This window comes from Ranitomeya imitator, chromosome 6, assembly GCF_032444005.1.
Source record: "Ranitomeya imitator isolate aRanImi1 chromosome 6, aRanImi1.pri, whole genome shotgun sequence".
Classification (NCBI taxonomy): domain Eukaryota; kingdom Metazoa; phylum Chordata; class Amphibia; order Anura; family Dendrobatidae; genus Ranitomeya; species Ranitomeya imitator.
In genome coordinates this window covers 124,191,337-124,335,515 of record NC_091287.1, presented here as the reverse complement: position 1 = coordinate 124,335,515, position 144,179 = coordinate 124,191,337, and the positions used below count along the sequence as shown (strand labels likewise).

The following is a 144,179-nucleotide window of genomic DNA, read 5'->3' as shown; positions in this document are numbered from 1 at the left end:
TTTTTCACACCTGGATTTGGGGATCCTCTGCCATTCTTCCTTGCAGAGCCTCTCCTGTTCCATCAGGTTGGATGGTGAACGTTGGTGGCAGCCAATTTCGGGTCTCTCCAGAGATGCTAAATTGGGTTTAGGTCAGGTTTCTGGCTGGACCAGTCATCAATGGTCACAGAGTTGTTCTGAAGCCACTCCTTTGTTATTTCAGCTGTGTGCTTAGGGTCATTGTCTTGGTGGAAGGTGAACCGTTGGCCAAGTCTGCGGTCCAGAGCACTCTGGAAGAGGTTTTGATCCAGTATATCTCTCTAGTTGGCCACACTCATGTTTCCTTCAATTACAACCAGTCGTCCTGTCCCTGCAACTGAAAAACACCCCCATAACATGATGCTGCCACCACCATGTTTCACTGTTGGGATTGTATTGTGCAGGGCTTTCTCCACACATACCGCTTAGAATTATCACCAAAAAGGTCTATCTTTGTCTCATCAGACCAAAGAATCTTATTTCTCATAATCTGGGAGTGCTTCATGTGTTTTTAGCAAACTCTATGCGGGCTTTCATATCTTGCACTCAGGAGAGGCTTCCGTTGGGCCACTTTGCCATAAAGGCCTGACTGGTGGAGGGCTGCAGTGATAGTTGACTTTGTGGAACTTTCTCCCATCTCCCTACTGCATCTCTGGAGCTCAGCCACAGTGATCTTGGGGTTCTTCTTTATCTCTCTCACCAAGGCTCTTCTCCCACGATTGCTCAGTTTGGCTGGACGGCCAGGTCTAGGAAGACTTCTGATGGTCCTAAACTTCTTCCATTTAAGGATTATGGAGGCCTCTGTGCTCTTAGTAACCTTGAGTACTGCAGAAATTCTTTTGTAACCTTGGCCAGATGTGTGCCTTGCCACAATTCTGTCTCTGAGCTCCTTGGCCAGCTCCTTTGACCTCATGATTCTCATTTGGTCTGACATGCACTGTGAGCTGTGAGGTCTTATATAGACAGGTGTGTGCCTTTCCAAATCAAGTCCTAACAGTTTAATTAAACACAGCTGGACTTCAATGAAGGAGCAGAACCATGTCAAATATGAATGTCTGAGCAAAGGGTCTCAATAGTTATGAACATGTGATAGTTCAGTTTTTCTTTTTTATTAAATTTGCAAAAATTACTACATTTCTTGTAAAGTGTAAAGGGGTATGAATACTTTCCGTATCCACTATATATTTGTGTTACAGAACAGACTAAATTATTGCTCTTTATTGTGGGGATATAATCTATGACCATATACATTTTCCACCCGCTATGTAAATTGAATTGTGCTGCCACCTGCTGGTTTTCCCATTTTTTAAGAATCACGTTTTTAACATGTTTATATTGCACAGTATACTTAATAAAATTATATTTTTTATAAATATATTGTAATGGTTCATTGTCTACAATTTTCTCTTGTTGGATTAAACCCATAAACCCATATTTATAATCAATTGCTAAGCGACAAAAAGGGGCTAATGGTAAATGTAGAAAAAGGGTGCAATACAGTCATGGTGGCAGTTTAGGCAGTAAGGGTAGCTGAAGGGTTCCCTTTAACCCATTATCTACCAATGTCCTTTTTTTGGGACGCCTAATCTTTTGCTTCTAGCAACTAAGATTTTTTAATTTTTATAATTACAGTAGGTCCAATTTTTGTGTTGTGTTTGTACAATGAATGTTTTCAAAATAGGAAATCATGTCATAGTCATTTTTAATTGAATATTGGAACACCCTTTTCTGAAAAATCCATAAAATGAAAATTTCTTATTTGGCAAGTAACGGGTTAATGGTACATTTAGGTGCAGTCAATGCAACTTAAAGGGGTGGTTCAAAGCCAATAATGATTTTCATCCTAAATGACTATTTAATGTAATAATCTAGAATATTTTCTAATCTGCTTTAATTAAAAAGTCCTTATCATTCCCTCTCTAATCTAACTGCTTTAGTTTTAGGTTAGCTTCTGTCCTCACCCTGAAACTAAGTGCTATCAATGGTGATGTACTTTCTAGCGGATGGGCTAGTCCCTGCTCTACTGTGCAATATTCTTCTTAGAGCACAATGACAGTGCACAATCTTGCCATCACTTATGAGAAATGACGAGCTGAAAAGAGAGAACGCTCTTAGTGGGCAATGTAGGGTGAGAACGGGGAGCGTGGAAACCCCTTTTCCCACCAATAGTGAGGTCACGTGGGTGGGGCTGGTCATCACTCGCTCTGTTCCTTCCTTGACTGACAGCCACCTGTGCATCAGTGCAGAGCCAGCTGTCAGTCAGTGCCGGGGTGTGCTTACAGCTGCCGCTCTCACTGCTGTGAGCGGTGAATGTAATTGCCAGACATGCCTGCATGACTAAAAACCAGTGGCTCCTGGGAGAAATAACATTTATTTTGTCTCTGGTGCCGCACTTTCAGTACATCGGCTAGGAACCGTCATAATGCTATTAACCTACAGATTAACCCTATATCTGCAGATAAATATGGTTACTGACCTGACAGGTTCCCTTTAAATTTCAGTGTTATTCTGGCTTCACAGCAGTTTGTATTCTGTAAAAGTGAAATATATCTTAAGCAAACCAGAAAAATAGACTAACATATAGTATATCACATTCACTTCATAGCAAGTAGGCCTCTGTGCTCTGAAATTTAAGTCCCAGTCCGACCCTACATTTGACTCTTAAAAAATCCAATACATCTGACTCCAGCACACCCCCTCATCAAGCCCTACATGAACAACTCTGGTCTTGATGAATTATTGCCATAGTAGTTGCTGTCTGGCCTTGAAAGAGTTGTCCAATATTTGGACAGCTCCTTCTGAATTCCTATGCTCTCCCCTCCAGTAAAATTATAACACTTATACTCACCTCCGGTGCCAGCGCCGTTCCAGCGGTGTCTGCACTGGCTGCACTGACTTCACGCTACATTCCGTCAGACGTAATTGACATTCAGCGGAAATGAGAGCGATGAAGCTCATGCTTCCTCAAGATGTCTGATTTTTCCAAGGGAGGGAAAAGTGATGCCAGCCAGTGGTGTACCGCCAATGGACAGCCTACACGCGACTGTTTTGTGGCTCCGAAGGGTGAGGGGGCCCGCTGGAGTCGGACAGCAACGGCTGTGGTGATGCAGCTGCATCGGGACCCAGAGGCTCCGGGGGGCCCTGCAAGGCAGCTAATAATGCGGACAATCTGGCCTATTTATCCAGCTCCGTGGGGCCCCTGGCCAGATTGCCCACATGTGCGTTGGGCAGTGAGATATCCCTGCAGCTCCGCTGCTTACACGAGAAAATGGCAGCTCCAGCGGAGCTGCAGCGATCCGTCTTGCTTCCTGCCCGCACTTCCTGTCTCACAGAGCAGTCAGCAGCGCAGCTGGATGACATCATCAATCAGCGCAGCGGCCGCGCTGTGCCAGTGAGAGAAAGCTGCCGGTGACGGTGATGCTATGGCTGCAGGAGAGCATGCAGAGAGGTGAGAGGTGCTGCTTGCTGTGTGTGCGTGTGAGTGTGTGTGTGTGCGTGCGAGTGTGTGTGTGTGCGTGCGTGCATGCATCTGTAGCGCTGCGGGGGAATATGCAGAGAGGTGAATGGTGCTGTGTGTGTGTAGGTGGAGGAGAGGGCAATGGTGGAGGTGATGGGGAGAAGGCAATGATGGGGGTGATGGGGAGAAAGCAATGATGGGGGTGATGGAGAGGGCAATGATGAGGGTGGTGGGGAGAAAGAAATGATGGGGTGGTGGAAAAGGCAATAATGGGAGGGTGGTGGAGGAGGAAATTATGGAGGTGGTGGAATGGGCAATGATGGTGGTGGTGGGGGAGAAGGCAATAATGGACGTGGTGAAAAGGACAATGATGTTGGTGGTCAAAAGGGCAATAATGGGGTGGTGGGGAAGAGGAAATGATGGAGGTGGTGGAAGGGGCAATGATGAGGTGGTGGGGAAAAGGCAATGATGGTGTTGGTGGAAAGAGCAATGATGGGGTGGTGGGGGGAGAAGGCAATGAAGGGGTGGTGGGGGAGAGGGCAATGATGGGAGTGATGGAGGAGAAAGCAATAATGGAGGTGGTGGAATGGGCAATGATGAGGGTGGTGGGGAAAAGACAGTGATGGTGGTGGTGGAAAAGACAATGATGGTTGTGGTGGAAAGGGCAATAATGGGGGTGCTGGGGGAGGAGGAAATGATGGAAGTGGTGGAATGGGCAATGATGGGGGTGTGGGGAAGAAAGCAATGATGGAGGTGGTGGAATGGGCAATGATGAGGATGGAGGGGAAAAGGCAGTGATGGTGGTGGTGGAAAGGACAATGATGGTCGTGGTGGAAAGGGCAATAATGGGGGTTCTAGGGAGGAGGAAATGATGAAGGTGGTGGAATGGGCAATGATGGGGTGGTGGGGGAAAAGGGAATGATGGTGGTAATGGAAAGGACAATGAATGTGGAAAGGGCAATGATGAGGTTGTTAGGAGATGAGGAAATGATGGAGGTGGTGGAATGGGCAATGATTGGAGTGGTGGAGGAGATGGCAATGATGGAGGTGGTGGAATGGACAATGATGGGGTGGTGGGGAGAAAGCAATGATAGAGGTGGTGGAAAGGGCAATGATGGGGTGCTGATGGAGAAGGAAATGATGGGGTCGGGAGAGGAAAATAATGGGATGCAGGGGGAGGACAATGAGGGGTGTGGGGAATTGGGAAGGGAGGAAGGGGGATTTAAAATGGATTTAGGAACAGGGGGAGGTGGAGGAAGACATTATTATCGCTTATTATGTTTAACACAGTCCTTAGTATATAGTGTACTTACTTATTATACAAAGCACAGCCCCTCAGTATATAGTTTAGTCACTTTTTATATATATAGCACAGTCCCTTAGTATATAGTGTACTCACTTATGTATAGTACAGTGCCTTAGTATATAATGTACTCACTTATTATGTATAACAGCATCCTTAGTTACATAGTTTCCTCTTTTATCATCTATAACTCCGTCCCTTATTACATACCATCCTCTCGTTATATATGGTGCCGTCCCTTATTATATAGCTTCCTCTGCTGTTATGTACAATGCTGTCTCTTACATAGTATATTCTTGTTATTTTTGCTATTCACAGCACCCTCTTTTATTACATGGGCAGCACAGTGGCGCAGTGGTTAGTACTGCAGCCTTGCAGCGCTGGAGTCATGGGTTCTAATCCCACCCAGGACAACATCTGCAAGAGTTCTCTCCGTGTTTGAGTGGGTTTCCTCCAACATTCCAAAGACATACTGATAGAGAATTTAGATTGTGAGCCCCATTGGGGACAGCGATGATAATGTGTGCAAAACTGTAAAGCGCTGCGGAATATGTTAGCGCTATATAAAAATAAAGATTTATTTTATTTTACATAGTCCGCTCTTTTGTTAGTTTTAAAATGACTGCTGATGAAGGAGCCAGTGACCAGACTGCTTCCTGCCGACTACGCCAAGTGAAAGCAATTATCAGGATGCAGTAACGGTCGCAGGCAGAGCAAGGGTTAACAGAGGGATTTAATATTGCAGTAGTACTCCATTCACACAAGGAGAAGATAAATGGAGGGAAGGATGATAAAGCTATGTCTGATAAACTTAAGGGCAACAGTTATGTTAAAGGGTAGGGGAGAGTTCAAAGGTATCAAACTTATCAATCTGGCATTGAAGAGGAGCAGTCTCTGCAATGATGGTGGCGGCGATCCGGTTTGAACGCTTGAAGAATCCGGTGTCATCCTGGTCCAGAAGGCGTCCTGGGTCACGATGTCAACAGTGGTCCTGCGATGTCCGGTCATGGGTCCTGGATCCAAGAGGAGATACGCTGGAAAGGGGACAGTCCTTTCTTTTAAGCGCCAACACAGCACTGGAGTATGCGGAGCAAATCTGTCAGGCATCCGTACTCGGTCTGCGGCCTGGAGTGTGCCCCCTGCGGTCTGGTCGTAAGGAGGAATCACTCATGCTCAGTGGCATTACGGGAGTCGGAACAGTCAGAGATCTGGGGAAGCGTCTCTGCCTATAGTCTCTGGTAAGCCTCCGTGGGCCCCTCTGGCTTGGGCCTACTTTGTCCTGACTTTACGGCATGGGAGGACTCACGCTCAGCCTCCACACACTACAGCTTCCCACCACCACCCTCTCTGTTCCCACGCACTGTCGCCCTTTTATGCTCTCAACACCCCTTGGTCTTAAGTTCAAAGGTTTGTCCAGAGAACTAAACTCTCCCCCCTGCAACTCAGGTGACAGCACCTATCGTTCTGGACTCGTCCCGGACAAGGCACGCCAAGGCCGGCTCTCCTCCTTACACCTGGATTTGAGGATTCTCTGCCATTCTTCCTTGCAGATCCTCTCCAGTTCCGTCAGGTTGGATGGTGAACATTTGTGGACAGCCATTTTCAGGTGTCTCCAGAGATGCTCAATTGGGTTTAGGTAAGGGCTCTGGCTGGGCCAGTCAAGAATGGTCACAGAGTTGTTCTGAAGCCACTCCTTTGTTATTTCAGCTGTGTGCTTAGGGTCATTGTCTTGTTGGAAGATGAACCTTCGACCAAGTCGGAGATCCAGAGCACTCAGTATGAGGTTTTCATCCATGATATCTCTGTACTTGGCTGCATTCATGTTTCCTTCAATGACAACCAGTCGTTCTTTCACTGCAGCTGAAAAATGCCTCCATAGAATGATGCTGCCACCACGTTTCACAGTTGGGATTATATTGGGCAGGTGATGAGCAGTGCCTGGTTTTCTCCATATATATTGCTTAGAATTATCACCAAAAAGGTCTACCTTTGTCTCATCAGACCAGAGAATCTTATTTCTCATAATCTGGGAGTCCTTCATGTGTTTTTTTAGCAAACTCTGTGCGGGCTTTCATATGTCTTGCACCCTGCCATAAAGGCCCGATTGGTGGAGGGCTGCAGTGATAGTTGCATTGTGCAGTCTTTCTCCCATCTCCCTACTGCAGCTCTGGAGCTCAGCCACAGTGATCTTGGGGTTCTTCTTTACCTCTCTCACCAAGGCTCATCTCTCACAATTGTTCAGTTTGGCTGGACGGCCAGGTCTAGGAAGACTTCTGTGGTCCCAAACTTCTTACATTTAAGGATTATGGAGGCCACTGTGCTCTTGCGAACCTTGAGTACTGCAGAAATTCTGTTGTAACCTTGGCCAGATCTGTGCCTTGCTACAATTCTGTCTCTGAGCTCCTTGGCCAGTTCCTTTGACCTCATGATTCTCATTTGGTCTGACATGCACTGTGAGCTCTTATATAGACAGGTGTGGGCCTTTCCAAATCTAGTCCTATCAGTTTAATTAAACACAGCTAGACTCCAATGAAGGAGTAGAACCATTTCTAGGAGGATCACAATGAAATGGACAGCATGTGACTTAAATATTAGTGTCTGAGCAAATGGTCTAAATACTTATGACCATGTGATATTTCAGTATTTCTTTTTTATTAAATTTGCAAAAATGTCTACACTTCTGTTTTTTTCAGTCAAGATGGGGTGCAGAGTGTACATTATTGAGAAAAAATGAACTTTTTTGAATTTACCAAATGGCTGCAATGAAACAAAGAGTGAAAAATTTACAGGAGTATGAATACTTTCCGTACCCACTGTATACTTACACAGTCTGATATTGGGAGGGATAATGGTACACTGCCAGACTGCTGATTGAAGAATAGTGACAAATTTTTCAATTTTAGGCCACATTCACACATTTATAGAATATAATATACCCTCCAATAGTATATAACACAGCCTCCCCCATATAATATAATATACCCAAAAATAGTATATAACACAGCCTCCTCCATAGAATATAATATACCCCCCATAGTATATAACACAGCCTCCCCATAGAATATAATATACCCCCAATATTATATAACACAGCCTCCCCCATAGAATATAATATACCCCCAAAGTATATGACACAGCCTCCCCCATAGAATATAATATACCCCCCAATAGTATATAACACAGTCTCCCCCCATAGACTATACAGTGCTGTGCAAATTAATTGGGACAAAGCAAAAAAACACATATTTTTGAATATTTAATAATAAAATGTTATAATGCACTGTTACATACTACCGTATATACTCGAGTATAAGCCGAGATTTTCAGCCCAAATTTTTGGGCTGAAAGTGCCCCTCTCGGCTTATACTCGAGTCAAGGTGGGTGGCAGGGTCGGCGGGTGAGGGGGTGAGGGCGCTGAGGTATACTTACCTGCTTCCAGCGATCCTGGCGCTCCCCCTGCCATCCCACGGTCTTCTGTGCTGCAGCTCTTCCCCTCTTCAGCGGTCACGTGGGACCGCTCATTAGAGAAATGAATAGGCGGCTCCACCTCCCATAGGGGTGGAGCCGCCTATTCATTTCTCTAATCAGCGGTAACGGTGACCGCTGATAGAGGAAGAGGCTGCAGCACCGAAGACAGCTGTGCGGGAGAAGGAGCCGGATGCCGGGACCAGGTAAGTATCGCATATTTACCTGTCCACGTTCCAGCCGCCGGACGCCGCTCTGTCTTGCCGGCGTCGCTCCGCTCTGACTGTGCAGGTCAGAGGGCGCGATGACGCATATAGTGTGCGCGCCGCCCTCTGCCTCATCAGTCAGCGCAGAGACGCCGGGACCGGACGCTGGGAGCTGCAAGCAAGAGAGGTGAGTATGGCTTTTTTTTTTATTGCAGCGGCAGCAGCGGCACAGATTTATGTGGAGCATCTATGGGGCAGTATGAACGGTGCAGAGCACTATATGGGGCACAGCTATGGGGCAGTATGAACGGTGCAGAGCACTATATGGCACAGCAATGGGGCAGTATGAACGGTGCAGAGCACTATATGGTACAGCTATGGGGCAGTATGAACGGTGCAGAGCACTATATGGCACAGCTATGGGGCAATACTGAACGGTGCAGAGCACTATATGGCACAGCTATGGGGCAGTATGAACGGTGCAGAGCACTATATGGCACAGCTATGGGACAGTATGAACGGTGCAGAGCACTATATGGTACAGCTATGGGGCAGTATGAACGGTGCAGAGCACTATATGGCAGCTATGGGGAAATATGAACGGTGCAGAGCACTATATGGTACAGCTATGGGGCAGTATGAACGCTGCAGAGCACTATATGGTACAGCTATGGGGCAGTATGAACGGTGCAGAGCACTATATGGCAGCTATGGGGCAGTATGAACGGTGCAGAGCACTATATGGTACAGCTATGGGGCAGTATGAACGGTGCAGACCACTATATGGCACAGCTATGGGGCAGTATGAACGGTGCAGAGCACTATATGGCACAGCTATGGGGAAATAATGATCTATTTTTATTTTTGAAATTCACCGGTAGCTGCTGCATTTCCACCCTAGGCTTATACTCGAGTCAATAAGTTTTCCCAGTTTTTTGTGGCAAAATTAGGGGGGTCGGCTTATACTCGGGTCGGCTTATACTCGAGTATATACGGTAATTCTGAAAATTACCTTTTTCCACTATCTAGTTGACCAAGATTTATGTATTATATATTAACCCCTTAATCCCATATGACGCACTATCCCGTCGAGGTGACCTGGGATTTAACTCCCAGTGATGGGATAGTACGTCATATGCAATCGGCCGCACTCTCGGGGGGAGCGCGGCCGATCGCGGCCGGGTGTCAGCTGACTATCGCAGCTGACATCCAGCACTATGTGCCAGGAGCGGTCACGGACCGCTCCTGGCTAGTGTTGAGCGATACCTTCCGATATCCGGAAATATTGGATCGGATTGGATCGGACCAATACCCAAAAAATATCGGGTATTGCCAATTCTGATACCGGAAACCAATGCAAGTCAAAGGGACACAAATATCGGAATTAAAATAAACCCTTTCTTTCCTTGTAGGTTAATTCTACATGAAGGAAAACAACTAAGAATAATGTAGAATGTATTGGGGGAGGTGGAGGAGACATTAAAGGCATAGAGGTTTAGCCCAATCAAATGGAATAGCAGGAATTAATTTTTTTTAAGACATTCGGAGTTAATAATAAATAATAATAATTTTATTTATATAGCGCCAACATATTCCGCAGCGCTTTACAAATTATAGAGGGGACTTGTACAGACAATAGACATTACAGCATAACAGAAATACAGTTCAAAACAGATACCAGGAGGAGTGAGGGCCCTGCTCGCAAGCTTACAAACTATGGGGAAAAGGGGAGACACGAGAGGTGGATGGTAACAATTGCTTTAGTTATTCGGACCAGCTATAGTGTAAGGCTCAGGTGTTCATGTAAAGCTGCATGAACCAGTTACCTGCCTAAGTATGTAGCAGTACAGACACAGAGGGCTAATACTGCATAAAGTGTATGAGAACATGATGCGAGGAACCTTTTTTTTTTTTTTTTTTTTTTTTTTTTTTATTATAAATAGGCCACACAGGGATCGTTAGGTTAATGCATTGAGGCGGTAGGCCAGTCTGAACAAATGAGTTTTTAGGGCACGCTTAAAACTGTGGGGATTGGGGATTAATCGTATTAACCTAGGTAGTGCATTCCAAAGAATCGGCGCAGCACATGTAAAGTCTTGGAGACGGGAGTGGGAGGTTCTGATTATTGAGGATGCTAACCTGAGGTCATTAGCGGAGCGGAGGGCACGGGTAGGGTGGTAGACTGATACCAGGGAGGAGATGTAGGGTGGTGCTGAGCCATGGAGTGCTTTGTGGATGAGGGTAGTAGTTTTGTACTGGATTCTGGAGTGGATAGGTAGCCAGTGTAATGACTGGCACAGGGTAGAGGCATCGGTGTAACGGTTGGTGAGGAATATGATCCTGGCTGCAGCATTCAGGACAGATTGGAGCGGGGAGAGTTTTGCAAGAGGGAGACCGATTAGTAGAGAGTTACAATAGTCCAGACGAGAATGAATAAGTGAAACAGTCAGAGTTTTTGCAGAGTCGAAATTAAGAAAAGGGCGAATTCTAGAAATGTTTTTGAGATGCAGGTAAGAAGAGCGAGCCAGTGATCGGATGTAGGGGGTGAATGAAAGGTCAGAATCAAGGATGACCCCAAGGCAGCGGGCATGTTGCTTTGGAGTAATGGTGGAACCGCACACGGAGATGGCAATGTCAGGCAAAGGTAGGTTAGTAGATGGAGAGAACACGAGGAGTTCAGTTTTTGACAGGTTTAGTTTCAGATAGAGGGAGGACATGATGTTAGAGACAGCGGTAAGACAATCACTGGTGTTTTCTAAAAAGGTCGGTGTGATATCGGTTACAAAGATAATGACTATGTTAAGCTTTTTTATATTTTGTCATATTTATGTTTCACTACTTCCATGCTCTTCACCTTCTTTTTTACTTCTCCCACACTTTCTCCCTCATCATCCTCAGCAGCAGCATCTTTTTCATATACTTCTTCTTCACCTTATTCATCTTCTTTTTCACCTTCTTCCTATTATTCTTTTCTTTACATTCTTCATATTCTTCTTATTCAACTATTCTTCATATTCTTCTTCTTCATCTTTTTCATATTCTTCTTTATCATATTCTTTTTCTTCTTATATTCTTATCAGCTGACGGTACTAGAAGCCAGGGGACCTATTCAAGATTGACTTCCAAAGAACCAGCTAATGGTGCTGGAACTCAGATATGCAGCAGAAGGTCCACATGAAAAACAAAATTGCAAGGCCGCGAGCCGGCCGGAGTTACCGAAAACCCACAGTCCTACAGGGGGAGCTTGTCCTATTGGCACTACGGAAGCAGCCTTGATTGCCAGTTCCCACAGCCCACATAGGAAACACCTAAACTGCAGGCACCATAGAGTCGGCTAACCCGACCGCAACCCAACAGGACAATGTATTGGAGGCAAAGTGACCTTGACACTACCCGGAAACAGCTGGCATGCTGGAACCAGGCTGGGCAGGAGGGAGTACCAGTGCCAAAGACACTGCCGAGAACCAGCTGACGTACTGGAACCCGGATGGGTAGCAGAAGGTACAAGAGCCAATGGAACTACCGAGGACCAGCTGACGGTACTGGAACCCGGTTGCTAAGCAGGAGGTACCCATGGCAGAAAGCACTACCAAGGACCACCAGACGTTGGTGGAACTCGGATACCGAGAAGGAGGCACCTAAGCCAAAGGTTCTGCCTAGAACCAGCTGACGGTACTGGAACCAGGATGGGTAGCAGAACGTACAAGAGCCAATGGAACTACCGAGGACCAGCTGTCAGTACTGAACCCCGGTTGCTAAGCAGGAGGTAACCGTGCCAGAAAGCACTACCAAGGACCACCAGACGTTGGTCGAACTCGGATACTGAGAAGGAGGCACCTAAGCCAAAGGCTCTGCCTGGAACCAGCTGACGGTACTGGAACCAGGATGGGGAGCAGAAGGTACAAGAGCCAAAGACACTGCCGAGAACCAGCTGACGGTACTGGAACCCGGATGGGTAGCAGAAGGTACAAGAGCCAATGGAACTACCGAGGACCAGCTGATGGTACTGGACCCCGGTTACTAAGCAGGAGGTACCCATGCCAGAAAGCACTACCAAGGACCACCAGACGTTGGTGGAACTCCGATACTGAGAAGGAGGCACCTAAGCCAAAGGCTCTGCCTGGAACCAGCTGACGGTACTGGAACCAGGATGGGGAGAAGAAGGTAAAAGAGAAAAAGACACTGCCGAGAACCAGCTGACGGTACTGAAACCCAGATGGGTAGCAGAAGGTACAAGAGCCAATGGAACTACCGAGGACCAGCTGACGGTACTGGAACCCGGTTACTAAGCAGGAGGTACCCATGCTAGAAAGCACTACCAAGGACCACCAGACGTTGGTGGAACTCGGATACCAAGAAGAAGGCACCTAAGCCAAAGGCTCTGCCTGTAACCAGCTGATGGTACCGGAACCCAGAGGGACCTATTCAAGATTGACTTCCAAAGAATCAGCTAATGGTGCTGGAACTCAGATAGGCAGCAGAAGGTTCACATGAAAAAAAATTGCAAGGCCGCGAGCCGGCCGGAGTTGCCAAAAACCCCCAGTCCTACAGGGGGAGCTTGTCCTATTGGCACTACGGAACCAGCCTTGATTGCCAGTTCCCGCAGCCCACATAGGAAGCACCTAAACTGCAGGCACCATAGAGTCGGCTAACCCGACCGCAACCCGACAGGACAATGTATTGGAGGCAAAGTGACCTTGACACTACACGGAAACAGCTGGCGTGCTGGAACCAGGCTGGGCAGGAGGGAGTACCCGTGCCAAAGACACTGCCTTGAACCAGCTGACGGTACTGGAACCCGGATGGGTAGCAGAAGGTACAAGAGCCAATGGAACTACTGAGGACCAGCTGATGGTACTGGAACCCGGTTACTAAGCAGGAGGTACCCATGCCAGAAAACACTACCAAGGACCACCAGACATTGGTGGAACCCGGATACCGAGAAGGAGGCACCTAAGCCAAAGGCTCTGCCTGAAATCAGTTGACGGTACTGGAACCCAGGGGGACCTATTCAAGATTGACTTCCAAAGAACCAGCTAATGGTGCTGGAACTCAGATAGGCAGCAGAAGGTTCACATGAAAAAAAAATTGCAAGGCCGCGGGCCGGCCGGAGTTAACGAAAACCCCCAGTCCTTCAGGGGGAGTTTGTCCTATTCGCACTACGGAACCAGCCTTCATTGCCAGATCCCGCAGCCCACAAAGGAAGCACCTAAACTGCAGGCAACATAGAGTCGGCTAACCCGACTGCAACCCGACAGGACAACGTATTGGAGGCAAAGTAACCTTGACACTACCCGGAAACAGCTGGCATGCTGGAACCAGGCTGGGCAGGAGGGAGTACCAGTGTCAAAGACACTTCTAAGCAGTAACTGGCGGTGTTGGAGCCCAGTGATTACAGGAGAAACAGAGTGTAGGCTGAGTCCTAGTTGGAGCCAGTTTAATATCTGTAGTAGTGTGAATGTGGAGGGAGCAGGAGAAATTGCCGCACACACAGCAGTGGATCAGCAGACGTTACTGAACCCCAATAACACTGGAGCATGTGTTGACTGTGCAGACGGCACTTCTGAGCAGCAACTGGCGGTGTTGGAGCCCAGGGATTACAGGAGAAACAGAGTGTAGGCTGAGGCCTAATTGGAGCCAGTTTAATATCTGTAGTAGTGTGAGTGTGGACGGAGCAGGAAAAATTGCCGGCTACACAGCAGGGGATCAGCTGACATTACTGAACCCCAATAACACGGCAGCAAGTGTTGACTGTGCAGACGGCACTTCTGAGCAGCAACTGGCAGTGATGGAGCCCAGGGTCAATGCTAGATACAGAGTGTAGGCTGAGGCCTAATTGGAGCAAGTTTAATATCTGTTGTAATGTGAGTGTGGACGGAGCAGGAGAAATTGCCGGATACACAGCAGGGGATCACTGAACCCCAATAACACGACAGCAAGTGTTGACTGCACAGATGGCACTTCTGAGCAGCAACTGGTGGTCTTGGAGTCCACGGATTACAGTTCAGGTGGTAGAAACATGAACACAACAGGAGACCTGGATACTGTTGCCAACCAATTATTTAATCTGGAAGAGGAGTGGCAAATTCCTGCGAGATCCAGGCCTTGTTCATTTTCAGAAAAGTAAGTCGGTCAACGCTATCGGAGGATAGTCGCATGTGATGGTCTGTTAGTACACCACCTGCGTCACTAAAGACGCGTTCCGATAATACACTAGCAGCAGGGAAAGCCAGCACCTCCAATGCATACTGGCTAAGCTCTGGCCATGTATCCAGCTTAGAGACCCAAAACTTGAAGGGGGAAGAGCCGTGTGGGAGAACACTGAGAGGGCAAGACTTGTAGTCTGTCACCATCTGACGGAAACGTTACCTCCTGCTGACTGGAGCCATCTATGATGTTGTAGACATTTGTGGCGGGGACACAAGACTTTGCCACATTTGGGCCATACTGGTCTTGCCTTGTGGTGAGGCGCTGCTTCTGCTCCCTCTTTGTGCAGAGCTTCCTCCACTGCCTCGATGCACTGAGGTGCTTTGTAAAGCACTAACAGCAATGCTCTCGGTTGGAATGGAGAACATGATGGAATGCATCAGTGTGTCTTGGTATTCCCGCATTTTACGCTCTTGGTTCAACGGTGTTATGAGGCTTTGTAAGTTGTCCCGGTAGTGAGGATCTAGAATGGTGTACACCCAATAATCAGCCGTGCTGAGAATGTGGGCGATGTGGCGGTTGTTTTGTCAGGCACTGCAGAGTGACATCAACCATGTGCTGCAGACTGCCAACTGGCCTGCTTGAGGCATCATCTCTGCCTGCTCTGCATCACCCCACCCTCGCTCTACATACTGACTACTAGAGCATTGTGTAACTCCCTCCTCTGGACAGATGTCTTCCTCCTTCATTGACTCCTCCTCATCCTCCTCACAAAGTGTCCCCTGCCTAGGTCTTTGTGAGGAACCACGTTGCGCAGACTGTCCAGAAGCAGATGGCATTTGTGACTTCTCATCCTCCACCTCTTCCACAACCTCCTCCCTTAGTGCTTGCAGTGTTTTTTCAAGCAGGCAGATAAGGGGGATAGTCATGCTGACTAGTGCATCATCTGCACTCGCCATCCGCGTGGAATCATCGAAGGCACGCAAAACGTGGCAGATGTCCTTCATAGAGGCACACTCAGTGGTGGTGAAGTGTGAACGGCGCGCAGTGTGACTTGTTTGCGACTGATGCAGCTGGTACTCAATTACTGCTGCCTGCTGCTCACACAACCGCTCCAACATATGCAACATTGAATTCCACCTGGTGGGTAGGTCACATATGATGCAATTTTCCGGAAGGCAGAATCGGCGCTGCAGAGCTGCAATGTGCGATCTTGCCATGCTGGAACACCGCAAGTGAGCACACTCTAGGCGGACCTTATGCAGCAGTGCATCAAGATCCGGATAGTCCCTCAAAAAACTCTGCATGACCAAGTTGAGCTCATGTGCCAGACATGGGATGCGAGTGAGGTTGCCTAGGCCCAGAGCTGCCACCAGATTTCGGCCATTGTCACACACTACCATGCCTGGCTGGAGATTCGCTGGCACAAACCACATGTCGCTCTGCTGCTTGATGGCATTCCAGAGCTCCTGCGCTGTGTGGCTTCGATTCCCCAAAGAAATTAATTTCAATACGGCCTGTTCACGATTGGCCACGGCTGTGCTCATATCGGTCGTAACAGGTAAGCGTTCACGAGTCAAGGTGGAGGTAGACTGTAACGGCTCCTGCAGCGCTGATTCAGAGGAACTGGAGTATGAGGAGGAGTCAATGTGTACAGACTGGATTCCTGCAATCCTTGGAGTTGGCAGAACATGTACAGCGCCACTCAAGATCTGTACCTGGCTCCACAACATTTACCCAATGCACAGTGAGGGAATGTTATCGTCCCTGTTCATGGTTACTGATCCACGCATCGGTGGTCAGGTGGACCTTGCTACTGACGGTGTTTAGTAGCGCATGTTTAATGTTCCCCTCCACATGCTTTTGCAGGGCAGGGACGGCTTGCCTGCTGAAATAAAAGCGGCTGGGCACGTTGTATTGTGGGACTGCCAATGCCATGAAGTTACAGAAGGTGTCAGTCTCCACCAGCCTGAATGAGAGCATTTCAAGGGACAGTAGTTTTGCAATGCCAGCATTCAGAGCCTGTACTCGGGGGGTGGTTTGACGAGTATGGGCGCCTTTTCTCCCATGCCTGTGCTACTGATGGCTGTAGACTGGCCTGGGAGTGTGAGGATGACAGGGAACGTGGTGCTGTGGGTGAAATTACACTGTGTCTCTGTCCAACAGTGCCAGAGGTTCTTCCATGGCAATCCTGTGAGGAAGCCGAACCAGCTGTGTGTGAGCTGGAGGAAGAGGCTACAACACGAGCTGAAGAGGTTGTAGGTGGTGCTGGAGGATGGCCTAGGTCTCCAGTGCACATGTTTCCACATATTTGTGGTTTTGAGGTTGCTGACACTTTTCCCTCTTTTCACTTTCTGATTACACAGCTTGCATTTGACAAAGCAAATGTCATCTGCAACTGTGTCAAAAAAGGACCAGGCACTGCAAGTCTTTGGAGCTCCCGTTTTGGGTTTTGGAAGAGGCATGCTCCTAATGGGTGCTGAAGTGGAGGCTACAAGTAACCCAGTCTGCCCCCTCCCTCTCCCTCCTTTTTGGGCCATTCGGGGAATCTCTTCCTCAGAGCTGCTCCCACCACCTTCCTGTACCTCATGCCCTGATGGGTCAAGGACCTCATCATCTACACTACCCTTTTCCAACAACTGCTTCTCCTGGGTAGTCTCGGCAGCACAGTACGCACCAGAAAGTGGCACCTGAGTCTCATCATCAGATGCGTACTGAGGTGTGCTGACCGTAGGCACAGGCCCACCCGCCTCTTCAGATTCATAGAGACAAAGCAGTTGCGCATCACTGCATATTGCCTCTTCTTCCATTTCTCAAATGCTGCTTGGCTGGCCCCCTCTTTCCAAGCAAAGAGATTCAGAGAACAGAAGTAGAGATGGCTCCTGTCCAGGGCTCTCTGACTGCCTGGGCAATTTGGCAGGTGGTGAAGAGACAGATGGGTGCTCTTCAGTGCTCTGGACCTGAGAGGATGTGGCACTAATTCTCTTTCTCTTGTCCCCGGACATTTAATTCCCAGAATTTCTCTACGATGGATCCGTCATTACATTGGATCCGTCGCACACCTTTTTCCCTATTTTCATGACGTCCGTCTATACGTCATTTTGCTGCACCATGACGGACCCCAGAAAACGGAAGTATGAAAGTAGCCTTAGGAGGCGCGTCCCACTTCCTGCACATACTTAAAGCATCAGGGCACCTGTTCTCTCTTAGGGTTGTCTGTGCTGTGATGCTCTGTGCATAAAAGGCACCCTCCCCTTGAGGGAGGTGCCCGGGCAATGTGTTCATTCTGTAGGATCATTGCCTCCTGTTCAGGCCACACACAGCTGTGCTCTGCGATTTGAAGACTGTTGCTTTGCATTGTTACTATTACCTCTGTCTCCTCAGAAACCTCTGCTGGCAGTCCCCTATCCTGGATCCCTCTGGTTACTCCGGATTCCATTTCAGGCTGACCAAGCCTCTCCTCATGGAACCATCCAGATACCTCTACCGGCTGGACTAGCCTTTCCAGGATTACATGGAGCTTCCGGGATTCTTTCCTCTGACAGAGCCAGTATTACACAGTCTCTTCCATACGGTCTGTACGGGCAGGCCCTCTGGTCTGGGATTCCCGGCATTTGGGCCTCCTGGTGTCGCCAAGGGAGGAATCCCTGTATAGGGGTACACCTTGCCCGTTGCTCCACTATGTGGTACAGTGTTGTGATCTAGAAGGTTCTCCCCTCAGGCACCGTTTCCCTTTTGTTAAACTTTCTTTAATAAATATCTTTGGTTTTTGAAGCTCACTCTCCTGTCTCTTGAGTGTCGGGTATATAGCTGCCACTGCACCATCAGTGGTCTAGTGAGTCCACTATACATCTCCATGCCCTGTGGGCGTAACAGCCCATATGTGGTTGAAAACTACTTTTGAGGTACAGTGCAATGGTCAGAAGCACCATATTGGAGTTCAGATTTTGCTGGACTGGTTTAAGGTTGCCATGTCACAATGACAGAGCCCCTGAGGTGCTAGAACAGTAGAATACCCCGTAAATTACTTCTCAATGAATTCATCTAAGGGTGCAGTGATCCTATTGACACCACAGGTGTGTCCCAGAATTTTAAACCATTGCGCATTGAAAAGAAAATAATTTAGAATTTTACCACCAAAATTTAGTTTTAGCCTCAGATTTTACATTTTCACAAGGGGAAATGAGCAAAAATGGCACCGAAATTTGTCACTCAATTTCTGCAGAATGTAGAAATACCCCATACGTGGCTGTACAATACTGCTTAGCCATACGACGAGACTCAGGATGGAGTGCTATCTGCCTCATGGAGTGCAGATTTTATTTGACTAGTTTGTGGACTCCATATATAGAACCCCTGAGTGCTGGAGAATCAGAATCCTCCCTCAAGTGACCCCACTTGGAAATTACACACCTTTAGGAATTTGTCTTGATGTGTGCAAATTGCAAACTTCCATTGTAGTGTCCGTATGTTGTATTGGCCAGCTCGAGCTTCTGGAGACACGCACCTGTAAATTAGGCGGGCTGTCATCGCTACATGAATGTCAAACATATGGACGCTAAATGTGGTTTAGACCCAATGGGTTTCAGAAGGGGTTTCCATTTAAATCTCCGAATGACATGATTCAGATAAAAGTGCCGAAGGAACTATTCACTATAATGAGGCAGCAGATTAAATCTGGACTCAGTCTGGTCTCTTTTCAGCATTGTCCTTCTTTTCAGAAGTGCACAAAACTGTTGATTTTATGCACGCCTAAAAAGACAGACACCGCCGGATCACAGGCCTCCATCTGCTTCATTATAGGGAATCTTCTGCTGGGGTTTCTGTCTAAATCACGTATTTCAGAGATTTATACAGAAACCCGGTATAAGCACTCAGCATAGAGTGCAGTATACTGTAAATGTGAGCCGAGCCTTACTGTGATCTTTGGGAGGCAGAATGGACGCTAAATGTGGTTTAGACGCAATGGGTTTTGAGAAAAAGTTTCCATTTAAATCTCCGAATGACATCATTCAGATAAAAGCGCCGAAGGATCCATTCACTATAATGAGGCAGCAGAGTTAATCTGGACTCAGTCTGGTCTCTTTTCAGCATTGTCCTTCTTTTCAGAAGTACACGAAACTGTGTCAGACTGCTCTTTTATGCACGCCTAAAAAGACAGACACTGCCGGATCACAGGCCTCAATCTGCTTCATTATAGGGAATCTTCTGCTGGGGTTTCTGTCTAAATCACGTATTTCAGAGATTTACAAAGAAACCCCGGTGTAAGTGCTCAGCATAGAGTGCAGTATAAATGTGAGCCGAGCCTTACTGTGAGCTTTGGGAGGCAAAATGAACAAATCAACAGCAGGTGAAGAATTTTTTTTCTTATTTTTATGCAGTTCCTCATGCGCTATAAGTGATTAGTTAACTTTATTCTTTGCGTAGGTGCGATTATAGCGATACCAGATTTATATTGTTTTTTTTCTGTTTGTCTGCTGTCACACACTAAAAAACATTTTTTTACTGATTTTGGGAGCTCTAATTTTTTCATATTTATACTAACAGAGACATGTAAGGGCTTGTTAACTACAGGATGATTTGACGTTTTTATTGGTACCATTTTTGGGGGCATGACCTTTTTTGATCGCTTTCTATTATGTTTTTTCGGAGGCAGAATGAACAAAAACCAGCAATTCAGGAATTGTTTTTTGTTTTTTTATGCCATTCTGAATGTGGTAGAATTGATAAGGCAGCTTTATTCTTCAGGTCAATATGATACCAAATGTATATAGTTTTTTGTGTTTTGGCACTTTTACACAAAAACTATTTTACAGAAAAAATAATTATTTTTGCATCATTTATTTTGAGAGCTATAACTTTATTTTTCAGCTGATTGAGATGTTTGGTGGCTTGTCTTTTGCGAAACAAGATGTTTTCAGCAATACCATTTATATTTACATTAAAATTTTGATCACATTTTATTCCACTTTTTGTTCAGGGGTATGATAATAAAGAATTGTAGCATTTTATTTTGCCTCCTTTTTTTTTTTTTTTTTTTTTACGCTGTACGCTGAAGGGGTTACCTAGTGGAACAGTTTTTTAGGTCGGGTCACTCCGGAGGCGGTAATACCAAACAAGCATTTTTATTTTTATTTTCTTCCATAAATATATATATATATATATATATATATATATATATATATATATACTAGATGGTGGCCCGATTCTAATGCATCAGGTATTCTAGAATATGCATGTCCACGTAGTATATTGCTCAGCCACGTAGTATATTGCCCATCGACGTAGTATATTGCCCAGTTACGTAGTATATTGCCCAGCCACATAGTATATTGCCCAGTTACCTAGTATATTGCCCAGTCACGTAGTATATTGCCTAGTCACGCAGTATATTGCCCAAGGAAGAAAAAGAAGATTGACAGCACTCACTTATTGGGGCGCCCGGTCCACATCCAGGGAACCTTCCTGGATCATCCACATAGTCCAAAAAGAAACAAAAGACCAGCGCTCCATCCGGGTGTAGTATTCCAAAATGCAAACTTTATTGGGCCATGTAGCAGCAACGTTTGCATGTGTGGTATCCACACTATTTAAGGCCGCTGCCCTGCATGTTTAGGTATGCTTGATAAAGACCTCCGGGTCGAAACGTTGCTGCTACATGGCCCAATAAAGTTTGCAGTATATTGCCCAGTCACGCAGTATATTGCCCAGCCACGTAGTATATTGCCCAGTGACATAGTATATTGCCCAGTCACGTAGTATATTGCCCAGTCACGTAGTATATTGCCCAGTCACGTAGTATATTGCCCAGTCACGTAGTATATTGCCCAGCCACATAGTATACAGCACAGAGCTACGTAGTATATTGCCCAGCCACGTAGTATACAGCACAGAGCCATGTAGTATATTGCAGAGCGAGGTAGTATATTGTCCAGCCACGTAGTATATTGCACATCGACGTAGTATATTGCCCAGTTACGTAGGCCTATTTATATAAATAAATTTAAAAAAAAAAAAAACAGGTTCCTCGCATCATGTTCTCATTCACTTTATGCAGTTAATAGCCCTCTGTGTCTGTACTGCTACATACTTAGGCAGTTAATTGGTTCATGCAGCTTTACATGAACACCCGATCCTTACACTATGGCCGGTCCGAATAACTAAAGCAATTGTTACTGTTGAGGAGAGCCATAAGATCAAATACTTAATTAACCCCAGGACATAGGAGGTTGAGAGAAGCGACCCATAACGTGTATTGTTTAACCTTACAAGCTTTCTTAGATTAAAAGACACTAAAGATGGCTGCCATTTCCTGTCTCAGAGAGCCATGTGGCTGCCTGGCTGGTATCCAAGATGACCTCATGGACCAACCCACCCTGATGACCTCATGGATCCACCCATGGACTTGCTCATTGCCCAACCCACTAACCAATGGAATGCATCCGATCACTCCCATTTTAGAGCTAACCGAGCCCCCTTACAGGGGATATGTAACCATGTGTTCTGACTGAATAAAGTCTCTTTTCCCTTGCAGCTGGGCCATAGATTGATCATGGAGAGTTTACATATGACTGTGTGTTGTTATATGTTTATTTCTTTGGTGCGCACCTGATCAATATCCATTAGGCCAGGAGTAGGCAACTTAAGTGAACATTTTATTAAATTGTTCAACCTAACAATTTGGCTGCCCAACCTGGGGCCAGCAGAGGAAGAGCCCTGAACCCTGAGGACCGGCGACTGGAATGGCAGAACGCGCTGAATACCCCGAACGTGGAGACTGATCACCTCCTTATCAGAACACGGTAAGTCTGCTGATTTTTATAATCTGTAGTCTTTACCTGTGTCCTTCGGGGTATCCTGTGCAGATTGCCTGACCGTGTCCGGTCTTCGTGGTATCTGTAAGACGGCAGAAGGGTCTCTCCGCTGCTGGTCATTTAATTGCAAGAACCGTCACATGTTTTAGTTGCCTACTGCCTGTTATGTGTTGTGAGGAGGGGAGATGACTGGTAGTTAGAACAGGAAAAGCAAGTTGTTTTTTTTAGTGAAGGAAAAGCATGTGTTAGAACAGGAAAAGCAAGTTTTTAGAAAAGAAAAGCAAGCAAGTGTAAGAAAAAAAAAAAATATTTTTGTCTGTGGTACAGTACATGGTTGTCGCCTGTGATAAGATTTTCAGTTCTGTATAAGAGAGACTAGGACCTTGAGTGATTGACTCGGCCTAGGGGGGCCCGGTAAAACTTGGAGTGAGATGACTCAGTTCGGCGCCTAATAAATTGTGTAGCGGCTCATTAAAACTTGGAGTGAGATGACTCAGTTCGAGCCAAATAAATAAATTTATAGTTTTTTTTTGCCCCGTGGCATCGAGTGAGTTGACTCTGCACGGGGACTGGTAAGTTAGGGAGCAATTTGACTAAGTAGGGAATAATTGGTTTGTAAAGTACAGAATACGGAAGTCAGACAGGGACCACGTGACAAGAAAGAATAGGAACTGAGTACTGCAGACTCAGTTCCCTTTAGAATCTCAGGGTTGAGTCATCTCCCCCGTCTTATTGTTTGTTTGGTGTTTGTTATCTTGATAGAGATATAGATATCTATAGAAAGATGGAGAAATTAATGCAGTTCTGCCGTATTGGCACTAAGCCAAATTCAGATGGCAAGTTAGACCCGTGTACATTAGTAGCGACTCGTGAAGGGAAGAGTCATGTTAAACAATGTAAAAAGCTTATGAAGTTGTGTGGAATGCCAGAAGGGGAAGGTTACAGCCCCTGGAGTGGAAGATTGTCTTGAAAGAAAAGAAAGGTATCCTAGAAGATAATGGATTGTTGTCTACTGCTAGGGCATGGGAGAGAGTCTCTGAAAGTCTGTATAGAGAAAATTGGGTAGAAGAGGAAAGGAATAAAAAGGGCAGAGTTTTGAGTTATGTGTATTACAAAAATATATCCTGTGAGGGGCCACCACCTTATAATGGTGGCCCAGAGCCATGTGCTAACCCTGACGGCGGCCATCTTGTGAATGGCAAATTTGTTAGTGCTGACGGCGGCCATTTTGCAGATGGCAAATTTGTTAGTGCTGACGGCGGCCATTTTGTGAATGGTAAATTTGTTAATGCTGGTAGTAGCCATTTTGTAGATGGTAAATTTGTTAATGCTGGTAGTAGCCATTTTGTAAATGGTAAATTTGTTAATGCTGGTAGCAGCCATTTTATGGATGGTAAATTTGCTAATGCTGGTAGCATCCATTTTGTGGATGGTAAATTTGTTAATGCTGGTAGCATCCATTTTGTGGATGGTAAATTTGTTAATGCTGGTAGCAGCCATTTTATGGTTGGCAAATGTGTTCATGCTGGCGGCGGCCATTCTGTGGATGGCAAATGTGTTAATTCTAATGGTGGCCATTTTGTGGATAACATGTAATTCTGACGGTAGCCATTTTCTGGATGGCAAATGTGCTGCTCCTGGTGGTGAACATCTTAGACTAAGGCTATACACCACATCACCAAATCCTTGTTACCCAGTAATGACCACTAACGGCCAATACTATTTTCCTTTGGGAAGTGAACAAGCTTTACCCATGTATCCTGTCTCAGTGGTTTCCAATGGGGCACCGAACCTTTCCCCTATCTAGCAATGCTCCCGCCTGGATCGTCCTCGGCACCAACCCTTTCTACTGTCACTTCCACTGCTAATTTAGCCGCACACCCACTGTTGTGAATTCTGTGGCCAAGCTCCCTCCTGTGGTCGTGAGTGGTACTTCGGCTGGTTCTGTCTATGAGCTTCCTTTGGTGGATGAGAGTGGTACTGCGGCTTCTGAGTTTCCTTCCTCAGGTGATGAGGTTAAGTCGTTAGGTGCTGCTCTATTTAACTCCACCTAGTGCTTTGATCCTGGCCTCCAGTCAATGTTCTAGTATTGGTCTTGCTTCCTCCTGGATCGTTCCTGTGGCCAGTCTGTCCTGCATAAGCTAAGTTTTGCTTGTGTTATTTTTGTTTGCTATTTTTTCTGTCCAGCTTGCTTTGTTGGTTTTTCTTGCTTGCTGGAAGCTCAGACGCAGAGGGAGCACCTCCGTACCGTTAGTCGGTGCGGAGGGTCTTTTTGCCCCTCTGCGTGGTTGTTTGTAGGTTTTTGTGTTGACCGCAAAGCTATCTTTCCTATCCTCGGTCTATTCAGTAAGTCGGGCCTCACTTTGCTAAATCTATTTCATCTCTGTGTTTGTGTTTTCATCTTTACTCACAGTCATTATATGTGGGGGGCTGCCTTTTCCTTTGGGGAGTTTCTCTGAGGCAAGGTAGGCTTATTTTTCTATCTTCAGGGCTGGTTAGTTTCTCAGGCTGTGCCGAGTTGCATAGGGAGCATTAGGCGCAATCCACGGCTACCTCTGGTGTTGTGTGATAGGATTGGGGATTGCGGTCAGCGGAGTTCCCACGTCTCAGAGCTCGTCCTATGTTTTTGGTAATTGTCAGGTCACTTTGTGTGCTCTGAACTTCAATGTCCATTGTGGTTCTGAATTACCTGTTCACAACAACCCACACAAGATGCTCCAAGCAATGGCCTCTCCTCCCAACGCTTCCACTACAATAGCACTCTCACACAGTCTACCTAACCCTATGCCCGGTACCTCACAGGCTCTCTTGCAGCCAAGTGCACACCTGTATGGGACGGTGGCAACTGTATCAAGGGGGGGGCTCAATCTGGGAGGGGGATGTCAATAGCACAGGAAGCACAAAGGGGAGGGAATGTTGACAACCTGTTTTCAAAAAGAACTTCCTGAGGGACCCTTGTTAGTGGTGGGAAAGGGTGACATAACGACAATGGAAACAGACGCTATTGTTAAAGCTGCCAATTCTCGGTTAGAGCATAATGGAGGTGTAGCTAGAGCTATAGTGTAAGCAGGAGGGACGACTATTCAAGCTGACAGTCAAATCATTGTTGAGTCACATGGTCAGATAGCTGTTGGGGACATAGTGGTGACTAAAGCTGGCAATCTTCCATGTAGAATGATCATACACGCTGTGACCCCTACTTTTGACCCTATTCATCCAGACGTTAGTGCTCAACAACTTCATGCAGCAATAACTCGCATTTTAGAGTATGCGAATATTAGTGAGCAAATTGAGACCTTGACAATTCCGGTGCCATCTCTACTCCCGCCTCAGGTGTCACCACCAACAGTGCCAATGCTCATGTCTGAGGAGCCCACCCTCTACGTCAAGTTTACACCCCAGCAAGCTGCTACTCTGTTGTACCAAGCTCCAGATCCAGAAAAACAGCCGATGCCTTTCTACAGAAGCATGCTTCAAATCCAAAGAACTTACCCAGCTACGTGGCAAGATCTAATTTCCCTGTCAAATCTTAAAGCAGTCGATGCATATTGGCCTGTTATGGATATCGTGTTCAATGATGACTCACTTGCCAGTGACAAGACATGGGACTCTGGTGTTGAGTTCTGCCAAGAACCCAAGACATGGGCCTCGGATGAGCTGGCTGACCTATCACTTATTGTCGCCAAAGGATTCCAGATGCCTCAAAGCTGATGCAGCCATTGTACAAAGACCTCAAGACATCAGCGTTTCCACTATGTACCAAATCCGTGAAAGCTTTCTACGCTCTTAAACAGGCCATACAGTCTGCACCAGCTTTTGGAATCCCAAATTCTGATATCATCTGAGGACATCCAGTTCTCTTAATGGCTCCACACGACATAATTGCTATTCCTGCAACCCTAAGCATCTGTTGGTGCAGCGTCATATGAGACTACAATATTCGCTGTTGGTTCCGGATAATGTCACTCTTGTCCGCTGCAGCATCTTCAAACTGTCCATGCTGCTTCCTCTTTCCAGGGGGGATGTGGATGATGATGCTCATGCTCTCGGAGAAGATGCCTCTACACACTCAAAGGAGGATCATGACTGTCTTGAACAAATGCAGAAAGAAATAGCCTCCAAGAAAAACGTGTCTGAAGACCCATTCCCACATGCTGACCTGACGTTCCTCACTGATGGTTCCAGATTTGCAGATGAAACGGGAAGGTTCCATACGGGATATGCCGTGGTTACACATGACCAGGTCATCTCAGCTGGATCACTACCACCGCACATGTCTGCACAAGAAGTGGAACTTAAAGCTTTGACGTTGGCTTGTCAGGAAGCAACGGAGAAGGTGGTCAACCTCTACACGGATTCAAGATATGCTTTCGGAGTGGCTCATGACTTCGGCAGTATCTGGGCAGCCAGAGGATACCTAACGTCCAGTGGAACTCCTGTAAAACATGCTGCTACCATACAAGAACTTGTGGCCGCTCTTGATCTATGTTCGGAGGTTGCAGTGATCAAGATCAAAGCTGACGGAAGATTGGATTCTCCAGAAGCAAGGAGGAACTTCTTTGCTGACAAAACAGTAAAAACCTATGCTGCTGATCCATTTGGGAAAGAGAAAGCAGCGGTGTACGTGTCACAAAACACTGAAGAAGGGACTAAAGGCTCTCTTATGAGGATTATCCATCTACATCAAGACATTGGATGATGAAAAGAAGCCATGACAAGAAGGAGGAGCTAAAAAAGGATGAAGATGGAGTCTGGAGGGTGAACAAAAAGTTCTGTCTACCCCGTAATCTGTATTCCTCGGAGACAGAATGGGCACACGGTATCGCCCAGAGGCCGGAATCAGATGATTGACCTGATTTGGAAGACTTACATGGCACTTGGGATCTCTACTGTCACCCAAAAATACTGCAATTCCTGCCTTGTGTGTGCAACATGCAATCCAGCACCGCCCCAGAAAGTTACTCAGAAACATTGGCTAAACCACTCTATCCCTTTCGGAGGATTCAGATTGATCACATTCAAATGCCAAAAGTAGGGAAGTACGAGTATGTACTGGTAGTGACTGACATGTTCTCAGGATGGCCCGAAGCCTATCCAGTAATAAACATGACTGCCAGAGTGACTGTTAAGAGACTGATGACTGAAGTAGTATGCAGATATGGGGTCCCAGAGGTAATTGAGAGTGACCAAGTACCCGCATTCACTGCAGCACTGACTAAGGAACTGTGGACATTGGTGGGAGCTGATTTGGGTTTACATACTCCATATCACCCACAGAGCAGTGGGAAAGTAGAAACACTGAATGGCACCTTGAAAAATAAAATACTGAAAGCCAGTTAGGAGGTCAGACTTGGACAGATATTTTGCCCATTGCCTTATACTCAGTCAGAAACACTTCAAGGGGTCCCACCAAACTCACACCACACGAGATTCTTTTTGGGGGAGCCTCCAAGGTTGGGTCAATATTTTCCACAACAACTAGCTTTAGGAAGTGATACTCTTGTAAATTATGTAATTGTCCTTACTAAAAGAACTGTCAGTAACACATGTACAAGTTTTATCATCCATTCCAGATTCCAGTGAAGGTACCCATGATTTCCAACCTGGTGACTACATGCTGGTAAAGAAGTTCATCAGAAAGACATCCCTGCAGTCGAGATTTGAGGGTCCCTACCAAGTGCTCCTGACTACTCCTACTTCAGTCAGGATTGCTGAGCGTCTCCTGGATCCATATTATTATTATTATTATTGTTTATTGTTATAGCGCCATTTAATCCATCTCTCACATTATAAACTTGTTAGACAGTTAGGGACAGAGTAGGATCTGACCTGCTTGTCAAAGTCCAGCTACAAAGGGAGGTTTTCCACAAGGGAAAACTTGTCTCAAACTGGTGAAAACTCCAATTCCCCCCTCCCGGGCGAGACGGTCAGATCTAGGATGTGTTACATCAGGGTGAGTGACATGTGTAGTTTATGTAACCATGGAGATTGGAGAGTAATAGATCCAGCAGGTAGAAAAGTCCCGAGGACGCTGGTAGCGCGCTACGATATACCTCCTGATATATCCATGATTGGTCACACATTCTCTGGTGTCTATAGCATCTGTATTGTCATGAAGCCTCTGATGTCATAGTGACACTTAACACTGGTGGGTTAGGGAACCACGGTGGGATCAATATAAAAAAAAAAAAGGTTAATAAAGTATTTAGGGGGGACTGTTGAGGAGAGCCATAAGATCAAATACTTAATTAACCCCAGGACATAGGAGGTTGAGAGAAGCGACCCATAACGTGTATTGTTTAACCTTACAAGCTTTCTTAGATTAAAAGACACTAAAGATGGCTGCCATTTCCTGTCTCAGAGAGCCATGTGGCTGCCTGGCTGGTATCCAAGATGACCTCATGGACCAACCCACCCTGATGACCTCATGGATCCACCCATGGACTTGCTCATTGCCCAACCCACTAACCAATGGAATGCATCCGATCACTCCCATTTTAGAGCTAACCGAGCCCCCTTACAGGGGATATGTAACCATGTGTTCTGACTGAATAAAGTCTCTTTTCCCTTGCAGCTGGGCCATAGATTGATCATGGAGAGTTTACATATGACTGTGTGTTGTTATATGTTTATTTCTTTGGTGCACACCTGATCAATATCCATTAGGCCAGGAGTAGGCAACTTAAGTGAACATTTTATTAAATTGTTCAACCTAACATTACCATCCACCTCTCGTGTCTCCCCTTTTCCTCATAGTTTGTAAGCTTGTGAGCAGGGCCCTTATTCCTCCTGGTATCTGTTTTGAACTGTATTTCTGTTATGCTGTAATGTCTATTGTCTGTACAAGTCCCCTCTATAATTTGTAAAGCGCTGCGGAATATGTTGGCGCTATATAAATAAAAATTATTATTATATTATTATTATTATTATATTGCCCAGTTATGTAGTATATTGCCCAGCCACATAGTATATTGCCCAGTTACCTAGTATATTGCCCAGTCACGTAGTATATTGCCCAGTCACGCAGTATATTGCCCATTTACGTAGTATATTGCCCAGCCACGTAGTATACAGCACAAAGCTACGTAGTATATTGCACAGCCACGTAGTATATTGCCCAGCCACGTAGTATACAGCACAGAGCCATGTAGTATATTGCAGAGCGAGGTAGTATATTGCCCAGTTACGTAGTATATTGCCCAGTTATGTAGTATATTGCCCAGCGACATAGTATATTGCCCAGTTACGCAGTATATTGCCCAGTTACGTAGTATATTGCCCAGCCACGTAGTATATTGCCCAGTGACATAGTATATTGCTCAGTCATGTAGTATATTGCCCAGTCACGTAGTATATTGCCCATTTACGTAGTATATTGCCCAGCCACATAGTATACAGCACAGAGCCACGTGATATATTGCACAGCCACGTAGTATATTGCCCAGCCACATAGTATACAGCACAGAGCCACGTAGTATATTGCACAGCCACGTAGTATATTGCCCAGCCTTGTAGTATACAGCACAGAGCCACGTAGTATATTAACGAGCCACGTATGTCACAGGTTAAAAAAATAAAAAATAAACATACTCACCAAACGATCCGAGGGCCCCTTGTAGTTTAACATACTCACCATTCTGGTCGCTGCTCCTCAGCGTCCCGTCTCTCCGCTTCCTGGGATCCAACGGCGAAGTGCAGATGGGTGCGTGGCTGCCGCCATCTTGCGTTCCCCGGATGCTTTGCGAAATTACCCATATGACTTAGCGGTCCCACGAGACCGCTAGGTCTTGTGGGTAGTTTCGCAAAGCATCGCTGGGAAAGGAAGATGGCGGCAGGCGCGAGCGGCTGAGCGGACAATGGAGGGTGAGTATAGCAGGTTTTTGGTTTTTTTTTACTATTTTTAACATTACTTTCTTTTACTATTCATGCCGCATAGGCAGCATCAATAGTAAAAGGTTGGGGACACAGAGGGTTAATAGCGGCGGTAACGGAATGCGTTACCCACGGCATAATGCGGTCTGTTACCGCCGGCATTAACCCTATGTTAGCGGTGACCGGAGGAGAGTATGGAGCAGGCGTCGGGGACACTGACTGCGAGGAGCGGAGCGCCGGGGACACCGACTGCGGGGAGCGGAGCGCCGGGGACACTGACTGCGGGGAGCGGAGCGCCGGGGACACTGACTGCGGGGAGCGGAGCACTGGGGACACTGACTGTGGGGAGCGGAGCACTGGGGACACTGACTGTGGGGAGCGGAGCGCCAGGGACACTGACTGCGGGGAGCGGAGCGCCAGGGACACTGACTGCGGGGAGCGGAGCGCCGGCGACACTGACTGCGGGGAGTATGGAGCGGGTGCCGGCCACTGACTGCGGGGAGTATGGAGCGGGCGCTGGCCACTGACTGCGGGGAGTATGGAGCGGGCGCTGGCCACTGACTGCGGGGAGGAAGGAGCGGCCATTTTCTTCCGGACTATGCCCATCGCTGATTCGTCGTGGCTGTTTTGCGGCGACCAATCAGCGACTTGGATTTCCATGATAGACAGAGGCCACGACCAATGAATATCCGTGACAGAAGGACAGACAGACAGACAGACGGAAGTACCCCTTAGACAATTATGTATATAGACTAGATGGTGGCCTGATTCTAACGCATCGGGTATTCTAGAATATGCATGTCCACGTAGTATACAGCACAGAGCCACGTAGTATATTGCCCAGCCACGTAGTATATTGCCCAGTCACGTATTGCCGAGCCACATAGTATATAGCAGAGCCACGTAGTACGGTATATTGACCAGTCATGTAGTATATTGCCCAGCCACATAGTATATTGCCCAGCCACATAGCATATTGCCCAGTCACGTAGTATATTGGCCAGCACAGAGCCATGTAGTATAGAGACTTAAAAAAAACAAAAACATATACTCACCTAAAGCCCGTTGAAGTCGTGCTATACTTACCATCTGCCGCCTTTCCCGCTCCTCGCCACGTTCCTGGAACCGCTCCATTGCAAGCGGCAGCTTGCAGTCCTAGGGCTGGTGTGAGCAGGACCTATGATGACATCGCGGTCACATGACCGTGACATCACGGCTGCATAGGCAGCATCAATAGTAAATAGTTGGGGACACACAGGGTTAATAGCAGCGCGTTACACCGCGGGCCGTTACCGCTGCCATTAACTCTGTGTGAGCGGTGGGGATTATGGAGCAGGCGCCGGGTAGTGAGTGCAGGGGAGCAGGGGAGGGACTAATCGGACTGTGGCCGTCGCTGATTGGTCGCGGCAGCCATGACAGGCAGCTGCCGAGACCAATCAGCGAACGAATAACTGTGACAGAAGGACAGACAGACAGAAGTACCCCTTAGACAATTATGTGTATAGATATATACACTGCTCAAAAAATAAAGGGAACACTAAAATCCCACATCCTAGATATCACTGAATGAAATATTCCAGTTGTAAATCTTTATTCATTACAGAGTGGAATGTGTTGAGGACAATAAAACCTAAAAATGATCAACGTAGATCACAACTAATATCCCACGGAGGTCTGGAGTTAGAATGATGCTCAAAATCAAAGTTGAAAATGAAGTTACAGGCTGATTCAACTTCAGTGGAAATGCCTCAAGACAAGGAAATGATGCTCCGTAGGGTGTGTGGCCTCCACGTGCCTATAGGACCTCCCTACAATGCCTGGGCATGCTCCTAATGAGGTGGCAGATGGTCTCCTGAGGGATCTCCTCCCAGACCTGGACTAAAGCATCCGCCAACTCCTGGACAGTCGGTGGTGCAACGTGACGTTGGTGGATGGTGCGAGACATGATGTCCCAGATGTGTTCAATCGGATTCAGGTCTGGGGAACGGGCAGGCCAGTTCATAGCTTCAATGCCTTCATCTTGCAGGAACTGCTGACACACTCCAGCCACATGAGGTCTGGCATTGTCCTGAATTAGGAAGAACCCAGGGCCAACCGCATCAGCATATGGTCTCACAAGGGGTCTGAGGATCTCATCTCGGTACCTAATGGCAGTCGGGCTACCTCTGGTGAACACATGGAGGGCTGTGTGGCCCTCCAAAGAAATGCCACCCCACACCATTAATGACCCACTGCGAAACTGGTCATGCTGAAGGATGTTGCAGGCAGATCGCTCTCCACGGCGTTTCCAGACTGTCACGTCTGTCACATGTGCTCAGTGTGGACCTGCTTTCATCTGTGAAGAGCACAGGGCGCCAGTGGCGAATTTGACAATCCTGGTGTTCTGTGGCAAATGCTGGGCTGTGAGCACAACCCCCATCTGTGGACGTCGGGCACTCAGACAATCCTCATGGAGTCGGCTTCTAACCGTTTGTGCAGACACATGCACATTTGTGGCCTGCTGGAGGTCATTTTGCAGGGCTCTGGCAGTGATCCTCCTGTTCCTCCTTGCACAAAGGCTGAGGTAGCAGTCCTGCTGCTTGCTTGTTGCTCTCCTACGGCCTCCTCCACATCTCCTGGTATACTGGCCTGTCTCCTGGTAGCGCCTCCAGCCTCTGGACACTACGCTGACAGACACAGCAAACCTTCTTGCCACAGCTCACATTGATGTGCCATCCTGGATGAGCTGCACCACTTGAGCCACTTGTGTGGGTTGTAGAGTCCATCTCATGCTACCACGAGTGTGAAAGCACAACCAACATACAAAAGTGACCAAAACATCAGCCAGAAAGCATTGGTACTGAAATGTGGGCTGTGGTCCCCATCTGCAGAACGACTCCTTTATTCAGTGTGTCTTGATAATTGCCTATAATTTCCATCTGTTGTCTATTCCATTTGCACAACAGCATGTGAGATTGATTGTCAGTGTTGCTTCCTAAGTGGACAGTTTGATTTCACAGAAGTTTGGTTTACTTGGAGTTATATTCTGTTGTTTAAGTGTTCCCTTTATTTTTTTGAGCAGTGTATATGTCACGCCGTTTACGGCGATAAAGGGGCAGGACGGCGTATTGGAACCCGCACCTGTCCCTGCAACTAAAAGGGACCCTGACTTTCCCTTATCTCGGGAGTACCTATGAAGGTTATAAGGCCCGAGCCGCCAGCGTAACCCTGTCTCCTGTGCAGGCCCTATAAGTGACCCCCTCTCCCCCCCCAAGAGAGGTAAACTGCACCAGAGTAAATAATATCACCGAAACAGAAAAGGAAAAGAAAAAAACAGACTTAGCTTAATGCTGCAAGGCGCAGCAAGAAGAAACACCAGAAGAAACGGACACTGCAGTAGAACAACAGCTCTCAGCTAGCTCCTACTCCTGGCTTGGTCAGCTGCAGAATGAACTGACGCCGACAGTCAGCTGATGAGCGAGGTGACCTTTTAAAGGATGGAGGGAGTGGTCCCCATAAACTTCAGCTGAGCCAGAAGCAATGCAATAACACAAGCGGCCACCAGAGGGGGGAAAAACTGCATTAACCCCTGATGACCAAAAAGGAAAAAAGGTATTAAACTTAAGCAAACCAGATCTGCCACAAATCCAAAATTGGATCGTGACAGTATATATAAAACATTATGAGACCACTGCAAAATTTTCAGCTTGTCTGATTTTTTCTCATTATTGGTATATTTTTGAGTAAAAAGTAAATTGTTCTTTTTTTCTATAAACTACTGACAACATGTCTCTGAAGTTCCAACCAATAAATTTTGTATTTATTTTCTGAAAATGAGAAATGGTCAAAATGACAAAAAATGCATTGCTTGCAGATCTCAAATAATGCAAAAAAAACAAAAACAAAACAAGTTCATAATCATTTAGAAACAACAATACTAATGTTTTAACTCAGAAAGAGTTCAGAAATCAATATTTTGTTGAACAACCATCATTTTTAATCACAGCTTTCATGTGCCTTGTCATGTTTTCCACCAGTCTTTCACACTGCTTTTGGGTGTCCTTATGTCACTCCTGGTACAAAAATTTAAGCAGTTCTTCTTTGTTTGATGGCTTGTGACAATCCATTTTCCTCTTGATTACATTCCAGAGGTTTTCAATGGGGTTCAGGTCTGGAGATTGGGCTGGCCATGACAGGGATTTGATGTGGTGGTCCTTCATCCACACCTTGACTGACCTAGCTGTGTGGCATGGCGCATTGTCCTGCTGGAAAAAAACAGTCCTCATAGTTGGGGAACATTGCCTGAGCAGCAGGAATCATTTTTTTCCAGGATAACCTTGTATGCGGCTCGATTCATACGCCCTACATAATGAACAACCTGCCCAATTCCAGCCTTGCTGAAGCATCCCCAGATCATCACCGATCATCCACCAAATTTCACAGTGTGTGCAAGACACTGTGACTTATACGCCTCTCCAGGTCTCCGTCTAACCATTAGACGACTAGGTGTTGATCTGGGGATGCTTAATATATATATTTTTTATTTTATGATTTAAAAAATATATATTTTTACTACTTTTTTTATGTACTTACTTTTTGGGACTCTCACTGTTTGCAGTCTGATCACTTTTATAAGGCTGCTTTCACACTTCCATCTTCTGTCGGCCGTAACAATGCGTCGTTTTGTGAAAAAAACGCATCTTGCAAATTTTCCCGCAGAATGCATTTTTTTCCCATAGACTTGTATTGGCGAGGCATCGCGACGGATTGCCACACGTCGTGTCCATTATAGCGAACAGACTAGAAACTAGATTGGACCCTCTGGACCGTGGGAAGAACTACCCCTGGGCGAGCGGACCTAGGGTGGAACCGACCCCTATACAGGGACCGTAAGGAGCAGGCCCAGAGGTCACTTACCCACGGAGAAGATACCAAAAGGGACGGCTTAAGGAAGGAAGTGGAGAGAGAGAGACTGCTGATGCTGGAGAATGGAAACAGGCGGATGGAACGGGTAGTCAGAGGGCTGTCAGGCGGGCTGGAAGACCGGAATGGAGAATGCTGAGGGAACAACCAAAGGAAAAAGGTTAGCAACTGGAACAAGGAACCCAGGGGGAACTGGAAAGAAAACCAAAGAGATGGCACGGACGGGAGAACGTAAGCGAAGACGCTAACGGAGTGAGTACGCTGTACAGGGAACGGGAGGGCCGGACCCAATAGCAAAGGCTATAACAATCAGGCACCAGGAAGCAGGAAAGCCTACCTCTTATAGTAGAGGCAGGGACGGGATTGGTTACCCAGAAAGCTGACCTTGATGACCCCTGTAAGTGGGAACAGGAAAGGTGCGCCTGCGCCCTTTGGGAAACCCAGAGAGCCTGCTCAAACACAGCATACCTGCAGAGGGGGAAGGCACCGGAAGTGCTGGAGAAGCACAGACGTGCCCGGACCCGGAAGTAGATCGCTGGGGACGCGCTGCAGCAGAGGAAGAACCGGCGCCCTCAGGCCCAGAGGCAGGACGGCCAGAGAGCGCAAGACCGGAAGCAGAGCTGGGGACAGAGACGAGAGAGTGGCGGAACCCAGGCACAGCAGCGGTGGAGCGGCGACGTGGAGCAGGGATGATGGCAAGAGAGTGGGGGCACCCAGGCGCCGCAGAAGTGGAGCAATGACGCGGGGCAGCGGCGACGGTAACATCCGTCATGCACTGGATCTGTCGGAATTTGGCAGCCCGTCGTTTGGAAAAAATGTAGATTGTAAATTTTTTTGTCTACGTCAGGAAAACGTGTTGCGACGCATCCTGCGGCATGCATCGTTGGCTAGAATGGAAGCCTATGGACGCAAGATCCGTCGTGACACGTCGTATGACGGAATCCAGCGCTGGAATAAGTTTTTTTTACACTGAGCATGCTCAGAATCAGGAATCTGTAGCCAATTGGCCAGACACCCCCAAATCTATATAAAACTTAGCCTGGGGCTTCAACACCAAATGTGCCAGCAAGAAGACAGAAGACTGAGGACAGCAGCCAGCCAGCATCCGTCCAGCCAGCCAGCATCCATCCAGCCAGCCAGCATCTGTCCAACCAGCCAGCGTCCAGCCTGCCAGCATCAGCCAGCCATCGTCCAGAGGCCTGCCTGCTATAGAACCTAGGCAGCCAGAGGCCTGACTGTGCTGCCAGAAGATTGCATCAAGCTACAGCCTTCCAGCCAGTGTGAGTACTGCCATTTTTAAGTGCGTCTGTGTGCATGTCTGTGCATGTCTGTGTGTGCGTGTGTTTGTGTCTGCCTGTGTGCTTTTGTGCATGTGCATCTGTGTGCTGGCGTGAGCCTGTGTGCTTTCATGTGTGTGCATGCATTGTGTGTGTGCCTGTTTGCTTTTGTGTGTGTGCATGCGTTGTGCATGCGTTTGTGTAGTTTTGTGCGTGAGCATGCGTTGTACAAGCATTTGTGTGATTTTGTGCATGTGTTGTGCGTGCTCCTGTGCTTCCGGGCTCGTGCGTGCATCTGGGTGACTGCGCGTGCATGTTTTTTTACTGTGATGTAGTTAATTAAAAGTAGTGTGGTGTGTGCAGCATGTGGTTTCAGTGTGTGTGTGTAATGGTGGTGTGAGTGTGTGTCTTGCGTGTGTGTTTGTGTGTGGTTTTTTTTTAGTTAATTTTTTTATTGTATTGTTGAAAACATTTACACGATAAGTGCTTGTATTTAAAATAAAGAGCATTGTAGCTCCTAATTGTGATGTTAAAAAAGTAAAAAAAAAAAGAAATATTACATTTTTTGTATTCAAAATGTCTGTAGTATCAATTCACAAAGGTAAATTTTAAAAATGGTGTATGTTCAAATGTCCATACATGCAATACACGGTTGGTTGAGTGTTTATTTTTTAATATAAAAGGTTATAGCCAATTATTAATGGTGTATTTTTTTAAAAGTTATTTCTAGGGATCTTTTCAAATCACATAACTGGTGTGAAGGCATTTCAATTTGACAAGAGGGTTTTTTTTTTTTTGGGGGGGGGGGGGGAGAATGGTTTTACGGCTGGCACATTATTAAACTAGGTAAACCAGCTCAGACAGGTCTTCCATGGGTGTATTTTTTGGGGGTTGTTTCTCAAAACGGTTGTTGGCCTGCTTGAACATTGCTCAGATCATTTGAGCAGGGTGGTTTTTAAATCTTTAACTTTAGCTACTTTGAGGGGTTTGTGGGTCTACGTATAAATTCTTTATACTTACAGATCCATCAGGGAACACTCAGGCAGCAGGGACCACAAGGACACCAGGGACCACTGAGCCATCAAGACAGTTTCCTGATGTATAGTAGCTTACAAGTGTCTTTATTTTTGCAGATACACCAGGGACCACCGAGCCAGCGAGACACCAAGGCCCATCCAGCCAGTTTCCTCATGTAAGTTTTACAGACCACAAACCTTAGAATATCATTTGTATAGTAGCCTACAAGTGTCTTCATTTTTGCAGATACACCAGGGACCACTGAGCTGGCAATAACAAAATGTCTTCTTCTGGGAGCCCTCCTCCACAGCGTCAGCATAGTGAGGTAAATTTAAAATTATTTTTTTGTTTTTGGTGTTCTAGTTAAAATTTCTGTAAACCACTATATGCATTACGTTTTTTGACAGGAAGCTGAAGCAGCCGAGGGCCTCTCAGAAGGAGATGAGATGGGTGGAGAAATACAAGGAGCGGGCGCACAGAGTGTAAGTTGTGCTGAAACAGTCGCTTCACACATCACAGTGCACCCAACACATACAAAACAGTTCATCATACATCACTGTACACATGCAACATATCCCTACATCCAACATAATTCTTTTTCCTTTTTTTTAGTCTGCTGCACATGAAGGTCCTCCAAACAGCTCCCAGAGTTGGCGCTGTAATCGCCGCCGCGGTCAGCCAGCAGTGAGTTTTTTTGCTTTTTTTTTGTCTTGGTACTTTTGTGTTTCAGTGCACTAATGTTTTGTTTTTTTTTGCTCTTTTCTGCGGATTCACAGCGTGCCTTCGTCTCAGATGATGAAGTGGGACTTGATGTGGACCGCCTCATCGAGGAGGTCCGCGAGTGGGAGCCGCTGTGGAATATGACTGACCGCAGGCATGCAGATCTGACAGTCACACATTGGCTCTTGTTGGAAGTATGTCACAACGTTATAGGTAACTGGGAGGACCTAGATCCAAGGCAGCAGACTCGAGAACGTAAGTAGTCACATTTCAGTAATTTCTGGAGCAGGTCGGAATGTGTTGTACTTAACCCATTTTTTTTGTCATTCTTCTCTTTACAGGTGAAAGGGTTACGAAGCGGTGGCGGTCACTCAGGGATCGCTTCAAGATGGAGTTTAACAAGGAAATGCAGGCCCCGAGTGGCTCCAGAGGATGCCGGTCAAAATACAAATTCAGCCGCGCCCTCTCATTCCTCCGGGCAACGATGCTGAGTAGAAGGTAAATATTCAACAGCCCATTGAATAATTCACCATGTTTACCTGTCTAACTTGTTTGGTTCCAGGCAGAGCTTTTTCCTATCAATATATTAATTGTTTTTTTTCCTATTTCACAGCACCGTCTGTAGCCATCGGGAGCCTGCATCTACCTTGGACCCTTCTGGAGTGATCTCTCAGTCCGCCACCGAGGGCCACGTCGTTAGACCCCACCCCATGACCCCTCGTCTGGCCCTTTCGGTACCTCTGTCCCATCCACTTCACCCGCCGTCAGCACTGGAGCATCATTTCAGCCTTCATTACTTGAAGCTGCTGGTGAACAGTTAGCGTTCCCTTTACCCCACCCCTCTGACCCTGCCACCTCTAGACCACCAAAAAGTTCGTGGCGGCAGCGACTGAGGGGTCCAAAAAGGAGCTATGCCCCTGAGTTCTTGCATCTGAATGCAGCCTTCCAAAGCTCTTTCAACATTTTGGGAGAGCAAGTGACTGCTGGGTTCAACATGGTGCAAACACGCATCAGTGAACACAGCAGTCGCTTGGATAGGCTGCATTCAGATGCAAGTCAATCTCCAAACAACCTTTTTTTTCAGCATGGAAAAGCTTACTCTTGACCAGCAGATGCGGGTAATGCAAGGCTGTCATGCTGCTCTAGTGCAGGTCATCTCCGAAGCCTCTCCAACACCCACACCTCCCCACACAGCCACTGTCTCTCAAAACAACCCTTTTCAAACCACTTTCCAAGCCCAGGCCCAATTCCCAGCCCAGACCCAATTCCCAGACCAGGCCCAATTCCCAAAAAAGGTCCAATTCCCAGGCCAGGTCCAATTCCCAGCCCAGGCCCGATACCCAACCCAGTCCCAATACCCAACCTAGTACCAATTCCCATCCCGGCCCCAAATCCCAATGTCGTCCCCAATGTTTTCTTCCTTGTCAAGCTTTCCTTCCCCGTTTAGTATTCCACCTACCCCAACACCATCCCCCCTGCTCAGCCTCCTGTTCCCCCCCCCTTCCACTACACCCAACCCAGTAGGCTTTCCCCCACTATCGACGTGGTCCAACCTTCCAGCCCCTCCGCTAGTATCTCCACCCCACACTTTACAAACTTGTAAACATGTTATATTACCTTTTTAAAAAATGTTATTAGCTTAAAAATGTTTGTTTAAAAGAATTTTAAAGTTCAAATATATTTTATACCCAAAAAAGGTTTATAAATGTGTTTACCACAACAAAGGTTAAAAAAATTATATGGTATGATAACAGGTTTGAAAAAAATTGTCAAAAATATGTTAAATAAAAATTTGTTTAGTTTAAAAACTATTTTTTTGTTTAGTGGCTTCATTTAAGTATGCTAACAAAAAAAGGTAAAAAAAACATTACACACCACACGTTAAAAGGTATAACATATTTGGTTTATTACAAAACATACCAAACTTTTGGAAACTAATTAATAAAACTTGATGTCAATAAAAACACTTTGTACAGAAACATAAATCACAGAGACATGAAAGAAAGATCTCACACTATGTTGTCTTGCCATGGAACTCTGCCTACAGGTGACACGAAATACTCAGCATAGTGGTCCCTCATTCTGGAAACAGAACCTGCGGAGCAAACAGAGCTGCTTTGGTAATCCCACAAGGTTGTCTCAGAGTCCTCATCATCCATGGAAACAGGCTCCTTGGAAAGAACATAGTTATGCAGCACCACACAGGCCTTGACAACCTTATCCACTGTTTGTGTGTGCAGTCTTATGGCGGTGAGCAGCACGCGCCACTTTGCGGTTAAAATGCCAAACGCACACTCCACCACTCGTCTGGCTCTAGTTAAGCGGTAATTAAAAACTCTTTTTGTTTTGGTCAAGTCTCTGCTTGCATACGGTTTTAGTAGGTGTGGTGACAACTGGAATGCCTCATCACCAACACAGACAAATGGTATAGGTGGTCCAGTTGTTCCCGGGAGTGGTCTTGCTGGTGGAAAATCATAGCTGTCTCCATACAGACAATGGCCCATCGGAGAAGTTTTGAAGACTTGCGAGTCATTGGACAGGCCATAGGCTCCAATGTCCACAGCCAGGAATTTACAGTTGGCATCTGCTATGGCCATGAATACTATTGAAAAGTACTTCTTGTAGTTAAAGTACTCTGAGCCAGATCCTGCCGGTTTGGCAATATGGATGTGTTTGCCATCTACGGCACCCAAGCAATTTGGGAAATTGCACAGTTTCTCAAAATGTTCTGCACTCTGCAGCCAGATGTCCATAGTCGGTTGTGGAATGTACTCCTGGTGCAAGGTATCCCATATTGCCAGGCAGGTCACTTTCACAATTCCGGAAATTGTTGATATTCCAAGGCGGAACTGGTAATGTAGTGAAGTTAGGGATTCTCCTGTAGCAAGGAATTTGTGAAAAACAAATAAAAATGTTAGTAAAAATTGCAAAGACCAACATAACATTTTGAAGCAATTTACACAAATATTACATTTTTTTTATTTTTTTTAAGTTTTGATAAATGTCACTGTGGAAGTTTTTGTTCTGTTGTAGTGCACATTAAAAACAACATTTTTACATCTGTGCATTCCTATTATGGAGCAGGTGTTAAACTCTGTGGAATGGCCAAAAACAATAAAAAAAATTTACATGCTGAAGAAAATGCAACGCAGTGTTTCAGCACAGTATTTTCTGCAGCATGTTCACTGCTGATGTGGTTTTTCCATAGGTTAAAACATGTTTACATGGCATTAAATATGAACAATGATAAAAAAAAAATAAAACAACAAGTAGGCTTACCGCAGTGTCACCATCAGCCGCTCGGCCGGCGAGATGGAAAACCTCATCTGTGTGTCCTGCCTTCGGATGACATCCCCAACTTGTTCCAGCAAAACATCAAAGTGTTCCTGCCTCATCCGAACATAATTAAAAAATGTATCCGGGTTAACTCCATGTAGAGAGTTGAATGGACGCCCCGGGTCATCCGCAGTTCATTCATAGGATGTATCCATAGTCGTCGCCGTCGACGTCGCTGTTGAAGAATCCTCCGTCTTGCTGCTGCCTCCTTCTCCCGAACTATTATATCCAGCCGATTGGTCTCAAAAATAACATCAGTAACTACGTTTGCAATCTTCACAAGCACTCCTTCCATCTCTGCCACTTTCTCTAAACCCTTTCAAAGATGGGCTGTAAAAACAGTAAATATATAGTTTTCCCTATTTTCCAGTGGCCAATCACATTTGGGAGACTCCCATTTTTAGGCATGGAAAACGGATCCGTCATAAAAACGGATGAAACGGATGGTAAAAACGGACACAACGGATCCAGTTTTTCGACGGAACCGTCTAGCGGATCCGTCGAAATACTGGATGCGTTGCATCCGTTTTTCACTATTTTTGACTCATCCGTCGATACGTCGCGCCGACGCATTGTGACGGCCGCCAGAAGACGGAAGTGTGAAAGTAACCTAAGACAGGCACAAGTTAGTTAGATCATGCACTGTGCATGATCTAACTATCTTGTGAGTGCCTGGTGACCCGGATGTCGTTATGACGACATCGGGTCACCATGGCAATGATTGCTTCCCTGCAATGACGTCGCAAGGGTGCCGATTGTAGAGCAGTGGGGGCTCCCTCCCTCTGCCTTCTAAATTCTGTGATCAATATCGATCACAGCATTTAGGGGTTTAAAGTACTCCTCCTGGCACTGAGATAGTGGCCCATGAGCCACACCATGCCCTTTCCCGCCTCCATCTACCACCACTTGCTGTCACCACTATCCACATCCCTTGGATGTAGACAGCAGCGAATACATTGGTGGAGGATGGTGCCTCTGGCTCCATCTTTCACCAATCAGCATGTGAGACAGCTGATGTAGAGATGTCATTTCATTGCATCAGCTGTGCAGAGCGGAGAGAGCAGAAGCAGAGCACCGGGTGTTGTATGAGGGGGGGAGCAAGGCGAGTATGTGTTATTTTTTTCATGTGTATGGATATTTGTATGTATATATGGGGTTTGTGTGGGGCTCATACTGTATGTAGGGGGCTCATGCTGCATATAAGAGGCTATGAAGAGCCCATGCGGTATACAAGAGGCTACATGGGGCACACGCTGTATATTAGAGACTATGTGGTGCACATGCTGTATATCAGACACTATGTGGGACACAACACTGCATATAGGTAGCTATGTTGGGGCTCGTCCTGTGTATAGGAGGCTATGTGGGGTGTTCTGTCTTCATACACGTTGATACGGTGTGTGATCCGACATACGGCATAAACCACTTCTGTCTCCCAAATAAGCAGACTATTCTCTGTAGTCTAACTTGTTTATTGGTAAACATGAGCGCGGTAAAACTATAAGAATACAAATGATTTGAGTAAGTATTGGGCAAATAATAACATGACTGCAACAGGGAAAGCATACAGGATGATGCAACTTCTATAATAACTACATACAGCAGGTAACTGAAATCACATTTCCTGTGTACTGGCTGCTATACAGTTAATCACACTCTGTACAACATTACATAGCAAGAACAGGGATAATGGTCTTACCGGATAATCTTAACCGGAATGGCAAGTAAGTGAGGTAGTTCAACACAGCAGATTAACACGTGTGTCCAGGGAAATACACAGAGAGAAAATGGAGTTTCCCCTTCCCATGATACCTTGGTGAATCCCAGAATGCAACACTCTAATAATTACTGAAAAACACAGGTAATAAATTTAACCACCACTGGGTGGTGCTATAACACAGCAAAACCAAAACTATGGAATTAAACCTTTTTAAAGCTAGATACGAAACCTGACCTTCGCTAGAATGGGCAGAACACTCCCCGCTTGGCATCAACCGATGCCACCCACAGGTTCTTTTGGCGAAAACAGTAAGACAAGTTCCGCAACTGGTCTGAGGAATAGTTTACTCTCCCCGGACTTGCCTACTTTGACCTCGACCTTACGCACCTTCCCATCTTTGCTTGGGAGTATCTTAGTGATGAGGCCTAGTGGCCACTCATTACGGTGAGACTGGCTGTCTTTCATGAGAACGACATCACCGGTTTTGATGTTTGGTTTGTCGGTCTGCCACTTCTTCCTGGGTTGTAAGGTAGAGAGGTACTGCTTCCTCCATCTGTCCCAGAAGGTATTGGAGAGACTTTGGACTTGTCTCCATTGTCGTCTGTAGAGGTCCTTGTTGCTAAATTCTCCAGGTGGAGCGCTGAGAACGCTGGCTTTCTGAGTAAGTAACATGGCAGGAGTGAGAATGGTCGGATCCTCAGAGTCACTAGAAAGTGAAGTCAATGGTCTAGCATTAATGATGGCCGAAACTTCTGCCAGGAATGTGGTCAAACTTTCATGTGTGAGTCTTGCGCTACCTGCTTGCAAGAAGATGGAGTCAAGGATTCTGCGTGCCATTCCTACCATCCTCTCCCAAGCACCTCCCATGTGAGAAGAGTGTGGAAGATTGAAAGTCCAGGTGCATCCCTGCTCGTCCAAGTATCTTTCCACACTGGTGGTGTCTAGGTTGGAAGGAATTTGAAGTTCTTTCACTGCTCCTACAAAGTTGGTACCTCTATCGGAGCGTACGTGCTTCATGGGCCCTCTGATGGCGATGAAACGTCGGAGTGCATTTATAAACCCTGAAGAGTCCATGGACTCAATTACTTCGATGTGGACTGCTCTGATGGACATACAGGTGAACATAACCGCCCAGCGTTTGGCGTTGGCTTGGACTCTTCTAGTGTGCCGTGCAACCACAGACCATGGCCCGAATATGTCCAGTCCGACGTTGGTAAAAGGAGGTTCTGTACTAAGTCTGTCTGGTGGGAGATTGGCCATCTTTGGCTTTTGAGTCCCACCACGGAGTTTGCGACAAATCACGCAGTTGTAAATGAGTTTACTCACGCATCGCTTTGCTCCAACTATCCATAATCCAGCCGTTCGTAGATTTCCTTCGGTAAACAGTCGGCCCTGATGTTTCACCAAGACGTGGTGGTGTTGCATAAGCAGGGTCGTGACATGATGATGTCCAGGAATTATTATAGGGTGTTTCTCCCCAAATTCCACTTCAGCTTCTTGAAGATGACCTCCAATTCTTAACAGCCCATCTTGGTCGATGATTGGATCAAGCTTCTTCAAGACACTGTCTCTAGAGACAGGTTGGTTTTTATTGAGGTTATCTATTTCTTTGGCGTAACATTCACGCTGTATGGTACGAATTATAACGTTCTTGGCATTTTCAATATTTGGAACGGTAAAGGCAAGCTTGCAGTGGTGCCAACCTTTGCAAGGTTTCTGGATGGCGGGTGACGTTGACTTGTAGGATCGAGCCACATGAATTAAACAAACGAGGGCACGAACAAGCGAGTTCCAAGTTGAGAACCTATTGAAACGGTGGGATTTGAGGTGATTGTCTTTAGTCACCGTACGTAGGACGGATACCTGAGGGCGGATTTCCTCATCTGCCACCGGATCTACCAGTTCAAAGATGTTTGACTCGTCCATGTATGGCATCGAACGGTATAAGAATGTAGGGCCAGTAAACCAGGTTGTGTCCTTAAGGTGACTTGCTTCAATGGATCTGGTTGCGTGGTCCGCAGGATTGTGGTTTGTGGACACATAATGCCACTGTTTAGGGTCGGTGGATCTCCTGATCCTTAGCACCCGATTGCTGACATAGACATAGAAACGACGAGTTTCATTGCAAATGTACCCCAACACTACCTTGCTGTCGGTGTAGAACTCGATTTCTTTGACCTCCAGGTCCATTTCTGTCGAGATAAGCTCAGCTAACTCTACTGCTAACACAGCTGCACAGAGTTCCAGTCTGGGTACTGTGTGTTCACGGAGTGGGGCCAATTTTGTCCGGCTCATAACAAGCCTCACGTGGCATTGTTCATTGATGTCAGTAGTTTTCAAATACGCCACTGCTGCAATTGCTTTGGTTGAGGCATCGCAGAAGATACAAAGCCTTTGCATCTTGATTTCTGTTGATGGCACAGAAGCATATGGTCGTGCAACGTAGAGACTTGACAGGGCTTCTAAAGAGTTCTTCCATCTTACCCACAAGTCTCTTTTCTCACTGGGAAGCGGATCATCCCAATCGGACGTCTCTAGGGTGAAGTCTCTCAACATCATTTTACCTTGGATAGTTACAGGAGTTACAAATCCCAGAGGATCGTACAAGCTGTTCACAACGGACAGGACGCCTCTACGCGTGAAAGGTTTCTCTTCTTCGCTGATCTGGAAGGTGAATGCATCCTTTTTCAAATCCCAAAGTAAACCCAGGCTCCGCTGCATAGGAAGGGAGTCCGTGCTTAAATCCAAGTCTTTTAAATCGGTTGAATAATCTTGAGAGGGAAAGGCTGCCATTAGTTTTTGGCTGTTGGAAGCAATTTTGTGCAACCTCAAATTGGATGAAACGAGCATTTCTTGTGCCCTTTTCAGGAGACTGACTGCCGACTCATCTGTGGGTGTGGATTTCAGGCAGTCATCTACGTAGAAATCCTTTTCCACAAAAGATCTTACATCCGATCCATACTTTGCTTCACCCTTTCTGGCTGAATGTCTAAGCCCATAGATAGCGACAGCAGGGGAAGGGCTGTTCCCGAAGATGTGTACCTTCATACGATATTCCACGATGTCCTTGTAGGGGTCATTATCGCGGTACCAGAAAAACCTCAAGTAGTTTCTGTGTTCTTCTTTAACAAGGAAGCAGTGAAACATCTGTTGTATGTCGGCCGTAAATGCTACTGCATCTTTGCGGAAACGAAGGAGTACTCCCAGAAGTCTGTTGTTGAGGTCTGGACAAGATAGAAAGACGTCGTTTAAAGAAACACCTTCGTATCTGGCACTTGAGTCAAATACCACTCTTATCTGACCAGGTTTCTTCGGATGATACACGCCGAAAATAGGTAAGTACCAACATTCCTCGGAATCTTGAAGTACAGGTGCAATTTCCGCGTGGCCACTCTGGAATATTCTCTCCAAGAAGGTAAAGAAGTGTTCTTTTGTCTCTGGTGACTTCTGCAGTTTGCGTGTAAGGGAGACAAATCGAAAGTACACAAGTTCTCTGTTGTTGGGTAAGCGTTGCATCTGTGGTTTGAATGGTAAAGGTGCGACCCAACTCTGATTCATCTCTTACTATCTCTCGCTCCATGATGTCCAAGAACAGTCTGTCCTCTATGGACGTTGCTACCTGGTTGTCTTCTCTTGTCCTGTGGAAAACTGTGCACCCTATATGATCTTGCTCACCGTCGCATGCATGGTCTTCACAGGAGGGATCAGCTAACGGACAAGATGGAGGGGTGTTGTGTGGCAATTCTTTAATCAGGAAACTGCTCTCGCATGGCTGGAAGAGAGACGGGCGTCCATTCTCGAGGGTATTGGTGAGCATGCTGTTGACTGATGTCGGCCTGTGTGCTCCACCCAAACAGACGTCTCCCACAATGACCCATCCTAGGTCAAGTCTCTGAGCATATGGGGCGTTTTGTGGGCCGTTGATCTGTTCTCTAGCCTTGTGAACCCGTAGAATGTCTCTTCCGAGGAGTAAGACGATAGGGGCTCCTTGGTCAAGCTCCGGTATCAGGTGAGCTATACGTCTCAAGTGGGTGTGATGAGCTGCTACCTCCGATGTAGGTATCTCAGACCTGTTGTCCGGAATTTGATTGCACTCTAGTATTGATGGTAAGGATAGGCAGGTTTGACCGTCCATAGACTCTACTTTGAATCCGGTCGCTTTTCTCCCCGCCGTCTCGACAGTACCTGCACATGTCTTCAAGGAGTACGGAGAGCCGGGACCAGCAATGTTGAAGGTGTCGAAGAGAAAGGGCTTAGCTAGAGACCTGTTGCTCTGATCGTCCAATATTGCATATACCTTGATTGCCTTATCCTGTTGGCTCGCTGGGAATACTCTGACAAGACAGATCTTCGAGCAGGATCTCCCTGCTACAAATTCCTTGCAGATCTCTGTACACTGAGAAGTGACCACTGGGGTGTCAATGTCAGTGTCCGTCTGTTTTTCGGCAGACTCTTCTACTCGTGACGATACCCCTGAGGGTGGTCCAGGGTGTAAAGCCGTGTTGTGCTCCACACTACTGCATTCTGCGCATTTCACACTGGTTTAACAGTTCTTGGCGAAGTGTGAGGTAGTCGCGCAGCATCTGAAGCATATCTTGTTTTCTTTTAGGAAGCTCTTACGGTCTTCTAGAGGCTTCTCCCTGAAGGCTCTACATTTTAGTAGAGGATGAGGTTTCTTGTGTAGGGGGCAGTGTTTGCTGAGATCCTGAGGTTTGTCCTCCTCTGGAGAGGACTTACTTGCCCTGTAAGGAAAACCTGTGGAGGTAACATTAGTTTTGTGTACTGCCACTGGTGTTTTACTGGGTTTTACACCGGAGGCAGTGGTACATGACATAGTGAAATCGAAACTGGAGTCATTTCTAACTTTAGCCTGCTGAGCAACAAAGTCTACAAACACCCTGAAAGGAGGAAATGGCACCTTATGAGCCTGTTTGTAACGGGACCCGTGACTGACCCACTTTTCTTGTAAGTTGTAAGGGAGCTTTTGGACGATTGGGTTGACACCTCTGGCAGTGTCCAGGAATGCCAACCCTGGTAGGTCACCTTCTGCCTGAGCAGCATGCACCTCCATTAACAAGTCGCTCAGTTCTCTGAGCTTGTGATAACCCTTATTTGCTATCTTGGGAAAATCATCAATTCTTTTATACAAAGCGTTTTCTATAGCTTCTATTGACCCATAACATTCTTCGAGTCTCTCCCACACCATGCGAAGTCCTGTGTGTGGGTACTTTATGTTAATGTTCCTGATTCTTTTGGCGTGTTCAGCTGACTCATTCCCAAGCCACTTAACCAGTAGATCTAACTCTTCACTACTGGAAAGATGCAAGTCTCTGATGGCGTTCTGGAAGGAGGCTCGCCAAGCTCTGTAGCTTTCAGCTCGATCGGTGAACTTTACAAGTCCCTTGGTCACCAGCTCCCGGCGGGTAAAGAACCTTGCAAAGTTCATAGTGGCTGAGTCAGTGTCAACATGAGCTGGTGTGCTGTTGTCATGCAGTGTGTGTGGTGCATCCTCATACCTGGTAGGAGCTTCTGGCTTAGGAAAGTCTGTATAAAACCGTTCTGAAGCGAAGGGTGTCCCTTTCAGTCTGGGAGGAGGCCGTACCTTCTGTTCTGTAAGACGGTAGTGGTGGTCGACGTCGTTTCGCAGTATACCTTCCTGCTTCCAGTACGGTGTTTGGAGGAAGGATCTCTGGTAATCTGTATAGGCTGGTTGGTGTAACGGATCAGAGTTGTCTTCTATTCCGGGATGTTGGTGGACATATTCTGAGATGCGTTGAGCAGGGTCCTGACGATCAAGGTCTGGTCCACGTACGTCGCTGTCACGCTCAGATTCGGGAAACTCCACGGCTTCTAAGAACTCAGCTTTGGCTATTGCGGCTGCTGCTTCTTTTTCAGCGGAAAGCCTTTCTAAGGTCGCTCGCAGGCGTGCTGTATCTGCGTCTCTATCGGCGGGCTCTTTCTGCTTCTTGCTCGGCTTGCAGGCGGGCTTTTTCTGCTTCTTGGCAGGCTCTTTCTGCTTCTCTATCTGCTTGCAGGCGGGCTCTTTCTGCTTCTTGCTCTGCTTGTCTTAACTTTAACTGCATCTCTTGTGCAGCGAAGGAGGATCTTACTTTCGCCGCCTCAGCTTCTGCTCGGGCGAGGGTGACAGACCTTTTCAAGGAAGACTTGCTAGAGCGGCTTGTTTGGGACCTTGTCCTGAGTGAGGATGCTCGACTTGCAGACATTGTGTGTCCGTTTGCAGGCTGTAGGACGTCTCAGAACAGGTAGGAATGACTTCAGCGTAGACTGAGATGTGTAGCGCTTGGCAGGCAATATGGCGGCCGCTGCGGTATCTGCAGGCTGTGCGGTGTGGTACAAGCGGCTGTGTAAGTGGTCTTGTTATTGCTGGCATCTAGCCTGGTTTTGCTAGCCTCCGCTGGTATTTAGAATCAGTTTTACTGGCCTCCGCTGGTATCTAGAATCCGTTTTACTGTTCTGTCTTCATACACGTTGATACGGTGTGTGATCCGACATATGGCATAAACCACTTCTGTCTCCCAAATAAGCAGACTGTTCTCTGTAGTCTAACTTGTTTATTGGTAAACATGAGCGCGGTAAAACTATAAGAATACAAATGATTTGAGTAAGTATTGGGCAAATAATAACATGACTGCAACTAACAGGGAAAGCATACAGGATGATGCAACTTCTATAATAACTACATACAGCAGGTAACTGAAATCACATTTCCTGTGTACTGGCTGCTATACAGTTAATCACACTCTGTACAACATTACATAGCAAGAACAGGGATAATGGTCTTACCGGATAATCTTAACCGGAATGGCAAGTAAGTGAGGTAGTTCAACACAGCAGATTAACACGTGTGTCCAGGGAAATACACAGAGAGAAAATGGAGTTTCCCCTTCCCATGATACCTTGGTGAATCCCAGAATGCAACACTCTAATAATTACTGAAAAACACAGGTAACAAATTTAACCACCACTGGGTGGTGCTATAACACAGCAAAACCAAAACTATGGTATTAAACCTTTTTAAAGCTAGATACGAAACCTGACCTTCGCTAGAATGGGCAGAACATGGGGCCTCTTATGATATATGATAGGGGGCTGTGTGTGGGATCATACTGTATAGCGGAGGATGCCAGAATACTTAATTCTGCTCAATATTAAAATTTGAGAGTCATATATTTATGCACAACGGAGCACAGAAATAATGTAATAGATAAGACAAGTGACGTGAAGCAGAACTGTAGTTGTGGCCATAAATATTGGAACAGTTCATAGATAAGGAATGTGAAAGTTTTATTGTCCTCTGATTAATGTCTGGTCCATAATTGTGATGCCCCCAAATGGTCTGAGGAGCACATTCTCTCATGGCCCCCTTGGAAAAATGATAATTACTCATCGGTAATTTGATTTTCCAGAGCCATGACAGCACCATACATGAGAGATGGCATCTGCCCCCAGGAACTGGAAACCTGCAGCAGAGATAAAAATAGGGGGCGGCACCTCTCTCCTCAGTTTGTTTCAGAGTATGCAAGGTAACCGCCTTATTAGTTCACGTATGTATGTTACATTCATTTTGACAAAGTCACTCTTATCCACCCTTTTTTTTGTGAATCACACAACCATCACCAAGATAGGGCGGGAATTAGGCGGTGCAGTCATGGCTCTGGAAAATCAAATTACCGGTGTGAAATTATCATTTTTTTCCCTTCCCCATGACAGCACCGTACATGAGAGGAATGAATTGAGAAGACTCCTAGGGACAACAGCAGATAACACCTTTCTCCCAAAAGCAAGATTTGACAGTCCCAGATCTAGCCTATAATGACGGATCATAGTGGAGGGTGAAGACCATACTGCTGCTCTGCAAATCTGTTCCACAGATGCATTTGCCCTTTCTCCCAGGATGTGGCAATGGCCCTTGTAGAGTGAGCTGTTACACCCAGTGGGGGAACTTGTCCGGAAGAAGAATATGAAAGTGAAATGGCCATTCGAAGCCACCGTGCAATAGTCGATTTTGAGGCCTTTTTTCCCATTTGTCCACTGGAAGGAGACAAAAAGTGCTGTTGACTGACGCCAAGATTTTGGGGCTTCTATATATTGAAGCAGGCAATGTCTGACATCTAGAGAATGGAAGGTTTGCTCTCCCTGGGATACCCCCTAGCTGATTTATGTAAGCCACAGTCATGCTGTTGTTGGATAATACTGCCACGTTTTCCTTGGACCTTTTCTTTTGCATGAAGAACTGCTCACCTCACAGCTGTCAACTCTTAGGTTGGAGGATGCTGCCCTCATTGAGAGTTCCCATTGGCCCTGTAGGATCCAGCCTGCCAGGTGTGCTCCCCAACCTAATGGACTTGCATCCGTGGTCAGCACCACTGGGTTCCGCAACAACCAATGTACAGCGTTGTTTAAGTTTTTGGTGCTCAGCCACCACTTTAACGAGTCCTACACTCGTGGTAATAGAAGACTCTTCTTATTGAAGTCGTACGGATGCTTTGCCTGCTCGGATAGGATCTGCCATTGTAATTCTCTTGTATGAACTTAGGCCCACTGGACCGCTGGGGTTGTCGCAGTTAAGATACCCAAAAGTGACATTGCCCCTCTTACCGAGATGGGCTGACCGGGTTGCACCTGTTGTATCTTTTGTTGAGTGTTCTGAATTTTCCTTTCTGGGAGGACACACTCTTGTCTGACTGAATTCAATTGAATTCTGAGGAATTCCTGTACCTGAGCTGGAACGAACCTTGATTTTTTAAAATTTATTATCCAGCCCAGCCTGGTTAGTACCTCCAGCACTCACGTGACGGTCCATACACAGTTTTCCTTGTTGTCTGCCACCATGAGAAAGTCGTCCAAATAGGGTACAAGTAATATATTTACTTTCCTCACGAGGGATGCTACTTCAGAAATTATCTTTGTGGACATATGCAGGGCTACTGACACCCCGAAGGGAAGTCGTTGGTATTGCAGATGAGCGGGGACTTGTGCAATCTCCACCACCAACCTTAGGTACTGCTGATGTTCCGCACAAATTGGTACATGGTAGTAAGCATCTGTGAAATCTAATACTGCCATGTATCAGCCTGGATCGAGTAGCTTTACTGCTGACTTTAGAGTTTCCATTTTGAAACTCTCCACCCGGATATAGGGATTCAGTGCTTTTAAATTGAATATTGTCCTCAGCGAGCCGTCCGGCTTTGGCGTGAGGAGCAAGGTGCTGTAGAATCCTTTCCCTATTTCTTGGTGTGGCACTTTTATCAGTACTTCCTTCTGCATGAGGAGATGAACCTCTCTTTCTAGTGTGGCTTGATTTTTGTTGGCCACGTGTCACTATCATCCGTTGCGGCAGGGGGCTGAAGAAATTTAGCCGCAGGCCTTCCGAAAACAAGTTGGCTATCCACTGTGAGGCTGGTAATGCTGCCCATTGGTGGACAAAAAAAATCGAAGTCTTCCCCCCCACCGGAACTTTGGCGTCATTGGTGTTTGTGATCTGATTTAGGGGGAGGCTTACTGAAGCCTCCTTTATCTTTCCTCTCTCTCCAGGGTCTGCCTGGTATGGACCTGTCATCTGAACGACCTCGGCCCCCTCTATTCCCTGACCCTCCAAAGGACGAGCGAGAGTTATCCCAACGACGTCTACAGAAGGAGGGTGGCGGAAATCGTTTTTTCTTGTCTGACGCCTTCTCCAGGATTTCATCCAATGCTTTTCCAAAGAGGTACTGTCCCTCACAAGAGACTGCACAGAGTTTAACTTTCGATTGAAAGTCTGCGGCCCAGTTTTTTAACCACAGTGCCCTGCGACCTGAATTGGATAGGGAGCATATACGGGCGGCACATTGGACAGAGTCATCTGTGGCATCCGCTAGGAACCCTGCCGCATCTTGCAAGGAAGGTATTGCCTCCAGTAGCCTCTCTCTTGGGCACTTGTCTTTTATCTGCTCACTTAATTCCTCTAACCACTTGACCATAGCATGAGCTGTACAAGTGGCAGCTACCCCAGGTTTGAATGACCATGGTGATGCCTCCCAAGCTGATTTTATGATTTTAGAAAGGCATCCGCTTTTTTGTTGAGAGGATCTTTTAAGGCACCTATGTCCTCAAATGGTAGGGCTATCCCTCTAGAGGTACTAGCGATAGCAGCATCCAGTCTAGGAGCCTTTTCCCATTTTTTACAGACCAACTCATCAAATAGGTATTTGCGTTTCAGTGTCTGCGGGACAGACATCTTTTTGTTTTTTTCCCCTCCCTTTTAATCATATTCAAGAGATTATCATGAAAGGGAAAAACTCTGCCTTTTTTTCCCTCCAGGTTACTAAACATGGAATCCTGAATGGTTTGTTGTTCCCTAGGCGTCTCCACCTCCATAGTAGACCTAACAAGCTTTCATAATTTCCCAATATCCTTGGATAAAAAATAAGGGCGGCTATATTCCTCGTCTGAGGAGTACAGGTCTGAGTCATCAGAGGGGGCTAATTCTCCCGACTCTTCCTCTGAATCTACATCAGGACTTTGGATATTTGTAGAAGAAGGGGGAGGGGTGGGCTTTCCGGAATTGAATGTAGTATGCTGCTTTAACAATTCCTGTTGTGTTTACTTCCTCTCGAATAATAGATTTTATGCTCTGGATTAGGGACGGAGACTCCTCGGCCAGTTTTATCAATACACGAACGACAGATTCGCTTGTCATATGTTCTAGGGAGGATTTCTTTACATAGTGCACATGCCCTGTTTTTCTGCTTTGATGTGGCCTTTTTCCCCTAAAGAAAACATGACAGAGGCCATCATTAGCCACATGTTTTGCCTTACAAAGGCACTCACCCACCAAAGACCCCTGGGTACCTCGGTAGCCTGTGGGTTCACTTCTTCATCCGCTTTGTGCGGTTCCGTTGTGGGGTACGCCATGTTTTCATGAGAAGCTGCTGCCGCATACATTGCCCTTCTCTATCTGGTAGGAGCGGTGTGCGCACCTCTGGAGAAACTCCCTCCCGGAAGTGTCCAGCACACAGTCTCCCCCGGCGTGTCGCATGACCGGAAGCGACACACTCTATTAGCGGTGGATACCGCATTTATTCCTAGTGTCCCGGCGTACTGACAGCTCTTTTGAGCCTCAGCGCCACCCATTATTCTGACTCACCGTCAGTTGACCAGCCTGGTTCTGTTTCTTCCCGGCTTGTTGCTTTTTTTTCCAGCATGTCTGATTGATGCAAATCCGAGTAGTCTATTGTTTTTGGGGCCATACAAGTATACAATTATACCTAGCACACTGATGAAGGTCCAGTATCGACCGAAACGCTTGTGATTTACTGTATGTAATAAATCCCCACTTTTTTGCATCACAACACCCTGGAGTGTGCTAGTCACTTTATATTGTATACGTTCAGGTTTGGGCACCTATGACTGTGCACCTCCCCTATTTAGGCTGTGCTTAGCATCTTCTATATCGCATGACCGGAAGCCGTCCCATTCACTTGGCACCAGCATCGTGATGGATGCGCCCATTCCCGGCCCAGCCTCCTGACAGGAGCAGCCGCCGGGGAGTCCAGCTGGGGGATGAGGCGCGGCACATGGCAGCCCCCAGGACGCCAGGACGATGAGCACGCACCACCTCGCCCAACTGCCCCCCACACTGCGGACCTCGGTCTCCAGACCGGACATCATCAGAGGGGGATCCCCCTGGAGGTATGCAGCCTGCCACAGGCATCCACCTGCAGGAACAGGAAACCAAAACTGAGGAGAGAGGTGCCCACCCCTTCTTTTATCTCTGCTGCAGGTTTCCTGTTCCTGGGGGCGGATGCCATCTCTCATGTAGGTGCTGTCATTGGGAAGGGAAAAAATGAATTGCTCACCCCTATATTAGAAGCATTTCCTGACTTATAAACCAAATATACAGCCCAAAAGCTGTGATATATACACAACCAAAACATAAGACAATATAAAATTTATTTAAAAAAAAAAAAATGTACATAAAATTCCAAGACATGCAGCAATCACTCAGGTTTATGAAATTTGCTCTGAACGAAAACTCGAGGCACACAGAGGCCTTCCTTCTTGTTGACAGTCTCTCGCAGCACGTACTCATTGCACACTTCCCTGTATCCGGCTTTTGTGAAGAGAAGTTGCAAGTATTCTGAAATAAAAAAGAACAAGAAAAGACAATTATGTAACAGACAACTTCTCATTTTCTAAAAAATAAAATACATACAGGCAATAGTCCTCTTTTTCTGAGGCTATGTTACATGCATGATGCCTTTATTTTGGGGACAAGTACCGTAAGTTTTTACATAATCAGAAAAAATTGAAAAATCTGTGATTACTTTTTACATAGACAGCTATACGGTATATAGATCTTGAAGTTAATAAACATATTGTGTGGATTGTTCTAATCAGATCTACATTAAACCTCTAAGCACCAGGTCAGATTTTGCTTTTTTTTTCCATCCCCATCTTCCAAGAGTGATACATTTTTTTTTCTTAAATACACCTACAAGAGGACTTGCTTTTTTTTGCAGGAAGAGTTGTATTTGTAATACCTTTATCTAAATTTACTTTATAATGTACTGAAACATGTAAACAAAAAAATTTGTTTGGTGAAATGAAAACGTTGTTTTTTTATTTTATAGAAATGTGTGCATGTTCGTTTTTCTTGTGGGGGGATAAGTAATTTTTAACAGTGTCAATTTATGTTACACACAACTCAAATTTTCTTTTTTATGACATTTACCATGTGCAATAAATAAAATATTTAAATAGTTTAGACTTCTATGAACACAGAAATACCAATAAATGTTTCTATTTTTGGAAATGTTTTTAATTAACAAATAGGGAAAGGCGATAAAAAAAAAAAGACTTAAAACGTTGAATGACCAGGCCAATTTTTACAATTCTGACCACTGTCCCTTTATGAGGTAACAACTCTGGAACGCTTCCATGGATCTCGGTGATTCTAACAATGTTTTCTCGTGACATATTTTACTTCATGATAGTGGTAACATTTCTTTGATATAACTTGCGTTTATTTGTGAAAAAAACAGAAGTTTGGCGAAAAATTTGGAAAATTTTGCAATTTTCCAACTTTGAATTTTCATGCCCTTAAATCACAGAGATATGTCATGTAAAATAATTAATAAGTAACATTTCCCACATGTCTACTTTACATCAGCACAATTTTTTTTTTGTTAGGAAGCTATAAGGATTAAACGTTGACCAGCGATTTCTCATTTTTACAACACCATTTTTTTTTTTAGAGACCACATCACATTTGAAGTCACTTTGAGGGGTCTATATGATAGAAAATACCCAAAAGTGGCACCATTCTAAAAGCTGCACACCTGTAGGTGCTCAAACCCACATTCAAGAAATTTATTAACCCTTCAGGTGCTTCATAGGAATTTTTGGAATGTTTAAAAAAAAAAAGTGAACATTTAACTTTTTTTCACAAAAATTTTTTTTACTTCAGATCCAATTTTTTTTTAATTTACCAAGGGTAAAAGGAGAAATTGGACCCAAAACTTTGTTGTCCTGAGTACGCTGATTACCAATATATGCAGGTAAACTACTGTTTGGGCGCACGGCAGAGCTTGGAAGGGAAGGAGCACAGTTTGACTTTTTCAACACAAAATTGTCTGGAATTAAGATCAGACGCTATGTCGCGCTTGGGGAGCCCCTGATGTGCCTAAACAATGGAAACCCCCCACAAGTGACACCATTTTGGAAACTAGACCCCCTAAGGAACTTATCTAGATGTGTGGTAAGCACTTTGAACCCCCAAGTGCTTCACAGAAGTTTATAATGTAGAGCCATAAAAATAAAAAATCATATTTTTTTCCACAAAAATGATTTTTTCGTCCCCAATTTTTTATTTTCCTAAGGGTAACAGAAGAAATTAGACCCCAAGAGTTATTGTTCAATTTGTCCTGAATACGCCGATACCCCATATTTGGGGGTAAACCACTGTTTGGACACATGGCAGAGCTCAGAAGGGAAGGAGCGCCAGATTTTACTGGAATGGTTTGCAGGTGCCATGGCCCACTGGGAGAGCCTATGAGGTGCCAAAACAGCAGAACCCCCCCATAAGTGGTGACCCCACTTTACAAACTACACCTCTCAATTAATTTTTCTAGGGGTGCAGTGATCATGTTGACACCATGGGTGTGTCACAGAATTTTACACCATTGGGCAGCCATGCGGAGAGACTCGGGAGGAACGGAGCGCTATTTGCCTATTCAAGTGAACGGGTCTATGCACATGTCAGTATTTCCACGGACCGTGTGTCCACGGGCAAAACATGCTGACATGTCCATTTTTTAATGTCAGCACGGGCCACAAAACATCCAGCACACATGCATACGCATAACACACATGAATGTCATCCATGCGACATCCATGGGCGCCGGGGAAGAAGCTTTCCAGTAAGCGCTGTTCCCCGGTGCCAGGTGCTGAACACGGCTCTCATCATTCTCCCCTGCTTGTGCCGATCACCGGAAGAGCAGGCGAGAATGATGAGAGCCGTGTTTAGCACCCATCACCAAGGAATAGAGCTTACTGTAACGCTTCTTCCCTGGCGCCCGTCTTTGTGGTACTGATGCGGCACACGCATGCCACACGTGTGCCGCAAGAATTACACACACGGACAGTCATCTCCAGTACTGGAAATATCAGGACAGAGACCTTATAGCGGGATTTTATGTTTGGCATCTGTCATATGCTAAAAGACGCTTTTTATTGCAAAAAAATAGTTTTTGCATCACCACATTTTGCGAGCTATAAATTTTTCATATTTTGGCCCACAGAGTCATGTGAGGTCTTGTTTTTTGCAGGACGAGATGACGTTGTTATTGGTACCATTTTCAAGCACATGACATTTTTTGTTCGCTTTCTATTCCGATTTTTGGGAGACAGAATGAGCAAAAAACAGCAATTCATGAATTTTTTTTGAGGGGGTGGGTTTATACCGTTCCGCATGTGGTAAAATTGATAAAGAAGTTTTATTCTTTGGGTCAGTACGATTACAGCAATACCTCATTTTTTATGTTTTGGAGCTTTTATACAATAAAAACTATTTTATATAAAAATAATTATTTTTGCATCGCTTTCTTCTGAGAGCTCTAACTTTTTTATTTTTCCAGTGATGGAGCTGTATGGGGGCTTGTTTTTTGCAGGACAAGATGACGTTTTCAGTGGCACCATGTTTATTCATATCCGTCTTTTTGATCGTGTGCTATTCCACTTTATGCTCGGAGGCATGATGATAAAGCATTGTTTTTTGCCTTGTTTTTTTTTTATATGGGGTTCACTAAAGGGGTTAACTAGCTGGACAGTTTTATAGTTCGAATCATTACGGACACAGGGATACCAAATATGTGTACTTTTATTTTTTTAATTTTTTTTTTAATTCAAATATTTATTTAGTGATACAATAAATATTGATTTTTTTTATTATTACTTTTTATCTTTAAAATATTTTTACAAGTATTTAAAAAAATGTTTTTTTACTTCATTCTATCTTTAACACTTTGTCCCATTATGGGACACTCAGTTTGTGTAGGCTGATCGCTTCTATAGAATGCAGATGAAGCAGCATCTGCATACTGTACTATATAAGCTGTCAGCGCTGCACTCTGTGCACACTGACCCGAGAGACTTCCTGACATGTACTACGCATGACAGGAAGTTTCTCAGCTCTGGTAACCCAGATGTCGTCATGACGACATCGGGTTACCATAGCAGCGATCGGGACCCCACGTCACGCCACGGGGTCTCCGATCTATAGGCAGAGGTCTGTCAGCCCTCTGCCTGCTCCCGAAATACTGTGATCGTGTTTGATCGCAGTATTCCGGGGGGTTAAAGTGTCGGGAACGGTCTGTGACTGCTCCTGGCACTTAGTGCCGGGTGTCAGCTGTGAGAATCAGCTGACACCCGGCCGCACACCACCCATGTGTGCGGTCGATCGCTATGATGTACTATTCTGTCCATGGGAAGTAAAGCCCAGGTCACATGGACGGAATAGTACATCAGATGGCAGAGAGGGGTTAAGTCCACCTATGGAATATACACTAGGAATCAAGTAATTGCAGGTGAATTTGCTGTTTTATTTGTTTGTTGTTGTTTTTTTTGCTACAGTTGAGCTTTTAACAATCTTCTATTGAGCCCTTAAACTATCAACAGATTTCACATTTCCAAATTCTTAATTATTAAGAAATCTCATAGACCTAATTAGACTGGTGTACTAACTTTAAAAATCCATGTTAGACTGACTGTATAATTCTTTCATATATATTTTTTTTACTCTTACTTACATGGACACTAACATGCCAGGTCGTCAAAAGACAGCCAAGCGGGTATATAGGTATCCCAAGATAAATTTATGAATGGACCTGGCATAACCGCTTTGATGCCAGTCACTATTCTCAGTGGTATATAAGGGGTTATACCATTGCAAACAGAGCTAGTTATATTTTTTAATCAAATATTTCAACCCCCATAGCACCCTCCAATGATAGCTTCTAGAGGGTTAAAGGAGCCAGATCTACAAAGATCAATTCATCGATGACCAACGTCTATCCAAAGAAGGCGTCCTCTTCCCATCAAAATTTTTATCTTCTTAATATATTGCAATCATCATATTATATTATATAGCACTGTGCACTTACAATTGCTCAATATGCCTTTTTACCCTGCTAATTATTCTCTTTTTCATTAAGTCTACAACATCACATGATTAAAAACTGACTAACTGAACCTTCTAATCTCTATGTTGATAATGGAGGTCAATTTTCCCTTTATTAGTCATAATTCACTGCAAAAGTGCCTGGCAAGGTGAGAGGGAGCAGCTGTGTCAGGAATTGACTTGGGGAATAATAAATGCAGGGGAAAGACTTCCTGTTTCTACATAAACAGGAAAAACAGAAGAATTAGCTGGGTAAAAGGGCAAAATGAGCAATTGTAAGTACATAATGTCATATAATATGATGATTTTAATATCTTAAGAGGATAAAAACTTTGATGGGAGGAGTGCTTATTTAAATAAGGGACTGCATTTGTGAGACAAACACTTTAATAACTACTATAATGACATTTTTGCTCGCTAGATTTTGTGATGTCAGAGCTGTGCTGTATCTTCTGAGCCATCAAATGACTTCCCTGCAGCTGCATCTCCCTCCTCTGCCACACCATTATTTACATTTTCACTGTTTTTTTAGTATACTCGGGCACAAAGTCCCTGTATGCAGAAAAAGAACTACTGGTTTCTGAATGAAGATGATGCTACTTTCCAATAGTAATATATATTACAAATTAATGTAATAATTTAATAAAACAAACAACAATTTCTTAGCATTTTGTTAAGTCCCGAATAACCCACTAAATAAAAAGTATTCAGTTACCATCGCAATTTGCATTTCCTTACAAGAATGAATGTGTTCTGCATGTATTTATATGTGTACATGTAGGTATTCCTACATAAATAAAATATTGTTAATGATTCCACAGAATACTTGGTGCAAAGATAACATTTTACGGGCAAAGGTTACAGCAAAAACTTAGTGGATGATGAGGCTTTCTTATTACACTACTTCCAGGCAGTAATGGTGTGACCTTCAAGATACCAGCGCCTGAATAATATTCATCAAGGAAAATTGCTGACACAAGGAATATCTGATGAGGGTAAGAGCAGATGCCAATAAGGTCTGTAAAGCACTGTGGAATTAATGGCGCTATATAAATGAGCAAAATAAATAAATAAATAAAGAATTCAACCATTCAGCTAATCAATATGGTAATGATACCAAGCGGTTTTATATATGAATACATGAACGGATGGTATTCCTGACACATATTCTGCTATTTAGCGCTCATTTATCATTGCGGTACAGTGTCAAAACTGGGGCACAGAATATTTATGTTCTAAAGCAAAAAAAAAAATGTCAAAACTCACCTGTAGTAAAAAAATAAGATCGTGTTCCATCTTGTCTTACGTAAAAGTTTTCTCCAAGCCGGTTTCCGGTTTTAAAGCGCAACATGGCATGGTCATTCAGCCCATAGTCTCGGAATAAAACGCAGCCGCCTGGTTTTAACACCTGCATAAGCATATATTAGAATATACAGTATATGCAGGGGAAAAGGGAATTTATTAATGTATGTACGACCGACCCCCTCCTGCACACCCCCACTAAAAAATAAAAATCACAGTTCTGTGCAAGCAAATATGTATTGATTATTTATTTTTTTTTATCAATTTTGCGCTGTTCTTGCAACTTTTCTGAGATTTCAGATTGGGCTGCACAGATGTGCAGGAGAATGAGAAAAAAAATTAAAAAACTGCTTTTTTCCAGAAACATGGTCACTCCTGTGCATGGCCAGTGTCTTAAAATATCAAACACAGCCCAAGGACGTGTAGTGAGGCGTAACAAGAGTTTTTCTTCTGAGCTCTGAAATTCTATTACTTCGATCCACATGTTAATACACTAATTGCTTTACTATGATTAGATCTCCACTGAGCAGCTGGTTGGACAAAATAGAATAAAAATGTTTTTTTTTTAAAAGCTGGCGAGATGGCTGGAGAACAGCAATTTTTATAGAATATAACATATTTAGCATCAGATAGCAAAGGTTATTAACTACTCAGGCAAATACCTTGTAAATATTTTCCACGGCAAGGTGCATTTTGTCTGGATGGATTGCAGAGAGGACAAAGATTAAAGTTGCCACATCCACACTGTCTGCAGAGATCTCGTCTGTCAGATTGTCTTTGGTCAGATCACACTGGAATGCTTTGCAGGTATCTGGATTGTAGCATGAATTTTGCTGTCAAGGAAAAAAAAAATGTATTGGATTAAAGTTATTGTTTCCTTTTACATTTATTTTTATATTTTGCTATGTGAAAGCATTAAAGGGGTTGTCCGGCCTCAGGGTAAAAGTCTGCAGTTACTCTATGTGACTGCAGACTTGGCAATCCTCACAGCACGCACTCTGCATGCCGTGAGTATTCACCGATGCTGAGAGCGGCATGTGCATGACCTCAAATATGTAATTTGCATACATGTGTATTTTTTGATCACTTCCAAACCTGTCACTCCCACTTTTCATCTCTTACCAAAAATTCACAAGTCTCTATCTAATAACCCCCTGGTAGATCCATCGTGGCCAGAATTGGTGGCCTTAGTGACCAGATATGTGAATACCTGGAATACTATCTGCAGCCGATGGTTACCAATTTGGATTCCCATACTCAAAATACGATACATTTCTTGGAGTTCTTGGAGATTACCACTCGGAAATATACTGGTATCGCTCGACATGGAATCTCTCTATACTAGTATACCGCACGAGTTGGGTCTACAAACATCCGGCACTGCCATGGATGCACATTGTGCCCCCTCCTACATCAAACTCTTTCGGGTGGTGGGGGCGACACACGTGTACCTTTTTGCTGTTTACAAACATCATGTATTAGTGAAGCAGGTACATTGACGATGTCTTCTTGTTTTGGACTGGCCCTTCTGAATTATGTTATGAGCTAATTTACACCTTTAACTGTAACTCTTGGAATATAGTCCTTACTTCCACAATTGGTACCAGTTTGAATTTTTTGGATGTACAGCTTTCAGTTCAAGACAACAGGATGACTACATCCCTTTTTCGTAAGGCTACCTCCATGTATAGCCTACTTCATTTTCACCAGCTTTCACCCTCCATATCTTAAAAAAGGGAATATCCTTTGGTCAATTCATCAGGGTCAAACGCCACTGTAGTGATGAATCTAATATTGACTTACAGGCTGAAGAACTCACCCAGAGTTTTAGGACCAGAGAATACCCCAAGCGAGTCATCAGTGAAGCCCTTCACTGCGTCCACCAATGGAAGAGGGTCAACTTATTACACCCCAGGATGAAACCATGTGACAGCTCTACTTGGCTTATTATATCCTTTTAATAATCAGTCGCAAGATCTTCACAAGTTGCTTAATAAAAACTGGAGCATTCTACTTGCGAAACCTAAATTGAGGAACATTGTTCCCTCAAAGCCACTCTTCACAGCTAGAAGAGACAGGAACTTGAAGGACAATCTAACTAACAGTCACATTGTATGCCCTTTTACCCACCTCAACAGTGATTCTGTGCTCAAGGGCTCACATGCATGTGGTAGTTGTTTGGTCTGTGCGGTCTGCTTCTTCATGCTTCCTACATATACTTTCATGAAAGTACCTGGGTTATTGGTTTGGAGACCATCCCTACAAATGTCAGAGATGGGGATATTGTTCCAGTATTATTACGTATTGAATCCCTCTGGATCTATAAACTAGACTGTGTCTCCCCAAGGGGCATCAATGAGGACCTCCAGTTCACAGGGTTCTATAGATGCTAGTTCCTTTTATTTGCTATATGAGAGCTGATATGACCCAGCAGTAGTCTAATTGACACACTTGCCGTTTTACTCTGGTGTTTCCTTTTTTTCTTTTATACAATTATGTTTTTTGCCTATGTCTAAATGTCATTATTATTATTTATTGTCTCTTGACGTGCATGGTTTGTTTCACTTTATTTTGAAAGTGTAGCTGATGTACTCCTACACTTATAAAGACTTTGCACACAAAAAAGAATGTGGACCGAAAAGCCCTGCCTAGATGCTGCTACTCTCCCTGCTCCTGCAACTGTCCCCAAGCTAAATGCAGAATGTATCTGATACAAACAGCAAAACACAAAATTAACCCTTAGAAGGACTGTTAGCATGATGGTTCAGCATCAGCACCAGTATCAACACTAGAGGACTCTTAGTTAAACTGTGAACACACAGGCCTGGATAACTGCTCTCTCCCTCCAATCGTAACGGTCCCTTAACAGTGCAATGGCGTCAGTGTGCCGAGTATGGTGGCGCCTATCCTTTCATAACATCTGATGAGGTAATGTGGCCAGCCAATCACAGTAATGCCACCACCAAGATGGCTAAAGCATTAGTGACTGGCAGGCAATCCCTGCATGCTTATTGGCTGTGTAACAGGCGCCAGACATGCGAGACGGGGATTTGAGCTTCAAATCCAAGCACCAGTCAATGCTCTTCTAAGGACGAGCACATCTGGGAACCCAGACACTCGAGTGATGTCCAAGTATCACCAACCACATTCGCTCATCCCTAGTAATGACCCGTTTTATAAAATTAAATAATTACTTGTGCTGCAATGTGAATAGAGTTGAGCGAATTTGTTCGGGTTCCCTCTTATTTGGCAAGCTATAGCTCTTGCCGTATAAGCTGCAGAGTGGACTGGGCTTCCTGGATCGCTCCGGCTGATCAGCACCGCAGCTGCATGTGTCATGGTCACAGCACATGCATGAAGAGCCCAACAAACAGGCTCTCCATGCATGTGGCGTGACTGTCACACAGCTGCGGAGCCAAACAGCTGATCAGCCGGAGCGATCCAGGAAGCCCGGTCCCCTCTGCAGCTTATTAAGCAAGCGCTATAGCTTACCGAATAACAGGGAAACCGAACATATTCGCTCAACTCTAAATGTGAATACATCAAACAAAAAATTATGAAAAAAAAACCTACAGGTTTGTAGAACTGTTTTTATTGTTCACCTAACCTCACAAATAAAATAATTTAACCCTTTAGTGACAGAGCCAATTTTAACCTTAATGATCAGGCCAAATTTTGAAATCCTGACTTCATGTGGTAATAACGTCAATGGATCCCAGTGATTCTAAGACTGCTTTTCATGACACATTGTACTTTATATTACTGGTAAATTTAAGTCAATATGTTTTGTGTTAATGTTGGAAATTTGACGAAAATTTTGAAACATTTGCAATTTTAAAACTTTCAACCTTTTTTTAATAAATAACATTTCCCACTTGTCTATTTTACATCTACCTTATTTTTCAAAAGTCACCTTATTTTGTTAGGATGTTAGAAAGGTTAAAATGAGCATAAATTTATCATTTTTTAAAGACATTTACAAAACCTGATTCTTTAGGGACCTATTCAGATTTAAATGGACTTTAAGGGGCCTATATATTAGAAACTTCCCAAAAGTGACACCAATTTCAAAATCGCACCCCTCAAATACGTCAAAACTGGCGTTACAAAATATTGTAACCCTTCAGATACACAGGAATTAAGGCAAAGTTGAATGAAAAAAAAAATAGATATATAAATATTTTTATTTTTAAATGTTGCATTAGCCCCATTTTTTTTCACTTTTACAAGGAATAGCACGAGAAAATGGACCCCATAATTTGTTACCCAATTTCTTCTGAGCAAACGGCAGGGCTCAGAAGGTAAGGGGCACCATTTGAATTTTGGAGCACAAATTTGGCTGAAATATATTGTAAGCGCCATGTCGCATTTGCATGGCCCATAAGGTGGCCAAACAGCAGAAGACCCTCACAAATGTCCCAATTTTGGAAACAACACTCCTCAAGGATTTTATCCAGAGGTATAATAAACATATTGAGCTCACAGATACTACACAGAATCTGATAACATTAGATCCTTATATTGAAAAATGTTCATTTTTTTCAAAGAAATGTTGCTATAGCCCTAATTTTTTTTTTACTTTTTCAAGTGGTAACATGAAAAAACAGACCACACAGTTTGCCACCCACTTTCTTATGAGCGTGGTAATACCCCTCTTCCCAGGTGACCCCATATTGGAGACTTCATTGCTTAAGGATTTCATCTAGGGGTGTAGTGAGTATTTTCAACCCACAGGTGCATCACAGAATTTTCTACCATTGATGCATGGGTAAAAATGTAATTTTTGCATTTGTGATCAGAGCCTTGTTCTGATTTTTTAAGAGGTGGAATGAATAAACAGACAGCAGTACAAGAATAGCTCTTATTTTTATTTTTCTGCGGTTCACCGAGCAGTATAAATGATAAGACGGCTTTATTCTTCAAGTCGGTGAGAAAAAAAAATAGTTATTCTGTTGCCATATTGTGAGAGTTGTAACTTTTTTATTGATTGGTGAACAAAGCTATATGAGAGCTTATTTTTTGAGCAACAAGTTGGAGATATTTTTGGTACCATTTTGGGGTATATAAAGTTTTTTTTAATCACTTTTTATACATATTTTTCTGACACAGAATGAATAAAAGGCAGAGATTATCACCATCCCGATTTGGATACACCTTGCCAAAAACGGTTTGACTAAGAACCCTATATTATTTATATGCACTATTGCTTTTACTTATTTACTTACAGCAGGGTATATTTTCATCATGGTTCTATCTTAGGTTTTGTCTTTTTAACCCCTTAATGACCGGAGCTTTTTTTCGGTTTTGCGTTTCCGTTTTTAGCTCCCCTCCTTCCCAGAGCCATAACTTTTTTATTTTTCCATCAATATGCAATGAGAGGGCTTATTTTTTGCGGGATGAGTTTTACTTTTGAACAACACCATTGGTTTTACCATGTCGTGTACTAGAAAATGGGAAACAAATTCCTAGTGTGGGGAAATTGCAAAAAAAAAAGTGCAATCCCACACTTGTTTTTTGTTTGGCTTTCTTGCTAGGTTCACTAAATGCTAAACTGCCATTATGATTCTCTAGGTCATTACGAGTCCATAGACACCAAACATGTCTAGATTATTTTTTATCTAAGTGGTAAAAAAAAAATCCAAACTTTGCTTAAAAAAAAAAAAAAAACATTGCGCAATTTTCCGATACCTGTAGCGTCTCCAATTTTCGTGGTCTCGGGTTAGGTGAGGGCTTATTTTTTGCGTGCTAAGCTGGCATTTTTAATGATACCATTTTGGTGCAGATACGTTCTTTTGATCGCCCGCTATTGCATTATAATGCAATGTTGTGGCGACCAGAAAACGTAACTCTGACGTTTTGAATTTTTTTCTCGCTACGTGGTTTAGCGATCAGGTTAATCCTTTTTTTATTGATAGATCGGGCGATTCTGAACACTGCGATACCAAATATGTGTAGGTTTTTCTTATTGTTTTATTTTGAATGAGGTGAAAGTGGGATGATTTGAACTTTTATATTTTTATTTTTTTTCATATTTTTTAGAATTTTTTCTTTTACTTTTGCCATGCTTCAATTGCCTCCATGCGAGGCTAGAAGCTGGCATAGCCTGATCGGCTCTGCTACATAGGAGCGAAGCTCAGATCGCTCCTATGTAGCTGAATTACAGCATTGCTATGAGCGCCGACCACAGTGTGGCACTCACAGCAATCTGGCATCAACAACCATAGAAGTCTTCGGGAGACCTCTGGTTGTCATGCCGACGCATCTCTGACACCCGATCACGTGATGGGGGTCAGCGATGCACGCATTTCCGGCCCGATGGCCGGCAGCGCTTGTTTAATGCCACTGTCAGAGTTTGACAGCGGGATTTAACTAGTTAATAGGCGCAGGTGGATCGCGATTCCACCCGTGCTTATTGCAGGCATAAGGTCAGCTGTTCAAAACAGCTGACATGTCCCAGCTTTGATGCGGGATCACCGCTGGAGCCCTCATCAAAGCAGGGGTTTTGCCATCAGAAGTACTATTATGTCCAATGGCAGAAAGGGGTTAATGGCCAGTGTGAACATGCTACTATATATTGCATGCATACTAATTTATAATCCAGTTAATTTTTTTTTTCTGGTTAAGTCTCTAGGAAAGTGTAATCTAAAAAGGCAAAGAGAGAAACTAGGCTGGAAGTTCAGGATGTAAATACAAACCTTAAGAATAGCTGCAGTGGGTTGAAGGGGAGTTGAAAAAAACAAAAATAAGAGGTAACAGGGTGGGTGTGAGGAATCATTACATGGAAGCCAGACCTTTTTTTATTTTTTAGTCCATGGAAACACCTCTTTAATTTAGCAACCTATGTGACTAACTTAGGAAATGTAACGTACAAACCTTTACAAACTGTATGGCTCTAGGAGAAAAGTCACAGGCGTATACAAAGAGGTTACGGTCTTCCTCTAATAATGGAAATAAGCAGTTGCCAACACCACAACCAGCTTCTAACATCATCAGTCGTTGATTCTCAAACTGAAAAAAAAAATAGGGCAGAATTAGTCATCTCTCATTATTTTTTGCTTTTTTGTCCCCCTTTGTTAGCCATCACATGTGTGTATGTAATGAGTGCAGTAGCATACGCAATGGCTGCCATCTTCTGTCAACAGCACTCTGGTGTAACGTGACTGCATTTGTGACCTGTTGAATCACCGTGTCTGCTGCGTGGAGCTGAGGTCACTTTTTACATTTTCTCAATGTACCCTAAGTCCAGGGAATTAGAATGAGGCTAGAGAGCCAGGTTGTGTGTCTCATAGACTTACAATGGGAGCGTGACCTCCACTAAATGCAAAAACCGCTCAGTGATTCAGCAGGCCACAAATGAGGACACGTGACGTCGCTGCTGAGAACAGCAGATGACAACCAGTGAGTATGCTACTGCTCCCATACACACGACCGCCAGCTAGACGGGTCCTACTGACATGTCTGTGGTAGGAAATATGTACTGCTGAGCCTGTTCATCTGTTCTTCCTCCTAAAAATGGATGAAAAAAATAGACATCTTGTCAAATGAGCGCTGAATGTGTCAGAGTAAGGGACACAACACCCAACGGGTGCCACCCAGTTGTCAACTTTTCAGAAATATTCAGGAGAAATGACAGAGTAACAGCAACCACTGAGTTAAGAAGAAAATATAAGGAATGTACAGTAAGTATTTTCTGAAGCAGACATGAGCTTGGGCTGAGTGGGTGAAGACTGAGTACACTTGGACTAATGAGATATTTCATTCTGTACTCGTACTCCTAAAATGCCTATCTTATCCGGATCAGCCATTCTGACATGGATTTTAAAAGTAAATATGCCAGTCTCATCATGCATAAGAGATCTATCTTATAATGTACCAGTGAGTGCACTTCAATTTGGCAAATATTAATAATGTATGCAGTTGTATAGTGATATTTGCTGACAGATCCACTTAGAGACCAAAAATATCTACTATCCAGATGCCAGGAAACACCACAAACAAATTGACTGATACAGAGCAGGGGTGATTAGATGTACATAAAAAAAGACAATTAAAGGGGTTCTCCAAGAATGTAATAAAATGGCCCCGTCACATATTTCATATGGCAGCTCGTCCTAGTCATGCGTTAGGATGGGCTGCATTCTCAAAAAACACAGCTCATGAGAACTATATCTCAACTGACAGAGGAGTTGTATCGTAAGCACGGATACTGTTGAGCTGTCTGAGAAGGGCTGTGACAGGAAAACGAATAAATCTTTTTGTTAACCGAGCAGAAAGGATTTTTTTTAAACTCTAGACTCACTGTCCCATGCACAGTCAGTCAGCCGAGGAGAAGCTTTATTTTAATATCACTTCACTACCCTTTTCCACTTGAGGAGGTACCTGTGCTTACGGTACAGCTCCGTCAGTTGAGACACAGGTCTCGAGAGCTGTGTTTCTTCAGACAGAAGCCAGCCACTAGGATCGGTTGCCTTTCGAACTGTGTGATGGGGGTTATTTTATTATGTTCTAATAGAATTAATTTAAAGACATATCCTTTCTCATTGTTTTTTTTGGGGGGACAACTTGAATACAAAATTCATATATTCATATATTACATCTCAGAAAGAATAAGTTTTAGCCTGTTATGAGGAAGAGATCACAGCAGCAATATGTGATCTTTCCTCCTACAGTCACTTTCCCAGCATTTCTACCCTATCCTGTCTCTTGCTTGTGAGATGTTCCTTCAAGCCATTCACAAATTATTACAATTAGTGATGAGAACATGCTTGGATGAGGTGTTATCCCGGCGTGCTAACCAACTGTCTTCAGCAGGCTCAAAAAATATGTTCGAGTCACCGCACCTGCATGTCTCGTGGCTGTTCAACAGCAGCAACACATGCCGAGGTTGCCTGTTTGTTAGGCATTTGTCACACCGAAGTCACTCAGTTAGCACCCGAGCATGCTCAAATTACACCTTATCCGAGCATGTTCATTCATCACTAATTAAAATCCATTTTTAATTTCATAACACATAAACACCATTTGGAAAATGACCCGGTTTACTTATGGAACAACTAATTGAGTCAATGCAATAATTAAGAAGTCCAAAGTACATTATCCTGTGGGACTACGGCTCACCTCCCTGCATGCTTTAAGTTCCTCAAACTCCCTGGTTGTCCAGTGTCTGTCCTTGAAGAAATTGGTGCTATTTCTCTTGTAGAAAAGGTCCCAGTTCTTCTGTGCTTCTTTTTCCAGCTTTAGTTGCTTGAATTCGGACACCAATGTAACATCAGTCTGGACGTTCGGGGCACCATAAGTGGTTGGAAGTTCTAATTTATCGGCCTTTTTCTGAAAAGTTACTCCTGATGAAGACCATCTTCCACAAGTAGAGTCCGTGACCCCCGCTGACTCGTCCACACAAAGAGTACTCGACGCCATGTTTTTCCAATCTGATGAGAAGAGTAGATGAAATGTTCATATGTTATAAATTTATAGTTGTGTGGGGCTCAGAATCTTCTACTTTTCTTTTTTTTGCTTACACTGTGAGCTGTACAGTTTTTGTTTTGGAGTACATATGATTTTCAGCACTCTTTGTAATATGTTCTTTGGGGAAGTGAGTTGATTTTTTTTACAGTGTTCACAATGCAAGAGAATTATTGTAATAGTTTAGGCTTGTTTTTTTTTTTCCTTTTAAAATTTCACCTAACCAACTGGAAAAATAAGACGATTTAGCATTTTATTTAAAATATTTTGAAATATGTTAATGTTTTTTAATCTCCCCGATTGCTCAGACAATATACTACAATAGTCCGTATTTCAGTGTATTGTCCTGTCAGCTTAAGAAGATCACTAACATTCTGCGGCATTTAAGGAGTTAACTCAGGGTTTGACTGCAATTGCGGAGGGCTTTTTTAATTTATTTTTGCTTATAGTGCTACAGACATTGTCATCACTGTCCCCAGTGGGTCTACCACGAGGAAACCCACCCAAACTCTCGGAGAACATACAAACTCCTTGCAGATGTTGTCCTTAGTGGGATTTAACCCCTTCATGACCCAGCCTATTTTGACCTTAAAGACCTTGCCGTTTTTTTGCAATTCTGACCAGTGTCCCTTTATGAGGTAATAACTCAGGAACGCTTCAACGGATCCTAGCGGTTCTGAGACTGTTTTTTCGTGACATATTGGGCTTCATGTTAGTGGTAAATTTAGGTCAATAAATTCTGCGTTTATTTGTGATAAAAACGGAAATTTGGCGAAAATTTTGAAAATTTCGCAATTTTCACATTTTGAATTTTTATTCTGTTAAACCAGAGAGTTATGTGACACAAAATAGTTAATAAATAACATTTCCCACATGTTTACTTTACATCAGCACAATTTTGGAAACAAAATTTTTTTTTGCTAGGAAGTTATAAGGGTTAAAATTTGACCAGCGATTTCTCATTTTTACAACGAAATTTACAAAACCATTTTTTTTAGGGACCACCTCACATTTGAAGTCAGTTTGAGGGGTCTATATGGCTGAAAATACCCAAAAGTGACACCATTCTAAAAACTGCACCCCTCAAGGTACTCAAAACCACATTCAAGAAGTTTATTAACCCTTCAGGTGCTTCACAGCAGCAGAAGCAACATGGAAGGAAAAAATGAACATTTAACTTTTTAGTCACAAAAATTATCTTTTAGCAACAATTTTTTTATTTTCCCAATGGTAAAAGGAGAAGCTGAACCACGAAAGTTGTTGTCCAATTTGTCCTGAGTATGCTGATACCTCATATGTGGGGATAAACCACTGTTTGGGTGCACGGCAGGGCTTGGAAGGGAAGGAGCGCCATTTGACTTTTTGAATGAAAAATTATCTCCATCGTTAGCGGACACCATGTCGCGTTTGGAGAGCTCCTGTGTGCCTAAACATTGGCGCTCCCCCACAAGTGACCCCATTTTGGAAACTAGACCCCCCAAGGAACTTATGTAGATGCCTAGTGAGCACTTTAAACCCTCAGGTGCTTCACAAATTGATCCGTAAAAATGAAAAAGTACTTTTTTTTCACAAAAAAAATTCTTTTCGCCTCAATTTTTTCATTTTCACATGGGCAATAGGATAAAATGGATCCTAAAATTTGTTGGGCAATTTCTCCTGAGTACACCAATACCTCAAATGTGGGGGTAAACCACTGCTTGGGCACTCGGCAGGGCTCGGAAGGGAAGGCGCGCCATTTGACTTTTTGAATGGAAAATTAGCTCCAATTGTTAGCGGACACCATGTCGCGTTTGGAGAGCCCCTGTGTGCCTAAACATTGGAGCTCCCCCACAACTGACCCCATTTTGGAAACTAGACCCCCCAAGGAACTTATCTAGATGCATATTGAGCACTTTAAACCCCCAGGTGCTTCACAGAAGTTTATAACGCAGAGCCATGAAAATAAAAAATAATTTTTCTTTCCTCAAAAATGATTTTTTAGCCTGGAATTTCCTATTTTGCCAAGGGTAATAGGAGAAATTGGACCCCAAATGTTGTTGTCCAGTTTGTCCTGAGTACGCTGATACCCCATATGTGGGGGTAAACCACTGTTTGGGCGCACGGCAGGGCTCGGAAGGGAAGGCACGCCATTTGGCTTTTTAAATGGAAAATTAGCTCCAATCATTAGCGGACAACATGTCATGTTTGGAGAGCCCCTGTGTTAGGGGTCGAGTTCCCGCTTCTGCACAGGGGGAATCTCGGGCCGCTTCTGCTGCGGTCTCCCATTCTTCTCCTGCCGCAGCTAAACGTGCTCAGCGGAGACGTCGGTCCTTGCGTCTGGCTCAGTCTCACTCTGTGCTTAGGCTTGCTGTTGCTTCTCCAGCTTTTGCCATTAAAGCCAGTGCTGGGCAGCAGCGAGCGGACGCTTTTGGGACTAAGTCCTCCTTTTTCCCTTCTGAGCATGCCCAGGGTGAGATCTCCCGTTGGAGATCAAGGGTCACATGCTCAGATGCTGCAGTGGTTCCCATTGGTCCTCCTGGCAGGTCCTGAAAGGGCTAACTTCTGTGGCAGCTGCCCATTGGTCCTTTATTGGAAGGTCCTGAAAGTACTACAGCTATATAAGCTTCGCATGACCGCACGGCTATGCGCTAGTGTACATTTGTATACGTGTGTTTGTTGTGAGTGCAAGTCGTTCATTAAATACCCCTACCCTATTGTATGACTGTTCGCGTATGGAGTATGGCTGCTATCTAGCGCCCAACTAACCACTCAACGTGTCACACACGTCTCAGTGTCTATTGCTGTGTCCGCCAGTGCGGCGCCACGCGCCAGTAGTGCGCTTCCTGACCCACGTCTGGGTGCTTAGTGGTGTCTGCCAGCACGGCACAGTTCGCACTTCGGTGCTCTAATTATAATAGTTACCTAACACACCCAGTTGCGGTGTTGTGTCAGCAAGTGGTCTAATCGGACTTCAATCCTGAGTCTTGGGGTTGTGTTCGCTGACTCCTTGCTTGCACTCTTTAGTGCGGTATTGCGGACCTGTGGCTTTACCGGGTTCGCTTCCACCGCCATATTACGCTGCCATTTACTAGCAGCAGGTTTTCACCTGCACGCATCTATTACATCTTTCTTGGTGCGTTCCGCCAGTCCTAACAGAACACTAGCGCCAGGGTCTGGCTAGTAAATGGCAGACGATCAGCGTTTACAGCGGTACATCCAGCAGCTGGAGGGAAGGTTGGCGGCTCTAGAGCGTTCAACCTCAGCTGTGGATGTCACTGCTGTCGCTGTTCAGGCTGCAAGTGTAGCCGCAGCCAGTTTGTCCGCTGCCACCTCTGCCCCGACTTTATCCCGTCTCCCGCTTCCTGACAAGTTTGCTGGTGACAGTAAACAATGTCGCGGATTCGTAAGCCAGTGCTCCATACATCTCGAGCTCCTGGCGGCGCGTTTCCCTACGGAATGGGCGAAAGTGGGATTTATTTTATCTCTCTTGTCGGGCAGGGCGTTGGAGTGGGCAACGCCACTTTGGGAGCGTGATGACCGTGTGCTACAGAGTGCTCCGCTCTTTCTGGACACTCTGAAGCAGGTCTTTTTGGGACCCCGTATTACACACGATACCGCGCTCCAGTTATTGACAATTACTCAGGGCTCGTCCGTGGTCAGCCAGTTTGCCATCCAGTTCCGGACTCTAGCCTCGGAGTTAGAGTGGTCGGATAAAGTGCTAATTCCGGTGTTCTGGAGGGGACTGGCAGACCACGTGAAGGACGCCTTAGCCACCAGGGAGATACCCGCCACACTGGAGGAGCTTATTTCTCTATCCACCCGCATCGACCTCCGTTTTCACGAACGAAGGTTAGAGCAGACCCAGTGTAGGCAGAGGTTTAGACTGGCTCCCACCTTCGCCAGACCTCTTGAATCTTCCGTTTTGGAGTCCGACTCCCATGAGGCCATGGAGGTTTCTCAAGCGGGACCTAAGTCTCAGGCCGCTCGAGTACCCATGGTTTGTAAAAATTGTCACCAACGAGGACATTACACTAATAAATGTCCACGGCGGTCGGGAAAATGATCGCGTCTAGTAACATTAGGGGGAGGTTCACTAGACACAGCGGCTTTTTCCTCCAAACTGTCCTTTAAAGGGACAATCCTGTTTGACTCATCCACTCTAACAGTCGAGCTTTGTGTGGACTCAGGAGCAGAGGGAAATTTCATGTCCTCTGCTTTTGCTCTGCGCCACGCTGTACCACTTGTTATGCTCGCCAAACCTGTAACTGTTAGAGTTGTGAATGGGTCGACACTTCCACAACAAATCACACACCAGACTGTTCCATTCTCGTTGTCCATGTCCCCTTCCCACCAGGAGATTATTTCCCTTCTAGTCCTTCCCGAGGGAATGGATGAGATTTTACTGGGAATACCCTGGCTCCGTTACCACTCGCCACATACTGAGTGGTCCTCAGGGAGAATATTGGGTTGGAGTAAGTCTTGTATGGGCAGGTGTGTGAGTGAGTGTGTACAGGTCTCTACTACTGAGGTACCCGCAGACCTTTCATCTCTTCCAAGGTGCTATTGGTGCTATGCAGATGTATTCTCTAAAAAGGCAGCAGAGACTCTACCGCCTCATCGCCCCTATGACTGTCCTATTGACCTCTTGCCTGGAGCTGAACCTCCTCGGGGAAGGGTATATCCCCTCTCTCTCCCTGAGACGGAGGCTATGTCTCAATACATCCAGGAGAATTTGGCAAGAGGGTTCATTAGGAAGTCAGTGTCTCCTGCAGGGGCGGGATTCTTCTTCGTACAGAAGAAGAACGGGGAATTACGTCCTTGCATCGATTACAGGGGTCTCAATGCTATCACCATTAAAAATAAGTACCCGTTGCCCCTGATATCGGAGCTCTTTGACAGGCTAAGGGGAGCTAAGATATTCACCAAACTAGATCTGCGGGGTGCCTACAACCTGATTCGCATCCGTGAGGGGGATGAATGGAAAACGGCTTTCAATACCAGGGATGGGCACTATGAGTACCTGGTGATGCCCTTCAGGCTCTGTAATGCCCCAGCCGTTTTTCAGGACTTTGTCAACGATATCTTCCGGGATATGCTTTCCACCTCGGTTGTAGTCTATCTGGATGATATTCTCATCTTCTCTCCAGATATTGACTCCCACCGGAGAGATGTTGGCAGAGTCTTCGAACTCTTACGGGCGAATTCTCTTTATGCAAAGTTGGAGAAGTGTGTGTTTGAGCAGGAGTCTTTACCTTTCCTGGGCTATATCATCTCGGCCCAGGGATTGGCTATGGATCCTGCCAAACTACAGGCTGTGATGGACTGGCAAGAACCCCATTCTCTTAAAGCGGTGCAGCGCTTTATGAGGTTCATAAATTACTATCGCCAGTTCATCCCCCACTTCTCAACTTTGGTAGCTCCCTTGGTATCCCTCACCAAGAAGGGAGCGAATCCCAAATTGTGGTCGGAAGAGGTCTCCAAGGCCTTCACTTCTATAAAGTCCCATTTTGCTAGCGCTCCTATCTTACATCGTCCCGATGTGGATAAGCCATTCCTTATGGAGGTGGATGCCTCATCCGTTGGTGCTGGAGCAGTTCTCTATCAAAAGGATGCTCAAGGTCAGAAGCATCCATGCTTCTTCTCAAAGACCTTCACACCAGCGGAGAGAAATTACTCCATCGGGGATAGGGAGTTGCTAGCAATGAAGTTGGCCTTTTCGGAGTGGAGACATCTTTTGGAGGGTGCTCGGTTTCCATTCCAAGTCTTCACGGACCACAAAAATTTGGTCTATTTGCGTACAGCCCAGCGGCTGAATTCTCGTCAGGCCAGATGGTCCTTGTTTTTCTCCCGGTTCCACTTCACTCTACATTATCTCGCCGGGGAGAAGAACATTCGTGCTGACGCTCTCTCTCGCTCCCTTGTGTCAACTGAGGAGGAGGAGGAGGAGCCTCGGCTTATTGTCCCTTCGGAGAGTCTGAGAACCGTAGCTCCGGTTTCGCTTGAGTCTGTGCCTCCGGGCAAGACTTTTGTTCCCATCAATTTGCGACCGGAGGTTCTCTCTTGGGCTCATTCGTCCAGAGTGGGTGGACACTTTGGGGCAAAGAGGACATCTGAGTTGCTGGCGAGAATGTACTGGTGGCCACATATGGTTCGTGATGTCGGAGACTACGTTCGAGCATGTGTCTCTTGTGCCAAAAATAAGTATCTCCGTCAACGGCCAGCTGGTTTGTTATACCCTCTGCCGGTGGCAGACAGGCCCTGGGAGATGGTCGGGATGGACTTTGTGGTGGGTTTGCCCAAGTCTCGTGGCTATACCATCATTTGGGTAATCACCGACCATTTTTCTAAAATGGTGCATTTGGTGCCGCTTCCTCGGCTACCTTCTGCACGGGCCTTGGCAGCGTTGTTTATTAAACACATCTTCCGCCTTCACGGTATGCCAGACAAAATTGTCAGTGACCATGGTCCCCAGTTTGCGTCTCGGTTCTGGAGAGAGCTTTGTCATCTTCTCAGTATTGAGTTAAATCTCTCTTCGGCATATCATCCCGAGACGAATGGGTTGGTGGAGAGAGCCAACCAGACCTTGGTCACATATCTGCGACATTTTGTCTCTGCTAGGCAAGATGACTGGGCATCTTTGCTACCGTGGGCGGAGTTTGCTCTTAACAATGCTGTAGCTGACTCCACTGGACAGACCCCATTCCTCCTTAACTATGGTCAGCATCCGCGGGTACCTGTGCCCATGCCCGTGTCTTCCGCCGATTCCAGGGTGGCAGACTGGGCTGTGGAGGCACGGGACATTTGGGATCGCACTCAGGATGCCATTCGGGCTTCCAAGGAGAGAATGAGGTCCTCCGCCGACGCACATCGGCGCCCCGCTCCAACCTTTGCTCCTGGCGACTTAGTGTGGCTCTCCGCCCGTAACATCAGGCTGCGAGTTGAGTCTACCAAGTTTGCACCTCGCTACTTAGGTCCTTTTAAGGTCCTCGAACAGGTTAATCCTGTTGTTTACCGTCTAGCCCTTCCTCCACGCCTAGGTATCACCGACACCTTTCATGTGTCCCTCCTTAAGCCCGTGTACATGTCCCGGTTTTCTGAGTCATCTACTGGGACGTCGGGTTCGTCTAGGGACGATTACGAGGTGAACGCTATCTTGGGGTACAAGGTGGTTCGTGGCAAAAAATTTTATTTGGTGGACTGGAGGGGTTACGGTCCTGAGGATAGATCCTGGGAGCCTGCTGAGCACATTCGGGCTCCGCAGCTCATTGCTGCCTTCGAACGTAGCGAGGCCCAAGGAGGGGGGGGGGGGCCCTAGGAGGGGGAGTAATGTTAGGGGTCGAGTTCCCGCTTCTGCACAGGGGGAATCTCGGGCCGCTTCTGCTGCGGTCTCCCATTCTTCTCCTGCCGCAGCTAAACCTGTTCAGCGGAGACGTCGGTCCTTGCGTCTGGCTCAGTCTCACTCTGTGCTTAGGCTTGCTGTTGCTTCTCCAGCTTTTGCCATTAAAGCCAGTGCTGGGCAGCAGCGAGCGGACGCTTTTGGGACTAAGTCCTCCTTTTTCCCTTCTGAGCATGCCCAGGGTGAGATCTCCCGTTGGAGATCAAGGGTCACATGCTCAGATGCTGCAGTGGTTCCCATTGGTCCTCCTGGCAGGTCCTGAAAGAGCTAACTTCTGTGGCAGCTGCCCATTGGTCCTTTATTGGAAGGTCCTGAAAGTACTACAGCTATATAAGCTTCGCATGACCGCACGGCCATGCGCTAGTGTACATTTGTATACATGTGTTTGTTGTGAGTGCAAGTCGTTCATTAAATACCCCTACCCTATTGTATGACTGTTCGCGTATGGAGTATGGCTGCTATCTAGCGCCCGACTAACCACTCAACGTGTCACACACGTATCAGCGTCTATTGCTGTGTCCGCCAGTGCGGCGCCACGCGCCAGTAGTGCGCTTCCTGACCCACGTCTGGGTGCTTAGTGGTGTCTGCCAGCACGGCACAGTTCGCACTTCGGTGTTCTAATTATAATAGTTACCTAACACACCCAGTTGCGGTGTTGTGTCAGCAAGTGGTCTAATCGGACTTCAATCCTGAGTCTTGGGGTTGTGTTCGCTGACTCCTTGCTTGCACTCTTTAGTGCGGTATTGCGGACCTGTGGCTTCACCGGGTTCGCTTCCACCGCCATATTACGCTGCCATTTACTAGCAGCAGGTTTTCACCTGCACGGTGGACCCCGGACTGCGAACGCATCTATTACATCTTTCTTGGTGCGTTCCGCCAGTCCTAACACCCTGTGTGCCTAAACATTGGAGATCCCCCAGAAATAACCCCATTTTGGAAACTAGTCCACCAAAGGAACTAATCTAGATGTGTGGTGACTGGTGAGGACTTTGAACCCCCAAGTGCTTCACAGAAGTTTATAACGCAGAGCCATGAAAATAAAAAAAAAATTATTTTCTCAAAAATGATCTTTTAGCCTGCAATTTTTTATTTTCCCAAGGGTATCAGGAGAAATTTGACCCCAAAAGTGGTTGTCCAGTTTCTCCTGAGTACGCTGATACCCCATATGTGGGGGTAAACCACTGTTTGGGCACATGCCGGGGCTCGGAAGTGAAGTAGTGACGTTTTGAAATGCAGACTTTGATGGAATGCTCTGTGGGCGTCACGTTGCGTTTGCAGAGCCCCTGATGTGGCTTAACAGTAGAAACCCCCCACCCCATTTTGGAAACTAGACCCCGAAAGGAACTTATCTAGATGTGTGGTGAGCACTTTGAACCCCCAAGTGCTTCACAGAAGTTTATAATGCAGAGCCGTGAAAATAATAAATACGTTTTCTTTCCTCAAAAATAATTATTTAGCCCAGAATTTTTTAATTTTCACAAGGGTAACAGGAGAAATTTGACCCCAATATTTGTTGTCCAGTTTCTCCTGAGTACGGTGATACCCCATATGTGGGGGTAAACTACTGTTTGGGCACATGCCGGGGCTCGGAAGGGAAGTAGTGACTTTTGAAATGCAGACTTTGATGGAATGGTCTGCGGGCGTCACGTTGCGTTTGCAGAGCCCCTGGTGTGCCTAAACAGTAGAAACCACCCACAAGTGACCCCATTTTAGAAACTAGACCCCCCAAGGAACTTATCTAGATATGTGGTGAGCACTTTGAACCCCCAAGTGCTTCACAGACGTTTACAACGCAGAGCCGTGAAAATAAAAAATCATTTTTCTTTCCTCAAAAATGATGTTTTAGCAAGCATTTTTTTATTTTCACAAGGGTAACAGGAGAAATTGGACCCCAGTAATTGTTGCACAGTTTATCCTGAGTATGCTGGTACCCCATATGTGGGGGTAAACCACTGTTTGGGCACACGTCAGGGCTCGGAATTGAGGGAGCACCATTTGACTTTTTGAATACGAGATTGGCTGGAATCAATGGTGGCGCCATGTTGCGTTTGGAGACCCCTGATGTGCCTAAATAGTGGTAACCCCTCAATTCTACCTCCAACACTAACCCCAACACACCCCTAACCCTAATCCCAACTGTAGCCATAACCCTAATCACAACCCTAACCCCAACACAACCCTAACCACAACCCTAATTCCAACCCTAACCCTAAGGCTATGTGCCCACGTTGCGGATTCGTGTGAGATTTTTCAGCACCATTTTTGAAAAATCCGCGGGTAAAAGGCACTGCGTTTTACCTGCGGATTTTCCGCGGATTTCCAGTGTTTTTTGTGCGGATTTCACCTGCGGATTCCTATTGAGGAACAGGTGTAAAACGCTGCGGAATCCGCACAAAGAATTGAAATGCTGCGGAAAATACAACGCAGCGTTTCCGCGCGGTATTTTCCGCACCATGGGCACAGCGGATTTGGTTTCCATATGTTTACATGGTACTGTAAACCTGATGGAACACTGCTGCGGATCCGCAGCCAAATCCGCACCGTGTGCACATAGCCTAATTCTAAAGGTATGTGCACACGCTGCGGAAAACGCTGCGGATTCGCAGCAGTTTCCCATGAGTTTACAGTTCAATGTAAACCTATGGGAAACAAAAATCGCTGTACACATGCTGCGGAAAAACTGCACGGAAACGCAGCGGTTTACATTCCGCAGCATGTCACTTCTTTGTGCGGATTCCGCAGCGGTTTTACAACTGCTCAAATAGAAAATCGCAGTTGTAAAACCGCAGTGAAATGCGCAGAAAAAACGCGGTAAATCCGCCATAAATCCGCAGCGGTTTAGCACTGCGGATTTATCAAATCCGCAGCGGAAAAATCCGCAGAGGACCAGAATACGTGTGCACATACCGAAACCCTATCCCTAGTCCTAACCCTAGCCCTAGCCCTAACCCTAGCCCTAACCCTACCCCTACCCCTAACCCTACCCCTAGCCCTAACCCTAACCCTACCCCTAACCCTATTCTAACAGTGGGAAAAAAAAAATTCTTTATTTTTTTATTGTCCCTACCTATGGGGGTGACAAAGGGGGGGGGTCATTTATTATTTTTTTTTATTTTGATCACTGAGATATAATCTATCTCAGTGATCAAAATGCACTTTGGAACGAATCTGCCGGCCGGCAGATTCGGCGGGCGCACTGCGCATGCGCCCGCCATTTTGGAAGATGGCGGCGCCCGGGGAGAAGACGGACGGACCCCGGCAAGATCGGGAAGTTTGATGGGGTGAGCACGGGGGGGGGGGGATCGGAGCGCGGGAGGGGTGGAACGGAGCACGGGGGTGGGTGGAACGGAGCACGGGGGGGTGGAACGGAGCACGGGGGGGTGGAACGGAGCACGGGGGGTGGAACGGAGCACGGAGGGGGGTGGATCGGAGTGCAGAGGGGGTGATTGGAGCACGGGGAGGGTGAGTGGAGCACGGGGGGAACGGACAAGAGGACGGGGGGAGCGGAGCACAGGACGGAGGGGAGCCGGAGCAGTGTACCGGACAGATCGGGGGGCTGGGGGGGCGATCGGTGGGGTGGGGCACATTAGTGTTTCCAGCCATGGCCGATGATATTGCAGCATCGGCCATGGCTGGATTGTAATATTTCACCAGTTATAATAGGTGAAATATTACAAATCGCTCTGATTGGCAGTTTCACTTTCAACAGCCAATCAGAGCGATCGTAGCCACGGGGGGGTGAAGCCACCCCCCCTGGGCTAAACTACCACTCCCCCTGTCCCTGCAGATCGGGTGAAATGGGAGTTAACCCTTTCACCCGATCTGCAGGGACGCGATCTTTCCATGACGCCACATAGGCGTCATGGTTCGGATTGGCACCGACTTTCATGACGCCTACGTGGCGTCAAAGGTCGGGAAGGGATTAAACTGAAGACTCCAGTTCTGCAATGTAACAGTGCTACCCACTGAGCAGGGTTACCAACCATTCAGAAATTCCAGGACAATACATAAAAATAACTTTTTTGCCGTCTATAAAAAAAATGAAGGTGTCCCTCTTTTTTTTTTAAGCTCAAGAGGCTTTAACGGATTAATTAGCCTGAAATTGACATGAATGAAACTCATGTTTTATATCAGAATTATGGGCTGTAGAAATGGATCACTTATAGTCATAATGATTTATTATGGTTTTCCAAGGTGTCAGTAAAACATATTTATATTTCATGAGTGGTTGGATCATGGTGTTCTGTGCATTCTGGACCCTGTGCGGTGAGCTGGAAACTTTTTTTCTTTTATTCATAAAAAATATTGTCTGTGATTTTTTTTTTTCATGAGTTGTCCAGAAAAAAATAAAAAGTCAAATTGACAAACCTGCCACTGAGCCAGGTGTCAACTTTTTAACACCGTTAACATCTGCCATGTATGGAACATGCTTCAGAAGTGTATCAACAAAAATGGTACTATTGGTAGCTGTGCTTCTACTATAAAGATCAGGTAGGATGGAGATATTAGAGCAGCACGGTGGCTCAGTGGGTAGCACTCTTTCTTTGCAGTTCTGGGGTCCTGAGTTCAAATCCCACCAAAAAAAACATCTGTAAGGAGCTTGTATGCTCTCCCCATGTTTGTGAGGGCTTCTTCTGGTCTCTCGGGTTTCCCACAGTCCAAAAACATACTGATAGGGAATCTAGATTTTGAGATTAATGATGATGTCTGTAATGTGCTGCAGAATATGATGGCGCTATATAAAAGAGTAAGAAATATTTATCAGTCGACATATGCCCTGAATTACAGCCATGCCTTACACAAATGTGACAGTGAAATGATAATATTGCACTGTGGCCCCCATATTTAGGGGCCTTATATCGGCCAACGGGTCTGCCACTATTAGCTGTACGCAGGGGCGTTGCTAGGGTCAGAAAAGATTGGGGGCCCAAGACAAAGAGTTGCCCAGTGATAATTCTCTGAGTACAGATAATTTAGTATATATCACGTGCAGTCCTATGTAACACCACAGATAGACATAGCGTTTCAGAGTAAGACTATGTTCACATGCAGCATTTTTTTCAGTAACCAAAACCTTTTCTATTAGCAGTAAAAATGTTGCGTTCAAAACACCTGTTTTTCAGCTTGTTTTGTGGTTTTCTTCACACTTTTTTCAGCTTTTTTTTGGAGTGAGGATGTTTGTTTTGCCTACAGTATGTTTAAGGCCACGTTCACACGTTGAGTGTTTGGTCAGTATTTCAAATCAGCATATGTTAGCCAAAACCAGGAGGGTGAGAAATACAGAAGTGGTGACGTGTTTCTCAGGCTATGTGAACACTGTTGTGAATTCTGTGGCAGAGCTCCCTCCTGTGGTCACAAGTGGTACTTCGGCTGATTCTCTCTGTGAGCTTCTGTTGGTGGAGGGAAGTGGTACTGCGGCTTCTGAGTTTCCTCCCTCAGGTGATCTGGTGAGGTCGTTAGGTGCTTCTCTACTTAACTCCACCTAATGCTTTGATCCTGGCTTCCTGTCAATGTTCCAGTGTTGGACTTGCTTTTCCCTGGATCATTCCTGTGGCCTGCTGCTCTGCATAGCTAAGTTCTTCTTTGCTATTTGTTTGCTATTTTTTCTGTCCAGCTTGTCTAATTTGTTGCTGGAAGCTCTGGGACGCAAAGGGTGTACCTCCGTGCCGTTAGTTCGGTACGGAGGGTCTTTTTGCCCCCTTTGCGTGGTTTTCTTTAGGGTTTTGTGTAGACCGCAAAGTTACCTTTTCTATCCTCGATCTGTTAAGAAAGTCGGGCCTCACTTTGCTGAATCTATTTCATCTCTACGTTTGTCTTTTCATCTTAACTCACAGTCATTATATGTGGGGGGCTGCCTTTTCCTTTGGGGTATTTCTCTGAGGCAAGGTAGGCTTATTTTCTATCTTCAGGCTAGTTAGTTTCTCAGGCTGTGCCGAGTTGCATAGGCAGAGTTAGGCGCAATCCACGGCTGCCTCTAGTGTTGTTTGGAGAGGATTAGGGATTGCGGTCTGCAGAGTTCCCACGTCTCAGAGCTCGTTCTATGATTTTGGGTTATTGTCAGATCACTGCATGTGCTCTGACCGCTATGTCCATTGTAGTACTGAATTGCCTTTCATAACAGAACACGTTGCGGATTTTGCTGCGGATCGGCAGCAGTTTTCCATGCGGTGTACAGTACCATGTAAATGTATGGAAAACAAAATCCGCAGTACACATGCTGCGGAAAATACCGCGTTGTATTTTCTGCAGCATGTCAATTCTTTGTGCGGATTCCGCAGCGTTTTACACCTGCTCCATAATAGAAATCCGCAGGTGAAAAAATGCTTTTGAAAACCGCACAAAAACTGCGGTAATTCCACAATAAATCTGCGGTAAATCAGCAGGTAAAACGCAGGGCGTTTTACCTGCAGATTTTTAGGAATCTGCGTGGAAAAATCCACAGCAGATTCCGCAACGTGTGCACATAGCCTCATTGTTCCACTGCTGTTTCTGCATTACAAATACTGACCTAATAGTTTAATTCACCAAAACCACTTAAAAAATTGCAGTGAAAAATGTTGTTGCAATATCTGCAGCTTTTATATTCTTTCATTGCTTTCTACAGGTGAAAACACACTGAAAGAAGTGACACGCTACAGATTTAAAAAGTGCTACAGTTCTGAAATCCTGTCAGAAAAAAACAAGCGCCTGCAGGAGATTTCGGAAATGTTATGCTGGCACTTTGAAAAGCATCTTTTGGCCATGTTCATATGCAGAATTTTTGCAGCTTTTTCTTCTGCAAATAAGAAGTTTACAGCATTTTACATCACAAGCAAAAACTGAGATTTTCAGAAATCTCCTGCACACCCTTTTATTTTCCTGACTTAATTTCACAACTGCAGCGTTTTTTAAATCCGCAGTGTGTCACTTCTTTAACCATTTTTTTTTCACCCGTAGAAAGCAATAAAAAAGTTTAAAAAATGCTGCAAATGTTGCAACGTTGTTTTTCCGCTGCGTTTTTGGTGAATAACACTAACTTTATTAAACATGTACTGTAGACAAAATGCATACTGTAAAAAACAAACAGCAAAAGCTCTAAAGGTGTGTGCACACAGTCAGTAAACGCTACAGGTCGGCTGCTGTGTACTTGTGCCGCGTCCAACCCGCAGCGGCCAGATGTTACAATATAGTGGAGGGGATTTCAAGAAATTCCATCTCTACTATGCGTGCACTATCACCTGCACCTCACCCGCAGAGACAGACATGTGGCGCGTCTCTCCAGGCTGCAGCATGTCAATTTATATGGCGTAGACGCGAGTCTCCGCAAGAGAAATCTCACCCCTGCAATGTATAGGACGCCGCGATTCCGCACAGATCAATGAACACATGTGGAATCACCTGTGTTCAAAAGATGGCAGCACTTTGGACACCGCACATGTCCGCTGCATCCAAAGGGCTGCCATTTTCGGATCCTCGGCACATACCCTAAAAAATGGGTGTTTTGAAAGCAGTGTTTTTACTGCCAAGAGAGTAGGCTTTGGCTGCAAAAAAAAAAAATTTACCAAAAACGCTGATTCCTATGCACACCTGTACTATATGTGTATAGTTTACCCTTATTGTTTCACGTGGGAATTCATTTATTTCTATATAATAAATACCCTGATTCAGCAGACAATATTCCTGTCTTGTGTCATCCAGACAGTAGTGACAGCAGGTCGCCCTGTCAGATTACAAGAAGTGATTTAGTGACTGTGGTCAGAGCCCATGCTGATCCCTGCTGTATGTGACTGTGAAACCTGATCCTACAGCAGAGCTCCAGACCACATGAGTAAATCACTGCACTGAGGGGGTCTCAAGGGGGGTTTGGGAGCGACATTCCAAAACAACAGAGCAATGCACAGCATTATTCACTGCTGTACACCCTCTGGGCACTTCATACAGGGGCTGCAGAGGCAGGGGGCCCCCTTTCTAGGTGGGGGCCCCAGGCGTCTGCCTGTGCCAAACACTGGCCCTGCTAGAAGTTTCAGCATAGTGACAGGAAATCAAGAACTCCCATGTCCACTATGCGTGCAAAGATGCCCGCAGCTTCCCTGCGGAGACAGGCATGTGGCGCGTCTTTCCAGAACGCAGCATGTCTATTTATCTTGCGGAGATGCAAGCCTCCGCAAGATAATGTCACCCATACAATGTATTGGACGCGGTGAATCCGCACGGTTCAGTAAACAGATGCGCATTCTCCTGCGTTTAATAGCCAGCAGCGCTTTGGACCTAGCGGACATGTGCAGCAGCCACAGCGCTGCCAATTACTGTGTGCACCTACCCTTACAGGCTTCTGTGGGCCCAGATTTGCCCACCCCTTATCTGGAAGCTCCCCCCTTTAGGCCAGTCTCACACGTCCAGATAATTCCGGTACCGGAGAAAACAGTACCGGAGTTATCCGTGTCCGTGTGCTCACGTAGGCCATCCGTGTGGGATCCGTGTGATGTCTGTGAGTACGTTTTTAGGGTCCGTGTGCTGTACGTGTGTCCGTGTCTTGCAACAATTTTTACAATTTTAACCCTGACAGGAAAAACGCACATGGATGGCACACGGACAGCATCCGTGTGCGGTACGTGTTTACACGGACCCATTGACTTTAATGGGTCCATGTGATCCGTGCGCTCCCACGAACACTGACATGTCTTCGTGTTTTGCAAACGGACACACGGTTCGTGAAAACACGTTGACATGTGCAGAGCCACATTGATTTTAATGTGTCTACGTGAGTCAGTGTCTCCGGTACGTGAGGAAACTGTCACCTCACGTACCGGAGCCACTGACGTGTGAAACCGGTCTTATTCTGGATGTTCTGGGAGAGTTGACGAATATGAAGAACAAGCAATGCTATCTCAGCATAAAAACCTGTTACTAGTAATAGTCCCCTATGGGTTTGATTCACTATTTTGCCCTGAACAATGGCCCACGCTTTTGAATGGATAAAGATTTGCCATTTTTAAAAATCTCTGCTGTGAGTGGATGAGAAATGTCACTTTCCATGCTCAGATGTAGCCATGCGCACTGGGGGCAGGGAATCAAGTAGTAATCGTCATGCGCTTATTTCATGTGTGAACATGCCCCGACAGGTGAGATACGTAAATGGTAATAGAGCCAAAACTGTCTTGGACTCTACGTGTATAGTGACCATGAAAGTGACATCTTGGGGGCTAGGACCAGACACGCTGCGGAACCACAGAGAACAACGTCAGGCTTCTCCGGAATACTATGACTGCTGCACACACTGACGCTCTGTACTGTAGCACGCTCTCTATGATGTGCTGCAGCGCGTCACTATCTACGTTGTACGCCCAGGTAGGGAATCCTGGTCTCATGTCATTACTGCGCCTGCGCAGCCAGAGCGATAGAGGAAGACGCACTTACCGATTTGTTTATGTGATCACCGACATAACCTGTGCAAATCACCAGCGCTGAAGAGATGAACGGGACGCCGCCCCCACCGCCTCTGGACCGGGAGGAACACGGGCTGAGATTAGGGGAGAGCTTCGAGAAGAGGCCGCGCTCCTCCTTCCACACTGTGCGCTGTGAGTACCGGCCAGTGACGTCACGTAGTTTCTGCCAATCACGCGCTGACTTTTCAGATGACGTCATCCACGGTTGTTGACTGCTGTCGTGTTGCTGACGTCATTCTCATCGATCTGTTGTATTGTTTGGCACGGATGGCAGTATTATTATTATTATTATTATTATTATTATTATTATTATTATTATTATATTTCCCTGCGCCCCGTGTAGTGGTAGAGATTGCAGTGTCTGCTGGGAGTTGTGCTCCATTACTATAGTGTACCGTCGCCAGCTGTAACCCGAGCGCTCACTGCTGACACTGCTCACACTGACGGGAGAGGCTCTGGGCCCAGCGCTGGCAAGTTCTGCACATCCCTGATTGACAATCTGTCAGAAAATGGTTTCCCTTCAAGGGAATCTGTCCCCAGGTTCTTGCTTCCCCATATGTGCGCAGCATAATGTGGAGATAGACCCTGATTCCAGCCATGTGTCACTTACTTTGCTGCAGTTCGCTAAACACAGAGCTCTGTATAACTCCGCCCACACCACTGATTGGCAGCTACACTGTGCATAGGCAGAAAGCTGCTGATCAGTGGTGGGGCTATACAGAGCACATGCAGGGCTGGCGTCAGCCCACGGGCAAGTGCTGGGTACACCCCACGCCTGCTCCAGGCCACGGTACTCGCGATACTTACCTCTCCCCGTTCCTCCGCTGCAGCGTCTTCTGACTGTGACGTTTCAGGTCAGACGGTGCGATGACGTCACATCTATGCACCATCTGCCTGAACAGTCACAGGGCAGAGAACCGGAAGACGGTGACCCTGAGGAGTCCAGAGCGGAGCCACCGCCAGCGAGGAGAGATGAATATTTCATTTTTTGTTTATGTTTGGAGCATCTTTTGGCGCCAATTACATATGGAGCACTATATGGGGACAATTCTATTTGGAGCAATATATGTGGCTCATTATTCTGTATGGAGCAATATATGGGGCTCATTATTCTGTATGGAGCATTATATGGGGTCCATTATTCTGTGTGGAGCAATATATGTGGCTCATTATTCTGTATGGAGCAATATATGTGGCTCATTATTCTGTGTGGAGCAATATATGTGGCTCATTATTCTGTATGGAGCAATATATGTGGCTCATTATTCTGTATGGAGCAATATATGGGGCTCATTATTCTGTATGGAGCAATATATGGGGCTCATTATTCTGTATGGAGCAATATATGGGGTCCATTATTCTGTATGGAGCAATATATGGGGCTCATTATTCTGTGTGGAGCATTATATGGGGCTCATTATTCTGTGTGGAGCAATATATGGGGCTCATTATTCTGTATGGAGCAATATATGGGGTCCATTATTCTGTGTGGAGCAATATATGGGGCTCATTATTCCTTGTGGAGCAATATATGTGGCTCATTATTCTGTATGGAGCAATATATGGGGTCCATTATTCTGTATGGAGCAATATATGTGGCTCATTATTCTGTATGGAGCATTATATGGGGTCCATTATTCTGTGTGGAGCAATATATGTGGCTCATTATTCTGTATGGAGCAATATATGTGGCTCATTATTCTGTATGGAGCAATATATGGGGCTCATTATTCTGTATGGAGCAATATATGGGGCTCATTATTCGGTGTGGAGCAATATATGGGCTCATTATTCTGTATGGAGCAATATATGGGGCTCATTATTCCTTGTGGAGCAATATATGTGGCTCATTATTCTGTATGGAGCAATATATGGGGCTCATTATTCTGTATGGAGCAATATATGGGCTCATTATTCTGTATGGAGCAATATATGGGGCTCATTATACTGTATGGAGCAATATATGGGCTCATTATTCTGTATGGAGCAATATATGTGGCTCATTATACTGTATGGAGCAATATATGGGGCTCATTATTCTGTATGGAGCAATATATGTGGCTCATTATACTGTATGGAGCAATATATGGGCTCATTATTCTGTATGGAGCAATATATGGGGCTCATTATTCCTTGTGGAGCAATATATGTGGCTCATTATTCTGTATGGAGCAATATATGGGGCTCATTATTCTGTATGGAGCAATATATGGGCTCATTATTCTGTATGGAGCAATATATGGGGCTCATTATACTGTATGGAGCAATATATGGGCTCATTATTCTGTATGGAGCAATATATGTGGCTCATTATACTGTATGGAGCAATATATGGGGCTCATTATTCTGTATGGAGCAATATATGGGGCTCATTATACTGTATGGAGCAATATATGGGCTCATTATTCTGTATGGAGCAATATATGGGGCTCATTATACTGTATGGAGCAATATATGGGTCTCTTTATTCTGTAATGGAGCATTATATGGGGTCCATTATTCTGTGTGGAGCAATATATGTGGCTCATTATTCTGTATGGAGCATTATATGTGGCTCATTATTCTGTATGTAGCATTATATGGGATTTGTTATTCTGTACGGAGCATTATATGGGATACGTTATTCTGTATAGCGCAATATATGTGGCTCATTATTCTGTATGGAGCATTATATTGGGCTCATTATTCTGTATGGAGCAGTATATGGTGTCCATTATTCTGTGTGGAGCAATATATGTGGCTCATTATTCTGTATTGAGCATTATATGGGGCTCATTATTCGGTGTGGAGCAATATATGGGGCTCATTATTCTGTATTGAGCATTATGTGGTGCCCATAATACTGTATGGTAGAATGTACAATAGATATCACTCGTGTAATGTAAGACGTAAGTGATATCTTTGGTGTTGTGTTATACCTAAATTTCTCTGCCGTATCCGTGCATCATGAATCGTGGTATGTTTTAAAGGGGCCCACTGAGACTCTTTAGCCTGGGGCCCACGAAAACCTGGAGCCAGCCCTGACTACATGGCAGCAGGTTTACTAGTCCTCTAGTTTTAATCTCCTGCTGATAAAACAGTGATTTTATCATAACTACTGCAGGCAGCCCAGTAACTGGAATCATTGTCTCTGCTCTCTTATTAGGTGGCAAAAATCTGGTGACCGATTCCCTTTAAAGCGAACCTGTCAGCAGGATTGTGCTCAGTAAACTACACAGTGTCAGTTTGGTGCCGTTATACTGATTGAAATGATATTTTGGTTGATGAAATCCGTCTTTTGCTTTTGTTTAATCTGTATTTGTAGTTTTCGGTTATTGAGATTCTCATGCTCCGGGGCGGCCTGTGGGGGTCTTCATGTGGTGCTCTGCTTACATATTCATCTGTATGGCTTATGACAGGTCACTGATCCCTCACTGACCTGCCCCCTATTTTAAATACTGCGTTGTGCAGTTCATATTGTGGTCTTTCCCCCCAAAAAATGAACTACAGCAAAATGGCGGCGGTGATTGCATAGTAACATCTTTCGCTTCCATTTCTTTTTGCTCTAACAAAATGGTGGCTGCGCAATAGCATCTATCAGCAAGCGATGCTCTCAATCTGCACAAGCCCAGCCCACTTCAGACAGCAGAACGTTCTCCACGGTGTCTCCAGACCGTCACGTCTGTCACATGTGCTCAGTGTGAACCTGCTCTCACCCGTGAAGAGCACAGGGCGCCATTGTCCAATCTGTCAATCTTGGTGTTCTCCGGCAAATGCCAATCGACCTCGACTTTGTTCGGCTGTCGGAACAATACCCACTTGTGAACATTGGGCCTTCATACCACCCTCATGGAGTCTGTTTCTGACAGTTTGAGCAGACACATGAATGTTAGTGGCTTGCTCTAGGTCATTTTGCAGGGCTCTGACTCTGCTCCTCTTGTTCCTCCTTGCACAAAGGAGGAGGTAGTGGTGCTGCTGCTGGGTTGTTACCCTCCTACGGCCCCCTCCACATCTCCTGGTGTACTGGCCTGTTTCCTGGTATCTGCTCTATACCTAGACACTGCTGACAGACACAGCTACCCTTCTTGCCACAGCCCGCACTACCTGAGCAACTTCTGTGGGTTGTAGACACCGCCTCATGCTATTGTACTGTACCTCTAGGGGTGAGAGCAATGACAAAATGCAAACGTGACCAAAGCAACAGCCAAAAAGGATGAGAACAGAGAAATGGTCTGTGGACACCCCCTGCAGAACTACTCCTTTATAGAGGTTCTCTTGCCGATCATTTTTACCTCTTGTCTGTCCATTTGCACAACAGCAGGAGAAATTCATTCACAATCTGTGTTGCTTCATAACTGGACAGGTTGATTTCACAGAAGTGTGATTGACCTGGAGCTACAATGTGACATGGTGTTGTTTGTGTTCCCTTTATTTTTTTAGCAGAGTATGTGTGAGTGTGTGTGCATGTATGTGTATATATATGTGTATAATATATACTGCTCAAAAAATTTAAGGGAACACTTAAACAACAGAATATAACTCCAAGTAAACCAAACTTCTGTGAAATCAAACTGTCCACTTAGGAAGCAACACTGTTTGACAATCAATTTCACATGCTGTTGGGCATATAGAATAGACAACAGATGGAAATTATTGGCAATTATCAAGACACACTCAATAAAGGAGTGGTTCTGCAGGTGGGGACCACAGACCACATCTCAGTACCAATGCTTTCTGGCTGATGTTTTGGTCACTTTTGAATGTTGGTTGTGCTTTCACACTCGTGGTAGCATGAGACGGACTCTACAACCCACACAAGTAGCTCAGGTAGCGCAGCTCATCCAGGATGGCACATCAATGCGAGCTGTGGCAAGAAGGATTGCTGTGTCTGTCAGCGTAGTGTCCACAGGCTGGAGGCGCTACCAGGAGAGGTGGAGGGGACCGTAGGAGGGCAACAACCCAGCAGCAGGACCACTACCTCAGCCTTTGTGCAAGGAGGAGCAGTAGGAGCACTGCCAGAACCCTGCAAAATGACCTCCAGCAGGCCACAAATGCGAATGTATCTGCACAAACAGTTAGAAACCGACTCCATGAGGATGGTCTGAGTGCCCGACCTCCACAGATGGGGGTTGTGCTCACAGCCCAACACCGTGCAGGACGATTGGCATTTGCCACAGAACACCAGGATTGGCAAACTCGCCACTGGCGCCCTGTGCTCTTCACAGCTGAAAGCAGGTTCACACTGAGCACATGTGACAGACGTGACAGAGTCTGGAGATGCCGTGGAGAGCGATCTGCTGCCTGCAACATCCTTCAGCATGACCGGTTTGGCAGTGGGTCAGTAATGGTGTGGGGTGGCATTTCTTTGGAGAGCCGCACAGGTCTCCATGTGCTCGCCAGAGGTAGCCTGACTGCCATTAGGTACCGAGATGAGATCCTCAGACCCCATGTGAGACCATATGCTGGTGCGGTTGGCCCTGGGTTCCTCCTAATGCAGGACAATGCCAGACCTCATGTGGCTGGAGTGTGTCAGCAGTTCTTGCAAGATGAAGGCATTGAAGCTGTGGACTGGCCCACCCGTTCCCCAGACATGAATCCGATTGAGCACATCTGGGACATCATGTCTCAATCCATCCACCAACATCACATTGCACCACAGACTGTCCAGGAGTTGGCGGATGCTTTAGTCGAGGTCTGGGAGGAGATCCCTCAGGAGACCATCCGCCGCCTGATCAGGAGCATGCCCAGGCATTGTAGGGAAATCATACAGGCACGTGGAGGTCACACACACTGCTGAGCATCATTTCCTTGTCTTGAGGCATTTCCACTGAAGTTGAACCAACCTGTAATTTGATTTTCCACTTTGATTTTGAGCATCATTCCAACTCCATAAAGGCACAGATGATTGGCCTCGGGGAGACCAAAACATCCAACACCGCGGAGACACCATCACGTGTTTCTCAACGCAGTGATTCCAGAACACTGCCCCCATCCCTTATGGGAAATATGCAGATGCATGTAAAGAAGCTGCGGAGACACCATCACGTGTTTCTCGACGCAAGCAGTGAATAGCCAGGCCTTTCCCCGGGAAGGAACAACCACGGGAAGGGCAGCATCCTATGAAGGAAAGCCACCTATGCCAAGCATGGTATCCATCCACAGACAGCTGTTTCGGGGTGTTTGCCCCTCATCAGTGTGGAGTAGGAATCTGGCTATTAGGAGCAGTGCCTAGTAAAAAGGCTATAAAGGCACAGATGATTGGCCTCGGGGAGACCAAAACATCCAATACCGCGGAGACACCATCACGTGTTTCTCAACGCAGTGATTCCAGAACACTGCCCCCATCCCTTATGGGAAATATGCAGATGCATGTAAAGAAGCTGCGGAGACACCATCACGTGTTTCTCGACGCAAGCAGTGAATAGCCAGGCCTTTCCCCGGGAAGGAACAACCACGGGAAGGGCAGCATCCTATGAAGGAAAGCCACCTATGCCAAGCATGGTATCCATCCACAGACAGCTGTTTCGGGGTGTTTGCCCCTCATCAGTGTGGAGTAGGAATCTGGCTATTAGAAGCAGTGCCTAGTAAAAAGGCTATAAAGGCACAGATGATTGGCCTCGGGGAGACCAAAACATCCAACACCGCGGAGACACCATCACGTGTTTCTCAACGCAGTGATTCCAGAACACTGCCCCCATCCCTTATGGGAAATATGCAGAGTCATGTAAAGAAGCTGCGGAGACACCATCACGTGTTTCTCGATGCAAGCAGTGAATAGCCAGGCCTTTCCCCGGGAAGGAACAACCACGGGAAGGGCAGCATCCTATGAAGGAAAGCCACCTATGCCAAGCATGGTATCCATCCACAGACAGCTGTTTCGGGGTGTTTGCCCCTCATCAGTGTGGAGCAGTGCCTAGTAAAAAGGCTATAAAGGCACAGATGATTGGCCTCGGGGAGACCAAAACATCCAACACCGTGTTCTGGAATCACTGCGTTGAGAAACACGTGATGGTGTCTCCGCGGTGTTGGATGTTTTGGTCTCCCCGAGGCCAATCATCTGTGCCTTTATAGCCTTTTTACTAGGCACTGCTCCTAATAGCCAGATTCCTACTCCACACTGATGAGGGGCAAACACCCCGAAACAGCTGTCTGTGGATGGATACCATGCTTGGCATAGGTGGCTTTCCTTCATAGGATGCTGCCCTTCCCGTGGTTGTTCCTTCCCGGGGAAAGGCCTGGCTATTCACTGCTTGCGTCGAGAAACACGTGATGGTGTCTCCGCAGCTTCTTTACATGCATCATTCCAACTCCAGACCTCCGTGGGATATTAGTTGTGATTTATGTTGATAATTTTTATATTTTGTTGTTCTTAACACATTCCACTATGTAATGAATAAAGATTTACAACTGGAATATTTCAGTCAGTGATATCTAGGATGTGGGATTTTAGTGTTCTCTTTATTTTTTGAGCAGTGTATATATAATGTACAGTATACACTATTGTGCAAAGCTTCTCCTACCCATTAAAATGTTAAAAACAGACAGCACACAGATTGCACAGCGATGGCATCTGTGTTCTCTTCGTGATTTTCACGACCCATAGACTTATATGGATGATTTGAATCTGTGACTCGAATCAAAAACTGACATGTCTGCATGAATCTTTTGGCAGCCATTGTAAAAAAAAAAAACAAAACTTGGAGATGTGATCAGCTCCATCGACTACAATGTGTATGTGTTCTATCTGTGATAAAAGACGAAGTGAAAAAAGGATAATGAGGCCTGCGCTGTGGGAGAAATTACAACTGTCATGAATGATCTTCTTTTTGTTGTAGATGATTTTAAGCCAGCGTCCATAGACACATCTTGTGAAGGAGAACTTCAGGTTGGAAAGAAAGATGAAGTTACAATTACTCTGCCGCACATCCCAGTAAGTGAAATGCTTCAGTGTGGACGTTTGTTTTGTGCCGCCCGGTGCTCATGGGTATATGTCGTATCATATGTGCAGTCAGACCAGATTTCAGCTAATGTAAGGACACCCCCCATTGTAATTACTCAGCGTCACTAATCCTAAGGGAGTTCTTCAGACTCCCTTACGAATAGCAGCTCCATGTGTTAGTTCAGGTTATTCCTTAGTAGCTGAAGGTGTGATTTACTGATTACACCACTGGACCCCCTCTCTGTATGTAGATCTGTGCTGGATGATGTATTTCTGGGTAAGTATTTCACTTTTTATATCGTAGTTGTGGACTGGATAACTAGAGGCTAAGGCTTCTTTCACACTTCAGTTGTTTGGCGTCAGTCTGCTCCGACATAGTGACGGATCGACGGATCCGTCACAATTATTGAGAAAACGGTTCTAATGGATCCGTTTTTTTGACAGATCCGTTACTTGGGGGTTGTCTGGGAAAAGTATCTACTTTTTGGAGCATGCGCAATTGAAAAAGCGGATTGGGGCGACGGATCCACCAAATGACGGTCGCGACGGATCCGTCGCCCATAGGCGACCATTCTATGGAGTGGCGGATCCGTCGCGAACCGCCATTTCGGCGCAGACAAAAAACGTTATAATGTCCGTCAATGTCTAGATGACGTCCGCCAAATCTCGACGGATCCGTCACATGGCGGATGGAACGGACGACCATCCGTCACAGTCCGTCGCTAATGTATGTCTATGGGAAAATAGCGGATCCGGCAAAAAAAAAAATGGCGGATCCGCTATTTGAGGTAAATGGCGGTTTCAGACTGACGCCAAAAGACTGAAGTGTGAAAGAGGCCTAAGGAGAGAGTAAGTATTCCCTGTCTCTGTTTCTTGAGACCAAGGGTAGCTCCTCTTCATTAGTTCATTAGAATTCTTTAAGCACTCTAGGTGTTGGAACTCCCTTCAACCTCAGTTTTCAGTACCATAATTTTCAGACTATAAGAAGCATCGGACCATAAGACGCAACCTTAGAGGAGGAAATTAGGAAAAAAAAATCACGCAAAACGCAAAAAATGTGGTCAATTCTGTACTTAAAGGGACTCTGTCACCTCAATTTGGCGCCCGCACACTATGTTCCGGAAGTATTTCGCTGTGTTCCCGGACATAGAATGCGGGCGCATGCGCAGTAATGTTTTCGGCTTTGCCCGCAGTAGGTCAAAGCATACTGCGCGTGCGCCACTGAAGACTGCAGGCGCACGCGCCAACTATGGTGCACGCATACTCTTATGCACTAAACTATTGCGGGAAAAAGGGACGGACGGGATGAAGAAATTATGAGGATACGCCACCCATCTGACCCGTAACAACTCATTTTAATATCCCGCCAAATTTAGGTGACAGAGTCCCTTTAATATCAGGGGGGTATCCTGATAAATATGGCCCCCTCATCCTGATACACAAGGCTCCCTCATCCCTATCCTGGTATGCATGGCCCCCCTCATCCCTACCCTGGTAGTCATGGCCCCCTCGTCCCTATTCTGGTAGGGACTGTCCCCTTCATCCTTGTCCTGGCAGGAATGATCGCCCTCATCCCTATATTAGTATGCAGGGTCCCCATCTCGTCCTAGTGTACATGGCCCTATCCTGGGTCCCCATGTTATAATAGTATGCATGACCCCATCCCTATCCTGGTAAGCATTGCCCCATCCTTATTCTGGTGTGATTGGCCCTCACCCCCATCCTGGTACGCAAAGTCCCATTAGAAAAGATTTTTTTTTTAAAAAACATTAGGGTATGTGCACACATAAGAATTTCTTGCAGAAAATTCCTGAAGAAAACCGGACATTTTCTGCAAGAAATCCGCATGCGTGTTTTTTTTCCGTGTTTTTTACCACGTTTTTTCGCAATTTTTTTCCTGTGTGCGCAGAGAGCAGTGAGTATTCATTGCTCTTCAGTAGCGCACAGTGTCGGCCAGAGCCTTCCTGCAGCTGCCGGCAGGCGGTCACATGTGCTGCTACTTAAGAGAAATTAATATTCATCTCTCTGGGCATGGAGAGAGGTGAATATTCATGTCTCTTGAGTAGTGGCCCACGTGACTGCCGGCAGCTGCAGGAAGCCGGCGGCTGCAGGAAGCCGGCGGCTGCAGGAAGCCGGCGGCTGCAGGAAGCCGGCGGCTGCAGGAAGCCGGTGGCTGACACTGTGGGCACTACTGAAGAGCAATGATTACTCACTGCTCTCTCAGGATAGATAGGGCCAATCATCTATACCGTACATATAAAAACGAGTGTATATGTGTGTGCATCGATAATGATTTCATAATGGTTGCCATGGCGATGATGATATCATAAAGGTTGCCATCGCGAAGATGATGTCATAGTTGTTGCCATGGCGACAATGATGTCATAATAGGTTGCAATGGTTACAGTGATCTCATAATGGTTGCCATGGTGATGATGATGTCATAATAGGTTGCTATGGCGACGATGATGTCAGAATGGTTGCCATGGCGAAGATGATGTCATAATGGGTATATGGGCACGGGACTATGGGATGGAGGATGTGTATGATGGGTATATGGGCACGGGACTATGGGATGGAGGATGTGTACGATGGGTATATGGGCATGGGACTATGGGATGGAGGATATGTATGATGGGTATATGGGCACGGGACTATGGGATGGAGGATAATCATTATAATTTGTTATAACCACAGTTAGTTACTATGCCCAGCCCAGGCAACGCCGGGCTCTTCAGCTAGTACTACAATAAGGATGGGGCCAAGCATACCAGGATGCTAAAGAGAAATGAATATTCATTGCCCTCCACACCCTTGGGCGTGGAATGCAGTGAATATTCATTTCTCTTTAGCAGCAGGCACATGAGTTAATCGCAGCAGCCATCTCCTGCGTCTCTGACCCGCTGCTCCGCCGATGCCAGAGCTGGTACATCCGGACTATGAGACGCACCCCCATTTTCCTCTACATTTTTGGAGGAAAAAAGTGCGTCTTATAGTCCGAATATTACGGTATGTATTGCAGAGGTCATTGTCCAATAACTTTTAAGTAGTGATGAGCACACGTGCTCCGATAAGGTGTTAGGCAATCCTTGCATGTGTTGCAGTTGTCGAACAGCCATGAGGCATCCAGTCGTGAGGACTCAAACATGTTTTTGGGGCACACCAAAGTCACTTGGTTAGCACCTGAGCATGCTTTGATAACACCTTATCCCAGCATGTTTGCTCATCACTACTTTTAAGCACTGTAGGTGCTGGAACTCTTTTCAACCTCACTGCATGTATTGCAGATGTCATTGTCCAATAGCTTGCCTTCCCTGAACTTAACTCTCACCATCCCGTATAGAGTGTGATAGATGGGAGTGGAGGAGCAGAAACCACCTGCAATCTGTCCTGTTGTCTTTGCTGCTAGAGACAGATGATGGCTCACACTTGACAAATGGGAGCTGTTCAGTTCTTGTGGTAAAGAAAGTACTTTGTAGTTCTGGCCATCAGATGAACATACGTTTATTGATCTAGAAAATCCAAGATTCCAAGGCACCACAGAAAATGGGGATAAAACATAACCTGGAGGGATAGCGCTACACAGGCAAGGACACTGAAGCGCGTTTCGCTCCTGGGGGTGAAGCGATTGTGAAACGCGTGTCAGGGTCCTTGCTTGTGTAGCGCCATCCCTCCAGGTTATGTTTTATCCCCATTTTCTCTGGTGCGTAAGAATCTTGGATTCTATATGACTTTGGACCTTGTAGGTGGTCTTAGCAAGTTGTTACGGAGCCACCAGTGGTGCATGAGAAGGACTCTTAGACTAAATACATTTATTGTAAAAGAGGGAAAAGTCGAAAATACTGTTATTCTGTCAATGAAGCAAGAACACAAGCGCTGTTATAGAAGTTGTCCTATAAAAAACAGATACGTACATGAAAGATAGGTGGTCTTCTGATCTCTGGGACCTTACCATTTCCAAAATTAGAATTCTCCAGGTCCTTGTGTGGGAAGAGTAAACCCATGTATATTCAGCCACCCGCCAATGAAATAGAGCTCTTAGGCTATGTGCACACCTTGGGGATTTTGATGCGGATCCGCAGCGTTTTTGGATGCGCGGAATTGCAACAAATCCGCAGTGTAGTGCACAAGCAATGTTAGTCACTGTGAAATTGACATTTGGTGTGCACATGCTGCGGGAAAAAAACGCGCGGAATGGCAGCTTTTTTTTTTTTCCCACAGCATGTCTATTCTTTTTGCGGATCTGCAGCGTTTCTGCACCCATTGACTTCCATTGTGTCAGGCCAATCCACAGCAAAACCGCAGGTTTAAAAACGATCTGCGGATGTGCCTGTGAGACATGCTGCAGATCGGGAGGGGGAAGAGTATGTGGGCGGAGTGTGGGTGGAGAGTATGTGTGTGGGCGGAGACTGAGCAGAGAACATGTGCGTGTGTGTGTGTGTGTGTGTGTGTGTGTAGGCATCATCTGATGGGACTACTCGTCCCATCCGGCTATGCCTGCTACAGTGACAGGTAGCCGGATGATGGGACAGCAGTAGTCCCATCATTCGGCTTCTGTGTTCAAGTGTAAAAAAAAAAAGCAAAAAAAACATCTACACACATACAGTACATACAACATACAGCACATACTCACCAATCACCTAGTCCCCGAAGCCTTCGATCACCTGGAAAAAAAATAACATAATAAGCCAACCTATACTTACCTTTCCGCCGTTGTCCAGTTACTAACGAGTCTCCCACGATGATCTTCCGTGTAGAACAGTGACATCAATGTCAATGTCAGTGCTCTACAAGGCCTCCGCGATGAACTGACAGGCGGAGGTAATCCTCCGCGATGTATCCCTCCACCGCTGCCGAGAGAGAGGTCACCTGAGTTCATTCTCACCGGCAACGCTGTGTAAGAAAATTCCCACGCAGCATTGCTGTAAAGCGAGCCTGAACTCAGGTAACCTCTTCAGTGATGCACTGCAGGAGCCATTATCTCCTGTCAGTGCATCGTGGGAGGCCTATAGAGCAGTCACATCTCCTGATGTCACTGTTCATATAGGGTGATCGTTGTGGGACACTCATTATTAATTGGACTGCGTCGGAACAGGGAGTATACTGTTGGTTTATTTATTTATTTTTTTGCAGGGGATCGATGGCTTCAGGGAATTGTGCATGGTTGTAAGTATGGTGAAATTAAGAATATTAAAATACTTTTTTTCTGGCTGTGTCTTTATGTAACCCTTTCACTACTATAGGTTTAGTAATGGATAGGTGTCTTATTGAGCCCACGCCATTTTTTTTTTCAAATTTTGTTTTTAAATTAAGCATATTGCATTTAAGGCCGGGGTCACACTTGCGAGAAACTCCCACAAGTCTCTCACCTCAATACCCGGCACTGCCACCGGCACTGGGACCGGAGGGTGCGGCTGCATGTATTTCTATACAGCTGAACTCTCCGGTCCCAGTGCCGGCGGCAGTGTCGAGTACTGAGGTGAGAGACTCGTGCGAGTTTCTCGCAAGTGTGACCCCGGCCTAACGCAGATTTTGTGTGTGTGTGTGTGTCTTTATTTAACTCTTTATGTACCATTTTATTATGTTTATTGCTAAACATCAGTCTTGGTATTATCTATCTATAGATATAGAGATCTATCTGTTATCTATCTAGCTGTGTGTGTAAACATTTTTCTTCAATGGAGTATGTAAATGAAAAGGTTGGACAAGAAATGACATCACAATTTTTTTTTTTTATGTTAAATAATAGATCTTTTTTTAGCCTACAAAATGCATACAAATCATCATGAAAAAAGCATGAAAATCCACATAAAAAAACGTGTGGATTTTTCCCTGCGTTTTCTACCAAGAGATGCAGATTCTGTGCACATACCCTTACATTCAGCTGTTCCTGTACATGGGACGTCAGGCATATTGGAGTAGCACCTAGTGGGAGTACTGCAGGGGATCAGTGCATTAGCTGGGTCCAGTCTGCCCTCATTGCTCATTTTCTCAGTGATGGGATCACCATTTGCACCCAGTACAGTACATTTGAGCTTGTTTTCTTTACAGGCCTTCCCAGCAGTGTAATCCTTCTGGTGATCCTAAAGCTCCTTAGGGGATTACTATTGGACATCTTTATTACCTCCTTATAATGTATCGGTATGCTTCTGTATAACACTTTATATCACATTGACTTGCTGCTGTGCCCTAACTGCAATCATTGTGTGCAGACAGCTTTGAGATCCTTTCTATCTCCCCAGGGCTGTCTGTCAGTCCCTGAGTTAAAGGTATGTCCTCATTGATCATGCTGCAGTCATTCCAGGAAAGGATCCACCACCAGTATTGAAGCTTTCTGTAGTCCTGGCCAGTAGACTGGGATCTCCACATTGCTGTGAAATCACTTGTGGAAAGTCATTATGGGGGTTGTTGTGACTCTGTGGCCGATATTATCACAGCATACAGAATGCCTGCACCTCTGTCCTCATAGTAGTTTCCGCAGCAGTTTTCATGTTAATATTTTTAAGAGAGTATTGCTTTACAAGCAATTATCTTATAATATGAAAAGCCTAACAACCAAACCTTAAAGGGGTTGTTCCCTTCCTGAAAACCTACATTCATTGGCTGTGACAGCTGTAAAAACACAAACCGAGTATTAATCAGCCTCCCAGGTCCAGTGCTAGCTGGCTGCCATGAGAGGTGGTGAGTTCTCCTTCAATGGAAGTCTTCAAACACAGGCTGAGACATCTGCCTGAGATGGCTTAGTGAATCCTGCATTGAGCAGGGCGTTAGAGACAATGACTCTGGGGGTCCAGGCCAGCTCTGACATTCTATGTTTCTCTGCCACTGCCAAGGTCTCTGTCATTTGTCTTCAGCTGTGACGTCACATTCCAGTGCATGTAGACAGCACGAGCCGCTGGGCTCAGTGATTGGCAGCAGAGCTGTCGATGCAGCATCAGTGCTGCAGACAGACAAAAGAACCTGGGACAATGGCGGAGACTCAGTGCTGGACCTGGGAAGGGTAAGTAATACTTAGTCTCAACTTTATAGCTGCCCATTGAAATTTTGGAAAGAGGACAGTCCCTTTAATTTAAAAAAAAAAGTCTTTGTCCTGGAATGAGTAATTCTATAAATCGGCACTGCAAAGCTCTCTGATATCAGCATCTATTTCTCCTCTGCACCTGTGCCATGTCTCTTTTGTGCCCTGTAAGTAATGCTCCCCGCGGGTTTCTAGCCTCCGGCTTGTCTCTAATGCGTTGTGTTCTTGGATGCCTAGTATAAGAAGGTCATTAGTAGCTGCATGTATCCAAGGTGGATCAGCCCAGAGCCTGGCAGACAGCGGGTCCCTCATCACACATGTACACATCGACTTCTTCTCTCCAGAGGCAAAAACAACAGTTATATCCAGTACAGAAATCAGGAGTGATTGGATAATTGTGTGGACCTGCAGGAAGATAGAAAGCTTTCCTCCATCCCATCAGCAGACACTGGCTGCTTTTCCTTGGCATGCTGTGAGTGGTAGTCTGCATTCTGCTGAGATATGGAGCGATTGGATAATTGTGTGGACCTGCAGGAAGATAGAAAGCTTTCCTCCATCCCATCAGCAGACACTGGCTGCTTTTCCTTGGCATGCTGTAAGTGGTAGTCTGCATTCTGCTGAGATACGGAGTGATTGGATAATTGTGGGGACCTGCAGGAAGATAGAAAGCTTTCCTCCATCCCATCAGCAGACACTGGCTGCTTTTCCTTGGCATGCTGTGAGTGGTAGTCTGCATTCTGCTGAGATACGGAGTGATTGGATAATTGTGGGGACCTGCAGGAAGATAGAAAGCTTTCCTCCATCCCATCAGCAGACACTGGCTGCTTTTCCTTGGCATGCTGTGAGTGGTAGTCTGCATTCTGCTGAGATACGGAGTGATTGGATAATTGTGTGGACCTGCAGGAAGATAGAAAGCTTTCCTCCATCCCATCAGCAGACACTGGCTGCTTTTCCTTGGCATGCTGTGAGTGGTAGTCTGCATTCTGCTGAGATACGCCCATGGCAGGGCCCTTGCTGTATGTTCCTAAATGAGAAGTATTTGATGAAAACCTGTTTTATTACTATTTTCGGACAATGTGTGAACATGGGTTCATATTTTCCATTATCACATCTACAAGGTACCTGTTCTGTGTTTCAGGGCTCAACACCTCCCATGACTGTATTCAAAGGAAACAAGCGACCATACCAGAAGGACTGTGTGCTGATCATCAACCATGACACCGGGGAATATGTTCTGGAGAAGCTGAGCAGCAGTATACAAGTGAAGAAAACAAGGTACAGCTAATTAGTCCTGCTCTCCGGGGCCCGGCATCGTGTATTCCCTAAATGAAGTGAACAGTGGCCATTACAATAATTACCTCTTTGTTATATATTTTTATGCTTATTTTTGTCACTGACTAAATTCTAATATATTTTCATTTCGTATTGAATTTCATCTTGGTTTATGGTTTTACGAAAGGTTATAAAATACAGCTTGTACACATTAGTAACTAGACCCATTAGACCTGGTTAGGCTGATGTACTTTAAAAAGTCCAAGTCAGAATACCTGTGTAATCGTGATATTAAAAAGAGCATTTTATGAGCCTTGCTCTGGAGTAAGAGAGATCATGAATCCAAATGTATTCCGTTTCCCCACTCAGCCTGACTGACAGCTGCAGCTTATTCTGAACAGCGTGAGATCTCAGCAGCAGGAGGGACGCTGAGGAGCTGTCAATCTAGAATTAACTTTAACCTTGAGTTGGCCGTATGCGGCCAACCTGTGTTGTATTTTCAAAGTTAGTGCACCATTAAGGCGAGGAAATATTTTAAACCCCTTCACAGCCTTGGACGTATCCATACGTCCAGGACTGAACTTGGACGTATGGATATGTCCAGGCGATTTTGCGTGCACAGGAGCTGCCGGGTGTTCAGCTGATATAAGAGCTGACACAGGACAAGAGCTGTCCACTTGGCTCCCACCAGTTTAACCCGATACATGCTGCGATCGATAACAGTCGCAGCATTTAGAAGGCAGAGAGAGAGGGGCCCCTATGCTCTCCAGTGGTTCCCTTGGTGCACCAGCAAACCATAACGGTAAAATTTGCACTTTAATATGGCGCTTCTTCCCTTCCGAGCTTTGCACTGTGCCTCAAAAGTCGTTTTCAACCACATAAGGGGTATCGGAGTACTCAGGAGAAATTACACAGCAAATTTAGGGGTGTATTTCATTTTCTTTTGCTATCCTTGTGAAAATGAGAAAATTTGGGGGCTAAAACAACATTTTTGTGAGAAAAATATTTTTTCATTTTGACAGATCAACATTGTACAATTCTGTGAAGCACCTGTGGGTTCAAGGTGCTCACCACACATCTAGATAAATTCCTTGAGAAGTCTATAGTTTCCAAAATGGGGTCACTTGTGGGGTTTCTACTGTTTAGGCACATCAGGGGCTCTCCAAACACGACATGACAATCGCAGACCATTCCATCAAAGTAGTTTTACCCCATATTTGGGGTTTCTGCATACTCAGGAGCAATTGCACAAGAAAGTTTGCGTTCCATTCCTGTTACCCTTGTGAAAATAAATTTTTTGGGGGAAAATGTTATTTTTTTTCTTTTCATGGCTCTAAGTTATAAACTTCTGTCAAGCACCTGGGTGTTCAAGGTACTCACCACACATCTAAATGAGTTCCTTGAGGGGTCTAGTTTGCAAAATAAGGTCACTTGTGGGGGAGTTTCCACTGTTTAGGCACATCAGGAGCTATCCAAATTTGACATGGCGTCCGATCTCGATTCCAGACAACTTTGCGTTCAACAATGGAACCTATTATAATAAATAGGACCTCTGCATTATACTCTCTGGGTGACAGATGGTTATTTAGTAACCTACCCCCCATATGCATTTGCGTCACTCTACACCCAATGTCTGATTGGGCAGGTCAGTATGCCTGGACAATGCCATTACAGACCGGAACCTTCAGTCACAATTTCTTGTACCAAACCCTTGCAAAGTACCTATCACCCTTCTGGGGCTGCCCTTTATTTAAGGCAGCAGCTAGATTCAGTGTGTTGCTGCATGTGTATGTTTGGTCAGAATGAGGAAGAAGTACCTGCCCCAAGTGAAAAATGTCTGACACTGCGTATTTGGTCTTGTTTAAGAGTCAAATTATTCTCTTTATTCAATTTACACAGAACCAGCTGAAATATAAGGGATGTAACATAAAATCATAGAAATATATCATTTTTATTTCTTCTTTTTAGGGCTGAAGGCAGCAGCAAGATTCAAGCCCGGATAGAGCAGCAATCTGCCCGATCCTCACAGCCACCCTCACAGTTTAAAACGCCATCAAAACCTGCAGGACCTAAAACTTCACCCCTGAAGGATCATCCTTCTCCTGAACCTCAGCTCGATGACATCAAAAGGGGTAAGGTGGCATACTAGTGCATTGTACTCTCTACTCAGGTAATTAGAAAGGCTTTTATCTTTTTTTATAACGAGCATAAGTGATATATTTAGAATAATGCAGATCTATAGTAACGAAAACGTCAAACTAAATATTATTATGAATTATAATATACGGTATAAGGTACTTTAGTCTAAATAAAACTATTAGCCAAGGTCACAAAGAAAAATTCACAAACAGGATGCAGGAGACCCCCTTACTAAAAGGAGGTAACACAGGTGCAAAATACTGGTGAAACAATCACGATCAGCCTACCAATTTATGGACGGGTGATTGCCTGGTATAAGAGTTGCACAAAGATGAAGCTTGCAATATGTCTAAGTCACACACAGGTATAGCACAGTGCCCAACAGACCGCCTCTACTGTTCGATTAGGCAGGCTTCCCTGCACTCTACCAGTACATCACAGGTACAAGCCCCTAATTTACAAGATCACCATTGATATTCCTGGCCACACCCTGTAAAGATAAAATGTGCAAAAAATATATATACCGTAGTAATATTAATAGGTATTGGTTAATATTTTGGCCAAAATACGCAAACTCGAAACCCACGTCAAGGTTCTTCACTGTCCTGCTCTACCGTGAAATAAAAAGCACAGCCAAAGGTATAAAAGGAACTTCTAAGATTAAATATGCAATGTACATCTTATTAAAGAGAATCTGTCACTAGGATCAACCCTTTTATAGCGTCTATATGGGCATGTAGGTCATAGGAAGCTCAATAAAATGATAGCTTTATATCTGTTATCCGCTGTCTTATTCCAGAGATGTCCATGCTTTTTTTATATTTAAATGAGCTGTTCAGGGCTATGGGCCGACATTGATCTGCATGAGCATCTGCCTCAAGAGCTTATTTTACATGAAGGGGAGTTACCAGTGTGAGCAGGGCCGGCTCCAGGTTTTTGTGGGCCCCAGGCGAAAGAGTCTCAGTGGGCCCCCCCTTTAACACATACCAGATCGCATATAAACACAGCCATGTAGTATATAACACAGCCCACGTAGTATATAGCACAGCCACGTAGCATATAACACAGCCATGTAGTATATAACAGCCCACGTAGCATATAATACAGCCACGTAGTATATAAGCACAGCCCACTTATCATATAACAGCCCATATGGTATATAGCACAGCCACATAGTATACAACACGGCCCACGTAGTTTATAGGACAGCCATGTAGTATACAGCACAGTCCACATAGTAGTATAAAGCACTACCCACACAGTAGCATATAGCACAGCCCACACAGTAGTATATAGCACAGCCCACACAGTGGTATATAGCACAGCCCACACAGTGGTATATAGCACAGCCCACACAGTAGTATATAGCACAGCCCACACAATAGTATATAGCACAGCCCACACAGTAGTATATAGCACAGCCCACACAGTAGGATACAACACTGCCCACATAGTAGTATACAGCACTGCCCACATAGTAGTATATAGCACAGCCACACAGTAGTATACAGCACTGCCCACATAGTAGTATACAGCACTGCCCACGTAGTATATAGCAGCCCACGTAGTATATAACACTGCCAACGTAGTATATAACACTGCCACCGTAGTATATAGCAGCCCACGTAGTATATAGCAGCCCAGCCCACGTAGTATATAGCAGCCCATGTAGTATATAGCAGCCCACGTAGTATATAGCAGCCCACGTAGCATATAGCAGCCCATGTAGTATATAGCACAGCCCACGTAGTATATAGCAGCCCATGTAGTATATAGCAGCCCAGCCCACGTAGTATATAGCAGCCCATGTAGTATATAGCAGCCAACGTAGTATATAGCAGCCAACGTAGCATATAGCAGCCCACGTAGTATATAGCACAGCCCACGTAGTATATAGCAGCCCAGCCCACGTAGTATATAGCAGAGCAGCCCATGTAGTATATAGCAGCCCATAGTATATAGCAGCCCACATAGTATATAGCAGCCCAGCCCACATAGTATATAGCAGCCCAGCCCATGTAGTATATAGCAGCCCACGTAGTATATAGCAGCCCAGCCCACATAGTATATAGCAGCCCAGCCCACATAGTATATAGCAGCCCAGCCCACGTAGTATATAGCAGCCCAGCTGCCCATGTAGTATATAGCAGCCAACGTAGTATATAGCAGCCCACGTAGTATATAACACAGCCCAGCCAGTATATAAGAGCCCATACCTTGTCCTCCCAGCCAGGCTCTGCATCCCCCCGCAATCCTTTGTTCCAGCCAGGTGCTGCACACTTCCTGCTTGGGGACGCTCGGCTCATTTTCTGGGCACTGGGCGGTCGGAAGTCACTCTGCTCTGCATATCCATGGTGATGGATTGTGGGCGGCCCTCCAGCAGCTGCAAAAGTCCCAGAGCTCCGTGCTGCCTCCTCTCTTCAATCGTGCACCTCAGATCGCAGATGCCTGCCTCAGGGGCCGCATGCGGGCAGCCTGCCCCTAACACCAGCCCTGAATGGGCCCCCCTGTCTCGCCAGGGCCCCGGCATTTGCCCGGGTACGCCTGGTGCTGACGCCGGCCCTGAGTGTGAGACATGTAATCTTTGCTCTCCTGATCTCACTACAGAGCTGTGTGTGATCATACTGGACACATCTGCAGGTTCCTCTGAGCTTCAGCTTCCATCTCACAGGCAGACACCGTTGTAATATTGTTACAATACAGCAGAACTGTGAGAGCTGCAGAAATGTATTTGTAAGAAGACAAAGTTCAGTTCTACTGTCTTGTGTTAGTTACATATCTCACACTGGTATCTCCCCCTGCCTGCACAAGATGCGGATTCTCATGCAGATCAGTGTCCGGCCCGTAGCCTCCGACAGCTCATTTACATGTAAGAAAAACATGGATTTCTCTGGAATAAGACATCAGATTGCAGATATCAAGGTATCATTTTATTCAACTTTCTATGAGCTGAATGTCCATATAGATGGCTTAGGAGGGTGGATCCTACTGACAGATTCTCTCTAAAAAATATCTCCATTCTCAGGAATGAGGAGACTTTTAAGGTACTGTCACACTAGACGATATCGCTAGCGATCCGTGACGTTGCAGCGTCCTCGCTAGCGATATCGTCCAGTGTGACAGGCAGCAGCGATCAGGCCCCTGCTGGGAGATCGCTGGTCGGGGAAGAAAGTCCAGAACTTTATTTCGTCGCTGGACTCCCCGTAGACATCGCTGAATCGGCGTGTGTGACACCGATTCAGCGATGTCTTTGCTGGTAACCAGGGTAAACATCGGGTTACTAAGCGCAGGGCCGCGCTTAGTAACCCGATGTTTACCCTGGTTACCATCCTAAAAGTAAAAAAACAAACACTACATACTTACCTACCGCTGTCTGTCCTCCAGCGCTGTGCTCTGCACTCCTCCTGTACTGGCTGTGAGCGTCGGTCAGCCGGAAAGCAGAGCGGTGACGTCACCGCTCTGCTTTCTGGCTGCCCGGCGCTCACAGCCAGACCAGAGAAGCAGAGCGCCGAGGACAGACAGCAGAAGGTAAGTATGTAGCGTTTGTTTTTTTACTTTTTAGGATGGTAACCAGGGTAAACATCGGGTTACTAAGCGCGGCCCTGCGCTTAGTTACCCGATGTTTACCCTGGTTACCGGGGACCTCGGGATCGTTGGTCGCTGGAGAGCTGTCTGTGTGACAGCTCTCCAGCGACCAAACAGCGACGCTGCAGCGATCCGGATCGTTGTCGGTATCGCTGCAGCGTCGCTATGTGTGACGGTACCTTAAATGTTATAGTTTACAGCTTGTTGACGAGGTTATCAGTTCATCAGTGGTGGCTGCTCTTGCAAGCTCTTAAGTGTACACCTTTCTTGGGCTGTCCTGAAGCTGGCTGCATCACTGTATCCTGCCAGTTTCAGTCCCCATACTCTCCTCCACTGCTGAAGAGGCGAAGCTATCTTTGCTGGCAGTATTGGAGAGTGCACGGTTTTGGTAAAGTCAGTTTTCTCTGATGTAGATCTTGCAGAGCCCAGTTGTTGATCTGTGTATAACCCGCCAACATCTCAGCTTTCTGTGTACATTGTATAGTGACAGAGAGCTGCTAATCAGTGCTGGGGGCAGGGTTGGACTACCCTGCACGTGCCTTGTAGTCCTATAATAATAATCTCCTGCTGATAAAACACAGGCTGCATTGAAAGCGCAAAACATAGCCCAATAAATGACACATCCCTAAATTCAGGGTCTCTGTTCCTACCTTATGATGCTCTCAGATTACATAGCAAAACCCTGCTGACCTATTCCCTTATCGTCACCAAATCTATTGAGGCACAATATAGTCAGCATCTCTCCAGCCTTACAGGGCTTCTCCGATGGGGCCAGTATATAATCCTATACCCTCAAAAATGCTTGAGGGATATATAGCATACACATGTGACTGGCGGCAGTGAAGCGTATTCACATGCATGCAAAACACGGTGCACAGTATATATAATGCTACACACTATCCCATAAATTCAGCTATGGTGTAAATAGTAATAGTGCTAGCTTATTGCCCCTTGTTTTTATATTTATACCATTCATAGCAATGGGAGGGTGAGCATATTCTTTATCCCCTTCCCGATGTAGGACGTACATCGTACTGCAGGCGCAGGTGTATGGAGCTGGCTCAGTAAGTGAGTGCACCCAGACAAATCAGGCTTTCTTTAGGCACAGAATGAATGAGAATCTCTGTCTCGCAGGCTGTACTGACTGCTCTCTCTTTATGTTAGAGCTGAGGGCGGAGGTGGAGATTATTGAGCAGATGAGCAGCACCAGTGGCAGCAGCTCCTCTGAATCCGGAAGCTCCTCGGGGAGTGAGGACGACTCCAGCAGCGGTGGAGAAGATGACACACGCACGTCGCCCTCCCAGCAGTACACGAACAGAACGCCCATCTCCAATGGCACCACCAGACCCCAGGGAAGTACCCAGCTGATGAACACTCTTAGTAAGTAGAGCCCCCTGCTGTTCCATCAGTCAAATCACAGTCATGTGAAAGCTCCTAAATGTGTTCTGAAAAAATAATTGTGTCTAAGTGCATCAATGAAGAGAACATTGTGTTTCCATTCATCATGCACCTGAAAAGTAGAAACAAAGGTAGTTTTTTATAGCAAATATTATTAGTCTATTGTCATAATAAGATGAAAAAGTTAAAAGAAATCTGTCACCCCCTGGGACGTTTTTAAGTACTTAATATGGGCATACAGGTGATAGAATTGTTCAAATAGTCCTACCTGTATGCCTCATAGCTGTGGTCTTGTTGAGAAATCATCATTTAATCCTTTGTTAATGCATTCTTCCAGGCTCTGGGGTGTGTGATGCCTGAAAGAAAACTCTGCCTCCGATGTTCATTATCATACCACCCCCCTCCCATCAGTGTGCTGTGACGTGTACTGGTGGTCCCGGAATCCCACGCCTGTGCCCTACAATAGCACAATTATATCTACCTTTTCCCCCCTGGTATGGGCATTGGCTTAGTTGTTCTTCTGCGCAGGTGAGTCACTGCTACTTCATCCATCACTCGCCGACGCCTGCAAATAAGAACAATGAAGCCAATGCCCGTAGAAGAGTGGAAAAGGTACGTATAATTGCGCTATAGCAGGGCGCAGTATTCCGGCACCACAACTGCACGACACAGGTGACTATGATACTGATGGGAGCGGGTGGTATGATAATGAGCACTGGAGGCAGAGTTTTCTTTCCGGCACCGCACACCCCAGAGCCTGGAAGAACTCATTACCATAAAGGATTAATAGATGATTTCTCAACAACAAGACCACAGCTATGAAACGTACAGGTAGGACTGCTTGAACAATTCTATCAACTGCATGCCCATATTAATTGCTTAAAACTGTCCCAGGGGGTGACAGATTGCCTTCAAACGCTAGTTAGGAGCAGCACTTATCATTAGCGCATGATGGCCATCTCTATTTGATATAGTCCCGGCTTCAGTAATGCTCCAGCATGTGGCTTGTGTGTAAGAACTATAGATTAAGCCATTATTGTTCTTGGTTACTGTAACGTTAGAGTCCCTGCATGGTTCCTCTCCCATCCGACATACTCACTGCCACAGCCGCTCGGCGGCGTGTCCTACTCCGGCCTCTGCCACAGCTTCCTGGTCCCAGGGCTCGCGCACATCGCGTTCCTAGTGATCGGGAAGTTATCGCCTATCCACTGGATAGTGGATAACTTACTGACTCGAGAAAACCTTTAACGCCATCTTTTATCTTCTGGATAGTCATTACCAGCATCCCCTGTATCACTCATTTCTTGTTTTGATTGTTGCATAATTGTGACCTGTGGAGCCTTAGTCTGACGACTTACAATTTTGACATGATTGTATGGAGACAAATAATGTAATTTAGTCTTGTTCTGAAATGTCATTAGGACGTGTCACAAAACACCAGTGGGGATTCGCTGTGGTCTTCCTCCATTGAGATGGGTAGGAGGTATATAATTGGCATAGCACTGAGTTGTCACTGCACAATGTTAGCACACACACTTCCACAGCGATGCATTGGGTCACATTTATTGTGTCTGTGGCAGCCTAACCCAACGCTTCTCCTACAGTGCGTCGTTCACATGTTGCATTATGATGCACCTTTTGTGTGTCAGGAAGGATTTATGTGTCTAAGGCTATGTGCACACGCTGCGGATTTTGCCGCGGATCCGCAGCGGTTTTGACGCTGCGGATTCGCAGCAGTTTTCCCTGAGTTTACAGAACCATGTAAACCTATGGAAAACAAAATCCACAGTGCACATGCTGTAGAAAAAAAACCGCGCGGAAACATAGCGTTGCTTATTCCGCAGCTTGTCAATTCTTTGTGCGGATTCCGCAGCGGTTTACACTGGCTTCATGATAGGAATCCGTAGGTGTAAAACCGCAGGGGAATCCGCACAAAAACCGCAAACAAACGGGATAAATCCACGGTAATTCTGCAGGTAATCTGAAGTGCAGTTTACCTGTGGATTTACCAAACTCAGTCCGGAAAAATCTGCAGGACTTTCCGCAACGTGTGCATGTAGCCTCATACACTACTATTGAACTAGTTGAAAGTGACTTGTTTGCCAGCAAACATTAGGCATACTTATGTGATAGTATTTTTGCAGAAGAAAAAATAAAAGTGCAATTTACATGAGATGCTTTATTTGATGGAACTGTGCGGCATGACTAAAGTTAACGTCTAGCCCTCACCTAAAGTTAAAAGGGTTATCCACTACTAGGACAACCCCCTTCTTAAATGAAATATTTGGCCCCCATTAAATAATAAAGCCTATAATCACCTCCCATGGCGGCGCCATTCCCGCAGTGTTGGCACTCGTGGTCTCGGGGCTCTCATGCGGTGTTGGGACACGTGACACCCAACGCCCAATCAGCACTGGCGTCACTGTCTCCGCCTTCATACGAACTGAACATGAAGAGGAAGCCATGGCGGCAGCTCATCTCGGGACTTCTTATTCATGTTCAGTTTCGGAAACAGTGATGGCAGCGCTGATTGGGCGTTGGGTGTCACGTGTCCTAACACCGCATTAGAGCCCCGAGACCACGAGTGCCAACACTGCGGGAATGGACCTGGCACAGGAGGGGATTATAGGCTTTATTGTTAAGTTGGTGCAAGAAGGAGTTATCCTAGTAGTGGGCAACCCCTTTAAAGAAACAATTCCGTTAAAATGTTTATGGGCTAAACCTGTGTAAATATGTATGTTCTGTAGTGTAGATGTATTAATATACTCATCAGTCATCATCTTCTCCAGTGTCTAGCGTCCTGTCATCTTCTGGGTCATGTGATGACTTTTCCGATGTAACAGCTCACACTTGGGTTTATGTGAGAGCCGGAAGTCGCTATTACAGTGTAAGTCTATGGAGCCTTGTTCTGATGAGCACTAGACTTACATTGTAAAAGCCACGTCCATCGCTCACATAGACCCCATTGGGATCTGTAGAGTGGGAACATCAGTCAGACGGGGACCAGAGCGGCACTGAGCCCTGGAGAAGACAGTGATCGCTGGGTATATTACTGCAACTACACTTCACGGCATATACTCACAGGTTTACCCCATAAAATGTTGATGTGAGCGCTTCTTTACATTCATTTTGATGGAGTGCAGCTGCACATGAACACTCTGCGCTCTCCGTGTGGCCGAGCTGGAAACGATCCCATTCTTGGGTTTAGTGAAGCCTCTCCGTGCGTCCTACTGTACAGTGTTAGAGCCTGTCCTAGTGGTTTACGGGTCAGGATTTGTCCTGTTTTGTGCCCTTAGTCTTTGTTAATGAGACTAATATGCTAATATGTGTCTTCCTCATAATTTTTCTTCTGTCCTTTTTTTTCTTCTCTTATTTCAGGACATGACTTGCAGCTAAGTGAATCTGGAAGCGACAGCGATGACTAAGAAGAGATGTTCTTGGATAGATGTTATTTCTCTGTGTACATAGAAGCACTGATGCACCCAAATATCAGGCACTGCAATAGTATAATATATACGGCAATAGTTCTCTATTAGAAAGTAGGAGATTACAGTCTTATTCGGACTTCTGCCCTCACACATATGCGTACGTATGGACATGGAAATCATATGGTGGCAGCAGGATTGTGATCAGACCGTAGTCTCTAGACAATGGGTAAAATCCTCCTTTCACATCGTATGCTTAAATATAAGGGAAAACTAGTATGATAGAATTATTCATGTGTGTTAGTGTTGTGTTAGCTTCTTGGATGTATATACGTATTGAGAAGGTATAAAGCGTTTTTAAATATAGTAGGATTTTTCTTTCTGTGGTGCGTCTCTAAAGTTCAGAACTTACCATCAAAATAGTCCAACGAGCAGCAACGTTCAGTAAGGGTTTGGTCTTTCCAGTTTAATGGCGATGGACCAGGATTTCATCAAATATATGCCCCCATGACCCAGTCCCACAGTGGGCTCGTAGTCTACGTCTTCAGTCCTTGTACATTATAATTATGTATTAGTTTGTTCAAGGGTCACACGTGTTCGTCTTAAAGCTTTACTTTGAGGAACTATAAAACTCGAAATTAACTCAAATCAAGAAAAGCTCTTTATTTTTTTTTAGCCAGTGACAACTAAAGCAATGACAGCTGTTACTGGCAAATATGGGGATTACTGGAGTATTAATGAAATGGCTTTATTGGGAGCAGTTTCACATCTATATGTTACAAGTCCACAGTGGTTTGTTCATTAGAAAGAGTATCCTGATAAAGAGACCGGTGTGGTATTGTGATGCGTAAAGCCACTTCTACACCGGCCAGTGTTTGGTCCAAAGGTCTGTTCTTAGTGACGTTCGTTCAGAGTCATTGCCCCGTGGACATATGGTAGCGATCAGCCATCATCTTCCGATTTCTATCTTTTATGGGATCCCTCGTGCCCATACATTTTGCACATTCAGATGACTTGTACATACATTTATATGTGTCAGTGTCCATTAATGTATTATGGTTTTGATTTAGGCAACTTCCAAGCAGATTATTGCGCAGGTAAATGAAGCCTAAATTGCACCCAATAGATCCTTTTCATCAGTGCTTCAGTTCCACAGCCTCCAACTCCTACTCCATAATCCACCATCCAACTATACATATGAATGAAGAATTGAAACTGGAGAAGGCAGGAAGCAGCAGCATAATAATTCTTCATTCGCGTCTAGGTTTTATGCCTTGACACAATGCCTAAAGTTGAGCAGACTGATAAAGAGAGGCACGCTAAAGGACATTGCCCTATGAAATGCTGTTCTTTTCTTTCTATAGCTTTTTTAAAGCAAGGACAGCATTGTGATGCCATTTGTCACAGGTCTAACTTCTTTTAAAGCTGCATTCCCACGTTGAGCTTTTTGGTGAGCTTTTGATGTTGCAGATTTTCTGGAGCATTTCTGAACCCATTAAAGGGAACCTGCCTGGTCCCCCATGCCCTCCAACCCAGCATCATTCTCCTATGTATGAGAAAATTCCCTGCCTAACTGGCCCTTTTATAACGTTATTGAGTGAAAACAAGGTATAAAAAAGGACTTATACTGTCCCCATTTCCTATGCTAATGGGGGGTTTGACTAGTCGATGGGGTGTTAGTTGCCCCAGACTAGTCAACCCTCTTTCCATGTTATCACGCCCCTGTGGTCATGATAACCTAATTTGCACAAGCGGCATCATTGCCGCTCATGCAAATTTAGCGCATGCGCACACCGCTCATTCCAGCAGCGTCACTGCATCTCTGAAGGCAGGTGTACACTTCCCGGCTTCAGAGACGCACATTGTGCATGACCGGAAACTATCTTCTAAACATCCGGACATGCGGTGTGCGCCCCGCTGAGGCAAGGAAGCGTACACCGAGCTTCAGAGACGCAGTGACGCTGCCGGAATGAGCGGTGCGTGCATGCGCTAGATTTACATCAGCGGAGCTGATAGGTTATCGGTGCTCTTTGGCCGTACCTGGTGCATGCACACTACAGTACTTTGCTCTACCCTCGATGGGGGGGTGACACTGTGTGGATGACGTAGGACACGTCATACACATGAAGCAGGGAAGGAGGACGGTGATCATAAGGAGAGAGGAGGTGCCGGATCAAGACAAGAGATGCCCATCGGACAGGACCGCCCTGTCTGAGTACAGTAAAAGGTCTTTTGTGCCTTGCATAGGGAATTGGGGACCTACTAAAATTCTGTAAAGTGGGCAAGCCCTACTATATATTGGGAAAACCTGGTGACAGGTTCCGATTATGAAGCATATTGCAAAAATGCTTGTTTTTATAAGAACTAAGCAATTTTACTCATTTAAGAACTTTAGACTTCCAGCTTCAGAAAAAACAAAAAGTTTCAGGATGCAAATCTTTCCTCTGTTTTTTTAAGGTTGTTGATTATTTCTTCAGTATGTGCTGTTCTAGGCATTGTTTTTTTACTTTATGAGATAACTGCATGAATGTATTGCAGTAGAAAACCGGATCCACTCTGAGACTCACTACACGTGTCTTTAGGAAGAATCCTAAAATATACTTTATTATTTACTTTATTTTCTGTCTTGTATTCATTAACATTTTCTGACACTAAATTGTTCAAAATACCATATTGCGTTCATGAATTTGTGCCAAATGAAAAATGTTATTTTTTGTCTTTAATCTCTTTTTACATATTCTCCTACACTTTGCTAAAAAAAACTTCAGACTGATATAAAATCCCTCCAGAGGGGAAACTGGAGAAAATGTCTGTTTTTTTTTTACAAGGTTGCAATTGCTGAAAACCTCACCCACAGTGGTAAATATAAAGCAAGCACAAATTAAAATGATAAGGTACAAATGAAAAACAGGCAAAAAAAACACCAAAATCAAGGCAAAAAAGGGGTTAAATCCAATAATGAACTGACCCCAAAGTGTTCTCATAGTTAACTTTGATTACATTTATGCTAGAAATGACGGCCTGATCCGTCCTCTCAAACCCCCACTGATTGCTATGTCCATGATGGGGAACATCTCTGTAGTGTCCTTTTGTATTTTTCTGTTTTTATAATGTGCAGATATATTTTATATAGTGTATCATTTTAGTAAATGCGTAGAGTAATTATTTAAAGGGAATTGGTTATCAGATTTTTGCCGTCTAATCTGAGAGCAGCATAATGTACGAGTAGAGACTGATTCCAATGATGTATTTCTTACTGGGCTGCTTGCTGTAGTTTTGATAATCTCCAGCTAATAAAACAGTGATTTTATCACTAGTTGACTAGTAAACCTGCTGCCATGTATTTCTCCATATTTGAGCTCTGTATAACCCCGCCCCCACTGACTGATAGTTTTCAGCCTATGCACAGTGTACCCTGAAAGCTGCCACTCAGTGGTGTGGGTGGGGTTATACAGAACCCAGCATTCAGAGAACAGGTTGCAGCAAATAATACAATTATTTTATCAAAACTACAGCAAGCCTCCCATAAAGCGATATATCACTGGAATCAAGGTCTCTGCCCCCACATCATGCTGCACTTATATCGGGTAGCAAAAATCTAGTGACAGATGCCCTAGAACTCTTATTTTATCTGTACGCATAACATATTTTGTTATTTATTTTTAATGTTACTGCATGGCTCATATACAGGTGTGTGATATCACAATTAAAGTGCATTTATATGCTTGATAAAGGAGATGTACCTTATTCAATTGTATTATTGTACTTTATTTTATAGACTTTATGATATGGACGAATCTCAGTATTCAATGTCCAATGCTGTGCCGGGTCTGGTTTTATGTGTAAAACTTTATAACCTGGTGAAAACGTAAAATGGTGAAAGGTGAAAACCCTTGTCGATCACAAGATGTCTAGCCACCCCATTGGTTAGATGTAGAGTGTCCGAGGATTCAGCAGCAACTGTTCAGATCCCAAGCGGGACCATGAGGCTATGTGCACACGTTGCGGATTTGACGCTGCGGATTCGCAGCAGTTTTCCATGCGTTGGACAGTAGCATGTAAACTATGGAAAACCAAATCCGCAGTGCACATGCTGTGGAAAATTCCGCGCGGAAACGCTGCAGATTATTTTCCGCAGCATGTTAATTCTTTGTGCGGATTCTGCAGCGGCACAAAATTCGCGGTAAAACGCAGGGTGTTTTACTTACGGATTTTTCAGAATCCGCGTGGAAAAATCCGCAATGGAATCCACAACGTGTGCGCACACCCTTGTAGAGCAAATAAGCATTACACAATTCCCATTAAAATCAATGGACTCTTAATGCAATGCAATGTGTTAGATCCTGCATAATGCAACGTAATTAGTCCAGCATGATGAGATATCTATATATATATATATATATATTACAGACCAAAAGTTTGGACACACCTTCTCATTTAACCCCTTTACCCCCAAGGGTGGTTTGCACGTTAATGACCGGGCCAATTTTTACAATTCTGACCACTGTCCCTTTATGAGGTTATAACTCCGAAACGCTTCAATGGATCCCAGTGAATCTGACATTGCTTTCTCGTGACATATTGTACTTCATGACAATAATACAAATTCTTTGATAGTACCTGCGTTTATTTGTGAAAAAAACAGAAATTTGGCGAAAATTATGAAAATTTTGCAATTTTCCAACTTTGAATTTTTATGCAATTAAATCACAGAGATATGTCACACAAAATACTTAATAAGTAACATTTCCCACATGTCTACTTTACATCAGCACAATTTTGGAACCAACATTTTTTTTTTGTTAGGGAGTTATAAGGGTGAAAAGTTGACCAGCAATTTCTCATTTCTACAACACCATTTTTTTTTAGGGACCACATCTCATTTGAAGTCATTTTGAGGGGTCTATATGATAGAAAATACCCAAGTGTGACACCATTCTAAAAACTACACCCCTCAAGGTGCTCAAAACCACATTCAAGAAGTTTATTAACCCTTCTGGTGCTTCACAGGAATTTTTTGAATGTTTAAATAAAAATGAACATTTAACTTTTTTTCACAAAAAATTTAATTCAGCTCCGATTTGTTTTATTTTACCAAGGGTAACAGGAGAAAGTGGACCCCAAACATTGTTGTACAATTTGTCCTGAGTACGCCAATACCCCACGTGTGGGGGTAAACCACTGTTTGGGCGCATGGCACAGCTCGGAAGCGAAGGAGCGCCATTTGACTTTTCAATGCAAAATTGACTGGAATTGAGATGGGACGCCATGTTTCATTTGGAGAGCCCCTGATGTGCCTAAACATTGAAACCCTCCACAAGTGACACCATTTTGGAAAGTAGACCCCGTAAGGAACTTATCGAGGTGTGGTGAGCACTTTGACCCACCAAGTGCTTCACAGAAGTTTATAATGTAGAACCGTAAAAATAAAAAATCATTTTTTCACAAAAATTATCTTTTCGCCCCCAATTTTTTATTTTTCCAAGGGTAAGAGAAGAAATTGGACCCCAAAAGTTGTTGTATAATTTGTCCTGAGTACGCTGATACCCCATATGTGGGGGTAAACCACTGTTTGGGCGGATGGGAGAGCTCGGAAGGGAAGGAGCGCCGTTTGACTTTTCAATGCAAAATTGACAGGAATTGAGATGGGATGCCATGTTGCGTTTGGAGAGCCACTGATGTGCCTAAACATTGAAACCCCCCACAAGTGACACCATTTTGGAAACTAGACCCCCTAAGGAACTCATGTAGATGTGTTGTGAGAGCTTTGAACCCCCAAGTGTTTCACTACAGTTTGTAACGCAGAGCCGTGAAAATTTAAAAAAAAATCTTTCCCCCCAAAATTATTTTTTAGCCACCAGTTTTGTATTTTCCCGAGGGTAAGAGGAGAAATTCGACACCAAAAGTTGTTGTCCAATTTGTCCTGAGTACGCTGATACCCCATATGTTGGGGGGAACCACCGTTTGGGCGCATGGGAGGGCTCGGAAGGGAAGGAGTGCCATTTGGAATGCAGACTTAGATGGAATGGTCTGCAGGCGTCACATTGCGTTTGCAGAACCCCTAATGTACCTAAACAGTAGAAACCCCCCACAAGTGACCCCATATTGGAAACTAGACCCCCCAGGGAACTTATCTAGATGTGTTGTGAGAACTTTGAACCCCCAAGTGTTTCACTACAGTTTATAACGCAGAGCCGTAAAAATAAAAAATCATTTTTTTCCCACAAAAATTATTTTTTAGCCCCCAGTTTTGTATTTTCCCAAGGGTAACAGGAGAAATTGGACCCCAACAGTTGTTGTCCTATTTGTCCTGAGTACGCTGATACCCCATATGTTGGGGTAAACCCCTGTTTGGGCACACGGGAGAGCTCGGAAGGGAAGAAGCACTGTTTTACTTATTCAACGCAAAATTGGCTGGAATTGAGATCGGACGCCATGTCGCGTTTGGAGAGCCCCTGATGTGCCTAAACAGTGGAAACCCCCCAATTATAACTGAAACCCTAATCCAAACACACCCCTAACCCTAATTCCAACGGTAACCCTAACCACACCTCTAACCCTGACACACCCCTAACCCTAATCCCAACCCTGTTCCCAACTGTAAATGTAATCTAAACCCTAACTGTAACTTTAGCCCCAACCCAAACTGTAGCCCTAACCCTAGCCCTAACCCTGGCCCTAGCCATAACCCTAACCCTAGCCATAACCCTAGCCCTAATGGGAAAATGGAAATAAATACATTTTTTTAATTTTTCCCTAACTAAGGGGGTGATGAAGGGGGGTTTGATTTACTTTTATAGCAGGTTTTTTAGCGGATTTTTATGATTGGCAGCCGTCACACACTGAAAGACCCTTTTTATTGCAAAAAATATTTTTTGCGTTACCACATTTTGAGAGCTATAATTTTTCCATATTTTGGTCCACAGAGTCATGTGAGGTCTTGTTTTTTGCGGGACGAGTTGACGTTTTTATTGGTAACATTTTCGGGCACGTGACATTTTTTGATCGCTTTTTATTCCGATTTTTGTGAGGCAGAATGACCAAAAACCAGCTATTCATGAATTTCTTTTGGGGAAGGCGTTCATACCGTTCTGCGTTTGGTAAAATTGATAAAGCAGTTTTATTCTTCGGGTCAGTACGATTACAGCGACACCTCATTTATATCATTTTTTTTATGTTTTGGCGCTTTTATGCGATAAAAACTATTTTATAGAAAAAATAATTATTTTTGCATCGCTTTATTCTCAGGACTATAACTTTTTTATTTTTTTGCTGATGATGCTGTATGGTGGCTCGTTTTTTGCGGGACAAGATGACGCTTTCAGCGGTACCATGGTTATTTATATCTGTCCTTTTGATCGCGTGTTATTCCACTTTTTGTTCGGCGGTATGATAATAAAGCGTTTTTTGCCTCGTTTTTTTTTTTTCTTACGGTGTTTACTGAAGGGGTTAACTAGTGGGCCAGTTTTATAGGTCGGGCCGTTACGGACGCGGCGATACTAAATATAAGTACTTTTATTGTTTTTTTTAATTTATTTAGATAAAGAAATGTATTTATGGGAATAATATATATATATATATTTTTTCATTATTTAGGAATATTTTTTTTTAATTTTTTTTTACACATTTGGAAATTTTTTTTTTTACTTTGTCCCAGGGGGGGACATCACAGATCGGTGATCTGACAGTGTGCACAGCACTCTGTCAGATCACTGATCTCACTTAGAGCAGTACAGCCTTCACAGTGCCTGCTCTGAGCAGGCTCTGTGAAGCCACATCCCTCCCTGCACGACCCGGATCCGTGGCCATCTTGGATCCGGGCCTGGAGCAAGCAGGGAGGGAGGTAAGACCCTCGCAGCAACGCGATCACATCGCGTTGCTGCGGGGGGCTCAGGGAAGGCCGCAGGGAGCCCCCTCCCTGCGGGAAGCTTCCCTATACCGCCGGCACATCGCGATCATCTTTGATCGCGGTGTGCCAGGGGTTAATGTGCCGGGGGCGGCCGTGACCGCTCCTGGCACATAGTGCCGGATGTCAGCTGCGATAGGCAGCTGACACCCGGCCGCGATCGGCCGCGCTCCCCCCGTGAGCGCCGCCGATCGCGCTGGACGTACTATCCCGTCCGTGGTCATAGGGGCCCACCCCACCTCGACGGGATAGTACGTCCGATGTCAGAAAGGGGTTAAAGATTTATCTGTATTTTCATGACTATGAAAATTGTACATTCACACTGAAGGCATCAAAACTATGAATTAATACATGTGGAATTATATACTTAACAAAAAAGTGTGAAACAACTGAAATTATGTCTTATATTCTAGGTTCTTCAAAGTAGCCACCTTTTGCTTTGATGACTGCTTTGCACACTCTTGGCATTCTCTTGATGAGCTTCAAGAGGTAGTCACCGGGAATAGTTTTCACTTCACAGGTGTGCTCTGTCAGGTTTAATAAGTGGGATTTCTTGCCTTATAAATAGGGTTGGGACCATCAGTTGCATTGTGCAGAAGTCTGGTGGATACACAGCTGATAGTCCTACTGAATAGACTGTTAGAATTTGTATTATGGCAAGAAATAGCTAAGTAAATAAAAACTAGTGGCCATCATTACTTTAAGAAATGAAGGTCAGTCAGTCCGAAAAATTAGGAAAACTTTGAAAGTGTCCCCAAGTGCAGTGGCAAAAACCATCGATCGCTACAAAGAAACTGCCTCACATGAGGACCGCTCCAGGAAAGGAAGACCAAGAGTCACCTCTGCTTCTGAGGATAAGTTTATCCGAGTCACCAGCCTCAGAAATCGCAGGTTAACAGCAGCTCAGATTAGAGACCAGGTCAATGCCACACAGAGTTCTAGCAGCAGACACATCTCTACAATAACTGTTAAGAGGAGACTTTGTGCAGCAGGCCTTCATGGTAAAATAGCTGCTAGGAAACCACTGCTAAGGACAGGCAACAAGCAGAAGAGACTTGTTTGGGCTAAAGAGCACAAGGAATGGGCATTAGACCAGTGGAAATCTGTTCTTTGGTCTGATGAGTCCAAATTTGAGCTCTTTGGTTCCAACCACCGCGTCTTTGTGCGACGCAGGAAAGGTGAACGGATGGCTCTACATGCCTGGTTCCCACCGTAAAGCATGGAGGAGGTGTGATGGTGTGGGGGTGCTTTGCTGGTGACACTGTTGGGAGTTTATTCAAAATTGAAGGAATACTGAACCAGCATGGCTACCACAGCATCTTGCAGCGGCATGCTATTCCATCCAGTTTGCGTTTAGTTGGACCATCATTTATTTTTCAACAGGACAATGACCCCAGACACACCTCCAGGCTGTGTAAGGGCTATTTGACCAAGAAGGAGAATGATGGGGTGCTACGCAGATAACCTGGCCTCCGCAGTCACCAGACCTGAACCCAATCGAGATGGTTTGGGGTGAGCTGGACCTCAGTGTGAAGGCAAAAGGGCCAACAAGTGTTAAGCATCTCTGGGAACTCCTTCAAGATTGTTGGAAGACCTTTCCCGGTGACTATCTCTTGAAGCTCATAAAGAGAATGCCAAGAGTGTACAAAGCAGTCATCAAAGCAAAAGGTGGCTACTTTGAAGAACCTAGAATATAAGACATAATGTCAGTTGTTTCACACTTTTTTGTTAAGTATATAATTCCACATGTGTTAATTCATAGTTTTGATGCCTTCAGTGTGAATGTACAATTTTCATAGTCATGAAAATACAGAAAAATCTTTAAATGTGAAGGTGTGTCCAAACTTTTGGCCTGTACTCTATATATATTTTAACCCCTTAATGACCGTCAATACGTCTTTTAACTGACCTGAGATATAAGAGAATAGCCTCCCCATACAGATGACAATCCAGCATCTGTCGGTTGTACACTATAGCTGACAACTTGCTGTACCAGCCACGATCAATATTTGCACCATCTAAATCTGTTTAACCCCGTAGATGCTGCTGTCAATAGTGACTACATCATTATAAATGGTTAACAGAGTGTGGGGGCTTCTTCTTTGTCACAATTGGTGCCCTCAGATCATGATTCTGTTGTCTGATGTTTGCCATGGCAATTCATGACCAAATAGTGGCCTTAGAGTCTGACGGCTGTAGTAATCTGTTTAGAAGTTAGCAACATTTAGGTGGTAAAAATACACATTTTCATTTCTGTCATACCACTTTGCATTAATTCCTGTAAAGCACCTGGAGCGTTAATAAACTACCTGACAGCAGTTTTCAATATGTCAGGGGGTGCTGTTTTTAAAATGGTATCACGTTTGTGGGTTTCCCAATATATGGGACCCTTAAAGTCACTTCAAACATGGATAAGTCCCTAAAAAAATAAATTTTGTAAATTTCTTTGAAAAAATGAAAAATTGCTGCTACATTTTTAAACCTCCTAAAATGCTAACAAAATGAAATAACATTTTACAAATGGTGCTGATGTAAAGCCGACATGTGGGAAATGTTATTTATTAATGGTTTGCTGTTGTATGACTATCTGGATTAAAGGGATAATCATTAAAATTTAGAAAATTGCTAATTTTTTAACATTTTTCTCAAATTTTTGATATTTTTTATAAATAAACACAAAAAATGTTGAACAAAATTTACCATTATCATAAAGTATAATGTGTCACGAAAAAACAGTCTCAAAATCACTGGGATTTGTTGAAGCGTTGCAGAGTTATTACCACATAAAGTGACACTGGTCAGATTTCAAAAATTTGGCTCGGTCACTAAGGGGTTAATTCAAAAAGTAGATGAAATGCATTCCTTTTTCAATTATGATAAAATCTCCAAATTCCCCCCATCCCCCACTGCTCCCCTTAGCTTTCTTCTATTATCATATCTCCCTCCTATAACCTATCAGAAGTTGGCCAAACACATAGAGAACTTGAACCTGTGACCATTTACTTGTTTTGTATACTAAACTACTGTAGTATATAAGGAAGATTACAGTCGCCTATGAAGTTCAGCTACAGGCAGGGCTTCACATGAGGACCAAGATGTCAGCCATGGTGGCCTCCAGTAGGCTTTTGCCTGGCATGATAACCTGCAATCTCATTGTGTGTCAGGGTTCAACTATTGCAGGTGCCTATGTGCCGCGAGCATTCAGTCCATTTAAATGCCGCTGTGAACCACTTACAAATAGTTTAACAGTGGCATTCTGAGTTACTGCTGTTGCTGTTTGCAGGCAGATGATGGTTGTGTAACATAGCTGGTTTACTGGGTCTTCTTGACATGGGAGGTCCTATGTCAGGAAGGCATTAAGAAGCCGTTCTCCACTCTTAGTCCATGTCCAGCTATCATTCCACATTAATACTCTCATTTGCTTCTAAACCCCTTGAAATGCATGTACATGTGGAACTGTCTTCCAGTTCCAATGCAACTTTCTATTTAACTGGCTACAATCTGGTATCCAGCCCCACCACTCTATGAATCCACCTTATCCAAGGGCACTAATAATTAACAAAGCCGTACAACATGTCTCTATTCTCTGTTGTCTAAACTCTTCCTCTTCAGTTGATCACAAACTTTGTCATTCCGTGGCATCAAAGATTTAGCCCTTTACTGGATCTCCTGATAACTCACAAACAGTACATTTTGGACCCAATTTATGAAGTTTTTTCATGAGTTTTCTGGCTTAATACACCTGTATTGTGCACTGTTTTGTAAGTGTTACAAAATTTTTGTGAAACCTCAACTTTCATGCTAGTCCCCACTAGCTCTGCCAAAATTGGTGAAGCATCAATGGGTATGGCTGGCACTTTGCCCAGCTCTTCCCACTTGCCCTGTAGCATGGGCAACTGGGGTTTATATTTGTGTGGTTGATGTCAGCTTTGTATTGTCGGGAGACATCAAGTCCACTGATTAGTAATGGAGAGTCATCTATATGACACCTATCCATTGCTAATCCTATAGTTTTATTGTAAATAAACACACAGCCAGAATAAAGTCTTGTTTTTAAAATAAAAAAAACTTTTACTTTTTTATTCAAAAATAACAAAGTGTAACGAATGGAAACTGAGGCACAGGAGTTGAAGTTCATATTCGTTTTTATTTAGGATTAATGTGGAACCTCGGGACCACATTCCAGGGGGCTCCGAAGGGGGCGTGACTACGTGAGCCCCAGACACCCGTGGTAAGTCCCCTCGAACAGGGACAGAGTGGGAAGCCTGGAGGACACGGGTGCTACCTCCAGTTAGACCCTGGACTCGTGGCAGCTGTCCCAGCGGGACAATCGGACAAGCGGGGTTAGCGGGAGACGAGCTAACCGGGTGATACCGGATGTACGGGTAGAAGCTGGTTCCAAAGGTACTGGCGTTGTCCGGAGATGATAATGGCGGATTGGCAGAACGAGACGGGATTGCGTAGATAGAACAGTCGTAGACCAGGATCGCCGGGTAACTGGTAGCTGAAGTTCTGTGGAAACAGACAGTATAAGCGGAGTACAAGCGAAAGCACTTCAGAAACAGGAGCACATGCAGACAGGAACCGGAAGTAAGCAACAATGCATACTTGTTGCTCCGGCGCCCTCCCTATCCACCATAGAAGCTAGAAATAGCAAAGGATAACACACCATTGGCTAGAAGCATATTTTATAAATGCGCGCTGTCTCTTTAAGAGACTGCGAACGAGCGCGCGCGTGCTCTTAACACTCTGCCAGAGAAGCTGCTGGAAGCATGCCAGGAAGCAGGAGGGGAAGCTGCAGCCTGACATCTGGGAGCCAGCACAGAGCAGGATTCCTGACGGGAACCCTGCAAAGGTACAGAGACCGGACCGGGTGTAACAGTATCCCTGTCTTTAAGCCCCCTCTTTTTCAAGCCTGCATAGAATCTTTTCAGAAGAAGAGCTCGGATATTCTCTTTAGGCTCCCATGACCTCTCCTCAGGACCAAAACCCCTCCAATCCACCAGATAATAGATCTTACTCTCTTAGTGGCCAAGATATTCTCTACCTCAAAAACATCCTCCTCACTGACAGGATTCGGAGTGGAACCCCAGTCTTCAAATAAGGAGCTCAAAACTACTGGTTTGAGAAGGGAAACATGAAAAGAGTTAGGCACACGTAAAGAAGGAGGCAATTTCAATTTATATGAAACTGCGTCAATTTGTTTCAAAACTTCAAATGGACCGATGAATCGGGGACCCAGTTTGTATGAAGGTATCTTCAGACGGATATACCTGGAAGAAAGCCACACCTTATCTCCAGGCCGAAAGATTGGAGCGTCCAGACGTCTTTTGTCCGCATGCTTCTTTATACTCTGAGAGGCTCTCTCCAAGGCGACTTTAGTGTTACTCCATATCTTCGAGAACTCCTCAGTAAAGATGTCAGCTGCAGGAACCCCAGAAGACCCAGAGATGGGAAGAGGAATCCCGGGTTGGAGTCCAAACACAACCTGAAAAGGAGATTTTCCGGAAGATTCACTTACTTGATTATTATACGAAAATTCTGCCCAAGGCAGCAACTTAGTCCAGTCATCATGATGTACATTGACGAAGTGATGCAGGAATCCCGTCAGGATTTGATTGGTCCTCTCTACTTGCCCATTGGATTGAGGATGGTATGCTGAAGAGAAGTCCAATTTCACTTGCACAGATTTACAAACTGCTCTCCAAAACTTGGAGGTGAACTGGACACCCCTGTCGGACACAATGTGGAGAGGGAATCCATGAAGACGGAAGATGTGTTATATAAAATGGTCAGCAAGCTCGGAAGCAGACGGAAGACCAGGTAGCGGAACGAAATGAGCCATCTTCGAGAACCGATCCACCACTACCCAGATGACAGAACAGCCAGAAGAAACAGGAAGATCAGTAATGAAATCCATCGCAATGTGCTGCCAGGGAACAGATGGAACAGAAAGAGGTAATAATTGCCCAGAGGGTAGATGCTTGGCAGTCTTGTAGCGAACACACGAAGGACAGGCAGCAACGTATTCCTGGATATTGTTGCCCGTGGTGGGCCACCAGTAGTAACAAGAAATGAGTTGCAAAGTCTTTCTCTGACCGGCATGACCCGCCAACTTAGAAGGATGGCCCCAGCGAAGAACCCGAATCTTGTCGGAACCAGATACAAGAGTCTTACCCGGGGGAAGACGAGGAAAATGAACTGCAGCCACGGACACAAATCTAGACGGCTCAATGATGTGTTGCGGTTCTTCCTCGGAGACGGGAGGCAGGAACGCTCTAGACAGTGCATCAGCTTTTATGTTCTTGTTAGCTGGACGAAAATGAAGCACAAAGTTAAATCGAGCAAAAAAATAAGGCCCAGCGAGCCTGATGGGGATTCAGTCTTTGAGCGGGTTGAAGATAAGCGAGGTTTTTTGATCAGTAAAAATGACAACCTGATGAACAGCTCCCTCAAGGAGATGCCGCCACTCCTGCAGGGCCATCTTGATTGCCAACAATTCACGATCTCCTACAGAATAATTTATTTCTGAAGTGGAAAAAACCTTGGAGAAAAACCACAAGTAACCATCCGACCAGTAGACGACTTCTGGGTGAGAACAGCACCAGCACCTATAGAAGAAGTGTCTACCTCAAGAAAAAATTGTTGATCAGAATGCGGACGATGAAGGACAGGAGCAGAAGAAAAAGCCTCTTTTAGAGAAACAAAAGCCTCCTCTGCCTCAGGAGGCCATTCCTTGGTGTTCATACCTTTCCGGGTCAAGGCCGAGGTGGGAGCCACTCCGGTGGAAAAATGTGGAATAAACAAATGGTAATAGTTGGCAAATCCCAGGAAGCATTGTATGGCTTTCAGGCCGGATGGACGAGGCCATTTTAGGATAGCGGATACCTTCTCCGGATCCATCTTTAAACCTGTGGACGAAACTATGTATCCAAGGAAAGGTAGAGAGGCCTGTTCAAAGAGACACTTTTCAAATTTAGCATACAGTCTGTTCTCCCTGAGTCTCTGTAACACCAGGCGTACTTGTCTCCGGTGAGAAGCTAAATCTGGAGAGAAGATCAGGATATCATCCAGATAAACAACAACACACGAATAAAGCAGATCTCTAAAAATATCATTAACAAATTCCTGAAAAACTGCCGGTGCATTGCTTAGGCCGAACGGCATTACCAGGTATTCGTAGTGTTCATCCCGGGTGTTAAAGGCGGTTTTCCATTCATCTCCCTCACGAATGCGAATTAGGTTGTAGGCTCCTCTAAGGTCCAATTTAGTGAAAATTTTAGAACCCCTAAGACGGTCAAACAACTCAGAAATTAGTGGCAACGGATACCTGTTCTTTACCGTAATCTGATTCAGCCCTCGGTAATCTATACAGGGCCGAAGAGAACCATCTTTTTTCTTCACAAAGAAAAATCCTGCTCCAGCTGGTGAGGATGACTTCCGGATAAATCCCCTGGCCAGGTTCTCCTGGATGTACTCAGACATGGAGTGAGTCTCTGCTTGAGAGAGAGGATAAATTCGCCCTCGAGGAGGAGATGTTCCGGGGAGCAGATCAATGGGGCAATCATACAACCTGTGTGGAGGTAATTTCTCTGCCTCCTTTTTCCCGAAGACGTCAGCGAAGGACCAATAAGAAGGCGGTAGACCCGGCAGCGCAGTAGGCTGGACTGGAGGAAGAATAGGACGAACGGGAACGATACACCGGTCCAAGCAGGAATCTCCCCAGCGCAGAACCTCTCCCGTCTTCCAATTTAAGACTGGTTCATGTATCTGGAACCATGGTAGACCTAAAAGCAAGGGGTGAGACGAACCTGGCAACACATAAAAGCGGATTCTTTCTGAATGCAAAGAACCTACCCAAAGTTCCAAAGGCTCAGTCTGGAACCGAACTGGCTCGGACAAGGGTTTACCATCCACGGATGTCACCTGCAACGGATCCAGAAGACGCTGAACAGGAATCTGATATCGATCCACCAATGCCTGCTGAATGAGATTTCCGGCAGCTCCGGAATCCAGGTGACAGAGTTCCGAAAATTTTACCTTGCCAAAGACCACGGAGACAGTTATTTGCAGAGAAGGAGAGAGATGATCCTTACCTAGGGTAGCCTCTCCTACAGACCCTAAGCACTGGAGTTTCCCGACTTCTTTGGACAAGAGTGGATTAAATGCCTGGGACTGCCACAGTAGAAACAGCTACCCTCCAAGCGGCGTGCCTCCTGGCGGCGGTTGCCCAAGCTTACACGATCCACCTCCATAGCCACAGGGGAGGAAGAAGAAATTGAAGACGTCGTGGATTTAGGAGTATAAGAACCTTGATAATAAACCCCCTCTCATGTTTGGTCTCCTTGGATCGTTCTTGAAACTAAATCAATCCGAGTTGCCAGGGAAATCAGGTCATCCAGAATTGTAGGTATGTCCCGTCCCGCCAGCTCATCCTTCGTTGTTCCAGGAAAGTTCAGACGATAGGGTATGAAACTGCACTGCATACTGAGCCACTGTAAGATCCTCCTGTCGTAGTCGAAGAAGAGCCGAAGCTGTCAACGTAGCACGACCGGGTTCATCGAAGGTTCTGCGAAATGCCTCTAGAAAGGACTGAAGATTAGTAACCACAGGATCCATTCTCTCCCATAACGGATTCAACCAGGCTAGAGCCTCTCCACCTAGGTGAGACATGATGAAGCCCACCTTGGCCCGATCAGAAGCAAACATATGCCCCAGTAGTTCAAAGTGTAACGTACACTGATTAATGAACCCCCGACACAGAACGGGATCGCCAAGGAAGCGGGTGGGGGCTGCCAGGCGAGGGCCCTAACTTGCAGTACAGCTAGATACCTGAATACCAGTAGCAGAGACAGGTGCATTCGTAGAAGCCAGGGTATCCATGCGAGCAGACACGTTATGCAGAAAAGACATCATCTTGTCCTGCTGGCCTTTCAGACGGGTAACTTCTTGACATAGCTCCACGGCCGATAACGTCTGGGATCCAGCGGGTTCCATGGCCAGAGAAATCTGTAACGAATGGAAACGGAGGCACAGGAGTTGAAGTTCACATTCGTTTTTATTTAGGATTAATGTGGAACCTCGGGACCACAGTCTGGGGGGCTCCAAAGGGGGCATGACTACGTGAGCCCCAGACACCGTGGTAAGTCCCCTCGAACAGGGACAGAGTGGGAAGCCTGGAGGACACGGGTGCTACCTCCAGTTAGACCCCGGACTCGTGGCAGCTGTCCCAGCGGGACAATCGGACAAGCAGGGTTAGCGGGAGACGTGGAGCTAACCGGGTGATACCGGATGTACGGGTAGAAGCTGGTTCCAAAGGTACTGGCGTTGTCCGGAGATAATAATGGCGAATTGGCAGAACGAGACGGGATTGCGTAGATAGAACAGTCGTAGTCCAGGATCGCCGGGTAACTGGTAGCTGAAGTTCTGTGGAAACAGACAGTATAAGCGGAGTACAAGCGAAAGCACTTCAGAAACAGGAGCACATGCAGACAGGAACCGGAAGTAAGCAACAATGGATACTTGTTGCTCCGGCGCCCTCCCTATGGTGGAGAAGCTAGAAATAGCAAAGGATAACACACCATTGGCTAGAAGGATATTTAAAAAATGCGCGCTGTCTCTTTAAGAGACTGGGAACGAGCGTACGCGTGCTCTTAACACTCTGCCAGAGAAGCTGCTGGAAGCACGCCAGGAAGCAGGAGAGGGAGGAGGAGGGGAAGCTGCAGCCTGACATCTGGGAGCCAGCACAGGCAGGATTCCTGACGGGAACCCTGCAAAGGTACAGAGACCGGACCGGGTGTAACACAAAGACAGTTATGCTCACCTAATGTCCATTCCACTGAAGCAATGGTCTGTAAAAAATAAAAAACAACTATATCCCTCACCTGTCCGACATTCTGTTCCACACCGTAATTCATGTGTGGGATGAACAGTTTTCCACCTGAACGGTGCCAAGATGCGAGCATCCAGGCTGAATACCATGGGAAAATGAGCTGCTGCGAGATCAGCATCAGTGACTAGCGGTGACGTCATCGAGGTTATCGCAGATCACTAAGGCTGTGTTCCCAGCCGGGCCCCTGTACTGCAGTGACCTCGGTGAGATCACCGCTAGAAGTGTGAGAAAAAGTCTTCAGAGCGCTGCGGTGAGTTCATCGTGACAAATATGAACCCTACCTGCCACCACCACAGGGTAAGTGGGAAGAGCTGGGCAAAGCGCCATAAGTGGCATATCTAATACAAGCACCTTTTCTGGGGCAGCTGCGGGCTGCTATTTTTAGGCTGGAGGGGGATCAATATCCATGACCCCTTACTCGCCTGAGAATACCAGGCCCCAGCTGTCAGCTTTAGCAAGGCTTGTTGTAAAAAATGTGGGGACCCAATAATTAAAAAAACAGCGTGGAGACCCCTCTATTTTCTATAACCAGCCTTGCTAACGCTGACAGCTAAGGTTTGCAGCCCGCAGCTGTCAGTTTTGCCTGGCTGGTTATCAAAAATACAGTGTAACCCATTCCATTTTTTTATTTTTTATTTATACTCCCATCAGCTGCCACCTACTCTCACTGCTATTAGCGGCAGCAGGTGTAGGTTGATGCAAGTAGTAGTCCCATCAGCCAACACCAGTGACCGGAGGTAAATGTCTGGTAATAGCTTCGGGCTCACACTGTAATTTGACAGCATGGGAACCACAACTCTATCCGGCGGTAATGATTTTACATGCACATGTCAGTGTGGCAAACACACTGTGTTCGGGGTGCTGAACCCGAACCGTAAAACGGACTTCTTGGTGTGCGGTACAGACCTCGATGGTGTGGGGGTGCTTTGCTGGTGACACTGTTGGGAGTTTATTCAAAATTGAAGGAATACTGAACCAGCATGGCTACCACAGCATCTTGCAGCGGCATGCTATTCCATCCAGTTTGCGTTTAGTTGGACCATCATTTATTTTTCAACAGGACAATGACCCCAGACACACCTCCAGGCTGTGTAAGGGCTATTTGACCAAGAAGGAGAATGATGGGGTGCTACGCAGATAACCTGGCCTCCGCAGTCACCAGACCTGAACCCAATCGAGATGGTTTGGGGTGAGCTGGACCTCAGTGTGAAGGCAAAAGGGCCAACAAGTGTTAAGCATCTCTGGGAACTCCTTCAAGATTGTTGGAAGACCTTTCCCGGTGACTATCTCTTGAAGCTCATAAAGAGAATGCCAAGAGTGTACAAAGCAGTCATCAAAGCAAAAGGTGGCTACTTTGAAGAACCTAGAATATAAGACATAATGTCAGTTGTTTCACACTTTTTTGTTAAGTATATAATTCCACATGTGTTAATTCATAGTTTTGATGCCTTCAGTGTGAATGTACAATTTTCATAGTCATGAAAATACAGAAAAATCTTTAAATGTGAAGGTGTGTCCAAACTTTTGGCCTGTACTCTATATATATTTTAACCCCTTAATGACCGTCAATACGTCTTTTAACTGACCTGAGATATAAGAGAATAGCCTCCCCATACAGATGACAATCCAGCATCTGTCGGTTGTACACTATAGCTGACAACTTGCTGTACCAGCCACGATCAATATTTGCACCATCTAAATCTGTTTAACCCCGTAGATGCTGCTGTCAATAGTGACTACATCATTATAAATGGTTAACAGAGTGTGGGGGCTTCTTCTTTGTCACAATTGGTGCCCTCAGATCATGATTCTGTTGTCTGATGTTTGCCATGGCAATTCATGACCAAATAGTGGCCTTAGAGTCTGACGGCTGTAGTAATCTGTTTAGAAGTTAGCAACATTTAGGTGGTAAAAATACACATTTTCATTTCTGTCATACCACTTTGCATTAATTCCTGTAAAGCACCTGGAGCGTTAATAAACTACCTGACAGCAGTTTTCAATATGTCAGGGGGTGCTGTTTTTAAAATGGTATCACGTTTGTGGGTTTCCCAATATATGGGACCCTTAAAGTCACTTCAAACATGGATAAGTCCCTAAAAAAATAAATTTTGTAAATTTCTTTGAAAAAATGAAAAATTGCTGCTACATTTTTAAACCTCCTAAAATGCTAACAAAATGAAATAACATTTTACAAATGGTGCTGATGTAAAGCCGACATGTGGGAAATGTTATTTATTAATGGTTTGCTGTTGTATGACTATCTGGATTAAAGGGATAATCATTAAAATTTAGAAAATTGCTAATTTTTTAACATTTTTCTCAAATTTTTGATATTTTTTATAAATAAACACAAAAAATGTTGAACAAAATTTACCATTATCATAAAGTATAATGTGTCACGAAAAAACAGTCTCAAAATCACTGGGATTTGTTGAAGCGTTGCAGAGTTATTACCACATAAAGTGACACTGGTCAGATTTCAAAAATTTGGCTCGGTCACTAAGGGGTTAATTCAAAAAGTAGATGAAATGCATTCCTTTTTCAATTATGATAAAATCTCCAAATTCCCCCCATCCCCCACTGCTCCCCTTAGCTTTCTTCTATTATCATATCTCCCTCCTATAACCTATCAGAAGTTGGCCAAACACATAGAGAACTTGAACCTGTGACCATTTACTTGTTTTGTATACTAAACTACTGTAGTATATAAGGAAGATTACAGTCGCCTATGAAGTTCAGCTACAGGCAGGGCTTCACATGAGGACCAAGATGTCAGCCATGGTGGCCTCCAGTAGGCTTTTGCCTGGCATGATAACCTGCAATCTCATTGTGTGTCAGGGTTCAACTATTGCAGGTGCCTATGTGCCGCGAGCATTCAGTCCATTTAAATGCCGCTGTGAACCACTTACAAATAGTTTAACAGTGGCATTCTGAGTTACTGCTGTTGCTGTTTGCAGGCAGATGATGGTTGTGTAACATAGCTGGTTTACTGGGTCTTCTTGACATGGGAGGTCCTATGTCAGGAAGGCATTAAGAAGCCGTTCTCCACTCTTAGTCCATGTCCAGCTATCATTCCACATTAATACTCTCATTTGCTTCTAAACCCCTTGAAATGCATGTACATGTGGAACTGTCTTCCAGTTCCAATGCAACTTTCTATTTAACTGGCTACAATCTGGTATCCAGCCCCACCACTCTATGAATCCACCTTATCCAAGGGCACTAATAATTAACAAAGCCGTACAACATGTCTCTATTCTCTGTTGTCTAAACTCTTCCTCTTCAGTTGATCACAAACTTTGTCATTCCGTGGCATCAAAGATTTAGCCCTTTACTGGATCTCCTGATAACTCACAAACAGTACATTTTGGACCCAATTTATGAAGTTTTTTCATGAGTTTTCTGGCTTAATACACCTGTATTGTGCACTGTTTTGTAAGTGTTACAAAATTTTTGTGAAACCTCAACTTTCATGCTAGTCCCCACTAGCTCTGCCAAAATTGGTGAAGCATCAATGGGTATGGCTGGCACTTTGCCCAGCTCTTCCCACTTGCCCTGTAGCATGGGCAACTGGGGTTTATATTTGTGTGGTTGATGTCAGCTTTGTATTGTCGGGAGACATCAAGTCCACTGATTAGTAATGGAGAGTCATCTATATGACACCTATCCATTGCTAATCCTATAGTTTTATTGTAAATAAACACACAGCCAGAATAAAGTCTTGTTTTTAAAATAAAAAAAACTTTTACTTTTTTATTCAAAAATAACAAAGTGTAACGAATGGAAACTGAGGCACAGGAGTTGAAGTTCATATTCGTTTTTATTTAGGATTAATGTGGAACCTCGGGACCACATTCCAGGGGGCTCCGAAGGGGGCGTGACTACGTGAGCCCCAGACACCCGTGGTAAGTCCCCTCGAACAGGGACAGAGTGGGAAGCCTGGAGGACACGGGTGCTACCTCCAGTTAGACCCTGGACTCGTGGCAGCTGTCCCAGCGGGACAATCGGACAAGCGGGGTTAGCGGGAGACGAGCTAACCGGGTGATACCGGATGTACGGGTAGAAGCTGGTTCCAAAGGTACTGGCGTTGTCCGGAGATGATAATGGCGGATTGGCAGAACGAGACGGGATTGCGTAGATAGAACAGTCGTAGACCAGGATCGCCGGGTAACTGGTAGCTGAAGTTCTGTGGAAACAGACAGTATAAGCGGAGTACAAGCGAAAGCACTTCAGAAACAGGAGCACATGCAGACAGGAACCGGAAGTAAGCAACAATGCATACTTGTTGCTCCGGCGCCCTCCCTATCCACCATAGAAGCTAGAAATAGCAAAGGATAACACACCATTGGCTAGAAGCATATTTTAAAAATGCGCGCTGTCTCTTTAAGAGACTGCGAACGAGCGCGCGCGTGCTCTTAACACTCTGCCAGAGAAGCTGCTGGAAGCATGCCAGGAAGCAGGAGGGGAAGCTGCAGCCTGACATCTGGGAGCCAGCACAGAGCAGGATTCCTGACGGGAACCCTGCAAAGGTACAGAGACCGGACCGGGTGTAACAGTATCCCTGTCTTTAAGCCCCCTCTTTTTCAAGCCTGCATAGAATCTTTTCAGAAGAAGAGCTCGGATATTCTCTTTAGGCTCCCATGACCTCTCCTCAGGACCAAAACCCCTCCAATCCACCAGATAATAGATCTTACTCTCTTAGTGGCCAAGATATTCTCTACCTCAAAAACATCCTCCTCACTGACAGGATTCGGAGTGGAACCCCAGTCTTCAAATAAGGAGCTCAAAACTACTGGTTTGAGAAGGGAAACATGAAAAGAGTTAGGCACACGTAAAGAAGGAGGCAATTTCAATTTATATGAAACTGCGTCAATTTGTTTCAAAACTTCAAATGGACCGATGAATCGGGGACCCAGTTTGTATGAAGGCATCTTCAGACGGATATACCTGGAAGAAAGCCACACCTTATCTCCAGGCCGAAAGATTGGAGCGTCCAGACGTCTTTTGTCCGCATGCTTCTTTATACTCTGAGAGGCTCTCTCCAAGGCGACTTTAGTGTTACTCCATATCTTCGAGAACTCCTCAGTAAAGATGTCAGCTGCAGGAACCCCAGAAGACCCAGAGATGGGAAGAGGAATCCCGGGTTGGAGTCCAAACACAACCTGAAAAGGAGATTTTCCGGAAGATTCACTTACTTGATTATTATACGAAAATTCTGCCCAAGGCAGCAACTTAGTCCAGTCATCATGATGTACATTGACGAAGTGATGCAGGAATCCCGTCAGGATTTGATTGGTCCTCTCTACTTGCCCATTGGATTGAGGATGGTATGCTGAAGAGAAGTCCAATTTCACTTGCACAGATTTACAAACTGCTCTCCAAAACTTGGAGGTGAACTGGACACCCCTGTCGGACACAATGTGGAGAGGGAATCCATGAAGACGGAAGATGTGTTATATAAAATGGTCAGCAAGCTCGGAAGCAGACGGAAGACCAGGTAGCGGAACGAAATGAGCCATCTTCGAGAACCGATCCACCACTACCCAGATGACAGAACAGCCAGAAGAAACAGGAAGATCAGTAATGAAATCCATCGCAATGTGCTGCCAGGGAACAGATGGAACAGAAAGAGGTAATAATTGCCCAGAGGGTAGATGCTTGGCAGTCTTGTAGCGAACACACGAAGGACAGGCAGCAACGTATTCCTGGATATTGTTGCCCGTGGTGGGCCACCAGTAGTAACAAGAAATGAGTTGCAAAGTCTTTCTCTGACCGGCATGACCCGCCAACTTAGAAGGATGGCCCCAGCGAAGAACCCGAATCTTGTCGGAACCAGATACAAGAGTCTTACCCGGGGGAAGACGAGGAAAATGAACTGCAGCCACGGACACAAATCTAGACGGCTCAATGATGTGTTGCGGTTCTTCCTCGGAGACGGGAGGCAGGAACGCTCTAGACAGTGCATCAGCTTTTATGTTCTTGTTAGCTGGACGAAAATGAAGCACAAAGTTAAATCGAGCAAAAAAATAAGGCCCAGCGAGCCTGATGGGGATTCAGTCTTTGAGCGGGTTGAAGATAAGCGAGGTTTTTTGATCAGTAAAAATGACAACCTGATGAACAGCTCCCTCAAGGAGATGCCGCCACTCCTGCAGGGCCATCTTGATTGCCAACAATTCACGATCTCCTACAGAATAATTTATTTCTGAAGTGGAAAAAACCTTGGAGAAAAACCACAAGTAACCATCCGACCAGTAGACGACTTCTGGGTGAGAACAGCACCAGCACCTATAGAAGAAGTGTCTACCTCAAGAAAAAATTGTTGATCAGAATGCGGACGATGAAGGACAGGAGCAGAAGAAAAAGCCTCTTTTAGAGAAACAAAAGCCTCCTCTGCCTCAGGAGGCCATTCCTTGGTGTTCATACCTTTCCGGGTCAAGGCCGAGGTGGGAGCCACTCCGGTGGAAAAATGTGGAATAAACAAATGGTAATAGTTGGCAAATCCCAGGAAGCATTGTATGGCTTTCAGGCCGGATGGACGAGGCCATTTTAGGATAGCGGATACCTTCTCCGGATCCATCTTTAAACCTGTGGACGAAACTATGTATCCAAGGAAAGGTAGAGAGGCCTGTTCAAAGAGACACTTTTCAAATTTAGCATACAGTCTGTTCTCCCTGAGTCTCTGTAACACCAGGCGTACTTGTCTCCGGTGAGAAGCTAAATCTGGAGAGAAGATCAGGATATCATCCAGATAAACAACAACACACGAATAAAGCAGATCTCTAAAAATATCATTAACAAATTCCTGAAAAACTGCCGGTGCATTGCTTAGGCCGAACGGCATTACCAGGTATTCGTAGTGTTCATCCCGGGTGTTAAAGGCGGTTTTCCATTCATCTCCCTCACGAATGCGAATTAGGTTGTAGGCTCCTCTAAGGTCCAATTTAGTGAAAATTTTAGAACCCCTAAGACGGTCAAACAACTCAGAAATTAGTGGCAACGGATACCTGTTCTTTACCGTAATCTGATTCAGCCCTCGGTAATCTATACAGGGCCGAAGAGAACCATCTTTTTTCTTCACAAAGAAAAATCCTGCTCCAGCTGGTGAGGATGACTTCCGGATAAATCCCCTGGCCAGGTTCTCCTGGATGTACTCAGACATGGAGTGAGTCTCTGCTTGAGAGAGAGGATAAATTCGCCCTCGAGGAGGAGATGTTCCGGGGAGCAGATCAATGGGGCAATCATACAACCTGTGTGGAGGTAATTTCTCTGCCTCCTTTTTCCCGAAGACGTCAGCGAAGGACCAATAAGAAGGCGGTAGACCCGGCAGCGCAGTAGGCTGGACTGGAGGAAGAATAGGACGAACGGGAACGATACACTGGTCCAAGCAGGAATCTCCCCAGCGCAGAACCTCTCCCGTCTTCCAATTTAAGACTGGTTCATGTATCTGGAACCATGGTAGACCTAAAAGCAAGGGGTGAGACGAACCTGGCAACACATAAAAGCGGATTCTTTCTGAATGCAAAGAACATACCCAAAGTTCCAAAGGCTCAGTCTGGAACCGAACTGGCTCGGACAAGGGTTTACCATCCACGGATGTCACCTGCAACGGATCCAGAAGACGCTGAACAGGAATCTGATATCGATCCACCAATGCCTGCTGAATGAGATTTCCGGCAGCTCCGGAATCCAGGTGACAGAGTTCCGAAAATTTTACCTTGCCAAAGACCACGGAGACAGTTATTTGCAGAGAAGGAGAGAGATGATCCTTACCTAGGGTAGCCTCTCCTACAGACCCTAAGCACTGGAGTTTCCCGACTTCTTTGGACAAGAGTGGATTAAATGCCTGGGACTGCCACAGTAGAAACAGCTACCCTCCAAGCGGCGTGCCTCCTGGCGGCGGTTGCCCAAGCTTACACGATCCACCTCCATAGCCACAGGGGAGGAAGAAGAAATTGAAGACGTCGTGGATTTAGGAGTATAAGAACCTTGATAATAAACCCCCTCTCATGTTTGGTCTCCTTGGATCGTTCTTGAAACTAAATCAATCCGAGTTGCCAGGGAAATCAGGTCATCCAGAATTGTAGGTATGTCCCGTCCCGCCAGCTCATCCTTCGTTGTTCCAGGAAAGTTCAGACGATAGGGTATGAAACTGCACTGCATACTGAGCCACTGTAAGATCCTCCTGTCGTAGTCGAAGAAGAGCCGAAGCTGTCAACGTAGCACGACCGGGTTCATCGAAGGTTCTGCGAAATGCCTCTAGAAAGGACTGAAGATTAGTAACCACAGGATCCATTCTCTCCCATAACGGATTCAACCAGGCTAGAGCCTCTCCACCTAGGTGAGACATGATGAAGCCCACCTTGGCCCGATCAGAAGCAAACATATGCCCCAGTAGTTCAAAGTGTAACGTACACTGATTAATGAACCCCCGACACAGAACGGGATCGCCAAGGAAGCGGGTGGGGGCTGCCAGGCGAGGGCCCTAACTTGCAGTACAGCTAGATACCTGAATACCAGTAGCAGAGACAGGTGCATTCGTAGAAGCCAGGGTATCCATGCGAGCAGACACGTTATGCAGAAAAGACATCATCTTGTCCTGCTGGCCTTTCAGACGGGTAACTTCTTGACATAGCTCCACGGCCGATAACGTCTGGGATCCAGCGGGGTCCATGGCCAGAGAAATCTGTAACGAATGGAAACGGAGGCACAGGAGTTGAAGTTCACATTCGTTTTTATTTAGGATTAATGTGGAACCTCGGGACCACAGTCTGGGGGGCTCCAAAGGGGGCATGACTACGTGAGCCCCAGACACCGTGGTAAGTCCCCTCGAACAGGGACAGAGTGGGAAGCCTGGAGGACACGGGTGCTACCTCCAGTTAGACCCCGGACTCGTGGCAGCTGTCCCAGCGGGAAAATCGGACAAGCAGGGTTAGCGGGAGACGTGGAGCTAACCGGGTGATACCGGATGTACGGGTAGAAGCTGGTTCCAAAGGTACTGGCGTTGTCCGGAGATAATAATGGCGAATTGGCAGAACGAGACGGGATTGCGTAGATAGAACAGTCGTAGTCCAGGATCGCCGGGTAACTGGTAGCTGAAGTTCTGTGGAAACAGACAGTATAAGCGGAGTACAAGCGAAAGCACTTCAGAAACAGGAGCACATGCAGACAGGAACCGGAAGTAAGCAACAATGGATACTTGTTGCTCCGGCGCCCTCCCTATGGTGGAGAAGCTAGAAATAGCAAAGGATAACACACCATTGGCTAGAAGGATATTTAAAAAATGCGCGCTGTCTCTTTAAGAGACTGGGAACGAGCGTACGCGTGCTCTTAACACTCTGCCAGAGAAGCTGCTGGAAGCACGCCAGGAAGCAGGAGAGGGAGGAGGAGGGGAAGCTGCAGCCTGACATCTGGGAGCCAGCACAGGCAGGATTCCTGACGGGAACCCTGCAAAGGTACAGAGACCGGACCGGGTGTAACACAAAGACAGTTATGCTCACCTAATGTCCATTCCACTGAAGCAATGGTCTGTAAAAAATAAAAAACAACTATATCCCTCACCTGTCCGACATTCTGTTCCACACCGTAATTCATGTGTGGGATGAACAGTTTTCCACCTGAACGGTGCCAAGATGCGAGCATCCAGGCTGAATACCATGGGAAAATGAGCTGCTGCGAGATCAGCATCAGTGACTAGCGGTGACATCATCGAGGTTATCGCAGATCACTAAGGCTGTGTTCCCAGCCGGGCCCCTGTACTGCAGTGACCTCGGTGAGATCACCGCTAGAAGTGTGAGAAAAAGTCTTCAGAGCGCTGCGGTGAGTTCATCGTGACAAATATGAACCCTACCTGCCACCACCACAGGGTAAGTGGGAAGAGCTGGGCAAAGCGCCATAAGTGGCATATCTAATACAAGCACCTTTTCTGGGGCAGCTGCGGGCTGCTATTTTTAGGCTGGAGGGGGATCAATATCCATGACCCCTTACTCGCCTGAGAATACCAGGCCCCAGCTGTCAGCTTTAGCAAGGCTTGTTGTAAAAAATGTGGGGACCCAATAATTAAAAAAACAGCGTGGAGACCCCTCTATTTTCTATAACCAGCCTTGCTAACGCTGACAGCTAAGGTTTGCAGCCCGCAGCTGTCAGTTTTGCCTGGCTGGTTATCAAAAATACAGTGTAACCCATTCCATTTTTTTATTTTTTATTTATACTCCCATCAGCTGCCACCTACTCTCACTGCTATTAGCGGCAGCAGGTGTAGGTTGATGCAAGTAGTAGTCCCATCAGCCAACACCAGTGACCGGAGGTAAATGTCTGGTAATAGCTTCGGGCTCACACTGTAATTTGACAGCATGGGAACCACAACTCTATCCGGCGGTAATGATTTTACATGCACATGTCAGTGTGGCAAACACACTGTGTTCGGGGTGCTGAACCCGAACCGTAAAACGGACTTCTTGGTGTGCGGTACAGACCTCGAAGTTTACTGTTTGGGTTTGACCATCTCTGCTCAGGAAACTGCAGTCATGAACATTATCTAATGATGGTCCACCAAGTCTTGATCAAAGTGAGAACTTAAGGGTATGTGCACACGTCAGGATTTCTTCCAGAAATTTTCCTGACAAAAACCGGACATTTCTGCCAGAAATCCGCATGTGTTTTTACCGCGATTTTGACACGTTTTTTGTGCGTTTTTTCCCAAATGCATAGAATTGCGGGAAAAATGCAGAAAATCCGCAAAAATAATGAACATGCTCATTTTTTTACCACGATGCGTTTTTTTCGCGGAAAAAAACGCATCCATGTGCACAAAACATGCAGAATGCATTCTAAATGATAGAATGCATAATGTATGCGTTTTGAATGAGTTTTTATAGCGCGAAAAAAACGCGAAAAAACCTGTACGTGTGCACATAGCCTAAGGCTGCAACCTGGACTTTCAGGGTGCTGGGTTTTAATCCCTTTTCTAGCCCGTTTTGTAAAAATAAAAAAATAAAGATTTTTGGGGGATGTCTGGATGCAAGTAATCCAGAGGAATGGGACTGCCAAGAAATAAAGGTCTTCCAAACTTTGTCAGGGTGCTTTCTCACCGGTTTTTCATTTTGTTACATTAGGCCATTGGGGCCTAAGGCTGAACCTCTCCCTGCAAAACTGAATTCAGGCGTATGCACTGATGGGGCCATTGACTATAATGGTGCCAACAGAGTGAATGTTCATCATTTTTTCAGCGACATGCAAAACTAGCCAGACCCTAGTACACAAATTTGTTTGCTTCTATGTAATATTAATTTGGCTTATTTGTTTAAGTGACAAAGACTCATTGCCAGTTATCTCAAATGTTTGACTGCAATTATTGCTGGTAAGGGTGGCCCAACCAGCTACTAAGTTTAGGGGTCAAACACGTTTTCATACAGGGTCCTGTAGATTTGGATTTCCTTTCCCCTTAATAATAAAGTGCTTCATTTAAAAACTGCATTTTGTGGTTCCTTGTGTTATCTTTATCTAATATTTACATTTGTTTGGTGATCTGAAACATTTAAGTGTGACAAACATGCAAAAGAATAGGAAATCGGGAAGGGGGAAACACTTTTTCAGACAACTGTATGTATTTTCCTCTTTATAACTCATAAATATGCTTTAAACAATTTCAAGCAAAAAAAAAATATATATAATCATTTATCCCCCATGGTGGAATGCCTTTTTATTTGTGTTTATTCCATGATGTGACTAATTTCCTGCTGGTAGGACGCACCTCCATGTTATGTTTCTTCCACGCTGGAAAGCATTTCCTGTCAATGGTACGCAAGACAATTTCCGGTTCATAGTTTTTGGGCATGCGCAGTTGTTTTCTCGGCACAATGCGCAGCTGACAACGCACACATGTGGTGGCGTTTAACAATCAATCTGTAAGTGCACTCACTGTATATTGTAATGTAATGGTGTTTACACAGTGCGGTAAAGAGGCAGTGACCCAGGTAAGTCCAACTTAAAAGTCTGTATTTTCAAAACTCAGAAAGTAAAAGGTAAACGTTATCCTCCGGATCGCAGCTGGGTCATCGAAAAGAGTCCGTGCCTAACCTTTTGCTGTGGACGACTGCACTGCACCGCCGTATCACTCATGGGTGCGTCA

General features: G+C 45.3%; 2 protein-coding genes across 2 annotated transcripts; one reads left to right on the top strand and one right to left on the bottom strand.

Moving 5' to 3' along the window:
- Positions 1-55,189: 55,189 nt before the first annotated feature.
- On the bottom strand, positions 55,190-87,604 carry METTL6 (methyltransferase 6, tRNA N3-cytidine). The gene is made up of 6 exons (XM_069730053.1): positions 87,468-87,604; positions 70,352-70,662; positions 68,108-68,242; positions 61,897-62,067; positions 61,199-61,340; positions 55,190-55,393 (listed from the first exon to the last, which is right to left on the bottom strand). Exons 2-6 carry the CDS (start codon positions 70,649-70,651, stop codon positions 55,254-55,256), a joined length of 888 nt encoding a protein of 295 aa, XP_069586154.1. The 5' UTR covers positions 70,652-70,662; positions 87,468-87,604; the 3' UTR covers positions 55,190-55,253.
- Positions 87,389-117,998, top strand: EAF1 (ELL associated factor 1). Its single transcript, XM_069730054.1, has 6 exons — positions 87,389-87,628; positions 95,311-95,405; positions 103,571-103,707; positions 105,673-105,836; positions 110,593-110,808; positions 114,205-117,998. The coding sequence occupies exons 1-6, from the start codon at positions 87,523-87,525 to the stop codon at positions 114,249-114,251; spliced, it is 765 nt and encodes a 254-aa protein (XP_069586155.1). The 5' UTR covers positions 87,389-87,522; the 3' UTR covers positions 114,252-117,998.
- The last annotated feature ends 26,181 nt before the right edge of the window (positions 117,999-144,179 follow it).

What these genes read in the sequence shown, in the direction of transcription:
- METTL6 (XM_069730053.1), bottom strand. Translation starts at nt 70,651, where the DNA reads ATGGCGTCGAGTACTCTTTGTGTGGACGAGTCAGCGGGGGTCACGGAC. An exon ending in CCGTGGAAAATATTTACAAG is followed by an intron (nt 61,341 to 61,896) that starts GTATTTGCCTGA and finishes ATGCTTATGCAG; the next exon opens with GTGTTAAAACCAGGCGGCTG. An exon ending in ATCTTATTTTTTTACTACAG is followed by an intron (nt 55,394 to 61,198) that starts GTGAGTTTTGAC and finishes TTTTTATTTCAG; the next exon opens with AATACTTGCAACTTCTCTTC.
- EAF1 (XM_069730054.1), top strand. Translation starts at nt 87,523, where the DNA reads ATGAACGGGACGCCGCCCCCACCGCCTCTGGACCGGGAGGAACACGGG. An exon ending in CTCCTTCCACACTGTGCGCT is followed by an intron (nt 87,629 to 95,310) that starts GTGAGTACCGGC and finishes TTTTTGTTGTAG; the next exon opens with ATGATTTTAAGCCAGCGTCC. An exon ending in GCTCGATGACATCAAAAGGG is followed by an intron (nt 105,837 to 110,592) that starts GTAAGGTGGCAT and finishes TCTTTATGTTAG; the next exon opens with AGCTGAGGGCGGAGGTGGAG.